Here is a 144,179-nt window from a genome sequence, read left to right on the forward strand (position 1 = left end):
GATCCCCAGTATATGAAATCACCCAAAAGAATAAATCTCCTAAATCACAGGCCCTAATATGAATTATTAAAATTATGAATCATTATGTTCAGTTCTGGTCACCTCATTAGAGGAAGGATGTGAAAGATTTAGAGAGGATGCAGCAGAGTTTTACTTGGATTAGAGAGCATGTCTTATAAGGATAGGGTTTTTCTCAAAGGAGGACGAGAGGTGATTTGATAGAGATATACAAGATGATAAGAGGCATGTATCGAGTGGACAGCCAGAGATTTTTCCCAAGATGGAAATGCCTAATATAAGGGGGAAGAATTTTAAGGTAATTGAGGGAAGTACAGGAGGATGTCAGAGGTAAATTTTTCACAAAGAGTGGTGGGTGTGTGGAACACACTGCCAGGAGTGATGGTAGAGGCAGATACATTAGGACCATAACACCATGAGACATAAGAGCAGAATTAGGCCATTAGAAATCATAGAAACCATAGAAACTACAGCACAGAAATAGGCCTTTTGGCCCTTCTTGGCTGTGCCGAACCATTTTCTGCCTAGTCCCACTGACCTGCACACAGACCATATCCCTCCATACTCCTCCCATCCATGTATCTGTCCAATTTATTCTTAAATGTTAAAAAAGAACCCGCATTTACCACCTCGTCTGGCAGCTCATTCCATACTCCCACCACTCTCTGTGTGAAGAAGCCCCCTCTAATGTTCCCTTTAAACTTTTCCCCCCTCACCCTTAACCCATGTCCTCTGGTTTTTTCTCCCCTTGCCTCAGTGGAAAAAGCCTGCTTGCATTGACTCTATCAATACCCATCATAATTTTATATACCTCTATCAAATCTCCCCTCATTCTTCTACGCTCCAGGGGATAAAATCCTAACCTATTCAACCTTTCTCTGTAACTGAGTTTCTCAAGTCCCGGCAACATCCTTGTAAACCTTCTCTGCTCTCTTTCAACCTTATTTATATCCTTCCTGTAATTTGGTGACCAAAACTGAACACAATACTCCAGAAACACACATAAAAGTTGCTGGTGAACGCAGCAGGCCAGGCAGCATCTCTAGGAAGAGGTGCAGTCGACGTTTCAGGCCGAGACCCTTTGTCAGGACTAACTGAAGGAAGAGTGAGTAAGGGATTTGAAAGTAGGAGGGGGAGGGGGAGATCCAAAATGATGGGAGAAGACAGGAGGGGGAGGGATGGAGCCAAGAGCTGGACAGGTGATAGGCAAAAGGGATACGAGAGGATCATGGGACAGGAGGTCTGGGAAGAAAGGCAAGGGAGGGGGGACCCAGAGGATGGGCAAGGGGTATATTCAGAGGGACAGAGGGAGAAAAACGAGAGTGAGAGAAAGAATGTGTGTATAAGAATAAGTAACAGATGGGGTACAAGGGGGAGGTCCAACCTGATGGCATGAACATCGACTTCGGTAACTTCCGCTAATGCCCCACCTCCCCCTCGTACCCCATCTGTTACTTATTTTTATACACACATTCTTTCTCTCACTCTCCTTTTTCTCCCTCTGTCCCTCTGAATATACCCCTTGCTCATCCTCTGGGTAACCCCCCACCCCCCCCCGTCTTTCTTCCCGGACCTCCTGTCCCATGATCCTCTCGTATCCCTTTTGCCTATCACCCGTCCAGCTCTTGGCTCCATCCCTCCCCCTCCTGTCTTCTCCTATCATTTTGGATCTCCCCCTCCCCCTCCTACTTTCAAATCCCTTACTCACTCTTCCTTCAGTTAGTCCTGACAAAGGATCTCGGCCTGAAACGTCGACTGCACCTCTTCCTAGAGATGCTGCCTGGCCTGCTGCGTTCACCAGCAACTTTTATGTGTGTTGCTTGAATTTCCAGCATCTGCAGAATTCCTGTTGTTGCGTTTAAAAACAATACTCCAGATTCGGCCTCACCAATGCCTTATACAACCTCATCATAACATTCCAGCTCTTATACTCAATACTTTGATTAATAAAGGCCAATGTACCAAAAGCTCTCTTTACGACCCTATCTACCTGTGACGACACTCTTAGGGAATTTTGTACCTGTATTCTCAGATCCCTCTGTTCCACTGCACTCCTCAGTGCCTTACCATTAACCCTGTATGTTCTACCTTGGTTTGTCCTTCCAACATGCAATACCTCACACTTGTCTGTATTAAACTCCATCTGCCATTTTTCAGCCCATTTTTCCAGCTGGTCCAAGTTCCTCTGCAGGCTCTGAAAAGCTTCCTCACTGTCTACTACACCTCCAATCTTTGTATCATCAGCAAATTTGCTGATCCAATTTACCACATTCAACCCATCGAGTCTGCTCTGCCATTCCGTCATGTCTGATCCTGGATCCCTCTCAACCTCATACACCTGCCTTCTCGCTATTTCCTTTGATGCCCTGTCCGATCAGGAAACGATCAACTTCCACTTTAAAAATACCCATGGACGTGGCCTCCACCGCAGTCTGTGGCAAAGCATTCCACAGATCCACATCTCTCCTTACCTCTGTTCTAAAAGGTTGCACCTCAATTTTGAGGCTGTGCCTCTAGTTCTGGATGCCCCCACCATAGGAAACATCCTCTCCACGTCCACCCTATATAGTCCTTTCAACATTCGGTAGGTTTCAATGAGATCCTCCCGCATTCTTCTTTCCAGGCCCAAAGCTGCCAAATGCTACTCGTATGTTAACCCCTTCATTCCTGGAATCATCTTTGTGAACCGCCTCAGGACTCTCTCCAATGACAACATATCCTCTCTAAGATATAGAACCCAAAACTGTTGGCAAAACTGTAAGTGCAGCCTGATTGGTGTCTTATAAAGCCTCAGCATTATCTCCTTGCTTTTATATTCTATTCCCCTTAAAATAAATGTCAACATTGCATTTGCCTTTTTTACCACTGACTCAACCTGTAAATTAACCCTCTGGTAGTTTTGCACAAGGACTCCCAAGTCCCTCTACACCTCTGATATTTGAATCTTCTCCCCTTTTTGATAATAGTCTGCACTATTGTTCCTTTTATCAAAATGCATCATTATACATTTCCCAAACACTGTATTCCATCTGACATTTTTTTGCCCATTCTTCCAACTTGCGTGATGTGTTGCCTGAGTCCACACAAACGTGATTTCTCAGTTTGGCAGAGCCAGAAGTTGTTTTCCCCTAGACGAACACGTGTTGGCCGAGCCTGAGGGTTACAAATATATAAATCATAAAGAGGAAGAAGTATTCTAAAGGAAAGGTGACACAACTGTGGCTATCAAGAGAAATCAAAGCCAACATAAAAGCCAAAGTGAGGTCATGTAATAGAGCAAAAATTAATGGGAAGTTAGAGGATTGGGAAGCCTTTAAATAGCAACAGAAGGCATCTAAAAAAGTCATTGAGAAGGTAAAGATGGAATATTAAAGAAAGCTAGCCAATAATATTAAAGAGGATACCAAAAGGTTCTTTAGATACATGAAGTGTAAACAAGAGGCAAGAGTGGATATCGGACCGCTGGAAAACAATGATGGAGAGGTAGTGGCGGACAAGCAAATGGCAGATTAACTGAATAAGTATTTCATAAGACCATAAAACCATAAGACATAGGAGCAAAATTAGGCTATTTGGCCCATCAAGTCTGCTCTGCCATTCAATCATGGCTGATCCTCCTCCTCAAGCCTTACACCCCCGGCCTTCTCGCCATGACCTTTGATGCAGTGGCCAATCAAGAACCTATCAACCTCTTCCTCAAATATACCCAACAACCTGACCTCCACAGCTACCTGTGGTAACAAATTCACCACCCTCTGGCTAAAGAAATTTCTCTGCTCTATGTTTTAAATGGATGCATCTCTATTCTGAGGCTGTGCACGCTTGCCTTAGAATCCTCCACCATAGGAGCCATCCTTTCTACATCTCGGCTGTCTAGAACTTCAAACATTCGAAAGGTTTCAATGAGATCCCCCCCCCCAACCCTTCTAAATTCCAGTGTGTACAGGCCAAGAGCCATCAAACGTTTCTCATATGATAATCCTTTCATTCCTGGAATCATCTTTGAGAACCTCCTCTGAATCCCCTCCAATGCCAGCACATCTTTTCTTAGATAAGAAGCCCAAAACTGTTCACAATACTCAATGTGAGGCCTCACCAGTGCCTTATAAAGCCTCAGCATCACATTCTTACTCTTGTATTCTAGACCTCTTGAAATGAATGCTAACATTGCATTTGCCTTCCTCACCACCAACTCAACCTGCAAGTTAACCTTTAGGGAAAGTATCCTGGCGGGAAAGTTTAATAGAGCTGTTAGGGAGGGTTTAAACTAATTTGGCAGGGGGATGGGAACCGGAATGATAGAGCGGAGGAAGGGGAAAACAGAAATAAATCTAAGATAGTGAGCAGTAAAGTTATCAGGAAAGACAGGCAGGTGATGGGGCAAATGTGTAGCCATTGGGATGAGTTGCAGTGCAATAGAGTTGCAGTGAAATCAAAGCAACAAGTATCAAATACTGGTCTTAAGGCATTGTACTTAAATGCACGCAGCATAAGGAATAAGGTGGATGATCTTGTTGTACAGCTACAGATTGGCAGGTATGATATTGCGGCCATCACTGAGACCTGGCTAAAGGATGCATGTCTCTGGGAGCTGAACGTCCAAGGATACACGGTGTATTGGAAGGATAGGAAGGTAGGCAGAGGGGGAGGCGTGGCTTTATTGGTAAGAAATGATATTAAATCACTAGAAAGAGGTGATATAGGATCGGAAGGTGCAGAATCTTTATGGGTTGAGCTAAGAAATCGCAGGGGTAAAAGGACCCTGATGGCAGTTATTTATAGGCCTCCAAACAGCTGCAGGGATGTGGACTACAAATTACAACTGGAAATAGAAAAGGCTTGTCAGAAGGGCAATGTTATGATAATTGTGGGGGATTTTAACATGCGAGTAGATTGGAAAAATCAGGTTGGCACTGGATCTCAAGAGAATGAAGAGTTTGTAGAATGTCTGCAAGATGGCTTTTTAGAACAGCTTGTTGTTGAGCCCACCAGGGGATCGGCTGTACTGGATTGGGTATTGTGTAATGAACCGGAGGTGATTAGAGAGATTGAGGTGAAGGAACCCTTATGAGGCAGTGATCATAACATGATTGAGTTAACTGTGAAATTAGAAAAAGAGAAGCCGAAATCTGATGTGTCGGTGTTTCAGTGGAGTAAAGGAAACTACAGTGGCATGAGAGAGGAACTGGCCAAAGTTGACTGGAAAGAGACACTGGCGGGAAAGACGGCAGAGCAGCAGTGGCTGGAGTTTATGCGAGAAATGAGGAATGTGCAAGACAGGTATATTCCAAAAAAGAAGAAATTTTCGAGTGGAAAAAGGATGCAACCGTGGTTGACAAGAGAAGTCAAAGCCAAAGTTAAAGCAAAGGAGAGGGCATACAAGGAAGCAAAAATTAGTGGGAAGACAGAGGATTGGGAAGTTTTTAAAACCTTAGAAAAGGAAACCAAAAAGGTCATTAAGAGAGAAAAGATTAACTATGAAAGGAAACTAGCAAATAATATCAGAGGATACTAAAAGCTTTTTCAAGTATATAAAGAGTAAAATACAGGTGAGAGTAGATATAGGACCAATAGAAAATGATACTGGAGAAATTGTAATGGGAGATGAGGAGATGGCAGAGGAACTGAACAAGTATTTTGCATCAGCCTTCACTGAGGAAGACAGCAGGATACCGGACACTCAAGGGTGGCAGGAAAGAGAAGTGTGCGCAGTCACAATTACGACAGAGAAAGTACTCAGGAAGCTGAATAGGCTAAAGGTCGATAAATCTCCTGGACCAGATGGAATGCACCCTCGTGTTCTGAAGGAAGTAGCTGTGGAGATTGCGGAGGCATTAGTGATGATCTTTCAAAAGTCGATAGATTCTGGCATGGTTTCGGAAGACTAGAAGATTGCAAATGTCACTCCGCTATTTAAGAAGGGGGCAAGGAAGCAAAAAGGAAATTATAGACCTGTTAGCTTGACGTCGGTGGTTGGGAAGTTGTTGGAGTCGATTGTCAAGGATGAGGTTACAGAGTACCTGGAGGCACATGACAAAATAGGCAGAACTCAGCATGGATTCCTTAAAGGAAAATCCTGCCTGACAAACCTATTACAATTTTTTGAGGAGATTACCAGTAGGCTAGACAAGGGAGATGCAGTGGATGTTGTATATTTGGATTTTCAGAAGGCCTTTGACAAGGTGCCACACATGAGGCTACTTAACAAGATAAGAGCCCATGGAATTACGGGAAAGTTACATACGTGGATAGAGCGTTGGCTGATTGGCAGGAAACAGAGAGTGGGAATAAAGGGATCCTATTCTGGTTGGCTGCCGGTTACCAGTGGTGTTCCACAGGGATCAGTGTTGGGGCCGCTTCTTTTTACATTGTACATCAACGATTTGGATTAGGGAATAGATGGCTTTGTGGCTAAGTTTGCTGACGATACGAAGATAGGTGGAGGGGCCGGTAGTGCTGAGGAAACGGAGAGTCTGCAGAGAGACTTGGATAGATTGGAAGAATGGGCAGAGAAGTGGCAAATGAAGTACAATGTTGGAAAGTGTATGGTTATGCACTTTGGCAGAAAAAATAAACGGGCAGACTATTATTTAAACGGGGAAAGAATTCAAAGTTCTGAGATGCAACGGGACTTGGGAGTCCTCGTACAGGATTCCCTTAAAGTTAACCTCCAGGTTGAGTCAGTAGTGAAGAAGGCGAATGCAACATTGGCATTCATTTCTAGAGGAATAGAGTATAGGAGCAGGGATGTGATGTTGAGGCTCTATAAGGCGCTGGTGAGATCTCACTTGGAGCACTGTGGGCAGTTTTGGTCTCCTTATTTAAGAAAGGACGTGCTGACGTTGGAGAGGGTACAGAGAACATTCACTAGAATGATTCCGGGAATGAGAGCGTTAACATATGAGGAACGTTTGTCCGCTCTTGGACTGTATTCCTTGGAGTTTAGAAGATGAGGGGAGACCTCACAGAAACATTTCGAATGTTAAAAGGCATGGACAGAGTGGATGTTGCAAAGTTGTTTCCCATGATGGGGGAGTCTAGTACGAGAGGGCATGACTTCAGGATTGAAGGGCGCCCTTTCAGAACAGAAATGCGAAGAAATTTTTTTAGTCAGAGGGTGGTGAATCTATGGAATTTGTTGCCACGGGCAGCAGTGGAGGCCAAGTCATTGGGTGTATTTAAGGCAGAGATTGATAGGTATCTGAGTAGCCAGGGCATCAAAGGTTATGGTGAGAAGGCGGGGCAGTGGGACTAAATAGGATAAAATGGATCAGCTCATGATAAAATGGCGGAGCAGACTCGATGGGCCGAATGGCCTACTTCTGCTCCTTTGTCTTATGGTCTTATGGTCTTATGGGTGTTCTGTACAAGGACTCCCAGTCCCTTTGCATCTCAGATTTTTGGATTTTCTCCCCATTTAGAAAATAGTCTGCACATTTATTTCTACTACCAAAGTGCATGATCATGCATTTTCCAACATCATATTTAATTTGCCACCATTCTCCTAATCTGTTTAAGTCCTGCTGCAGCATTCCTGTTTCCTCAACCCTACCTGCCCCTCCACCAGTCTTTGTATCATCTGAAAACTTGGCAACAAAGCCATCTAATCCATCATCTAAATCATTGATATGCAGCATGAAAAGATGCAGTCCTAACACCGACCCCTACAGAACACTATAATTCACTGGCAGCCAACCAGAAAAGGATCCTTTTATTCCCACTTGCTGCCTCCTACCAATCAGCCAATGCTCCAACCATTTGCTAACTTCCTGTAATACCATGGGTTCTTAACTTGGTAAGCAGCCTCATGTGTGGCCTTGTCAAAGGCCTCCTGAAAGTCCAAATATACAACATCCCCTTTGTCTATTCTACATGTAATTTCCTCAAAGAATTCCAACAGGTTCATCAGGCAGGGCTTTCCCTAAAGGAAACCATGCTGACTTTATCCTATCTTGTCCAGTGTCACCAAATACTCCATCACCTTATCCTTAACAATTGACTCCAATATCTTCCCAACCACTGAGGTCAGGCTAACTGGTCTATAATTTCCCTTCTGCTGCCTTCCTCCTTTCTTAAAGAATGGAGTGACATTTGCAATATTTCAGTCCTCTGGCACCATGCCAGAGTTCAATGATTTTTGAAAGATCATTACTAATGCCTCCACAATCTCTACTGCTATCTCTTTGAGAACCCTAGGGGGTGCAGTTCTTCTGGTTTGGGTGATGTATGTACCTTTAGGTCTTTCAGCTTTTTGAGCACCTTCTCTCTTGTAATAGTAACTGCACTCACTTATCTTCCTTCACATACTACAGCACCTGGCACACTGCTAGTGTCTTCCACAGTGAAGACTGATGCAAAATATTCATTTAGTTCATCTGCCATCATCTTGGCCCCTGTTATTTTTTCTCCAGTCTCATTTTATAGTGGTCCTATATCCACTTCATTTCTCCTTTATTTTTTATATACTTGATATAAAAGTATCAACAATATCCACCTTGGTAGTGTTTGCTAGCTTGCTTTCACATTTCATCTTTTCCCTCCTAATGATTCTTTAGTTGCTTTCAGTGAGTTTTTAAAAGCTTTTCAGTCCTCTGCCTTCTTGTTAATTTTTGCTTTGTGGTATGTCTTCTCTTTTGCTTTTACATTAGCTTTGACTTCCTTTGTCAGCCACGGTTGTACTATTTTGCCATTTGAATATTTCTTTGTTTTCGAAATACATCTCTCCTGCACCTTCCTCATTTTTCCCAGAAACTTTCTGCTCTGCTGTCATCCCTGCCAGCATCTCCTTCTAATTTACTTTGGCCAACTCCTCTCTCATACCACTGTAATTTCCTTTACTGCACTGAATTACTGCTATGTCAGTCTTCACTTTCTCCCTATGAAATTTCAATTGAACTCAATCATTTTGTGATCACTGCCTTCTAAGGGTTCCTTTACCATAAGCTCTCTAATTGCCTCCAGTTCATTACATAACATGCAATCCAGTATATCTGATATCCTAGTAGGCTCAATGACAAACTGCTGTAAAAAAAAATCTCATAGACATTCAACAAATTCACTCTCTTGGGATCCAACACTGACCTGATTTTCCCAATCCACCTGCATGCTAAAATCTCTCATGACTACCATAACATTGCCCGTTTGACACACCTTCTCTATTTCCCATTGTAATCTGCAGACCACATCCCAGCCACTGTTGGGAGGCCTGTAATATAACTGTCATCAGGGTCCTTTTACCCTTGCAGTTCCTTAACTCAACTCACAAGGATTCAACATCTTCCAGTCCTATGTCACATATTTCTACTGATTTGATGCCATTCTTTACCAGCAGAGCCACACCACCCCCTCTGCCTACCTTCCTACCCCTCCGATACAACTTGTAACCTTGGGCATTCAGCTCCCAACTACAACCATCCTTCAGCCACAATTCAGTGATGGCCACAACGTCATACCTGACAATCTGTAAAAGTGCAACAAGATCATCCAACTTATTTCTTATAGTCTATGCATTGAGATATAACACTTTGAGTATTGTATTTGCCATCATTTTTTGATTTTGCATCCCCAGTGCACTGATACTTATCCTGCTGGCTGCAATTGTGTCCTGCCTTCTGCCTGCCCTTCCTGATCGTCTGACTGCACACTACCTTTGCTTTTTCACCATCCGTCTTATCCTGAATCCCTTCAAACCAGTTCCCACCCCCTCGCCAAATTAGTTTAAACCCTCCCCAACAGCTCTAACAGACCTGCCCGTGAGAATATCCGTCCCCCTCGGGTTCAGGTGAGTCAGTCTTCACTGTGGAAGACATGGTAGAAGTTCCAGTTGTCAGGGAGCATGAGAGTGTGAAGTTACCATTACTAGGGAGAAGGTTTCTGGGAAACTGGAAGATCTGATGGTAGATAAGTCACCTGGACTAGGTGGTGTACACCCCAGGATTCTGAAAGGTGTGGCTGAATGTGGCTATGGGGAGAAGGCAGGAGATTGCGGCTGTGAGGGAAAATGAGTCAGCCATGATGAAATAGTGTAGCAAACTTGATGGGCCAAGTGGCCTGATTCTGCTCCTGTAGCTAATGATGTTATGGTCTAAAGGGATGACACAACATGATGGGCCAAAGGGCCTGTACTGTGCTGAAATGTTCTATGTTCCGTGATTTCATGGTATTGTCCTCAGTCATCAGCTAGAAATGAAAGTCAAGGTATTTGTGATATTTGGGAACAACCAATCCCGCTAATGCATCTTGGGACCATCTGTGTGATCTTACATTTCCCTCGTGCTCCCTGTAGTTCTCTGTTAGGCTGTTGGTAAAGTGTAAAATCTGTCAGCGAACCCTGTGAGGTAAATAAGAGGCAGCACCATAGTGCACTGGCCAGCCTGGACGTGGTGCGATCGTAGCTCGGGGCATTCCAGACTTCACAGCTCAATTCTGGCACCATTCTGTAACGAGTCTTGTACGTCCGCCCTGTGAAACGCATGGCTTTCTCTGAATGCTTCGGTTTCTGCCCACAGATGTAACGGATAGGATAACTGGTCCCGCGACTGCACTAGGGTTCAATGAGGGTTGTCTGGGGGCTCGGAGGGCCACAAGGACCTGAATTGCCAAATCAATGGCTGTAGCAAAGTACAATGGGGAAACGACTGATCGCTTCCCATACACAAACGACGTGCGAAAACAGAGTTCAGCAACGAAGAGGGTCAGGGAGAGACACACAATGGACAGTTCACCATCCTCGACAGGAGTTCAGTGAGGGAGAGGGAGAGGAAGAGGCACAGAGTGAACAGTTAACCACCCTCGACAGGAGTTCAGTGAGGGAGAGGGAGAGATACAGAGTGAACAGTTAACCATCCTCGACAGGAGTTCAGTGAGGGAGAGGGAGAGGCACAGAGTGAACAGTTAACCACCCTCGACAGGAGTTCAGTGAGAGAGAGGGAGAGGCACGGACACGGAATAAACTGTTCTTTGAGTTTTCTTCAGAACTGTACAGAACAAAGGAAAATAATAGATGCCAGGCCAACAGCGCCGATAACTAAACTCTAAAACTAACTAACCTGTCACTGCAGCTCAAAATCAATAACATAGAACTAAAATTTATCCTGATCTTTTAACAGCACCTAGCTAAATCACTAATCTTCCTTCCCAGAACATGGACTCAGGTGAGCAGGGAACGTTGTCATCACTGTGCTTTGATCAAGACCTGACAGGAAGGAAACGAAAGGAAGAAGTTTTAAATACAATGACAAAGAATCCCTAACTGGCTGGAATGTGTACATTCTCACGTGCGTGATTGCTGACTTCTTTCAGCTGCCCGCCAGCCAGAGCGCCCGGACTCTGCGGCAGTGTCCACGGTTGTGACAGTGCTATAATTGAGATTATTTACTTTCTACTGGTCAATGAAACACAGGGTACAGGAGATGAAGGCACACACAGTGAGACTTGCCAGCCTCTTATATTTCCTTCAAAATTTACACAGCATTCCATGCCAGGTCTCGGAGGGAAATGAATTCCAGTGAAGCAATTTCTCGAGATAAGGCAAGTAAACTTCAGTTTTATGTTACCACCTGTGGTTCTGTGCTAACACAAAGAAAAGCTATTGTGACAGCAGTGTGCTGGAAAGGAGCCCAGAACAGGCTATTCTGCACGTCACTGTCTTCATGAAGAAAACTAGTATCAGCAGACTCCCAACAGTGCAGTATAATAGAGTGATAATTTGCGGCAGCAAAGGCTGGGGGCAGGACACAACATAGTCATTGAAACAAAGATGTTACCATCTGATATCAAGGTTGTGACACTGCTGTCTGTTTTGTTGGTATGGAAGGGCCCCTACTCAGGATTGGAAAAAGCAAGTGGCAAATTCAGTCAGCTCCATCATGGGCACTAGCTTCCCCAACATCAAGCACATCTTTAAAAGGCAATGCCTCAAAAAGGCAGCATTAATCAATAAGGACTCCCATCAATCAGACATGTTCTCTTCTCATTGCTACCAACCTTAACAATCAACTTCAACATCTTCCCAACCACTGAGGCGGACTAACTGGACTATAATTTCCTTTCTTCTGCCTCCCTCCCTTCCTGAAGAGTGGAGTGACATTTACAACTTCCCAGTTTTCTGAAATTATTCCAGAATCTAGTGATTCATGAAAACCCATGCCTCCACGATCTCCTCAGCCACCTCTTTCAGAACCCTGGGGTGTACCTACTCTGGTCCAGGTGTCTTATCTACCTTCAGACATTTCAGGTTCCCAAGAACCTTCTCTCTAGTAATGGTAACTTCACACACTTCATGCCCCCTGACACTTGGAACTTCCACCGTACTGCTAGTGTCTTCCACAGTGAAGACTGATGCAAAATATTTATTCAGTTCATCCGCAATTTCACTGTCCCCCATACTACCTCTCTAGTATCGCTTTCCAGTAGTCTGATATCCACTCTCACCCCTTTTGTATACTTTGTTTCTGAAAAAACTTTTGGTATCCTCTTTAATAGTATTGGCAAGCTTACTTTCGCATTCCATCATTACCTTCTTAATGACTTTTTTAAGTTGGTTTTTAAAATCTTCCCAATCTTCTAACTTCCCACTAATTTTTGCTCTATTATACACCCTCTCTTTGGCTATTTTGTTGGCTTTGACTTCTCTTGTTAGCCATGGTTGTGTCATCTTGCCTTTAGAATACTTCTTGCTCTTTGGGATGTATATATCTTGTGCCTCCTGAATTTCTTGTGCATAATATTTACAACAAAAGAACATGAACAGAACCAAAAATAATTCAGTTTTGGTTTTGATCTTATATTAGTGTAAACTGATCAAAGTGGCTTCTGAAGGTTGCCATACCTGAGAGTGAGAGTGGTGAATCTGTGGAATTTGTTGCCACCGGCGGCTGTGGAGGCCAAGTCATTGTGTATATTTAAGGCAGAGATTGATAGATTCTCAATTGGTCAGATCATGAGGGGATACAGGGAGAAAGCAGAAGACTGGGACTGAGAGGGAAAATGGATCAGCCATGATGGACTGGTAGAGCAGACTTGTGACCTAATGACAAGTGACCTAATTTTGAACCTGGTGTTGTGAGACTTCAGCCTTCTGTACTTCCTGCCCAGTGGTAGCTTCAAGAAGGCAGCATGGCCCGGATGGTGGGGATCTCTGATGGTGAGGTGGGATGAGCCCATGATACACTGGGGAGCGATCACTACTCTCTCCAGTTTCTTAGGTTCCAGTCAAGTCAAATTGAATCAGAACCGGAATCAGGTTTAACACCACTGGCTTATGAAAAGGATCTGGTGCTTTCCCGGCACATATGATGGATAAACCCTTCCAGCTGGGGTCGGGTATCAATTTCAGCTGACATTTCAAAGACCAACTCTGCCAACTTCATCTTCTGTCACTGGCATATGTCATGAAATTTGTTGTTTTACGGCAGCAGTACATTGCAATACTAATAATAATAATAATAAATCTTATAAATTACAGTAAGAAGAAGATATTGAAAATTAAATTAATTAAGTAGTGCAAAAAGAAAGCAAAAAATAGTGAGGTAGTGTTCATGGGTTTATTGTCCATTCAGAAGTCAGATGGCAGAGGAGAAGAAGCTGTTCCTGAAACACTGAGTGTGTGCCTTCAGGCTTCTGTACCTCCTCATTGATGGTAGCAATGAGAAGAGGGTGGTGAGGGTCCTTAAAGATACATGGCACCTTTGTGAGGCATTGCCTTGACCAAACCAGACCATGATGCAACCAGCTAGGATCCCTGCAACATCTGGAGAAGTTTGTTAGAGTGTTGGTGACAAGCTGAGCCTCCTTACCCAACTACAAAATTAAAGATGCTGGTGGGCTTTATATCAGTGGTAGAGGTTTCTAGAGCCTCACATCCTTCTTATTTTCTCCTTGCCTTTGTCCAAAATGGATAATCTCTCACACTATGAGCCCTTGTTCATATCTTTTCAGCCAGGTGAACTGGCTTTTTAGCATCTAATCTGTCAAATCTTCTAAGAATGATATATGGTTTAATGAGATCACTTTTCACCCTTCTGAAGTCTCGAGAATGTAAGCCATTGTGCTCATGGAAAAGCCTCTAATCTGAGGATCAGTCCAGTTAATCTTTCAGGCACCCCTCTAAGGCAAGGAAATCAGTCCTGAAGTAAGAAGATTGGGCACAGTCCTCAGGGTATGGTTGTACTGAGCCCTGTTATCAATGCAACAAGAATTCCTTCACTATGTACAAAATTATGAGGGATAAGGAGGCCCTCCATTGGTTGTGGTCAACCATGGATATTGTGTCCTGGCTGTCCTCATGTACACAAGCCAGGGCCGTACGATATGGAGAGCAAGCTGTTGCCTGTGCAGTAGGACCCCCTCCCCACGCAGCAGGACCCCCTCCCCACGCAGCAGGAACCCCCTCCCTGTGCAGCAGGACCCCCCTCCCCACGCAGCAGGAACCCCCTCCCTGTGCAGCAGGAACCCCCTCCCCGTGCAGCAGGACACCCTCCCCACGCAGCAGGACCCCCTCCCCACGCAGCAGGACCCCTCCCCATGCAGCAGGACCCCCCTCCCCGTGCAGCAGGACCCCCCTCCCCACTCAGCAGGACCCCCCTCCTCGTGCAGCAGGACCCCCTCCCCACGCAGCAGGACCCCCTCCCCGTGCAGCAGGACCCCTCCCCACGCAGCAGGAACCCCCTCCCCACGCAGCAGGACCCCCTCCCCGTGCAGCAGGACCCCCTCCCCACGCAGCAGGACCCCCTCCCCGTGCAGCAGGATCCCCTCCCCACGCAGCAGAGACTGACACAGTTTGGCACCAGCTGTGTTGCGGGAGTTGCCGGTCAGCGTTGAACTCAACGTCGCACTGCCTTAGGGACCCCAGCTCAATTTTCCCCCCAGGGTTTGCTCCCGAACCCTCCTGCATGAGTGGGTATAGCCACTGAGCAGCGGAGGTTTGAGGTCAGAGTTTTCCTTCTCCCAGATGGTTCCTGAGGGTCCTGTACCTTCTTCCTGAACCCTATCAAAGAGAAAGCTCTCACTCACCCAAACTTTTGAAGTTTGGAAGGTCCACTGGAAGAACTTGGGAGCTATCGAGAGAAGCTTTGTTTAGGAAATCGACTATGGTATTATTAATGCAGGATTTCACAAAACCAAGAACAGCTTGAGCAAAATGAAAAGATCATACTACCAGTTCTGTCCTTGTGGTTCTCAAGCAGATATACAACCATAAGACCAAAAGACATAGGAGCAGAATTAGGTAATTGAGCGCAAACACGAGGAAATCTGCAGATGCTGGAAATTCAAGCAACACACATCAAAGTTGCTGGTGAACGCAGCAGGCCAGGCAGCATCTCAAGGAAGAGGTACAGTCAACGTTTTGGGCCGAGACCCTTCGTCAGGACTAACTGAAGGAAGAGTGAGTAAGGGATTTGAAAGTTGGAGGGGGAGGGGGAGATCCAAAGTGATAGGAGAAGACAGGAGGGGGAGGGATGGAGCCAAGAGCTGGACAGGTGATTGGCAAAAGGGATATGAGAGGATCATGGGACAGGAGGCCCAGGGAGAAGGAAAAGGGGGAGTGAGGGAAACCCAGAGGATGGGCAAGGGGTAAAGCCACACATTTTAATTCCACATCCCATTCCCATTCTGATATGTCTATCCACGGCCTCCTCTATTGTAAAGATGAAGCCACACTCAGGTTGGAGAAACAACACCTTATATTCCGTCTGGGTAGCCTCCAACCTGACGGCATGAACATTGACTTCTCTAACTTCCGCTAATGCCCCTCCTCCCCATCATGCCCCATCTGTTATTTATTTATATACACACATTCTTTCTCTCTCTCTCCTTTTTCTCCCTCTGTCCCTCTCACTATACCCCTTGCCCATCCTCCGGGTCTCCCCCCTACCCTTTTCTTTCTCCCTAGGCCTCCTGTCCCATGATCCTCTCATATCCCTTTTGCCAATCTCCTGTCCAGCTCTTGGCTCCATCCCTCCCCCTCCTGTCTTCTCCTATCATTTTGGATCTCCCCCTCCCCCTCCCACTTTCAAATCTCTTACTAACTCTTCCTTCAGTTAGTCCTGACGAAGGGTCTCGGCCTGAAACGTCGACTGTACCTCTTCCTAGAGATGCTGCCTGGCCTGCTGCGTTCGCTAGCAACTTTGATGTGTGTTGCTTAGATAATTGAGTCTGCCTTTGACGCTCATACTAATCAAGAAACTATTAACCACTTTAAATATACCAAACAACTTGGTTTCTACAACCAACTGATGATGAATTCCACAGATTCACTACCCTCTGGCTAAAGAAATCCCTCTTTGCTGTACTAAATGAACATCACTGTATTCTGAGGTTGTACCTTCTAGATCCTAGATTCCCCTACATCCTCTCCATATCCACTCTATCTAGGCCTTTCAATATTCAATAGGTTTCAGTGAGATCCCCCCTCAGTGTTCGAAACTCCAGCGAGTACAGGCCCAGAGCCATCAAATACTCCTCATGCATTCACACTTTTAGTCCCAAGGTCATCCTCGTGAACCTCCTCTGGATCCTCTCCAATGCTGGCACATCTTTTCTCAAATAAGAGGCTCAAAATTGCTCACAATACTCCAAGCAGAATGAAAATAAGTTGACATAACGGACCTGTTTGTTTAGCGGGAGAATTGTTGATTTTGAATGGTCAAAGTGTTAATGTAACCAATGTCAGAGGCATCTAGCATTAATATTATAAACGATAAGAGCATGTCCTATCAGAATTGTTTCTAAATGAACATGGTATGAAATGACAAGATTCAAATACTAGAGGTGGCATGGTAACGTTGAAGTTAGTGATTAAGATATAAACATAGCACAGTACAGGCCCTTCAGCCCATCATATTGTGCTAACTTTAACCTACACCAAGATCAATCTAACCCTTACAACCCTCCATTTTTCTATCATTCATGTGCCTGTCTAAGAGTCTCTTAAATCCCCTTAATTAAGGTTCAGTTCCACCACTGCCTGTAAGGAGATTGTACTTTCTTCCCTGTGACCACGTAGATTTCCTCCAGGTGCTCTGATTTCCTCCCACATTCCAAAGAAGTTCCAAAGAACATCAACAAGTTCAAAAGTTCAAAGTAAACTCTTTATTATCAAACTATATATATGTCACCATATAAAAACCTGAGGTTCATTCTCTTGCAGGCATACTCAATAATCCTATATAATAACAATCATAACAGAATCAACTAGAGATTTCAACCAGAGTGCAGAAGGCAACAAACTGAATAGAGACAATGACACTCTGACTGTCAGAGTGTCACAGAGGGTATAACAACAAAACCCATGTTACATTTAATTGTGCAATAAACTGATTAATATCTCTGTCATGGAAACAACTTGGCTCTCTGTCTTCAATTTATTGTCAGATTCGTTATTCAAAATTTTGACTATGGCCAAAAATAATAGAATCCAGAACAGATTTTGTGACTATGAGAAGGGAGGATTAAGTGAAAGGTAGATCATAAAGATCAAGTACAAGATAATAGGAATGTGGAGACTTGTTTACACAATACCAATGTGACGTAAAATCAATATGGGAAAGCAAGTTAATAGGAAGCTCATCACAAGATCTGAACAAGTTCAAGAACGGAGAAAGATGAAAAATGCTTTTTCTAGATTTTATCATCCTATTATTACTAGTTTGGAATTTTATTTTATATCCATGTTCTTACTGAAAAATGTCCCAAAGTGCTTTGCATTTTGGCAGATGGAATTTGATGCACACAAGTGCGAGGTGTTGCGCTATGGGAGGACAAACCAGGGTAGCCCTTACATAGCAGGGCACTAAGAAGTGCGGTAGAACAAAGGGATCTGGGAATACAGGTCCATAATTCCTTGAAAGTGGTGTCACAGGTAGATAGCGCCGTAAAGAAAGCTTCTCGCACATTGGTCATAAATCAATGCATTGAGTGCAGGAGATGGGATGTTATGTTGAGATTGTATTAGACATCGGTGAGGCCTAATTTGGAGTATTGTGTGCAGTTCTGGTCACCCACCTACAGGAAAGATACCAATAATATTGAAAGAGTGCAGAGAAAATTTACAAGAATGTTGCTGGGACTGGAGGACCTGAGTTATAAGGAAAGATTGAATAGTTTGGGACTTTACTCCCTGGAGAGTAGGAGATTGAGGAGAGATCTGATAGAGGCATGAAGGGTACAGATAGGATAAATGCAAGCAGGCTTTTTCCACTGAGGTTAGTTGGGACCACAACTAGAGATAATGGGTTGAGGGTGAAAGCTGAAAGGTTTACGGGGATCTTGAGGGGAATTTCTTCAGTCGGAGGGTGATGAAGTGTGGAATGATCTGCCAGTGGAAGTGGTGGATGTGGGTTCGATTTCAACATTTAAGAGGAGTTTGGATAGCTACATGGATGGGAGCTGTATGGAGAGCTATGGTCCAGTGTGGGTCAGTGAGACTTGGCAAATTAATAGTTGAGTGTGGACTAGATGGGGCGAAGGGCCCATTTCTGTGCCGGAGTGCTCTCTGACACTATGTTTGCTCATATATCTGAAAATTATTTTTAGAATGATTACGTTCTTGTAAACAACTCTTAGAAATATTAAAATGGCAGTGAGTCTGGTGCTGCAGCTCAGAAGAGAAGAGAGGTGATGAGGACTGCAGTGGTGACAGTCACCACTGGTTCCATAGTCAGGAACACAGGCGAGATTCTGTGAGCATGATAGGGGCACTCGGATGGGATCTTACCTCCCAGGTGCCAGGGTCAGGGCCGTCACGGATAGTGTCCATGGCATTCTAAAGGGTGGGTGAACAGCCAGAGGCCTTGGCACATATTGGCACCAAAGATATAGGTAGAAAAGGGAGAAGACCCTGAAGAGAGGATATAGAGAGTGAGGTGAGAAGCTGAAAAGGGTAGTAATCTCTGGATGGCTGCCTGTGCCACATGCCAGTGAGGGTAAGAATAGGATGATTTGGCAGGTGAATGACTGGCTGAGGAACCAGTGCAGGGGCAGGGCTTTAGATTTCTGGATCACTGGGATCTCTTATGGGGAAGGTCTGGCCTGTACAAAAGGGATGGGTTACACCTGAAACCTGAACCCCAGGGAACCTAATATGCCTGCAGACAGGTTTGCTAAAGCTGTTGGGGAGGGTTTAAACTAATTTGGCAAGAAGCTGGGAACTGCAGTGATGGGGCTGAGAATGGGGCAGTTGGTGTACAAGCAGAGGCAGTGTGCAATGAGAGAGTCAGGAAGGACAGGCAGATGACAGGGTAAAATTACAGTCAGTGGGATGAATTGTAGTGTAACAGAGGGACTAAATTGTAAAGGTAGAATACAGGGTTATAAATACAGGTGTTATAAAGAGGGGAATTTCATTGAAACCTATCAAATATTGAAAGGTCTAGATAGAGTAGATGTGGAGAGGATGCTTCCTCTAGTGGGGGTGTCTAGGAGCAGAGGGCACAGTCTCAGGATAGAGGGATGTTCATTTAGAATGAAGATGAGGGGGGATTGCTTTAGGCAGAGAATGGTGAATCTGTGGAATTACCACAGATAGTTGTAGAGGCCAAGTCAATGGACATAATTAATGTGGAGGCTGACAGTTGATTAGTCAGAGTGTCAAAGGCTATGGGGAGAAAGCAGGAGAATAGGATTTAAAAGGAAATTGGATTAGTCATAATGAAATGGCAGAGCAGACTCAAATGGCCTAATTCTGCTCTCATCTCTTTTGGTTTATGGTCTAATGAAAGAAGCAGAGAAATGGGCAAAATTCTGATTACTCTAAACATCTGAAATATGGTTCACACACTTGAAAGTAGATCTGGAACCAAAGCCATTGAGACCATAAGACATAGGAGAAAAATTAAGCTTTCAGCCCATTAAGTCTGCTCTGCAATTTCCCATTGGCAGATCCATTTCTCTCTCAACCTTACTCTCCGGCCTTCTTCCCACAACATTTGCCACCCTGATTAGCCAAGAACCCATCAATCGCCACTTTAAATATACCCAATGGCTTGGCCTCCACAGCCATCTAAAGTGATTTCCTTCTATTCTGAGGCTGTGCCCTCTGGTCCTAGACTCCCCTACTTCAGGAAACATCCTCTCCATGTCCACCCTCTCTAGACTTTCCAATATTCGATTGGTTTCAATGAGATCCACCGCACCCCCCACCATTCTTCTAAACTCTACTGAGTACAGATCCAAAACCATCAAATACTCCTCACATGTTAACCCTTTCATTCCCAGAATCATTCTCATAAGCCTCATCTGTATCCTCTCCAATGACAGCACATCTTTTCTTAGATAAGGTGTGGAACCTGCCAGAGAAAGTCTAAGAGCAGCCTATCGCTGGGTGGTTCCCCGTGGCAGGCAGGTAGGCCTCTGCCTTGTGCGGTGCCCCTCTCATTCGATAAATGTCAGTGATATCGGAGGATGATATTGTGGTTCTGCATTTATGGATTGGACTACTGTGTTTATGGACTGTGGACTTTTTCAGACTTATGGTTTTTATATTCTGTTTGTTATCGCCTGTTCCTTTTCCATTTTGTTGTGCAAGGGGAGGGTGTTTGGGGATTGAGGTTCTGTTGCATTCTGTTAGTTTTTGTGTGGGGGAGGGGTATTTTGGGATTGATGATCAGGATACCGTGCTTTTTTGTATGGGGGAGGGGTTGGTTTGATGTTCCTCCCTATACGACTTTCATGTACTTTGTTTTGTGGCTATCTGGAGAAGACAAAGTTGTATATGGATACAACTCTGAAATTTGAAAATTTTTATGAGAATGAAGAGTATACTGACCAATACTAAACTAGGCATGACAACCTGCCTCTGAGTACTGAAATGTTACATTTATCCAGTTATGTTATATGGCTCAGAATGTTGGACAATATCTAGTAACATGAGGAAACAAATTGAAGCAGCAGAGATGTGGTTTTTGAGGAGGATGCAAAGAATATCATGGATAAAATGAATTTCTAACGAGGATGTCATGAACAGAGCAAACACAAAAAGAGAAATAATGTATGAGATCATGAAAAGGCAATGTAACTTCATTGGACATGTGATTAGGAAAGAGGAGTTAGAATGCACGGTAATTATGGGAAAGATTGAAGGGAAGAAAGCAAGAGGAAGACAAAGACAAATGATGATGGAGACAGCAGCCAGAGAATTGGAAATGAATACCAATGAACTGATCCACTTGACCCGAAACAGGACTGTGTGGGCCATGGCAGTCAAAGCTCAAACTGGGCACGGCACCTGATGATGATGATGATATGGATACATGCTTTGATAATAAATGAACTTTTGAATGGTAGTGTAGTGGTTAGCACAAGGTTTTACAGTAGCAGAGACGCAGGTTCAATTCCTGCCACTGCCTGTAAGGAGTTTGTACGTTCTTCCTGTGACCACGCGGGTTTCCTCCGGGTGCTCCGGGTTCCTCCCGCAGACCAAAGACGTAATGGTTGGTCATTGTAAATGGTCCCGTGAATAGGCTGGGGTTAAATCAGGGATTGCTGGGTGGCATGGCTCGAAGGGCTGCAACAGCCTGTTCAGCACAATATCCCGATAGATAGGTAGATAGATTAATAACTTAAAATGCTTACAATACTCCAAGTGCAGTTTGTCCAATGTTTTATAAAGTCTCAGCGCTATAGTGGTAATTCTTTTCAATTCAATTACAGAAAAAATGGTTAGTATCAAATGAAATAAAAGATCACTGCTCCAAACAACATTTGGCCCTCATTAGTGTTTGTAAGGTAACCTCACTGTACACGGGGTGATTGTCTATAGATGGAAAAAGGCAGATGGAATAGACTATGGAGGCAGGAAAGAAGTGAGAAAAATAGGGGAAATTCTAGTTACTCTATACATCTTAAATGTGGTTCAACTTATCGCATACTTGAAAGGAGATCTGGAACCAAATCACAGATCAATTAGTTTAATATCAATAGCACACAAGGGGTATATTGAACTTTGGCCACATAATTAAGGACATAAACGTGGTATTAGAAATCTGAAGTGATATTGGAGACTAACTTGTAGGCATGTGGCATAGATTACCACTCACGTTATGGAAATAATGTGTACATTCTTTGGCGAAGGTACTGATGTGTTTCAGATTTTAAGGGAGCTTGAAGAAGTTGAGCAACAACTGTGGGTGATCAAACAATCTGTACAACGCAACATTTCTGGTTCTGTTATATCCATCTGTGGAAAACGTACAATAACAGTTGCATAATGTGTATTGTAATATTAAATTAAGGCTTGCAGTTCTTGCTTGACTTCTTTAGATGAAAAAGGAGTTTTACAGGGAGCATTTCTTCTTGTAGGCTTTGCATTTGACAACTGATATCCCCAAGGAAATTAAAGATTTGCAGATTTTTTGGCAGTGTAAGTTGTCCTGTCCAACTTCCTTTTACAGTTCAGTTTTAGTCCCGTAAGATATTTCTTGACAGAATGTCAATGTAATTTATCAGACTATTTATGATCAAAACATGCATAAGATTGAACTGTTGCGGGGTGATATCAGCAAACGTTGATGTGTCCACCTGGAGTTTACCTGCCCACATTTTCAGTCAGCTTTCAGGATCCAGCATCAACTTTATTCACAGAAAATTTTGCATGCATGAGGAATTTGCAGTAGAGTGTTGGTCAGGGAGAGACATGCAACAAAATACAACTTTCAACAATTATAAAGAATTATTTAAAAATAAATTTAGAGGTTAAAGTACGAATATGGAATAAAATGCGCAAAAATACATAAATACCAGCATGTATTTACAATGTAAACAGCTTTATAAAAAAGTGGTTTAAAGTGTTTACAGTGGACTGTAATGTGTCCATAATGTGCCAACTATGTAACCTACTCTAGAGACCGCCTAGAATTGCCCTAGCACACAGCCCTCTATTTTTTTCTAAGCTCCATGTACCTATCTAAGAGTCTCTTAAAAGACCCTATTGTATCCGTTTCCACCACTATCGTGGGCAGTGCATTCCACAGACCCACCACTCTGTGTGAAAAACTGACAGCCCCTCCATACCTACTTCCAATCCCCTTAAAACGTGCCCCCTCGTGTTAGCCATTTCAGCCCTGGGGAAAAGCCTCTAGCTATCCACATGATCAATGCCTCTCATCATCTTATACACCTAGCAATACAATTGCAGCAGGAATTTGACAAATTGGAAGAATGGGCAAAAAAGTGGCAAATGGAATACAGTGTTGGGAAATGTATGATAATGCATTTTGGTAAAAGGAACAATGGTACAGACTATTATCTAAATGGGGAGAAAATTCAAACATCAGAGGTGCAGAGGGACTTAGGAGTCCTCGTGCAAAACTCCCAGAAGGTTAATTTACAGGTTGAGCCTGTGGTAAAGAAAGCAAATACAATGTTGGCATTTATTTCAATGAGAATAGAATACAAAAACAAGGAGACAACGGTTAAGCTTTATAACACACTAGTCAGGCCACACTTGGAGAATTGTCAAAAGTTTTGGGCCCCTTATCTCACAAAGGATGTATTGTCATTGGAGAGAGCCCAGAGGAGGTTCATGAGGATGATTCCAGGAATGAAGTGGTTAACATATGAGGAGTAACACACATCAAAGTTGCTGGTGAATGCAGCAGGCCAGGCAGCATCTCTAGGAAGAGGTACAGTCGACGTTTCAGGCCAAGACCCTTCGTCAGATGCTGCCTGGCCTGCTGCGATCACCAGCAACTTTGATGTGTGTTGCTTGAATTTCCAGCATCTGCAGAATTCCTGTCATTAACATATGAGGAGTGTTTGGTAGCTTTGAGCCTGTACTCAGTGGAATTTAGAAGAATGCTTGGGGATCTCATTCAGACCTACTGAGTGTTGTAAAGACTAGATAGGGTGGATGTGGAGAGGATGTTTCCTCTGGTGGGGGTATCCACCACAAAATTGAGGGGCAATCCTTTGGAGGAAAAGTAAGGAGGAATTTTTTGTCAGAGAGTAGTAAATCTGTGGAATGCTCTGCCACAGACTGCAGCAGAGGCCAAGTCCATGGGTATATTTAAAGTGGAAGTTAATAGATTACTGATTGGTTGAAACATCAAGGGATATGGTGAGAGGGAAGGTGTATGGGGTTGAATGGGATCCAGGATCAGCTATAATGAAATGGTGGAGTGACTCGATGTGGTGAATGGCCTAATTATGTTGCTATGATTTATGGTCTTACATACAGGCTGCCGAACAGTAGCCAGGGTATGGGTTACAAATTACATTGAAAGATAGAAAACTCATGTCAAAAGGGAAAGGTTACAATAGTCATGGGAGATTTCAATACGTAAGCTGAGCCCTCTAGGGGAAAGGCTATTCTGGATTGGGTATTGTGCAGTGAACTGAATTTGATTAGGGTTCTAAAGGTAAAGGAACCCTTAGGAGGCAGTGATCATAATAGACTTCACCCTGCAATTTGAGAGGGAGTAGCTAACGTCAGATGTATCAGCAATACAAAGAAGGAAAGGGAATTACAGAGGCATGGAAGTTGATTGGAATGGGACACCAGCAGAGATGATGGCAGAACAGCAACGGCTGGGGTTTCTGGGAGAAATTCGGAAGGTGCAGGATAGATACATCCCAAAGAAGTATTCTAAAGGCAGGATGATGCAATCGTGGCTGACAAATCAAAAAGAACATAAAAACAAAAGAGGGGGCATATAATAGACCAAAAATTAGTGGAAGCTTTTAAAAACCAACAGAAGGCAACTAAAAGTCCATAAGGAGGGAAAAGATGACATATGAAGGAAAGATAGCCGATAATATCAAAGAGGATTCCAAGTTTTTTCAAATATATGAAGAGTAAAAGAGAGGTGATAGTAGATATTGGACCATTAGAAAATTATGCTGGATAGGTATTAATGGGGGACAAAGAAAGAAAGGTGAACAAATTGAATAAGTATTTTGCATCCAACTTCACTGTGAGACTATCAGAATGCCAGAAATTTGAAAGTATCAGGGGGCAGAAGTGAGTGCAATGTCTATTACTGGGGAGATGGTGCTTGGGAAGCTGAAAGGTCTGAAGGTAGATCAGTCATCTAGACCATATGGACTACACCAAAGTATTCTGAAAGAGGTGGCTGAAGAGATTGTGGAGGCATTAGTAATGATCTTTCAAGAATCACTAGATCACTGAGGACTGGAAATTGCAAATGTCACACCACTCTTCAAGAAGGGAGGTAGGGAGAAGAAAGGAAATGATAGACCAGTTAGTCTGACCTCAGTGGATGGGAAGATGTTGGATTTGATTGTTAAGGATGAGATTTCAGGGTACTTGGAGGCACATGATAAAATAGACCAAAGTTAATATGGTTTCCTAAGGGAAAATCTTGCTGACAAATCTGTTGGAATTCTTCAAAGAACTAACAATCAGGATAGACAAAGGAGAATCAGTGAATATTGTGCCCTTCGATTTCCAGGAGGTCTTTGACAAGGTGCCACACATGAGGATGCTTAACAAGTTAAGAACCCATGGTATTATAGGAAAGATCCTAGCATGGCTAATGCAGTGGCTGATTGGCAGGAGGCAAAGAGTGGGAATAAAGGCTATCTTTTCTGGATAGCTACCGGTAACTTGTGGTGTTCTACAGGGGTTCTTTTTACGTTATATGTCAATAATTTGGATAATGGAATTGATGGCTTTGTTGCAAAGTTTGCAGACGATATGAAGATTGGTGGAGGGGCAGCTAGTTTTGAGGAAGTACAGAAGGAGTTAGACAGATTAGGAGAATGGGAGGATCATTGGGCTCTCTTCCAGGGAAGGCGGGCCCTGTACGGAAGAGACGGTTTGCACCTGAACTGAAGGGGGACTAATATCTTCGCAGGAATGTTTGCTGGAGCTACATGGGGTGGAGGGGAAGGGTTAAAACTGGAGTTGCAGGGGATGGGAACCAGAGTGCTAGAACAGTTAGTGGAGACAGATGTTGGTAAGACCTCTGACAAAGTCAGGAATCAAAAGGTTGTGACTAGTGTCCTGAGCTGCCTGTATTTCAATGCAAGAACTATCGTAGGAAAGGTAAATGAGTTCAGGGCATGGATAAATACCTGGAATTATGATATTGCAGCCATTAGCAAGAGTTGGTTGCAGGAGGGGCAGGATTGGCAGCTCAATATGCTAGGGTTCCGTTGTATCAGATGCGACAGAGCGGGAGGGGGTTAGAGGAGGTGGCATTACTAGTCAAAGAAAATGTCACAACAGTGCTCCGTCAGGAATGACTGGAGAACTCACCTAATGAGACATTATGAGTGGAACTGAGAAATAAGAAAGGTATCATCATGTTAATGGGTGATACCACAAACCACCCAGAAGTCTGAGGGACTTAGAAGAACAAATTTGCAGAGAGATTGCAAGAAATATAAGGTTGATATAGTAGATGGTTGCAAAAGGACTAGATTGGATGAAGTTTTTCAAATGTACTCAGAAAAGTTTCCTTCATCAGTACGGAGAAGTCCCAATGAGAGAGTGTGTGATACTGGATCTGTTGTTAGGGAATGAGAAGTTTGTGTAGGGAAACAATTTGCAAGTAGTGCTGGTGTAGCCCATCCACTTAAAGGGTTTACATGTTGTATGTTCGGAGATACTCTTCTGAACTCCACTGTTGTAACGCGTGGTTATTTGAGTTACTGTTGCCTTCCTGTCAGCTTCAACCAGTCTGGCCATTCTCCTCTGACCTCTCTCATTAACATGGCATTTTCACCCACAGAATTACTGCTCACTGGGTGTTTTTTTAATTTTTGCACCATTCTCTGTAAAACTCTAGAGACTGTTGTGTGTGAATATCCCAGGAGATCAGCAGTTTCTGAGATACTCAAACCACCCATCTGACACCAATAACCATTCCATGGTCAAAGTCACTTTGATCACATTTCCCCATTCTGATGTTTGGGCTGAACAACAACTCAACCTCGTGACCATGTCAGCATGCTTTTATGCATTGAGTTGCTACCACTGCATGAACACAGCTCTTCTTTCACCATCGCTGGTCACAATCTCAGAACTCTTTCCCTAACACCATTCAGATTCAGATTAATTTGTTTATCACATGTACATACAATGAACTCTGTTAGCTGCATCAACAACTAACATAACCTAAGGATATGCTAGAGGCAGCCTGCACTATGAATAGCTTTAAGCCCCAAGGCTCAGCTGAACTGTTCCACGGTTCGATAGCTTTGTGTGAAATTGGCAGCTATGATACTTGTCAATCACACAACCATCAGCACTCGCCTCAGTGTCAAACTGTCTCCGTGGCTGTGGCCTGCAATCATTGGGTTCCTGGGCCGGCTGCAACACTGAACTATCTCCGTGACTGTGGCCTGCAGTCATCAGGCTCCTGGACCACCTACAGAACAAAACTGTCTCCGTGGCTGCGGCCTGCAGTCACTGGGCTCCTGGGCCGGCTACAGGACAAAACTGTCTCTGTTGCTGTGGACTCACTTTCAGGGACTCTACAGTTCATGTTCTGTGTGGTATTTGTTCACATTTTATCGTTTACATGATTTGTTCTTTCTTTTTGCACATTGCACTTCTTTGATTTGTGGCTGCCTACAACAAGATGGATCTCAAGATTTTGTAAATGGAATACATACTTTGATAATAAATTTACTTTGAACTTTGAGATTTTGTTGCACCGTTTTGTGACAGTGATCTGGACACACGTTGCAGCCGACTTCAGTTAGTCATTCTCTCTGGGAGAGACAAGAGACAGTGGATGCTGGTGGAACTTGGCGGTTCAGACAGCATCTGTGCAGGGAAAGGAAATATCTGTGTTTCACGTTGAAACCCTGCAATCCTGCACCAGGAGTAACAAATATCAACAGGCTCTCCTCAGTTCGCTGAAGCCCCCAGACTGGCCTTGTCATTACTTACTGACAGTGTACAATGATACCTTTAGGTTCTTTAAGGTTCTCATAGTCAGGGGAGGGGGTTAGCTCCCACTACTTATTAGATGCTCTCAAAGGCATGCACCTCATGGGTTAAGAGTGGAAGGTGAGGGGAAAATTCTTCACACAGGTGGCTGTGAGAGTGTGGAATGAACTGTCAGTACAAGTGGTAAATGCAAGCTCAATTCCGACATTTAAAAGAGGTTTGGATAGGTACATGGATGGTAGGGAAATTGAAGACTGTGGTCCTGGTGCAGGTCGATGGGAGCAGGCAGTTTTAATAGTTTGGCATTGTCTAGATGGGCTGAAGGGCCTGTTTCTATGCTGTACTTTTCCATGACTCTATAACCAAGTCCAGCTCCTGGCCTTCATGTGTGGTTTAGTTATTCAGCCCAGTGGAACCATTTCCACTGACAAGAGAAGGGCAAAGGCAAGTTACTGGCACCCTAAAACCAGTTGCTTTGGGCAGATGAGGCTCATCAGTCGTGGTTGGCAGTTCGTCTAGGAGAATGAAAACTCTGATCTCAAACCTCCGCTGCCTTGTGGCTACACCCACTCATGGGGAAGGCTTTGAGAGTAAACTCCGAGGGAAAAATCCAGGGCTAGCCCCATGTCCAGCCCTCCTCCTCTCACAGCTTGGCTTGGGACCGTGCATGGCAGAGTTAGCCATTCTTCTAGTTTAAAGTAAATGTCCCATCAAGACAAAGACAAAACCTAGAAACTGAAAAGTATGTTTCATATTTCTATCTCAATTGGTGTAGATATGTATTTTTGAAAGATATGAACCAATTGGGACCATTAGTCGTTTTTTAAAAGTTCATTAATACAGAGTCAGACAGCATCTATGGAGGGAATAAACAGTTGACATTTCATTCTGAGACCCTTTGACAGGATGCTGATAAGTGAAACCCCTTTTTACCGGGCTCCTCTGGTTAGCCCCTCACTAACAAGGCAATAGACTCAGTGATGAGAAATCACCTTCCTCGAACTCCGTACATCTAGAGTTGATATGACTTGGGTCCCATGAGGCCGGGAAAGTTAGGATGTTTTGACACCCGCATTGATGCTGCCTGACCTGCTGAGTTCCTCCAGCATCTTGTGTGTATTGCTCTGGATTTCCAGCATCTGCAGGATCTCTTGTCTTTAAAGCATAGAGAATTATTTTGCAAAAAAATACATTCCAATATATTGCCTAACTTAAACATTTCCCATTTTAAACTGTCCTTCACTGTAATTTCTCCACTTGCTCAAGTTTCCAAACAATGCTTTTAAATGTATGGTTGCTCTTTACAGAAAATTCAAAATAACAACAATAGCAATATCTCTAAGCTGATTATTGTAAATGACATACCCGAGGAGAATCTGAATCAGTTTAATAATTATTAAATATAGTATTTAATAATACCATATGTCATGAAATTAAAGTTGCTGGTGAACGCAGAAGGCTAGGTAGCATCTCTAGGAAGAGGTACAGTTGACGTTTCAGACGAAGGGTCTCGGCTTGAAACGTCCTGACGAAGGGTCTCGGCTTGAAACATCGACTGCACCTCTTCCTAGAGATGCTGCCTGGCCTGCTGCGTTCACCAGCAACTTTTATGTGTGTTGCTTGAATTTCCAGCATCTGCAGAATTCCTGTTGTTTGTCATGAAATTAGTTGTTTTGTGGCATCTGTACTTTGCAATACATAATAATAAAAATTATAAATTACAACAAGAAGCATTGGATATATAAAAATTAAATTAAATAAGACGTGCAAAAAGAGGGGAAAGAAGTGAAGTAGTGTTCATTGTCCATTCAGAAATCTGATGGTGGAGAGGAAGAAGCTATTCCTAAAACATTGAGTGTGTATCTTCAGGCTCCTGTACCTCCTCCCTGATGGTAGCAATGAGAAGAGGGCACGTCCTGGGTGATGGGGTCCTTAATGACAGATGCTGCCTTTTTGAGTCATCGCCTGTTGAAGATGTTCTCAATGCTGGGGAGGCTGGTGCCCATGATGGAGCTGGTTGAGTTTGCCACTTCCTGGAGCTTTTTCCAATCCTCAGCGGTGTCCCCTCCATTCCAGACAGTGATACAGCCAGTTAGAATGCTCGTCACTGTACATCCGTAGAAATTTGTGAGTGTCTTTGGTGACATATCAAGTCTCTTCAATATCATCTAAAGGAAACCTCTAAAGATGGTGCTTTGTAGCATGTTCTCATCAAAACCCTGCGATCCTCATAATTATTACTGCACGATTCCAATCTATCCGAGTTACTAAATAATCTGCTGCAGTAGGCTGACTGGTTCAGAACATGACTATATTTCACAACCATAATGCAGTCACCACCAACCCCCATTATCTTCCATCTAACTTCAAAGGAATAAAGCCTTTCCACAGTATTGGTGAGGAAAATAAATCTATTTGCTTTTATTACCTTAAAGATTTTAGAGGTTCAAAAACATCTTAACCTTTTAATTGCCATACCTTTTCATTATTTCCAAAAAAGTAATGACAAATTATTATTTAATGGTGGTCTTGATTGCTATTACTTGTTATTTTTATGTATACATTTTTAAAAAGTTGCTTATTATTTTATCTGTATCATCAATGAATACTTTATAAAATGGACATGCTGACAAGTTGGGCCGTGGTCTCCTCTAGTGCTACGATGAGGTTGGAGGAGACACAATCAGGTTACCTCATATTCCATCCGGATAACTTCATAAACATTGATTTCTTTAACTTCCAGCAATTACTTCCCCCTTTCCCCTTATCTCCTTTCTCATTCCCCATTCTGGTTCTCCTCTCACCCCGTCTCTGCTCCTCAGATCTCCATCACCTCCCCTGGTGCCCCTCCTCTTTCGCTTTCTCCCATGGTTCACTCTCCTCTTCTCTCCGATTCCTTCTTCCTCAGCCCTTTACCTTTCCCACCTATCACCTCCCAGTTGCTTACTTCATCCACTCTCTTCCACCCTCATTCCTTCCCCCTCACCTGATCTCACCTATTACCTGCCAGCTGGTTCTCCTCCTCCTCCTCCTCCTCCTCCTCCTATCCTCCTATTCTGGCCCCTGCCCCCTTGCTTTCCAGTCATGATGAAGAGTCTCTACCTGAAATATCAACTTTTTATTCTTTTCCATAAATGCTGCCTGACCTGTTGAGTTCCTCCAGCATTTTGTGTATGCTACTAACTGCTGAGTCTCTTGTCATTTCAGATTTTATTCTAGCTCCTCTTCATTAAGCAAAAATATCCAAAATTAAAACACTATGGACCTTAGGTCCAAAACCACCAGGTTCAGGAACAGTTATTACCCCTCAACCATCAGGCTCCTGAAACAGTGTGGATAACCTCACTCGCCTCAACTCTGACCTGATTCCACAACCCACAGACTCACTTTCACAGAGTCTGCAACCCATGTTCTCAGTATTATTTATTTATTTGCTCAATTTGTCTTCTTTTGCACATTGGCTGTTTGTCTTTGTTTGTATGTAGTTTTTCATTGATTCTGTTGTATTTCTCTGTTCTACTGTGAATGCCTGCAAGAAAATGAATCTCAGGGCTGTATATGGTGACGTGTACGTATACTGATAATAAATTTACTTTGACTCTGACTTTGAAAATACTCAGCTTGTCAGCCAGCCTCTATGGAAATGGAAAAAGACAACATTTCAGATTAGTAGCCTTCCAGACTGAGATGTTTCTACATCTGCCTGTAATCCTCAATCCACGTTGCTAATCTCTGGGAATCAAGGAATATGTTTATTCCGTATTAGCCTTCTCCCCTGTTCTTATCTAAATTCATGCTTAACCTAGAGCACCACTCTGTTCAACATCTGCAGCTCCTTGCTGGATGCTATTATGGACCGTAAGACCATAAGACATAGGAGCAGGGTTTTTGCTCCGCCATTCCATCGTGGCTGATTTATTTTCCCTCTCCACCGCATTCTCCTGCCTTCCCCCGATAATCTTTGACATGCTGACTATCCAAGAACCTATCAACGTCCACTTTAAATATACTCAATGGCCTTCACAACTGCCTGTGACAATTAGTTCAACAGATTCACCACCCAGAGGCTAAAGAAATTCCTCCTCATCTCTAATCTAAATGGACATCCCTCTATTCTAAGGCTGGCCTCTCTGGTTGTAGACTCCTCACAATCAGAAACATCCTCTCCACATCCACTATATTTAGGCCTTTCTATGTTTGATAGGTTTCAATGAGATCCCCCCCCCCCCCCCACCTCATTCTTCTAAATTCCAGTGATGGCCCAAAGCCATCAACCGCTCCTCAGACGATAAGCCTTTCATTCCCATCAACCTCCTTTTGGACCATTTCCAAAGTCAGCACATCTTCTCTTAGATAAGGGGCCCAAAAGTGCTTACAGTTCCCCAAATGTGGTCATACTAATTCTTTATAAGTTCAAATTTCAAAGTACACTTATTATCAAAGTACAGTAAGTATACATTATACAACCCTGAGATTCATCGCCAGGGAGCAACAATACAAGGAAACCCAAAAAAAACACATATAAAGAAAACCGTCAGACACCCAGTGTGTAGAGAGAGAAAAAAAAACAAATCATGCAAACAATAAAAGTAAACAAATACCATTTAGAACAAAAGTGAATCCTCAGACGCAAAGCCTAGAGCAGCCCAGAGTAGGCCACATGCTCAGACACGAAGCCTGAAGCAGCCCAGAGCAGGCCACATGCTCAGACACGAAGCCTGAAGCAGCCCAGAGTAGGCCACATACTCAGACACGAAGCCTGGAGCAGCCCGGAGTAGGCCACATGCTCAGACACGAAGCCTGAAGCAGCCCAGAGCAGGCCACATGCTCAGACACGAAGCCTGAAGCAGCCCAGAGCAGGCCACGTGCTCAGACACGAAGCCTGGAGCAGCCCGGAGTAGGCCACATGCTCAGACACAAAGCCTGGAGCAGCCCGGAGTAGGCCACAGATCAGCCACAGTGCAACACACAGCAAATGTCATGGAGCCTGCAGACACAAAGCCCAGAGCAGGCCACAGCCTTAGCTTCAGTTCAGTGCAGAGCGGAGTAAACGTTGCAGAGCAGCGAACAGATCTGTCCCGACACCCTGTCTTTTCAATCCATCCGGCCCGGTGTTTAAATCATCCGAACATCGTACAACTCCTCACATGATGACCAGACCTTTGTTACATCGATATACTCTGGACCAGGACCCTGCTGCCATGTTCAAGCCTGTACTCGACTTTTCCAAATCGGCCCAGCATTTAGATCAATCAAACCTTGCTCTCGGTTTTGGTGGACAGGGCCAGAATCTGTGTCTCCTCCACTCCGACTTTGCTCTGCTCGCCCCAAACTTGCCTCGACCTTGTTCTGACCTCATCACCTCAACCCTAGCAATTTTAATCCTCAACTCACTCTCATCTTTGCTTGCCTCTTTATTGTTTGCAATGGTCGTTTACTACAATTCTTCACTGTGAAGGTGTTATTAATAAAGTATTTAGCTGTATTTCTTGTTTGGCTAACCACCAGTGAGGTGTCACTCACCTTCAGCAGCACCATCTTCAACCAGAGCTCATTGCAAATGAACTCAAGCTGTACTTTGGGCTCAGCATCACATCCTTGCATTCGTATTGCAATGCATTCTTATATTCTTGCATTATCGAAGACTTCGTAGGAATTACTGCAAGGGATCTATATCCTAATTCTGCAATTACCACTTAAGTTAAAGTGTATTTGCACAATTGTAACTAGAGTCCTTCTGCTTTTCCACTTCAACTCAATGACAAAATTCCCCAATTTGTGGATAGTGTAGAAGGCTGTCACATTGTCAATAAAACCATAAGACATAGGAGCAGAATTAGGCCATTTAGCAAATCAATTCTGCTCCGCCATTTCATCATGGCTGATCAAATTTCCCTCTCAGCCACAATCTCCTGCCTTCTCCCCGTATCCCTTCATGCCCTGAACACTCAAGAATCTATCAACCTCTTCCTTAAATATACATGAAGACTTGGCCTCCACAGCTGCCTGTGGCAAAGAATTCCTCAGATTCACCATTCTCTGGCTAAAGAAATTCATAGAAACATAGAAACATAGAAAACGGACAGCACAATACAGGCCTTTCGGCCCACAAAGCTGTGCCTAACATGTCCCTGTCTTAGAACTACCTAGGCTTTACCTGTAGCCCTCTCTTTTTCTAAGCTCCATGCAGCCATCTAGGAGTTTCTTAAAAGACCCTATCGTTTCCGCCTCCACCAATGCCATGGGCAGCCCATTCCACGCACTCACCACTCTCTGCGTAAAAAACTTACCCCTGACATCTCCTCTGTACCTACTTCCAAGCACCTTAAAACTATGCCCTCTCGTGCTAGCCATTTCAGCCCTTGCGAAAAGCCTCTGACTATCCACACGATCAATGCCTCTCATTAACACAAAATAATCTGCAGATGCTGGGGTCAACGCAACACTCACAACACCCTGGAGGAAGTCAGCAGGTCGGGCAGCATCTGTGGAAACGAATCAACGTTTTGGGTCGGAACCCTTTGTCAGGACTGTAGAGGGAAGGGGCAGAGGCCCTATAAAGAAGGTGAGGGGAGGGTGGGAAGGAGAAGGCTGGTAGGTTCCAGGGGTACCTTATCAAATGCCTTGCTAAAATCCATATGCACTACATCTACAGCTCTACCTTCATCAACATGTTTAGTCACATCCTCAAAAAATTTGATCAGGCTCGTAAGGCACGATCTGCCTTTTACAAAGCCATGCTGACTATCCCTAATCATATTATGCCTCTCCAAATGTTCATAAATCCTGCCTCTCAGGATCTTCTCCATCAACTTACCAACCACTGAAGTAAGACTCACTGGTCTATAATTTCCTGGGCTATCTCTACCCCCTTTCTTGAATAAGGGAACAACATCCGCAACCCTCCAATCCTCTGGAACCTCTCCCATCCCCTTTGATGATGCAGAGATCATCACCAGAGGCTCAGCAATCTCCTCCCTCTCTTCCCACAGTAGCCTGAGGTACATCTCATCCAGTCCTGGTGATTTATCCAACTTGATGCTTTCCAAAAGCTCCTGCACATCTTCTTTCTTAATATCTACATGCTCAAGCTTTTCAGTTCACTGTAAGTCATCTCTACAATCGCCAAGATCCTTTTCCATAGTGAATACTGAAGCAAAGTACTCATTAAGTACCTCTGCTATTTCCTCCGGTTCCATACACACTTTTCCCCTGTCACACTTGATTGGTCCTATTCTCTCATGTCTTATCCTCTTGCTCTTCACATATTTGTAGAATGACTTGGGGTTTTCCTTAATCCTGTCCGCCAATTCCTTCTCATGGCCCCTTTTGGCTCTCCTAATTTCATTATTAAGATCTTTCCTGCTCGCCTTATAATCTTCTAGATTCCTATTATCACCTGGTTTTTTGAACCTTTTGTAAGCTCTTCTTTTCTTCTTGACTAGATTTACAACAGCCTTTGTACACCACGGATCTTGTACCCTACCATCCTTTCCATGTCTTCTTGGAACATACCTACTCAGAACCAAAGGAGATAGAATTGTGATCACTGTCTCCAAAATGCTTTCTCACTAAGAGACATGACACCTGACCAGGTTCATTTCCCAATGTCAGATCAAGTACAGACTCTCCTCTTGCAGGCTTATCTACATATTGTGTCAAGAAACCTTCCTGAACACACCTAACAAACTCTACCCCATCTAAACCTCTCACTCTAGGGAGATGCTAATCAATGTTTGGAAAATTAAAATTTCCCACCACAAAAACCTTGTTATGATTACACCTTTCCAGGATCTGTTTCCTTGTCGACTCCTCGATGTCCTTGTTACTATTGGGTGGTCTATAAAAAACACCCAGTCAAGTTATTGACCCTTCCTATTCCTAACCTCCACCCACAGAGATTCCGTAGACAACCCCTCCACGACTTCCTCCTTTTCTGCAGCCGTGACACTATCTCTGATCAACAGTGCCACACCACCACCTCTTTTGCCTCCCTCCCTATCCTTTCTGAAACATTTAAAACCCAGCACTTGAAGTAACCATTCAAGTCCCTGAGCCATCCAAGTCTCTGTAATGGCCACAATATCATAGCTCCAAGTACTGATCCACGCTCTGAGCTCATCTGCTTTAATCATGATACTCCTCGCATTAAAATAGACACATCTCAAACCATTGGACTGAGCGCATCTCTTCTCTATCACCTGCCTATCCTCCCTCTCACACTGTCTCCAAACCTTCTCTATTTGTGAGCCAACCTCCCTTTCCTCTGTCACTTCAGTTCAGTTCCCACCCCCCCAGCAATTCTAGTTTAAACTCTCCCCAATAGCCTTAACAAACCTCCCCGCCAGGATATTGGTCCCCCTGGGATTCAAGTGCAACCCATCCTTTTTGTACAGGTCACACCTGCCCCAGAAAAGGTCCCAATGATCCAGAAATCTGAATCCTTGCCCCTTGCTCCAATCCCTCAGCCACGCATTTATCCTCCACCTCATTCTATTCCTATACTCACTGTAACATGGCATTGGCAGTAATCCTGAGATTACTACCTTTGAGGTTCTGCTTTTCAACTTCCTTCCTAACTCCCTGTAGTCTGTTTTCAGGACCTCCTCCCTTTTCCTACCTATGTCATTGGTACCAATATGTACCACGACCTCTGCCTGTTCTCCTTCCCACTTCAAGATATCGTGGACGCATCCGAAACATCCCAGACCCTGGCACCTGGGAGACAAACTACCATCCGTGTTTCTTCCCTGCATCTACAGAATCGCCTGTCTGACCCCCTAACTATAGAGTCCCCTATCACTGCTGCCATCCTCTTCCTTTCCTTACCCTTCTGAGCCACAGGGCCAGACTCTGTGCCAGAGGCGCAGCGACTGTTACTTCACCCAAGCATACCGTCCCTCCCAATAGTACTCAAGCAGGAGTACTTATTGTCAATGGGGACAGCCACTGGGGTACTCTCTAGTACCTGCTTCTTGCTCTTTCATAGAAACATAGAAAATAGGTGCAGGAGTAGGCCATTCGGCCCTTCGAGCCTGCACCGCCATTTATTATGATCATGGCTGATCATCCAACTCAGAACACCGCCCCAGCCTTCCCTCCATACCCCCTGACCCCCGTAGCCACAAGGGCCATATCTAACTCCCTCTTAAATATAGCCAATGAACTGGCCTCAACTGTTTCCTGTGGCAGAGAATTCCACAGATTCACCACTCTCTGTGTGAAGAAGTTTTTCCTAATCTCGGTCCTAAAAGGCTTCCCCTCTATCCTCAAACTGTGGCCCCTCGTTCTGGACTTCCCCAACATTGGGAACAATCTTCCTGCATCTAGCCTGTCCAATCCCTTTAGGATCTTATACGTTTCAATCAGATCCCCCCTCAATCTTCTAAATTCCAACCAGTACAAGCCCAGTTCATCCAATCTTTCTTCATATGAAAGTCCTGCCATCCCAGGAATCAATCTGGTGAACCTTCTTTGTACTCCCTCTATGGCAAGGATGTCTTTCCTCAGATTAGGGGACCAAAACTGCACACAATACTCCAGGTGTGGTCTCACCAAGGCCTTGTACAACTGCAGTAGTACCTCCCTGCTCCTGTACTCGAATCCTCTCGCTATAAATGCCAGCATACCATTCGCCTTTTTCACCGCCTGCTGTACCTGCATGCCCACTTTCAATGACTGGTGTATAATGACACCCAGGTCTCGTTGCACCTCCCCTTTTCCTAATCGGCCACCATTCAGATAATAACCTGTTTTCCTATTTTTGCCACCAAAGTGGATAACTTCACATTTATCCACATTAAATTGCATCTGCCATGAATTTGCCCACTCACCTAACCTATTCAAGTCACCCTGCATCCTCTTAGCATCCTCCTCACAGCTAACACTGCCACCCAGCTTCATGTCATCCGCAAACTTGGAGATGCTGCATTTAATTCCCTCATCTAAGTCATTAATATATATTGTAAACAACTGGGTTCCCAGCACTGAGCCTTGCAGTACCCCACTAGTCACCTCCTAACTTTCATCTCCTAACTGTTACCCACTTCTCTGTCTCCTGTGGTCCCAGGGTAACTACCTGCCTATAGCTCCTCTCTATCACCTCCTCACTCTCCCTGACCAGACGAAGGTCATCGAGCTGCAGCTCCAGTTCCCTAACGCAGTCTCTAAGGAGCTGCAGCTCGACGCACTTGGTGCAGATGTGACTGTTTGGGAGGCTGGGAGTCTCCAGGACCTCCCACATCTGACACCGAGCATAGAAAACCGGCCTCACACACATACTTTCTGTCTTTATTTTAAACAGATAACCTACCTGGCCTCGACACTTTATTGCCGAAGCCCCGTTGAGCCAAAGCCTTCCTACTCTGTCTCCCACTATTCCGTGGCCCGCTCCTCCGACGCCCGCTCTGTAAATCTGTTTTCCTTTTAAACTCTTCCTGCTGTTCTCACTGGCCGACTTCCACACGCTTGCGCAGTTGTGCCCCGTTCAAACTACTAAAAAATAACTGTCACCTTTTCAACTCTTCTCACTTTTAAACTCTTCCCGCTGTTCTCACTGGCTGACTTCTACGTGCTAGCGCAGTCGTGCCCCGTTCAAACCACTGAAGAAACCTCCTCATCACCGCTCTAAAAGTACTCCCCTCTATTCTGAAGCTGTGTCCTCTAGTCTAAGACTCTCCCACCATAGGGAACATTCTCTCCACATTCACTCTATCAAGGACTTTTTCTTTCTTTCTTTTCCAATCTTTTTATTGATACCAAAATGTTCAACATAACATAATATTAATACAAAGCTATTGGGATTACATTATTAATAATTAGCATGTAAAAATATAAACTCAGTTAACACACGGATATTAAACCTCCCAAAGACCTGCAAAATACAAATACAAGTATAAGTAAAACAATGTAAAAGTAGCATAGAAAAAGAAAAGAAAAAAAAAACAAAATGCCCCCCCCAAAAAAATAAATTAAACAATACTAAACAACTAAACTAATAAAAGAAAAAGACAAGGGGTGTTATGTTACGTCAAATAGGGCCATTAGTGTCATTAACTCCGCTCCTCTCTCCATATATTTGAAATTAATAGAGTAGGTTTGGAAAAGGTCAAGTTACATCATATGGAAGTGTTGAATAAATAGCCTCCAAGTCTCTTGGAATTTAATAGATGGATCATAAATGACACTTCTAATTTTCTCTAAATTTAAACACAACATAGTTTGAGAGAACTAGTGAAATATAATGGGAGGATTAATCTCTTTCCAATTCAGCAAAATGGATCTTCTAGCCATTAATGTAACAAATGCAATCAGCCGACAAGCTGAAGAGGTTAGATGAATTGGTTCTATCATTGGTAAACCAAAAATTGCCTTAATAGGGTAAGGTTGTAAATCAATACTCAAAACAGTTGAAATAATATCAAACAACACACATCAAAGTTGCTGGTGAACGCAGCAGGCCAAGCAGTATCTCTAGGAAGACGTGCAGTCGACGTTTCAGGCCGAGACCCTTCGTCAGGACTAACTGAAGGAAGAGTGAGTAAGAGATTTGAAAGTGGGAGGGGGAGGGGGAGATCCAAAATGATAGGAGAAGACAGGAGGGGGAGGGATGGAGCCAAGAGCTGGACAGGTGATTGGCAAAAGGGGATACGAGAGGATCATGGGACAGGAGGTCCAGGAAGAAAGATGGGGGGGGGGGGGACCCAGAGGATGGGCAAGAGGTATATTCAGAGGGACAGAGGGAGAAAAAGGAGAGTGAGAGAAAGAATGTGTGCATAAAAATAAGTAACAGATGGGGTACGAGGGGGAGGTGGGGCCTAGCAAAAGTTAGAGAAGTCGATGTTCATGCCATTAGGTTGGAGGCTACCCAGACGGAATATAAGGTGTTGTTCCTCCAACCTGAGTGTGGCTTCATCTTTACAGTAGAGGAGGCCGTGGATAGACATGTCAGAATGGGAATGGGATGTGGAATTAAAATGTGTGGCCACTGGGAGATCCTGCTTTCTCTGGCGGACAGAGCGTAGATGTTCAGCAAAGCGGCCTCCCAGTCTGCGTCGGGTCTCGCCAATATATAAAATGCCACATCGGGAGCACCGGACACAGTATATCACCCCAGTCGACTCACAGGTGAAGTGTTGCCTCACCTGGAAGGACTGTTTGGGGCCCTGAATGGTGGTAAGGGAGGAAGTGTAAGGGCATGTGTAGCACTTGTTCTGCTTACACGGATAAGTGCCAGAAGGGAGATCAGTGGGGAGGGATGGGGGGGGACGAATGGATAAGGGAGTTTTGTAGGGAGCGATCCCTGCGGAATGCAGAGAGAGGCGGGGAGGGAAAGATGTGCTTAGTGGTGGGATCCCGTTGCAGGTGGCAGAAGTTACAGAGAATAATATGTTGGACCCGGAGGCTGGTGGGGTGGTAGGTGAGGACCAGGGGAACCCTATTCCTAGTGGGGTGGCGGGAGGATGGAGTGAGAGCAGATGTACGTGAGGGAGATGCGTTTAAGAGCAGAGTTGATAGTGGAGGAAGGGAAGCCCCTTTCTTTAAAAAATGAAGACATCTCCCTCGTCCTAGAATGAAAAGCCTCATCCTGAGAGCAGATGTGGCGGAGACGGAGGAATTGCGAGAAGGGGATGGCGCTTTTGCAAGAGACAGGGTGAGAAGATGAATAGTCCAGATAGCTGTGAGAGTCAGTAGGCTTATAGTAGACATCGGTGGATAAGCTGTCTCCAGCGACAGAGACAGAAAGATCTAGAAAGGGGAGGGAGGTGTCGGAAATGGACCAGGTAAACTTGAGGGCAGGGTGAAAGTTGGAGGCAAAGTTAATAAAGTCAACGAGTTCTGCATGCGTGCAGGAAGCAGCGCCAATGCAGTCATCGATGTAGCGAAGGAAAAGTGGGGGACAGATACCAGAATAGGCACGGAACATAGATTGGTCCACAAACCCAACAAAAAGGCAGGCATAGCTAGGACCCATATGGGTGCCCATAGCTACACCTTTAGTTTGGAGGAAGTGGGAGGAGCCAAAGGAGAAATTATTAAGAGTAAGGACTAATTCCGCTAGACGGAGCAGAGTGGTGGTAGAGGGGAACTGATTAGGTCTGGAATCCAAAAAGAAGCGTAGAGCTTTGAGACCTTCCTGATGGGGGATGGAAGTATATAAGGACTGGACATCCATGGTGAAAATAAAGCATTGGGGGCCAGGGAACTTAAAATCATCGAAAAGTTTAAGAGCGTGAGAAGTGTCACGAACATAGGTCGGAAGGGATTGAACAAGGGGTAATAATATCAAAGATATCTTTCCAAAATTTTTCAAAACAGGACATGACCAAAACATATGAGTTAAAGAAGCTATGTCAGAGTGACATCTATCACATACAGGATTTATATGAGAGTAATAATGAGCTCATTTATCCTTAGACATATGGGCCCTATGTACTACTTTAAACTATATCAGCGCATGTTTAGCACATATAGAGGATGAATTAACTAATTGAAAAATTTGGTCCCATTGTTCAATAGGTAAAGTAAGCTTAAGTTCCCTTTCCCAATCATTCTTAATTTTATCAGACGAGTCTGGACATATTTTCATAATTATATTATAAATGGTTGCTATTGCACCTTTCTGAAAAGGATTCAAGGCCTTTAACCATTCGATAGGTTTAACCATATAAACCATATAAAAGGAAGAGAGATTTACAGAGTGGGCGTCAGAGGAGCGGGTGACAGAGTATATGGTTTCAAAGAGGCCAACCCTCATTCTTCTGAATTCCAGCAAATACAGGCCCAGAGCCATCAAACGATCTTCATATACAAGCAATTCAATCCTGTAATCATTTTATGAATCTTCTCCAGTTTCAGCACGTCCTTTAGAAGATAAAGGGGCTCAAAATTGTTCAGAATACTCCAAGTAAGGCCTCACCAGTGCTTTATAAGGTCTCAACATTACATTTTTGCTTTTATATTCTCATCCTCTGGAAATGAATGCTAACATTGTATTTGCCTTCTTCACCACAACCTGCAAATTAACCTTTAGGGACTCCTGCACAAGGACTCACAAGCTATGTGTGCGCACACACACGTTTTTCAACCAGCGCACAAAGGAAATTAATGTGTGCACAAAAGGTTAGTTACCTAAAATAACGTAGTAATTAATAATTATACTTATTGAAAATAATCTTTCAGCTAAATGTTTCTGTTAACTAGTTAGTCGGTTTTTCAAATACCACAATGCACGTCACCGATTGATTCACTTTATTTTGCGCGAGTCAAAATTAACAAGATAAGAAAGCAGTATCTGGGAGACAATGTTTCGTGGAGTGACAAAGTTAAAGTTTTGCTAAGCCAACAACGTGAAGAAAACGTCACAATAGATACAAGTTTGCTGTTGACTTCTATAAATGGACTTTGTGTTCATTTAGAAGAAAGGTTTCCTGAAGATGAGGTACAAGAATGGTCAGCTTTTGATTTCTTCGCAATTGCAGATAGTGACTTCACATTTGGCGATGAACAAGTTAATGCTTTATGTCTGAACTATCATGATTTTCTAGCTGAAAATACTGTAATAGTTAGACAGATTAATGATCTCAAATTTTCCGTGCAAGAAAAAATTAAATCCAAACCGATTTCAAACTTTGCTCAAATGGTGGCATTTGTACTTCAAAATGAACAGTTTTGCGATCTTGCACAGTTGATGGACATTGGGGGAACCTTTCTTGCGTCTAGTGCGGACTGTGAGCGAGGCTTTATCCTAATGAATCAACTCAAAAACAAGCTGAGAAACCGTTTAGGTGAATGTCATTTGGATATGTTAATGAGAATCAAAAGCTATCAATTGGATGAAAGTTCTATTAGTCGAAATAGAGTTTACAAAGAATGGGTAAATGCCAAAGACAGGAGAGAGAAAAAATAACTGAGTGACTTAAATATGTGTGTTATTTTGCTGTTATTTTGTGCAGTTTTATGTCAAATATTTTGTATACCTACATAAACTGTGCCATGTGTGCATTCAGTGCGCACATACTTTTGTCACAGGAAAAACATTTGTACAACATAAGATTTTTGCGCACACTGACTACTAAAAGTTAGAGAGAACATTGCTCACAAGTCTGTGCACCTAAGTTTTTATATTTTCTCTCTGTTTCAAAAACAGTCTACCCTTTCATTTCTTCTGCCAAGGTGCATGACCATACACTTCCCCACACTGTATTCCATCTGCCATTTCTTTGCCCATTCTCCTAATCTGTCTCAGTCCTTCTGTAGCTTCTCTACTTCCTCAGAACTACCTGCCCCTCCACTGATCTTCATATCATCTGCAAACTTTCCAATAAAGCCATCAATTCCATCATGCAAGATCATCCACTTTAGAAGGAATAATAGAAGAGCAGATTATTATTTAAATGGTGCACAAAGATTGCAGCATGCTGTTGTGCAGAGGGACTTGGGAGTGCTTGTTCATGAATTGCAAAAAGTTGGCTTGCAGGTACAACAGGTTGTTAAGAAGGCAAACGGAATGTTGGCCTTCATTGCTAGAGGGATTGAATTCAAGAGCAGGGAGGTCATGCTGCAACTATACAGGGTACTGGTGAGGATGCACCTGGAGTACTGTGTGCAGTTCTCGTCTCCTTACTTGAGGAAGGAAGGATATACTGGCTTTGGAGGCGGTGCAGAGGAGGTTCACCAAGTTGATTCCAGGGATGAAGGGGTTAACCTATGAGGACAGATTGAGTTGCCTGGGACTATACTCTCCGGAGTTCAGAAGAATGAGAGGCGATCTTATAGAAACATACAAAATTTTGAAAGGGATAGATAAGATAGAAGTAGGAAAGGTGTTTTCATTGGTAGGTGAGACTAGAACTAGGGGACATTGCCTCAAGATTCAGGGGAGAAGATTTAGGACGGAGATGAGGAGAAACTGTTTTTCCCAGAGAGTGGTGAATCTGTGGAATTCTCTGCCCAGGGAAGCAGTTGAGGCTTCCTCAGTAAATATATTTAAGATAAAGTTTAGATAGATTTTTACATTGTAGGGGAATTAAGGGTTATGGGGAAAAGGCAGGTAGATGGAGCTGAGTTTATCTTATTGAATGGCAGGGCAGGCTCGATAGGCCAGATGGCCTACTCCTGCTCCTATTTCTTATGTTCTTATCATCCAAATCATTGACAGATAATATAAAAAGAATCGGTCCAAACACAGATCCCTGTGGTACACCACTAGGCAACTAGCACCCAGCCAGGACAGGCTCCATTTATTCCCACACTTTGTCTCCTGCCAATCAACCAATCTTTTATCCATGCTAGAATCTTTCCTGTAATACCATGGGCTTGTAGCTTGTTAAACAGCCTCATGTGTGGCACCTTGTCAAAGGCTTTCTGAAAATCCAAGTATATAATATCAACCAATTCTTGTTTGTGCATCCTGCTTGTTATTTCTTCAAAGAATGCCAGCAGATTTGTCAGGCAAGATTTTCCCCTGAGGAAACCACGCTGACCATGGCCTATTTTATCATGTGCTTCCAAGTACCCTGAGACCTCATCCTTAATAATCGACTTCAACATCTTTCCAACCTCTGAGGTCAGACTAACTGGCCAATAGTTTCCTTTCTTCTGCGTCTCTCTCTTTTTGAACAGTGAAGTGACATTTGCAATTTTCCAATCTTCCAGAACCATTCCAGAATCTAGTGATTCTTAAAAAATCATTACTAATACCTCCACAATCTCTTCAGCCACCTCGTTCAGAACCCTGGGGTGTACACCATCTGGTCCAGGTGACTTGCCTACCTTCAGACCTTTCAGTTTCCCAAGAAGCTTCTCTCTGGTTATGGTAACTTCACACACTTCATGACCCCTGACACCTGGAACATCCCCCATACAGCTAGTGTCTTCCACAGTGAAGGCTGATAAGATCATAAGACCATAAGACATAGGAGCAGAATTAGGCCTTTTGGGCCATCGAGTCTGCTCCACACCTCTGCCCCACTCTCAGGCCTTCTCCCCGTAACCTTTGATGCCAGGTCTAATCAAGAACTTATCAAGCTCTGCCTTAAATATTCCCTGTGACCTGGCCTCCACAGCTGCCTGTGGTAATAAATTCCACAAATTCACCACCGGCTAGTTTTGGATACCCCCAGCAGAGGAAACATCGTCTCCACATCCACCCAATCTAGTCCTTCCAATATTCGGTAGGCTTCAATGAGATCCCCTGAATTCTTCGAAATTCCAGTGAGTACAGGCCCAAACCTGCCAAACACGCCTCATATGTTAACCCCTTCATTCCCAGAATCATCCTTGTGAACCTCCTCTGGACTCTCTCCAATAACAACACACCCTTTCTGAGATACGGGGCACAAAACTGTTGACAATAGTCCAAGTGTGGCCTAACTAGTGTCTTATAAAGTCTCAGCATTATCTCCTTGCTTTTATATTCTATTCCCCTTGAAATAAACGCCAACATTGCATTTGCCTTCTCTACAACAGACTCAACCTGTAAATTAACCTTCTGGGAGTCTTGAACGAGGACTCCTAATTCCCTCTGCACCTCTACTGTTTGAATTTTCTCCCCATTTAGACATTGGTCTACACTATTGTTCCTTTTACCAAAATGCTTTATCATACATTTCCCAAAGCATTATTCCATCTGCCACTTTTTTGCCCAACAATGCACTCAGCCTGATAGTTTGAGATGTGTCTATTTTAATGCAAAGAGTATGATAAACAAGGCGGATGAACTTAGAGCCTGGATTAATATGTGGAACTGTGACATTGTGGCCATGACAGAGACTTGCATGGCTCAGAGGCAGGAATGGCTGCTGAGTGTGCCGGGCTTTAGATGTTTCAAAAAGGGCAGGGAGGGAGGTAAAAGAGGTGGGGACATAGCACTGCTAATCAGGGATGGTGTCACAGCTGCAGAAAAGGAGGAAGCCATGGAGGGATTGTCTATTGAGTCAGTGTGGGTGGAAGTCAGAAACAGGAAAGGTGCAATAACCCTACTGGGTGTTTTTAACGACTCCCCCCAATAGTCACTGAGATGTTAAGGACCAGAAAGGGAGGCAGATTCCGGAACGGTGCAAAATAATAGGGTTGTTGTGATGGGAGAGTTTAACTTTCTTAATATTGATTGGCATCTCCTTAGAGAAAGGGGTTTGGATTGGGTGGAGTTTGTTAGGTGTGTTCAGGAAGGTTTCCTGACACAATCTTGCAGATAAACCAACAAGAGGAGAGGCTATACTTGAGCTGGGATTGGGAAATGAACCCGGTCAGGTGTCAGATCTCTAGGTGGGAGAGCATTTTGGAGGTAGTGATCACAACTCTATCTCCTTCACCATAGCACTGGAGAGGGATAGGAGCAGACAATTTTGGAAAACATTTAATTGGGGTGGGGAAAATATGATGCTATTAGGCAGGAGCTTGGGAACATAAATTGGGAGCAGATGTTCTCAGGGAAATGCACAGCAGAAATATGTATGGCAAATGTTCAGGGAACATTTTCATGGCATTCTGCATAGGTATGTTCCATTGAGGCAGGGAAAGGATGGTAGGGTAAAAGAACCATGGTGTACAAAGGATGTAGAAAACTCAGTTAAGAAGATCTAGCTTACAAAAGGTTCAAGAAACCAGGTACTGTTACAGTTCTAGAAAATTATAAGGTTGCCAGGAAGGGGCTTAAAAATGAAATTAGGAAAGTTAGAAGGGGCCATGAGAGGGCTTTGGCAAGCAGGATGAAGGAAAACCCCAAGGCATTCGGAGAAGAAAGTTTGAGAATTGGAGCAGGAGTGCAGTGGGAGCCATTTTGATTTTTTTCTTCTTATCATCGGAGTTAAGAGAGGCGGAACTGTGCAGGCGTGTGACGTCAGGCAGTAAAGCGTGGAAGATTTAAAAGGAACACAGCCTTATAGAGCGGGCAGTGTGGTTTTGCGGGCAGCGGAGTGAGCCAGGAGCAGAGTGAAGGCTTAAAAGGGCTTTGGCTCAATGGGCTTAGGAAGCTTAATGGTTTGAGGGTGGATAAATCTCCTGGACCTGATGGAATCCACCCTTGGGTTCTGAAGGAAGTAGCTGGAGAGATTGTGGAGGCATTAACAATGACCTTTCAAGAATTGATAGATTCTGGCTTTGTACCGGATGACTGGAAACTCAAAAATGTTACTCTGCTATTTAGGAAGGGTGGTAGGCAGCAGAAAGGAAACTGTAGACCTGGTAGCCTGACATCAGTGGTTGGAAAGTTGTTGTAATTGATTGTTAGGGATAAGATTACGAAGTACCTGGAGGCACATGACAAGATAGGCCAAAGCCAGTATGGTTTCCTGAAAGGAAAATCCTGCCTGACTAATGTACTGGAATTTTATGAGGAAATTACAAGCAGGGTAGACAAAGGAGATGCAGTAGACGTGGTGTACTTGGATTTTCAGAAGGCCTTTGACAAGATGCCGCACATGAGGCTGCTTAGCAAGATAAGAGCCCATGGAATTACAGGGGAGTTACTAGTATGGGTGGAGCATTGGTTGATCGGCAGAAAACAGTAGGAATAAAGGGATCTCATTCTGGCTGGCTGCATTACCAGTGGAGTTTCATAGAGGTCGGTGTTGGAACCACTGCTTTTTATGATGTATATCAATGATTTGGACTAAGGGATTAATGGATTTGTGGCTAAATTTGTAGTGTATATTTCAGTAAGGCATTTGATAAAGTTCCCCATGCCAGGCTCATTCAGAAAGTAAGGAGGCATGGATCCAGGACTGGCTTGCCTATGGAAGGCAAAGGGTGGCTGTAGATGTTCGTATCCTGCATGAGGGATGGTGACCAGTGGTGTTCCGCAGGGATCTGTACTGGGACCCCTCCTCTTTGTGATTTTTATAAAAGACCTGGATGATGAAGTAGAAGGGTGGGTTAGTAAATTTGATGATGATACAAAAGTCGGGGCTGTTATGGATAATCTAGAGTGTTGTCAGAGGTTACAGCATGACATCAATAGGATGCAGAACTGGACTGAGAAGTGGCAGATGGAGTTCAACCCAGATAAGTGTGAAGTGGTTCATTTTGGAAGGTCAAATTTGAAGAGCGGTGACCTGATAGAGGTGAGACATTGATCATGTGGATAGCCAGAGGCTTTTTCCCAGGGATGACATGAGGAGGCATAGTTTTAAGGTGCTTGGAAGCAGGTACAGAGGGGATGTCAGAGGTAAGTTTTTCACACAGAGAGTAGTGGGTGTGTGGAATGCACTGCCAGTGATGGTGGTAGAGGTGGATACAATAGAGTCTTATAAAAGACTCTTAGATAGGTACATGGAGCTTATAAGATCCTAGGATTTTATCTTGTTAAGCAGCCTCATGTGTGGCACCTGATCAAATGCCTTCTGAAAATCCAGGTAAATGACATCCACTGCCTCTCCTTTGTCCACCCTGCTTGTCATTTATGCTTCTCCCTCTCAAATTGCAGTATGAATTCAATCATATTACGATCACTGCCTTCAACATGGATCCTGGCACCTGGGAGGCAAACTACCATCCGTGTTTCTTTCCTGCATCCACAGAATCGCCTGTCTGACCCCCCTAACTAGAGTCCCCTATCACTGCTGACATCCTCTCCCTTTCCCTACCCTTCTGAGCCACAGGGCCAGATTCTGTGCCAGAGGCGCAGCCACTGTTGCTTCCCCCAGGTAGGCTGTCCCCCCCCCCCAACAGTACTCAAACAAAGTACTTATTGTCGAGGGGTACAGCCCCAGGGGTGCTCTCCACTAACTGACGTTCTCCCTTCCCTCTCCTGACAGTCACCCATTTATCTGTCTCCTGTAGCTCCTGTCTATCACTGCCTAACAAGCCGAAGGTCATTGAGCTGCAGCTTCAATTCCCTCATACGGTCTCTAAGGAGCTGCATTTCAATGCACCTGGTGCAGATGTGGCCATCGGTGAAGCTGGGAGTCTCCTGGATATCACACATCTGACACCCAACAGAACACTGGCTCTGTAACCATATAACCGTATAACAATTACAGCACGGAAACAGGCCATCTCATCCCACGTCCCATATTCCATGCCCCACGTCCCATGTCCCATGTCCCGTGTCCCGTGTCCCATGTCCCATTTCCCGTGTCCCATGTTCTGTGTCCCATGTACTATTTCCCATGTCCCATGTTCTATGTCCCATGTCCCATGTTCTATGTCCCATGTCCCATTTCCTCTGTCCCATGTTCTATGTCCCATGTCCCATGTCCCATGTTCTATGTCCCATGTCCCATGTTCTAAAGCAGATGAATTGGTGACAGCCATCCAGTCAGGACTGAACAGGTTACCATGAAAGTACCAGGAGGTGAAGCAGAACAGGCAGATGTTATATTTCAGGCTTTGTACAGATGATTTAACTTATTCTGATTAATTCCACAAGCTGAAAGTGAACCTTTCTACATTACTTCACTGGCAATGGCTGAGAATTTAATAATTGAAAGTAACTCAGCTTTCCAGAATGGGAAATGCACAATCTGAAATACAGGAATACTAAAGGGTGACATGTTATAAGGCACATTTTCGCTCTCACCCACCCACCATGACCTTCATAAAAGCAATTTCTGTGACTGATTATTTCTGTAAATCCCTGAAACTCTGTCGTTAGTGACTGCTGCCACACTACTCGGAGATGTGCTTACAGATTTCCAGGTGTCATAAAAAAATCACAAACAGAAAATATCCTTAGTAGATACTCAGATGTGTTTAAGTGAGCTTTAAAAATACATTTATGTGTGATATAAATACAAGATTATTGATCATTTTCAAATGTATTGAGAAACTCATCTCTTCCCACTAACACAAGCATTAATAAATTAGCTACCGCTTTGGTGAGCTCCGCCCACCACAAAAGACGGGATTTTCCGGTGGCCACGCATTTAAATTCCAATCCCATTCCCATCCCAACATGGCCTCCTCTACTGCCATGATGAGGCCACTCTCGGGGTGAGGAGAAGAGAAGGTGTAAGAGGGTAGCCAGAGTGGGGATTGGAAAAAGAGGGAAAGGGGAAGGGAAAGAAATTACTGAAAGTTAGAGAAGTTGATGTTCATGCCATCAGGTTGGAGGAGAACATCTCATATAGTTCCTCCTTCTCACTCTCCCATGGTCCAGTCTCCTCTCCTATCAGTTTCATTCATCTTCAGCCCTTTACCTCTTCCACCTATCACCTCCCAGCTTTTTACTTCATCCACTCTCCCCCACCCACCTACCTTCCCCCTCACCTATCACCTGACAGCTTGCCTTCCTCTCTCTTACCCCCACCTTATTATTCTGGCATCTTCCCCCTTCCTTCCCAGTCCTGATGAAAGCTCTTGGCCTGAAATGTCAACTGGTTATTCATTTCCATAGATGCTGCCTGACCTGCTGCGTTCCTCCAGCATTTTGTGTTTATATATTACATCAGATTGCATTTTTAATCAGTAAATAATTTTTATTCGTGTGACTTGGAGGAAACTATGCTTTCTGTACAGAGGATTGTGCTGCTCCAAATGGCAGCTTCAAGAGTAACAATTGGCTTTATTTGCCACAAGTGCATCAAAACCTCGAAACATACAGTGAAACACATTGTCTGTGTCAAATCAAATCAGCGGGGATTGTGCTGGGCAGACCACAAGTGTTGCAATGCTTCCTGCAGCACATAGCATGCCCACAACTCACTGACTCTAACTGGTACGTCTTTGGACTGTGGGAGGAAACCCGAGCATCTGGAGGAAACTACGTGATCAAAGGGAGAATGTACAAATCCATACAGACAGCGGCGAGAATTGAACCCCAACCTTACAGCTGGCACATTGTAAAGCAATGCGTTAAGCACTATGCTACCATGCTGGCCTGTATGTTCTCTGGAGGGGTGGATGTATTTGCCCACAGGTTGGAATGGGGTGAGTGTCCACACAGTCACCCAGTGACACAGTTTGCGTTTATGGACCTCGCCCCCTCACTATATGCCTCCATGGACTAGTAATCGTTGGCAGTATTCATCTAATATTCTTTTCTCTTTTGAGGGTAAGTTGAGTGAGTGAGCTAGGGCTTTTCTCTTTGGAGTGAAGGGGAGTGAGAGGTGACTTGATCGAGGTGTACAAGATGATGAGGCACAGATTGAGTGGACAGCCAGGGACTTTTCCCCAGGGAGGAGATGGCTAACACCAGGAAACATAATTTTAAGGTGATTGGAGGAAAATAGAGAGGGGATATTAGGGGTAGGTGTTTATACACAGAGAATGACAGGTGTGTGAAATATTCTGCCAGAGGTGGTGGTTGAGGTAAGTACATTAGAGACATTTAAGAAACTCTTATATAGGCACATGGATGATAGACAAATGGAGGGCTATAAGACCATAAGATATAGGAGCAGAATTGGGCCATTTGGCCCATCGAGTCTGCTCCGTTATTTCATCATGGCTGATCCATTTTTCCTCTTAGCCCCAATCTCCTGCCTTCTCCCCGTACCAATGACCTGACCAATCAAGAAACAACTATCAACCTCTGCCTTAAATAAACATAAAGACTTGACCTCCACAGCTAACTGTGGCAAAGAATTCCATGGATTCACCACTCTCTGGCGAAATAAATTCCCTCTCATCTTTGTTTTTATATCCTAGTCCTCTCAAAATGAATGCTAAGATTGCATTTGTCTTCCTCACCACAGACTCAACCGGCAAATTAACCTTTAGGGAATCCTGCACAAGGACTTCCAAGTCCATTTGAGTCTCAGCCTTTCTCTCCATTTTGAAAACAGTCTTCTACCAAAGTGTATGATCATACACTTCCCAAAAATGTATTCCATTTGCCACTTCTTTGTCTATTCTCCTAACTTCCCAGCTATAACCTTTCAGCCATGATTCAGTGAGGCCTACAACATCTATTACCTACCAATCTGTAACTGCTACAAGTTCACCACTTTATTCTGTGTACTGCACACATTCAAATATAACACCGTCAGTCCTGTATTCATCACCTTTTTTGATCTTGTCTCCTTTTTACATTGCAGCTCATCCTGTTGAATGCAATTTCATCATCCTCTTTTTGTACGCAGTCTCACCTACACACTGCCTCGGTTTGTAAACCAACAACTCCATCCCCAACTCTAGCAAACCCGTCCACAAAGATATTGGTCCCTCTCGGGTTCGAGTGTAACCCATCCCTCTGCACTCCAATGGGAAGTTAAGGAGGAAGGTTGATCAATTTTAAATTGTCACTAACTAAATAAGGAGAATGGTTATCAGGTATCATGGCAGCATAGTGGTTACCACGACGCTATTACAGCTCAGGGCATCAAAGTTCAGAGTTCAATTCCAGTGACCTCTGACCTCTGCAAAAAGCTTGTACATCTTGTCCATGACATGCCAGCAGACATAATGGACTGAATGGCCTAATTCTGTTCCTATGTCTTATGGTCTTAGGGTGTTCCCTCAGACTCCATTGGAGGCAAGTGTAGAAATTGCTGGGGCCCTAGCAGAGATATCTTAAACATCCTTAGCAACAGGAGAGGTACCAAAGGATAGGAGGATAGTCAATGTTATTCCGATGTTTAAAAAAGGCTTTAAACAGAAACCAGGAAATTATAGACCAGTGAGTCTGGCATCTGTTGTGGAAAAGTTATTGGAAGGTGTTCTAAGGGAGCAGATATTTGGACAGTATTTGGATAAATATGGACTGATTAAGGATAGTCAGCATGGCTTCATGCGTGGTAGGTCATGTTCAACCAATCTTATAGAGCTGTTCAAGGAATGTACCAGGAAAGTGGATGAAAACAATGCAGTGGATGCTGTCTACATGGACTTTAGCAAGGCACTTGACAAGGCCCTGCATGGGAGGCTGGTCAAGAAGGTTCAGTTACTTGGCATTCAGGACGAGGTAGTAAATTAGATCAGACATTGGCTTTGTGGAAGAAGCCAGAGAGTGGTAGTAGATGGTTGCTTCTCTGACTGAAGGCCTGTGACTAGTGATGTGCCACGGGGATCCCTGCTGGGTCCTTTGTTGTTTGTAATCTGTATCAATGATCTGGATGATAATGTGGTTAACTAGATAGTCTATTGCCTCCCTGGTGCCAGGGTCCGCGATATCTCAGATCGAGTTCTCAGTATTCTCAGGAGGAAGGGTGAGCAGCCGGATGTTGTGGTCCATGTAGGGACCAGTGACGTGGATAGGAAGGAGGAGGAAGTCTTGCAAAGAGAGCTTAGGGATCTAGGTGCAAAGCTGAAGGACAGGACCTCCAGGGTTGCAATCTCAGGATTGCTACCCGTGCCACATGCTAGTGAGGCTAGAAATAGGAAGGTAATTCAGCTAAATATGTGGCTAAGGAGTTGGTGCAGGAGGGAGGGCTTCATGTGTCTGGACAATTGGGCCTTGTTCCAGGGAAGGTGGGATCTGTTCCGACGGGACAGGTTGCACCTGAACTGGAGGGGGACTAACATCCTTGAGGGTGGGTTTGCTAGTGCTGCTCCGGGGGGGTTAAACTAGATTTGCGGGGGGGGGGGGACCACAGTGTTAGAGCAGATAGTGAGGTGGAGGACGATAAAGGTCATGTGAGAACTGCAAGTATAGTGCATGGAGTAAAGCCAGATCTAACATATAAAGAGGCTTTGAGGAAAGAGAAGCAGAATAAAGGGTGTAAAGACAGTAAGGTAGAAGGGCTAAAGTGTGTGTACCTCAATGCAAGAAGCATCAGGAACAAAGGTGATGAACTGAGAGCTTGGATACATACATGGAATTATGATGTAGTGGCCATTACAGAGACTTGGCTGGAACTAGGGCAGGAATGGATTCTCAATATTCCTGGATTTCAGTGTTTTAAAAGGGATAGAGAGTGGGGGAAGGGGAGGAGGGGTGGCATTACTGGTCAGGGATACTATTACAGCTACAGAAAGGGTGGGTAATGTAGCAGGATCCTCTTTTGAGTCAGTATGGGTGGAAGTCATGAACAGGAAGAGAGCAGTAACTCTATTGGGAGTATTCTATAGGCCCCCTGGTAGCAGCAGAGATACTGAAGAGCAGATTGGGAGGCCGATTTTGGAAAGGTGCGAAAATAACAGGGTCGTTATCATGGGTGACGTTAACTTCCCTAGTAGTGCTTGGCACCGGATTAGTTCCAAGGGTTTAGATGGGGCAGAGTTTGTTAAGTGTGTCCAGGACAGATTCCTGTCACAGTATGTTGACAGGCTGACTACGGGGAATGCCCTACTAGATCTAGTACTAGGTAACGAACCAGATCAGGTCACAGATCTCTCAGCGGGTGAGCATCTGGGGGACAGCGACCACTGCTCCCCGGCTTTTAGCGTTATCATGGAAAAGGATAGAATCAGAGAGGACAGGAAAATTTTTAACTGGGGAAGGGCAAATTATGAGGCTCTAAGGCTAGAACTTACGGGTGTGAATTGGGATGATGTTTTTGCAGGGAAATGTACTATGGACATGTGGTCGATGTTTAGAGATCTCTTGCACAATGTTAGGGACAAATTTGTCCCATTGAGGAAGATAAAGAATGGTAGGGTGAAGGTACCATGGGTGACAAGTGAGGTGGAGAATCTAGTCAGGTAGAAGAAGGCAGCATATGTAAGGTTTGGGAAGCAAGGATCAGATGGGTCTATTGAGGGATATAGGGTAGCAAGAAAGGAGCTTAAGAAGGGATGAAGAGAGCAAGAAGGGGGCATGAGAAGGCCTTGGCGAGTAGGATAAAGGAAAATCCCAAGGCATTCTTCAATTATGTGAAGAACAAAAGGATAACAGGAGTGAAGGTAGGACCGATTAGAGATAAAGGTGGGAAGATGTGCCTGGAGGCTGTGGAAGTGAGTGAGGACCTCAATGAATACTTCTCTTTGGTATTCACCAATGAGAGGGAACTTGATGATGGTGAGGACAATATAAGTGAGGTTGATGTTCTGGAGCATGTTGATATTAAGGGAGAGGAGGTGCTGGAGTTGCTAAAATACATTAGGACTGTTAAGTCCCCGGGGCCTGATGGAATATTCCCCAGGCTGCTCCACAAGGTGAGGGAAGAGATTGCTAAGCCTCTGGCTAGGATCTTTATGTCCTCGTTGTCCATGGGAATGGTACCGGAGGATTGGAGGGAGGTGAATGTTGTCCCCTTGTTCAAAAAAGGTAGTAGGGATAGCCCAGGTAATTATAGACCAGTGAGCCTTACATCTGTGGTGGGAAAGCTGTTGGAAAGGATCCTTAGAGATAGGATCTATGGGCATTTAGAGAATCATGGTCTGATCAGGGACAGTCAGCATGGCTTTGTGAAGGGCAGATCGTGTCTAACAAGCCTGATAGAGTTCTTTGAGGAGGTGACCAGGCATATAGATGAGGGTAGTGCAGTGGATGTGATCTATGTGGATTTTAGTAAGGCATTTGACAAGGTTCCACACGGTAGGCTTATTCAGAAAGTCAGAAGGCGTGGGATCCAGGGAAGTTTGGCCAGGTGGATTCAGAATTGGCTTGCCTGCAGAAGACAGAGGGTGGTGGTGGAGGGAGTACATTCAGACTGGAGGATTGTGACTAGTGGTGTCCCACAAGGATCTGTTCTGGGACCTCGACTTTTTGTGATTTTTATTAACGACCTGGATGTGGGGGTAGAAGGGTAGGTTGGCAAGTTCGCAGATGACACAAAGATTGGCGGTGTTGTCTATAGTGTAGAGGATTGCCGAAGATTGCAGAGAGACATTGATAGGATGCAGAAGTGGGCTGAGAAGTGGCAGATGGAGTTCAACCCGGAGAAGTGTGAGGTGGTACACTTTGGAAGGACAAACTCCAAGGCAGAGGACAAAGTAAATGGCAGGATACTTGGTAGTGTGGAGGAGCAGAGGGATCTGAGGGTACATGTCCACAGATCCCTGAAAGTTGCCTCACAGGTAGATAGGGTAGTTAAGAAAGCTTATGGGGTGTTAGCTTTCCTAAGTCGGAGAATAGAGTTTAAGAGTCGCGAGGTAATGATGCAGCTCTATAAAACTCTGGTTAGGTCACACTTGGAGTACTGTGTCCATTTCTGGTCGCCTCACTATAGGAAGGATGTGGAAGCATTGGAAACGGTACAGAGGAGATTTACCAGGATGCTGCCTGGTTTAGAGAGTATGCATTATGATCAGAGATTAAGGGAGCTAGGGTTTTACTCTTTGGAGAGAAGGAGGATGAGAGGAGACATAATAGTAGTATACAAGATATTAAGGGGAATAGATAGAGTGGACAGCCAGCGCCTCTTCCCCAGGGCACCACTGCTCAATACAGAGGACATGGCTTTAAGGTAAGGGGTGGGAAGTTCAAGGGGGATATTAGAGGAAGGTTTTTTACTCAGAGAGTGGTTGGTGCATGGAATGAACTGCCTGAGTCAGTGGCGGAGGCAAATACACTAGTGAAATTTAAGAGACTACTAGACAGGTATATGGAAGAACTTATGGTGGGCGTGTTATATGGGAGGCACGGTTTAAGGGTCGGCACAACATTGTGGGCCAAAGGGCCTGTTCTGTACTGTACTATTCTATGTTCTATGTTAGATCTACAGATTTGCAGATAGCATCAAGACTGGTGTTGTACTGGACAGTGAGGAAGGCTATCATGGCTTGCAGGGAGATCTGCATCAGCTGGAAAAATGGGCTGAAAAATGGCAGATGGAATTTAATGCAGACAAGTGAGACTTTTTGCCCTTCACTAGACCCAACCTGGGCAGGTCTTACTCAGTGAACGGTAGGGCACTGAGGAGTGCGGTAGAACAAAGGGATCTGGGAATACAAGTACATAATTCATTGGAAGTGGCATCACAGGTAGGTAGGTTTATTAAGAAAGCTTTTGGCACATTGGCCTTCATAAATCAATGTATTGAGTACAGCAGATGGGATGTTATGTTGGAGTTGTATAAGACATTGGTGAGGCCTAATTTGGAGTATTGTGTGCAGGGTTGGTCACCTACCTACAGGAAAGATGTAAACAAGGTTGAAAGAGGACAGAAAATTTACAAGAATGATGTTGGGTCTGAAGGACCTGAGTTCTAAATATAACCCTCTCACCGGGCTCGCATGCAAACTTGGCTCAATGACTAACTCTGCTAGCAGCTACGTGACTCAGCAATGAGAAGGCCTTTTTATAACAATTTACAGCGCCTATAAAAACTATTCACCCCACTTTGAAGTTTTCATGCTTTATTGTTTCATGCAACATTGAATCACAGTGGATTTAATTTGACTTTCTTTGACACTGATCAACAGAAAAAGACCCTTTCGTGCCAAAGTGAAAACAGGCCTCTGCAAAGTGATCTAAGTTACTTACAAATATTAAACACAAAATAATTGATTGCATAAGTATTCGCCCCCTTCAAGTCAGTATTTACCAGATGCACCTTTAGCAGCAATTACAGCCTTGAGTCTGTGTGGATAGGTCTCTATCAGCTTTCACATCTGGACACTGCAATTTTTCCACATTCTTCTTTATAAAACTGCTCAAGTTCTGTTATATTGCATGTGGATCGTGAGTGAACATTTCTTTTCAAGTCCAACCACAATTCTCAATTAGATTGAGGTCTGGACTCTGACTCGGCCACTCTGGGACATTAACTTTGTTGTTTTTAAGCCATTCCTTTTGGCTTTGGCTTTATATTTGGGATCATTGTCTTGCTGGAAAACAAATCTTCTCTCATGTCACAGTTCTCTTGCATACTATGTCAGGTTCTCCTCCAGGATTTCCCTGTATTTTGCGGCATTCATTTTACCCTCTACCTTCACAAGCCTTCCAGGGCCTGCTACAGTGAAGCATCCCCACAGCATGATGCAGCCACCACCATGTTTCACGGTAGGGATGGTGTGTTTTTGATGATGTGTGGTGTTTAGCTTATGCCAAACACAGCATTTAATCTACTGGCCAAAAATCTCAATTCTGGTTTTATCAAACCATATAACATTCTTCCAGCAGACTTCAGAGTCCCCCATATGTCTTCTGGCAAATTCTAGCCGAGACTTCATGTGAGGTTTTTTCAAACCGGCTTTCTCTTTGCCACTCTCCCATAAAACAGCAACTAGTGAAGCACCCGGGCAACATTTGTTGTACGTGCAGCTTCTCCCATCTCAGCCACTGAAGCTTGTAGCTCCTCCAGAGTTGTCATAGGTCTTTTGGAGGCCTCCCTCACTAATCCCTTTCTTGTATAGTCACTCAGTTTTTGAGGACGGTCTGCTCTAGGCAGATTTACAGCTGTGCCATATTCTTTCCATTTCTTGATGGTTGACTTAACTGAACTCCAAAGGATATTCTGTGACTTAGAAATTTCCTTGTATGTTTCTCCTGTCTTGTGCTTTTCAATAGCATTTTCACAGAGTTGCTCAGAGTGTTCTTTTGTCTTCATAGTGTAGTTTTTGCCAGGATACTGACTCACCAGCAGTTGGACCTTCCAGATACAGATGTATTTTTATTACAATCAATTGAAACACCTTGACTGTATACAGATTTATATATAGCTAGGACAATTTGACTAATTATGTGACTTCTAAAACCAATTGGCTGCACCAGTGATGATTTGGTGTGTCATATTAAAAGGGGGTGAATACTTATCAGGAAAATGGGGATGTTCCCATCAATGGAATCTCAATTTGAGCAAATGCTGTATAAATACTGCCCATACAGTATTACCAGTCGCCAAGAAAGTAAAACTCATACACCTACATTAAATGAATAATGAAGTATTTTTTACCAGTTTCAGCTTTATCAAACAGTTATTGAGAGAAAGATAAAAATAAATACAAGTGCCCATTACAGTTAGACCAATGTAAATGTGCACTTGACCATTGGAGCTCATTGCTTCCAAAAGCTGGGTAAAACTGTTACTCACGGCACTGAACTCTCATCACCAATCAGCAGTAGAGCTTCCATCTTGGACTCTTCGTCTCACGAAGCACTCCTTGCAATTGCATCTTCCCGTCGGATCAAATCCTACGGGCGTCTTCCCGATTTTCTCTTCTCCATATCTCTAACCAAAAGACCACAAACCCTATCACAGTCTATCACAATTTTCTCCCTGCCCAATTCTCTCCAGAACTTTTTCCCGATCCCACCATCCTGATTAGCTGACACAACATTCCTAAGTTGAACATCATGGCTCCTTATCTTTACCCAAAACCAAAACATTGCAGAATTCACTGCTTTTACAAAAACTACTAATATGAATAACATAGTATAGAAATGTTAACCTGGCATTACCTAAGGAAAAATTGAATAGGTTAGGACTGTATTCTTTAGATTGTAGAAGATTGAGCGGAGATTTGATAGAGTTACGGAAGATTATGAGGGACATAGATAGGGTAAATGCAAGCAAGCTTTTTTCACTGAGGCTGGGTGGGAGCAGAGGTCATGGGTTATGGGTGAAAGGTGAGAAATTTAAGGGGAACATTAGGGGAAACTTCTTCATTCAGAAGGTCATGAGAGTGTGGAATGAGCTACCAGCACAAGTAGTGCATGCAAGCTCAATTTCAACATTTAAGAGAAGTTTGAATAGGTACATGGACTGCAGGAGTATGGAGGGCTATGGTCCCAGTGCAGATCGTTGGGAGTGGGCAGTTGAAATGGTTTACGACATGTATAAAATGGGCTGAAGTGCCTATTTCTGTGCTGTACTTCTCTATGATTCTGTGATACAGCTATATCAGGCGGTGGAAGAGGCAACTACAGTCATGAAGAACAGAGGGTTGCCCATCAGCGTGGTCAGACTGAGGGAAAGCCTGGCTGAGCAGTTATCCCGATCTGCTTGGGAAATAGTAAGAGAACCGAGATAGCAGGGGACGGGAGGAGGACGAGAGAAAGATATTAGGAAGAGACTGTGAGTTCTCCGAAGACAGCCCTTCCCTCCTCCAGAAGGGCCATAAGGTTTGGCTAACTTTAAAAGTGCTGATAAAGTAAACGGAAGCAAAAGTAGATGGGATATACCTATGTCGAGAAATACGTATTATAATGTGGATTTTATATTACTCAGTTTTTTTAATTCATTCATTCACTCCTTTTTCCCCACCTAAATGAGAATATATACAAGGAAGGAATACACAGGGAAATCGTTTCTGTGCAATGGACATAGATTTTTTTACTTACTTTTATAGGTACTGCAGCGGGGGCCCTCAACCCACAGGTAGGAGGGGCCATCCCCCACGGCTAGACTTTCCTTCTAGCTCAACCCAGGGTCATCTAGAGACCCCAGCCTTGGAATCACACCTTCGTTACCTTTTTTTATTATTCGTGTTTCTTGGCTCTTATTTGTTCAGGGAGTAGATCGATTAAGTTATATTCTGCAAATTTCAATGATCTACTAACAGATAAATACACACGGCTAAGGACAAAGTAAAATTCATTTCTTTTAATGTCAATGGGCTGTTGAATCCAATCAAACACAGTAAAATTCTATCAAAAATGAAAAAAGAACAAGCCCATGTAGTATATTTACAGGAAACTCACGTAAGTGATAATGAGCATGGAAAATTAAAGAGAATGGGCTTCACTAATTTGTTCTTCTCCTCATATAAATCAGGACATAGAACAGGAGTTGCTATTCTCATCTCAAGCAAGCTAAATTTTGAAAAAGTATTCAAAATGGGAGATAAGGAGGGCAGATATATTCTCATAAGGGGGAATATAGACAGAAATCCAGTTACTTTATTGAATATATACGTACCCCCAGGAAGTGATATTAGTTTCTTCCAGAAAATTACTAATATTATGGTAACAGAAACAGAAGGTCTTTTGATATGTGGGGGAGACTTAAATTTACAATTACAACCAAAATTAGACTCTTCCAATAGAAAAACTTATGAAACAAAGTCCTTACATAAGAAAGTTAACACTCTTTTTGAGGATGTTGGTCTAATTGATATATGGAGGGACTTTTTCCCCGACAGAAGGGATTACCCTCATTATTCTGCCCCCCAATTCCGTATATACAAGAATAGACTTTTTCATAACATTTGGAAAAGATAAAGTCAAAATAATCACCTGTGGAATTGCAAGTGACCATGCACCTATATATTTATCTGTTGATTTTGACCTACAAGCAAAGAATATTATTTGGAAACTGAATTCAAGTCTACTCAATGATCCCTATTTTAAGGAACAAATTAAAAAAGAAATTGGTCTTTACTTAGAATTCAATGATAATGGAAAGGTTTCGCCTCCCATTCTATGGGAAAATCTGAAGGCTGTCTTAAGAGGGAAAATTATAGTGATATCTTCATATATTAAAAAATAAGGAAGAAAACATTAGAGGAATTACAAAATAAGCTGAAGGAACTAGGAAAAAAACACAAATTGAGTTTGGCACAGGATACACTAGAGGAAATTTTAAAAATTAGGAATGAAATTAATACTTTGGTTACACAAGAAATTAGAAAAAAGTTAATGTTTCTGAAACAGAGACACTATGAAGGTGGATCTAAGTCAATGAAAATACTGGCATGGAAAGTGAAAAAAGAGATAGTAGAAAATACAATTCATAGAATTAGGGATCCGAGAACAAAAGTGATAAAAAAAATAAGCCAAGTGAAATTCAAGAAGCTTTTGAAATGTTTTACAAAACTCTATATTCCAAAGTTCCAGCGGGAAGCATAACCCAGACTGATACCTTCCTGAATTCTTTAGAGTTACCCACTTTAAGCGAAGAACAAAATAGAACGATGACTGCTGACATAACTGAAGCTGAACTAAAAACTACAATTAGTAGGCTTAAATTAAGCAAGTCACCAGGATCAGATGGATGTACGGCAGAGTGGTATAAAGAATTTAGAAGTGAGTTAATTCCTGTTTTACTCCCCACACTGAACTGGGCTCTAAGAAAAGCGCAAATGCCACCCAGCTGGAAGGAGGCGATAATCTCAGCTATACTGAAAGAAGGCAAGGATAAAATGGAATGTGGGTCATTTAGACCAATATCTGTTCTTAATGTGGATTATAGAATATTTACCTCCATCGTGGCCAAATAATTACAATAGACAATAGGTGCAGGAGTAGGCCATTCGGCCCTTCGAGCCAGCACCGCCATTCACTGTGATCATGGCTGATCATCCACAATCAGTGTCCAGTTCCTGCCTTATCCCCATAACTTTTGATTCCGCTATCTTTAAGAGCTCTATCCATCTCTTTCTTGAAAGCATCCAGAGAATTGGCCTCCACAGCCTTCTGGGGCAGAGCATTCCATATATCCACCACTCTCTGGGTGAAAAAGTTTTTCCTCAACCCCGTTCTAGATGGCCTACCCCTTATTCTTAAACTGTGGCCTCTGGTTCTGGACTCACCCATCAGCAGGAACATGCTTCCTGCCTCCAGCGTGTCCAATCCCTTAATAATCTTATACGTTTCAATAAGATCCTCTCTCAGCCTTCTAAATTCCAGAGTATACAAGCCCAGTCGCTCCAATCTTTTGACATATGACAGTCCCGCCATCCCAGGAATTAACTTTGTGAACCTCCACTGCACTCGCTCAATAGCAAGAATGTCCTTCCTCAAATTTGGAGACCAAAACTGCATACAGTACTCCAGGTGTGGTCTCACCAGGGCCCTGTACAACCGCAGAAGGACCTCTTTGTTCTTATACTCAATTCCCCTTGTTATGAAGGCCAGCATGCCATTAACTTTCTTCACTGCCTGCTGTACCTGCATGCTTGCTTTCAGTGACTGATGTACAAGAACACCTAGATCTCGTTATACTTCCCCTTTTCCTAACTTGACTCCATTTAGATAATAATCTGCCCTCCTGTTCTTACCCTAGGTCCTTTGGCCACTATTATATCTGGGAGATTGTTCGTGTCTTCCCTAGAAGAGTTTCTACCCACACTGATACATAATGATCAGACAGGTTTTATACAGCAATGCCAAACACAAGACAATATATGAAGGACACTTCACATATTGGATCAAATAAAAAAAATGAAATTGAAGCAATAGTGATAAGCGTCTACGCTGAAAAAGCATTTGATTCGGTTAAATGGAATTTTTTTACAGAGTTTTACATAGATTTGGTCTACATGACACAGTTATTAAAACTATACAGGTACTATACAACAATCCAACTGCTAGGATTAAAATCATTTGCTATTTATCTCACACAACACACATCAAAGTTGCTGGTGAACGCAGCAGGCCAGGCAGCATCTCTAGGAAGAGGTACAGTTGACGTTTTGGGCCGAGTCCCTTCCTCAGGACTAACTGAAAGAAGAGCTAGTGAGAGATTTGAGAGTGGGAGGGGGAGGGGAAGATCCAAAATGAATCGTCGCAATGTGAATTTAAAAGTCTAATGGCTTGTAGGAAGAAGCTATTCTGTAGTCTGTTGGTCCTGACTTTAATGCTGCGATACCGTTTACCAGACGGAAGCAGCTGAAACAGTTTATGGTTGGGGTGACTGGGGTCCCTGATGATCTTCCAGGCCTTCTTTCTGTACCTGCTGCTATAAATGTCCTCAGTGGAAGGAAGTTCACATCCACAGATGCTCTGGGCTGTCTGTACCACTCTCAGCAGTGCCCAGCGATCAAGGTTGGTTCAGTTCCCGTACCAGGTGGTGATACAACCAGTCAGGATGCTCTCAGTGGTTCCCCGGTAGAAGGTCTTGAGGTTTTGGGGTTCATGCTGAACTTCTTCAGTTGCCTGAGGTGGGAGAGACACTGTTGTGCTTTTTTTGCCACAAAGCCAGTGTTTACCGTCTAGGTAAGATCATCGGTGATGTGCATTCTGAGGAACTTGAAACTATTCACCCTCTTAACTGCAGACCCATTGATGTTGATCAGGCCGAGCCTGTCTCCAGTCCTCCTGTAGTCCACGATCAGCCCTTTTTTTTGGACATTGAGGGAGAGATTGTTATCCTGGCACCACTGTGTCAGGGTGTCAACCTCTCCTCTGTAGGCTGTCTCATTACCACTAGAAATAAGGCTGATCAAAGTCGTGTCATCTGCGAATTTGATCAGCAGATTGGAGCTGTGTGTGGGGGTACAGTCGTGAGAAGGGGACTCAGGACACAACCCTGGGGGGCACTTGGGTTGAGGGTCAGGGGGCAAAGGTGAGGGAGCCCATCCTTACCAGCTGCACAAGGTGGGGTGCAGGTCAAGGTCTCTGTGCTACCTGTCAAGTCTGGAGGGAATTATGATGTTGAATTTCTTTATTTTTTATTGATTCATTTACAGGATGTGGGCATCGCCAGCTAAGCCAGCATTTATTGCCCATCCCTAGTTGCCCTTGAGAAGGTGGTGATGAGCTGCCTTCTTGAACTGCTGCAGTCCCTGAGATGTAGGTACACCCACAGTGCTGTTAGGGAGGGAATTCCATGATTTTGACCCAGCGACAATGAAGGAACGGCAAAATGTTTCCAAGGCAGGATGGTAAGTGACTTGGAGGGGGATTTCCAAGTGGTGGTGTTCCCGGGTATCTGTTGTCCTTGTCCTTCTAGATGGTAGTGGTCGTGGTTCTGGAAGATGCTGCCTTAGGAACTTTGGTGTGTTGTTGCAGTGCATCTTGTAGATAGTACACACACTGTTGCAGCTGTTTGTTGAGGGTGGGGGGATTGGATGCTTGTGGAAGGGGTACCAATCAAGTGGGCTGCCTGGTACTGGATGGTGCCGCAGGACTCCTAGCCTTTGACCTGTTCTGGTAGCCACAGTGTTTCGGTGTTTATCTGGCTAGACTAGTTCAGTTTTCTGTCAATGGTAACCTCCAGGATGTTGGTAGTAGGTGATGCAGTGATGTTGATGCCACTGAATGTCAAGGGGATGATGGTTAGAGCCTCTCTTGTTGGAGATGGTCATTGCCTGGCACTTGTGCGGCCTTGAATGTTACTTGCCACTTGTCAGCCCAAGCCTGGATATTGTTCAGGTCCTGCTGCATTTGGATATGAACTGCTCCACTATCTGAGGAGTCACGAAAGGTGCAGAACATAGTGCACTCATCTGCAAACATCCCCACTTCTGACCATATGACAGAAGGAAAGTCATTGATGAAGCAGCTGAAGATGGTTGGTCCTAGGACACTTCCCTGAGGAACTCCTGCAGTGATGTCCTGAGGATGTGATAATTGACCTCCAACCACCACAACCATCTTCTTTTGTGTCAGGTATGATTCCAACCAGTGGAGGCTTTTCCCCCTAGTTCCCATTGACTCTATTTTAGCTAGGGCACCTTGATGCCATACTCGGTCAAACGGTGTCTTGATGTCGAGAACTATCACCCTCACCTCACCTCTGGTATTTAGCTCTTTGGTCCATGCTTGGAGCAAGGAGGTGATGAAGTCAGGAGCTGAGTGGCTTTTAGGAACCCAAACTGGGCATCTGTAAGCAAGTTAATGCCAAGTAGGTGCTGCATGATAGCATTGCTAATGATTGAGAGCAGGCTGATAGGGTGGTAATTGGCTGGGTTGGACTTGTCCTGTTTCTTGTGTACAGGACATAGCTGAGCAATTTTCCACATTGCCGGGTAGATGCCGGTGTTGTAGCTGTACTGGGACACCTTGGCTACTGGTGGGGAAAGTTCTGGAGCACAAGTCTTCAGGACTATTGCCAGGATTTTGTCTGAGCCCATAGACTTCGCAGTGTCCGGTGCTTTCAGTCATTTCTCTTTTTTTTTGTAATTTATTTTTTATTGAAGTTCATCATTAAACAAACATTTCCATAAGGTGTATTTCAGATACTGTACATATATATCATATAATCCTATTTGTCATAAATCTCCACATAATATTTATCTGAGGTATACACTTGTAGAAAGGAGAGGAAAGAAAGAACAATCGAAAGAAGAAATCTATGTATAAAGTAGGGAGTGATCTTCCTTTTACACCATATTCATTGACTTGTGAGAGTAAAATCAGGCCTATGAGGTGTTATGTAGTTAAACTATTTTTCCCAGTATGAATCAAATTGTTCCAACTTATGATTAACAGATGCTGTTATCTTCTCCATTTTGTAAATGTCCATTGTAATTTCCATCCATGTGTTTAAAGTTGGGCTCTCCTGTGATAACCATTTCCCGGTAAGGGTCTTTTTACCAGCCACCAGCAGTATATTCATTAAATATTTATCTCTTTTCAACCATTCTTGAGGTATATACCCAAAATATGTGGTCTTACTCTCTAACAGTATTTAACATTTAAAGATGTCTTGTAGGACATTATGTATCCCACTCCAATAGTCTTTGATAATGGGGCATACCCAGAAAATATGATAATGGTTTGCATTTTGATTTCCACAATTTCTCCAGCAAACAGGGAGGTTACTAATGGGATTTCTGAGAGGGTGTAATAAAATACAGCATCTTATCAAGTTTTTCCACCCGAACTCCCTCCATTTCTGTGAACTGGTACACTTCCATTGATACCTCCATATTATTGTCCAGTCTTCCTCAGATATTATTATCCCTCCTTCCTTCTCCCATTTTGTTTTAATGTATGAAGTCGAATGTGTTTTAAGACTTGACAAGCCCTTATACACACTTGAAATGATTCTACTACTGTTGTCTGAATTATATGCTGTTCTAAATAGCTCTATCAAACATGTACTTGCCTTGGTTACATTTTTAACCATCCTATTAGCATACTGTCGCATCTGTAAATACCGGTAAAACTCCTGTTTTTCTAATAAGTGTTTCTCTTTGAGCATTTCAAAACTGAACAGTGTTCCTTCTTTCATTATATTGCAAATAACTGTTATTCCTTTAGCTGTCCAGTCCTTAAATCTAGCATCCAGTTTATTTGGCGTAAAATCCGAGACATATGCACACCACTTAAGAATTACATTGTCTCTCTCTAGTTTATATTCTTTTATAATAGTTTTCCATATTTTAAGAGTCCATTTCACCCATGGGTTATCAATAGTGTTTATGTAACTTTGTAGGTTGGTATCAGCCAAAATTGCCTGTATGGGGATGGAAAGTATCCTCTCCTCAATGTTTTTCCATTGAGCGTCATATGGTGGGTTGCACCAGCATATCACAGCTCTCAACTGTGCTGCAAAATAATCTCTAAGAGGCGGTAGGCCCCATCCCCCCCTTTTCCTTGGCTAATTGCAAAGTTTTGAGATGAACCCTGGTCTTTTACCTTGCCATATATATCATTGAAAATTCCACCATCCTGCTAGTGTCTTCCACAGTGAAGACTAATGCAAAATACTCATTTAGTTCAGCCGCCATTCCTTTGACTCCCATTACTACCTCTCCGGCATCGTTTTCCAGTGGTCCGATATCCATTCTCACCTCTCTTTTACACCATGTATCTGAAGAAACTTTTGGTATACTCTTTAATATACTGGCTAGCTTACTTTTGCATTCCATCTTTACCTTCTTCATGACTTTTTAATTGTTAGCTTCCCAGTCCCCTAAATTACAACTAATTTTTCCTCTATTATATGCCATCTCTTTGACTTTTATTTTGGCATTGACTTCTCATGGTGGTGTCAATCTTTCCTTTAGAACACTTCTTTCTCTCTGGGATGTATATATCCTGTGCCTTCCGAACTGCTTCCAGAAACTCCAGCCATTGTTGTTCTGCCGTCATCCCTGCCAGTGTTCTTTTCCAATCAATTCTGGCCACCGCCTCTCTCTCACACTTCTGTAATTGCTTTTACTCCACTGTAATACTGATACATCTGACTTTAGCTTGTCCTTCTGAAATTTCAGCGTGAATTCAAAAATATTATGATTACTTACCCCTAAGGGTTCTTTTACCTTAAGCTCTCTAATCAATTCTGGTTCATTACACATCACCCAATCCAGAACAGCTGATCTCCTAGTGGGCTCAGAATGAGCAGCTCTAAAAAGCCATCACCTAGGCATTCTAGAAACTCCCCTTCCTGGAATCCAGCACCAACCTGATCTTCCAAATCTGTCTTCATACTGAAGTCCCCCGTGACTATTGTAACATTGCCCTTTTGCCATGCATTTTCTATCTCCTACTGTAACTTGCAGACCACGTCCTTACTATTGTTTGGTGGTCTGTATAAAACCCCATCAGGGTCTTTTTATCCTTGCAGTTCCTTAGCTCTATCCACAACAGCATCAACAGAATCTTTCATCTTTTATTGCACAGTATTGCACATTGGTAAATTATTTTTGTATATATTATTATTGTGTACTTTATTATTAGTTATGGCTGCACACTTTTTAAATGGTGTTTTTAAAGTGTGTTTTTAAATGTTGCCGTTGTAATAAAAGAATGTCCAACTCAGAATCAATAAAATATTTATTATTATTATTATTATTATTAGGTCTTTCATTGATTGTTTTGTTTTTCCTGTAATGACTACAAGAAATTCCCCATGGATTGTCACCTTGTCGTGGTGGAGAAGCTTGTGTGGTCCTGAGATCCCCAGAGCGATGCCGTCTGGAGCTATGCTCCTGGTAGGGTCACTCATGGCGGTAAGGTCGAGGGTGAGGTACCTGACAAAGAACAATCCAACCAAGACCTCAATGGTGGAACAGGCAGACAAAGTTACTTCAAACTCAACGGCTGTGAAGACGGATGAAGGCTGCAACAAATCCATCAGCTCCAATCGTCGTGGTTTCCATGCCATTGGAATCAGTTGGTTGATTTGTGAAGTATCGTGTGCTTCTTGGAGTGCAACATCAAGTACACGTTAAACAAATACACCCACAGGCGTCTTCACTCTGTGGGCCACTTGATCAACAGAACGAAGACCATCATCCTCGACCTCGAGGGACAGCCACAACGACGACAACAAGAAATGAATCTCAGGGTTATATCTGGTGATTTATATGTACCAAGGTTTAAGTCTCACATGAATTACTGCATCTTTGTAAGTTTGCAAGTACTCTTAATTCTCAGTCTAAATCAATTTTATTTCTGAAGTGGGACTCCATAGCCCTTTGACTCAGTGACAAGAGTTTCGACCACTGACACTTACCCAGTGGTCCAACTTCATTGCAGGATTATTGCGCCCTACCTCCTCAAATATTCATAACAGTCAGATTTTCTGACAAATCCTGATTATGCCCATTAAGCACCAGAGTTCACTTGGTTAACTTTAAATCCCTTGTAGTAATTTTGAGCGTTCAGCTGACAGGAAGCATACACAATGTTAGTAATTGTACCAGTAAGAATTTCCAAACAATAAAGCTGAGTATCTGATCCTTTGTAGATATTTAAATATGGCCAATGTTGGCAAACATGCAAAATATAATCAGTATGTGGAACACCAATAAAAAGGAATTGATCCTATTTGAAAAAGCATTGTTTTTGATTACTTTCATTCAGCAATTTTTCAAACTGAAAGGATAACTTTGATCTATCAACTGAGAGAAGTAAACTGAGACTGACCTTCTGTCTTCACTTAATCATCTCAGATCGTGACAGCTGCTCACTCTGACCATCATTTTCTTTGTACTGTCAAACTGCTCCAACCAACCTCTCGTTATTTCACTTTACGTCTGTGGATATGATGGGAGTGAGCTGAAAACCAAGTTTATCTTTTGAGAAATATTATATTACTCTGTTGTTACCGGCTGGACCTTTGGGGAAATCTTTCTCTTGAGTACAGGGCTAGTGTGTTGGGCAGTTTTAATATTTCAGGAAGTTCGGAAAATAAAAGAAATCTGAAGTGTAAGTACTTATTGTACTGTTTAGTTTTAAATACTCGGACAGTCTCAGAAACAACCCAATTGTGCTGCATTAAGTATGGGTCCAAAGTTCAACAAGGCTGCAAGTGGCCTTGCCTGAACAGCTAATAGGAGGAATCAGGCTGAGGGGCCAGAAATTAATAGCCCTGGTTTTTATATGAGGTTTCAAGTTTTGAATAGAGCAATATTAGGATTGTGATGTAAAGTGGATTGAGCTGCATTTTAGCAAAATAAGGGTAAATAAAAATAAATTTTTCAGAAGTGCATACAATACTCCAAGTGTGGGCTAACCAAGCTTTTACAGATCTGCAAAATTACCTTGTGTTTTTTGAACTCAATCCCCCAACTACTGAAGGCTGACACACCAAATGCCTTCCTAACCACCCTATCAATTTGCACAGCAATTTGAGGGATCTCTGGACATGGACCACAAGATCCCTCTGTTCCTCCACCTTGCTAAGAATCCTGCCATTAACCCTACATTCTGCCTTCAAATTCGACTTTCCAAAGTGAATCACTTTACACTTTTTCAGGTTGAGCTCCATCTGCCGCTTCTCAGCCCAGCTCTGCATCGTACCAATGTCACATTGTAAACCTCTGCACTATCCACAACTCCACCATCGCAAGCCTACTAACTCACCCTTCCATTGAACCTCTCGACCATGTCTGCATGCTTTTCTGCATTGAGTTGCTGCCATGTGATTGGCTGATTAAGCGAGGAGGTGTACAGGCATACCTAATAAAGTGGCCACTGAGACTAGGCTGCGCTGATGGAATTACACCCACGCACAACAAATGGGAAAGGAGAAGCATTAAGTCTGAGTAGCGATAATTAAAGAGTTAGTGAAATGTGATTGGGTCAAGTGCTACTGGGTTGGAAAAGAAGGGAATCCTGTTTGCAGAAAGCCATTGTGTTTTGAGCATGGATAAGCAATCTGGAGTTTAGGCTGATTAAGGAGAATTGATACAATTAGTGAGGAGTGGAACAGCTGGCGAAAAGCCCACAATGGGATGCATTGTACAGCTGAGTCAAATGCCATTTCTTACTCTTTCTGTTCCTACTTTGCAAAATAATAAACTCTTGGGGTAAAAGTAAGGCATAGTGGCTAGTGCAACGCTATTACAGCTTGGGGCATCGGAGTTTGGAGTTCAATTCCAGTAAGTAAGTTTGTACACTTACTTAGGGGATCTGAATGTGTGGCTGAGGAGCTGGTGCAGGGAGCAGGGATTTAGATTCTTAGATCACTGGAATCTGTTTTGGGGTAAGGATGAATTGTACAGAAGGGACGGGTTGCACCTTAACAGGCGGGGGACCAGTATTCTGGCAGGCAGGTTTGCCACTGCTAGATGGGTGTGTTTTAAACTAAGCAGTGGGGGGGAGGAGACGAACTGGAAATATAAGGATGGAGATAAATGGAAAGAGAGAGTAAGAAAAGTTAAGAAAGACAACAGAATTAACGGGGCAGAAAGCTCAGGAAGGGATCAGAGAGCATGGCTACGTGCAATAGGAATCGATGTGAAAGGTGAGGGGAGTAATGGATTAGAAGTATTATATATGAATGCATAAAGTATAAGAAATAAAGTGGATGAGCTTGAGGCTCAGTTGGAAATCGGCAAGTAGGAATAACAGAGACATGGCTGCAAGAGGACCAGGGCTGGAAAATGAATATTCAAGAGTATACGTCCTATTGATAAGACAGACAGGCGGGCAGAAGGGGTGCAGTGCCTCTGTTGGTGAGGAATGAAATTCAGTCCCTTGCGATGGGTGACATAGAATCAGGAGATGTAGCGTCAGTATGGATACAACTGAGAAATTACAAGGGTAGAAAGACCCTAATGGGAGTTATCTACAGGCCCCCAAACATTAGCCTGGATATAGCATAAAAAGCATAAAGGCATCCATTAGTCTCGCGAGACCATGGATCTGCGCCTGGAAAGTCTTCACTCTCCAGGGCGCAGGCCTGGGCAAGGTTGTATGGAAGACCAGCAGTTGCCAATGCTGCAAGTCTCCCCTCTCCACGACACCAATGTTGTCCAAGGGAAGGGCAAGGGCCGATACAGCTTGGCACCAGTGTCGTCGCAGAGCACTGTGTGGTTAAGTGCCTTGCTCAAGGACACAACACGCGGCCTCAGCTGGGGCTTGAACTCATGACCTTCAGATCGCTAGTCCAATGCCGTAACCCACTTGGACCTGCATATAGGGTGCAAGTTGAATCAAGAGTTAAAATTGGCATGTCACAGAGGTAATGCTACAGTTGTTATGGGGGATTTCAACATGCAGGTAGACTGGGAAAATCAGGTTGGTACTGGACCCCAAGAAAGGGAGTTTGTAGAGTCCCTCTGAGATGGATTCTTAGAGCAGCCTGTACTGGAACCTACCAGGGAGAAGGCAGTTCTGGATTTAGTGGTGTGTAATGAACCGGATTTGATAAGGGAACTAGAGGTAAAGGAGCCATTAGGAGGTAGTGACCATAATATGATAAGTTTTAATCTACAATTTGAGACGGAGAAGGAAAAATTGGAAGTGTCAGTATTACAGTTGAACAAAGGGGACTATGGAGCCATGAGGGAGGAGCTGGCCAAAGTTGACTGGAAAGATACCCTAGCAGGGATGACAGCGGAACAACAAAGGCAGGTGTTTCTGGGAATATTACAGAAGGTGCAGGATCTGTTCATTCCAAAGAGGAAGAAAGATTCTAAGGGGAGTAAGGGAGCAACTGTGGCTGACAAGGGAAGTCAAGGGCTGTGTAAAAATAAAGAAAAGAAGAATAACATAGCAAAGATGAGTGGGAAGCCAGAGGATTGGGAAGCTTTTAAAGAGCAACAGAAGGTAACTAAAAAGGCAATACGGGGAGAAAAAATGAGGTACGAAGGTAAGCTAGCCAAGAATATAAAGGAGGACAGTAAAAGCTTCTTTAGCTATGTGAAGAGGAAAAAATTAGTTAAGACCAAAGTTGGGCCCTTGAAGACAGAAACAGGTGAATTTATTACGGGGAACAAGGAAATGGCAGACAAGTTGAACAGGTACTTCACTAGGGAAGATACAAACAATCTTCCAGATGTAATAGTGGCCAGTGGACCTTGGGTAACGGAGGAACTGAAGGAATTTCACATTAGGCAGAAAATGGTGTTGGGTAGACTGATGAGACTGAAGGCTGATAAATCCCCAGGCCCTGATGGTCTGCATCCCGGGGTACTTAAGGACGTGGCTCTAGAAATCATGGACACATTGGTAATCGTTTTCCAATGTTCTATAAATTCAGGATCAGTTTCTGTGGATTGGAGGGTAGCTAACGTTATCACACTTTTTAAGAAAAGAGGGAGAGAGAAAACAGGGAATTATAGACCGGCTAGCCTGACGTAAGTGGTGGGGAAGATGCTGGAGTCAATTATAAAAGATGAAATAGCAGCATATTTGGATAGCAGTAACAGGATCTGTCTGAGTCAGCATGGATTTATGAAGGGGAAATCATGCTTGACTAATCTTCTGGAATTTTTTGAGGATGTAACTATGAAAATGGACAAGGGAGAGCCAGTGGAGGTACTGCACCTGGACTTTCAAAAAGCCTTTGATAAAGTCCCACATAGGAGATTAGTGGGCAAAATTGGAGCACATGGTATTGGGGGTAGGGTACTGATATGAATAGAAAATTGGTTGGCAGACAGGAAACAAAGTGTAGTGATTAACGGGTCCCTTTCAGAATGGCAGGCAGTGACTAGTGGGGTACCGCAAGGCTCGGTGCTGGGACCACAGCTATTTACAATATACATTAATGATTTAGATGAAGGGATTAAAAGTAACATTAGCAAATTTGCAGGTGACACAAAGCTGGGTGGCAGTGTGAAATGTGAGGAGGATGTTACGAGAATACAGGGTGACTCGGATAGGTTGGGTGAGTGGGCAGATGCATGGCAGATGCAGTTTAATGTGGATAAATGTGAGGTTATCCACTTTGGTGGCAAGAACAGGAGGGCAGATTACTATCTGAATGGTGTCAAGTTAGGAAAAGGGGAAGTACAATGAGATCTTGGTGTCCTTGCTCATCAGTCACTGAAAGTAAGCATGCAGGTACAGCAGGCAGTGAAGAAGGCTAATGGCATGTTGGCCTTCATAACAAGGGGAGTTGAGTATAGGAGCAAAGAGGTCCTTCTGCAGTTGTATAGGGCCCTGGTGAGACCACACCTGGAATATTGTGTACAGTTTCGGTCTCCAAATTTGAGGAAGGACATTCTTGCTATTGAGGGAGTGCAGCGGAGGTTCACAAGGTTAATTCCCGGGATGGCGGGACTGTCATATGTTGAAAGATTGGAGCGACTTGGCTTGTATACACTGAAACTTAGAAGGATGAGAGGGGATCTGATTGAAACATATAAGATTATTAAGGGATTGGACACGCTAGAGGCAGGAAACATGTTCCTGCTGATGGGTAAGTCCCGAACCAGAGGCTACAGTTTGAGGATAAGGAGTAGGTTATTTAGAACGGAGTTGAGGAAAAATTTTTTCACCCAGAGAGTTGTGGATCTGTGGAATGCTCTGCCTCAGAAGTCAGTGGAGGCCAACTCTCTGGATGCTTTCAAGAAAACGTTCTTAAAGATAGCGGACTCAAAGGTTATGGGGATAAGGCAGGAACTGGATACTGATTGTGGATGATCAGCCATGATCACAGTGAATGGCGGTGCTGGCTCGAAGGGCCGAATGGCCTACTCCTGAACCTATTGTCTACTGTCTACTGTCTATTCCCATGAACACATGGGCTTTCTCCAGGTGCTTCAATTTCCTCCCACAGTCCAAAGATGTACCATTAGCAGATTAATTGGTCATTATAAATTGTCCCATGATTAGGCTAGGGTTAAATCGGCGGGTTGCTAGGCAGCCCAGAAGGGCCTGTTCTGTGCTTAATCTGCAAATAAATTAAAAACGCTTTTAATGAATATATTTTTAAGTTTATATATTAATAATATCTAAGGCCTCTGTCGGTCATTGTGTCCTAACTGTCTAGATACACAAGCCTGGGCAGTACGATATGGAGGGAAGCTGTTACCCATGCAGCAAGCTCCCCCTCTCCACGCATCTGATGAACCCAAAGGACCGGCAGGGACCGATACAGTTTGGCACCAGCAGTGTCGTGGGAGTTACCAGTCAGCATTGAACTCCATGCAATCGCCTTAAGTACTGCAGCTCCAGATTTTCCCCTCGAGGTTTACTCCCAAAGCCTTCCCCATGTGTGGTCATTACCATCCCCAGCTATAACACCCTTACGGAACCATTGTTAATATTATAAACAAATTACTCAATTCTTTATTTGTCAACATGGTGAGGTGAATGAGTTTGTAAATCTGGCAGATCAAAGAATGTTGGGAATGGTGAGGGTGGAGTGCTGCAGGAGGGGTGGAGAAGGTGTGTCTGGGACCATGGTGTATGTGCAGACACACGCAGCCCTGAGACCCCAGGCAAGGTCATTTGATTCCAAACAATTGGTTTATTGATCATTACAGAATATCTCTCTGCTGCTTCCCGCTCCCACCCCTCTCCCTTCCCCCTTCCCACTCGCAGTCCACGATAGAGACCCATATCAGATCGGGTTTATCTTCACTTACATATATCATGAAATTTGTTGTTTTGTTGTGGCAGCAGTACAGTGTAATACATAAAATTACTACAGTACTGTGCAAAAATCATAGGCACCCTAGCTAAATATATATGCCTAAGGCTTATTATATAAATATATTCTATTTACGTAAGTGTTAAATATATAACCATATGCAAAGTCCATTAGCTATTTTAGGGAGGAGCCCAAAAAACCTAGAGCACTATTGTGTACAATTTGTAATTTGATTTATTCCTGGAATTATTGACAACAAATGCATGTTCTCTATGTTTTTATATATTACCTCCCTCTGGTTCACCTCCTCCTTCCCTTTCTCCCTTGGTTCACTCTCCTCTCCTATCAGATTCCTTCTTCTTCATCCCTTTACCTTTTCCACCTATCACCTCCCAGCTTCTCACTTCATCCCTCTTCCTCACCCATCTTCCCCCTCACCTGATCTCACCTATCACCTGCCAGCTTGTACTCTTTCCCCTATCCTACTTCACATCCTAGCAACTTTCCTCTTCCTTTCCAGACCTGGTGAAGGGTCTCAGCCTGAAACATCAACTGTTTATTCATTTCCATAGATGCTGCCTGACCTGCTGAGTTCCTCCAGCATTTGGTATGTGGTGCTAAGTGAACTCACATTCCAGACACATACTGGGCGTTCAGGCCTGGAAGAGAGTAAATCTCACACGCACCACTGAACTGCAAAGCAACAGGAATAAAAAAAATCACAAAAGCTACTCTCTAAGATTCATGGAATAACTCAGGCACAGAGATAATCTGCTTTGGGAGCAGAGTAAGAGGATAGCTAGCTGGTAATAATGTAGTATTGGACTTTACGCAGGAGAGTTGTCTGAATGTGTCAGTAAGTTCTGAATCAAGATCGAGATTTACCACTGACATATGTCGTGAAATCTGTGGTTTTGCTGCAGCAGTACATAAAATATATTATAATTGTAATATATGCAGATATAGATATCGAGCTCTCAGGGTTTCTTCCACCAGTCTCTTAAATTTAAACAATCTCCCTCAAAAGATAATTGGCAGGTCGGTTTTTGGGAACTATGCTCCTAAACCTTGGAATTTAATACCTAAAGCTAGAAGGGATGCAGACTCAGTGGACACTTTTAAACACCAGCTTGACACCTATTTATTTAACCTTGCTTTTAACAAACATCATTTTGTCTTGTATTTTTATGTTTGCACTTTATCCCATTGTATAGCACATTGAACTGCATCATTCATATAAAAAGTGCTCTGGAAATAAGCTATTATAGGGTCTTACAGTCACAGAGAAGTAGGGCACAGAAACAGGCCATTTGGCCCATCTAGTCTGTGCCGAGCCATTTAAACTGCCTACTCCCATTGACCTGCACCCAGACCATGGTCCTCCATGCCCCCTACCATCCATGTATCTATCCAAACTTCTCTTGAAAGTTGGAACTGAGCTTCTGATTTGATATGATGCAAACAACGCATTTCACTGTATTTTTCAATGTACATGCGATCAATTACTCTGCTAGATCTGACAGTTCCCAACAGTTGTTTGCCTGGTCTCCCTTTTCCTTCTGTCTGTTAACTTGAAGTCACTCAAAATTCTGTAGCCTGTATACAAGCATGTATCATCCCATTTCCCCAGTGCTCGCTAACCCATCTCAATTATTTAATGTTCAGAGATATTTGTGATGGGAGATTTTAACTTCCCTAATATTGACTGGCATCTCCTTAGAACAAGGGGTTAGATGGGGTGAAGTTTGTTAGGTGTGTTCAGGAAGGTTTCCTGACACAATATGTAGATAAACCAACTAGAGGAGAGGTTGTACTTGATCTGGTACTGTATTAGGAAATGAACCTGGTCAGGTGTCAGATCTCTTGGTGGGAGAGCGTTTTGGAGGAAGTGACCAGAATTCTATTTCCTTTATCATAGCGCTGGAAAGGGGTAGGAACAGACAATTTGGGAAATCATTTAATTGGGGTAGGGGGAAATATGATGCTGCTAGTTGGGAAATAGGGAGCATAAATTGGGAGCAGATGTTCTCAGGGAAATGCATAGGTATGTTCCATTGAGGCAGGGAAATGATGGTTGGGTAAAAGAACCATGGTGTACAAAATGGATTTAGAAAATCTAGTTAAGAAGAAAAGAAAAGCTTACGAAAGGTTCAAGAAACTAGGTACCGTTAGAGCTTTAGAAAATTACAAGGATGCCAGGAAGGAGCTCAATAATGAAATTAGGAGAGATAGAAAGGCTCATGAGAAGGCCTTTGTGAGCAGGATTAAGGAAAACCACAAGGCATTCTATAAGTATGTGAAGAGCAAGAGGATCAGCTGTGTGAGAATAGGACCAATCAGTTGCAATACTGAGAATTTGTGCATGGAGTTGGAGAAGGTAACAGAGGTACTTAATGAATACTTTGCTTCAGTATTCACCAGGGAAAAGGGCTGTGGCAATTGTGGGGATGACTTACAGCGGACTGAAATGCTTGAGCATATAGACATTAAGAAAGAGTATGTGCTGGAGCTTTTGAAAAGCATTAAGTTAGATAAGTCACAGGAACCAGACGAGATGTACCCCAGGCTACTGTGGGAAGCAAGGGAGGAGATTGCTGAGCCTCTGGCGATGATCTTTGCATCATCAATAGGGATGAGAGTAGTACCGGAGGATTGGAAGGTAGAAAATGTTGTTCCCTTGTTCAAGAAAGGGAGTAGAGATAACCCAGGAAATTATAGACCAGTGAGTCTTACTTCAGTTGGAGAAGATTGTGAGAGACAGGATTTGTGAGTGTTTGGAGAGACATAATCTGATTAGGGATAGTCAGCATGGCTTTGTGAAGGGCAGGTTATGGCTTACAAGCATGATTGAATTATCTGAGGATGTAACAAAACACATTGATGAAGGTAGCGCAGTGGATGTAGTGTATATGGATTTCAGTAAGGCATCTGATCAGGATCCCCATGCAAGGCTTATTCAGAAAGTAAGGAAGCATGGGATCCAAGGAGGCCTTGCTTTGTGGACCCAGAATTGGCTTGCCAACAGAAGGCAAAGGGTGGTTGTAGATGGTTCGTATTCTGCATGGAGGGCGGTAACCAGTGGTGTGCCCCAGGGATCTGTTCTGGGACCCCTCCTTTTTGTGATTTTTATAAATGACCTGGATGAAGAAGTCGAAGGGTGGGTTAGTAAGTTTGCTAATGACTCAAAGGTTGGGGGTGTTGTGGATAGTCTGGAGGGTTGTCAGAGGTTACAGTGGGTCATTGACAGGATGTAGTACTGGGCTGAGAAGTGACAGATGGATTTCAACCCAGATAAGAGCGAAGTGGTAGAATAGAATATTAATGGTAAAACTCTTGGCAGTGTGGAGGATCAGAGAGTTCTTGAAGTCCCTGTCCAGAGGACACTCAAAGCTGCTGCACAGGTTGACAGTGTTGCTAAGAAGGCGTATGGTGTGTTGGCCTTCATTGTGGAATTGAGTTCAAGAGCTGTGAGGTAATGTTACAGCTATATAAGACCTTGGTTAGAACCCTCTTGGAATACTGTGTTCAGATCTGATCACCTCACTACAGGAAGGATGTGGATACTATAGAGAGGGTGCAGAGGAGATTTACAAGGATGTTGCCTGGATTGAGGAGCATGCCTTATGAGAATAGGTTGAGTGAACTCAGCCTTTTCTCCTTGGAGTGGTGGAGAATGAGAGGTGATCTGATAGAGGTGTATAAATGATGAGAAGCATTGATCGTGTGGATAGTCAGAGGCTTTTTCCCAGGGCTGAAATGGCTCAGTTGAGAGGGCACAGTTTTAAGGTGCTGGGAAGTAGATACAGAGGGGATGTCAGGGTGCATTTTTCACACAGAGAGTGGTGGGTGCATGGAATGCACTGACAGCAATGGTGGTGGAGGTGGATACAATAGAGCAGGATGGCCAACCTATGGTGCATGCGCCAAAAGTGGCGCATTGCACCCCAGCGATAATAATAAAAAAGTAAGCCTACTCATGCAAAAAGTATTAGCCAAAAACTGATCTGTAGAAAAAAAATCTAACAGGAATTCAAGTAGCTTAGAGCTACAAATGAGTTTCACTGAGAACAAATCTAAAACTTAGCAATTATTTTTAGCGATTTTATTGTTTCGTGCACATCTTTTGGCGAATGTTATTTTCTTTCACATTAATCTGTTTTCAATTTTTTAAAAAAATGCTCAATGAGTCAAACTAGGAAAGAAGGACTTTTGTTCTGCAGTCGTTCCATAACTGTTCAATACACGTCTGATACTTGTTTGATCCTGAGGCGCCAGCCGTCTGCACCAGCGGTGCGTCGCAGGTTTTTGCCAGACAGTTTACAATTGACACTCGTGCGCTATGGAGTTGTGCTTTGTTCGTCCTTTGTGAACATCTGCAGTTTTGTACATTTTCGAAAATTAAGCCTTGTTTTTACATTCAGTTACCCATCACAGTGCAAAAGAAAATGAGCAAAAGAAAAGCAGAAAGTGATAGTAAGCGTGAATTCAATGAACAGTGGGAAAATGAGTTCTTATTTATAGCGCATCCGTCAGGAAAACCATTGTGCATTGTTTGTGAAAACACTTTCTCACATAATAGAAGACATGATCTTAACAGACACTATAAAACACAACATCAGACTGAAATAGGAGGAAAACTGAAGCTAGTGCCTGGGTCTGAGTTACGGAAAGAATATGTGATTAAGAAAAAGGAAGAAATCAAAAGAAGATAAAATATATTTGTTAAAAGAGGTCTCATTAAGGTAAGTAATGTTTATCTTGTTTTTATATTAAATCAATATATCATGTAAAAATACTAAATGTGTCTGTATTAACATATTTTTACAAGAATTGAATGGGGGTATAAGAGTTGTATGGTGCATCTGAACTCGTGCGTGAAAAAATTGATGCATGGAATGTAAAAGGTTGGGCACCCCTGCAATAGAGTCTTTAAGAGACTCTTAGATAGGTACATGGAGCTTAAAAAAATAGAGGGCTATGCGGTAGGGAAATTCTAGGCAGTCTCTGGAGTAGATTTCATGGTCGGCACAACATTCTGGGCCGAAGGGCCTGTAATGTGCTGTAGATTTCTATGTTCTATACCCTATGTTCCTTTGAACCCTTCTCTGAAGCCAACGCATCTTTTCTTGGATGAGAAGCCCAAAATTGTTCACAATACTCAAGGTGAGGCCTCACCAGTGCCTTATAAGAGCTCAACATCACATCCCTGCTCTTGTATTCTAGACCTCTTGAAATGAATGTGAACATTGCATTTGCCTTCCTCACCACTGACTCAATCTGCAAGTGAACTTTCAGGGTGTTCTGCACAAGGACTCCCAAGTCCCTTTCCATTTGAGATTTTTGGATTTTCTCCCCAGTTAGAAAATAGTCTGGACATTTATTTCTTTTACCAAAGTGCATGACCATGTATTTTCCAACATTGTATTTCATTTGCCACTTCCTTAGCCACTCTCCTAATCTGTTTAAGTCCTTCTGCATCCTACCCATTTCCTCAACACTACCTGCCCAATACCAATCTTCACATCATCTGCAAACCTGGCAACAAAGCCATCTATTCCATCATATAAATCATTTATATACAGCATAAAAAGAAATGGTCCCAACATCGACCCCTGTGGAACACCACTAGTCACTGGCAGCCAACCAGAAAAGGATCCTTTTATTTCCACATGCTGCTTCCTACCAATCAGCCAATGCTCTAAACATGTCAGTAACTTTCCTGTAATACCATGGGCTCTTAACTTGGTAAGCAGCCTTATGTGTGGCATCTTGTCAAAGGCCTTCTGAAAGTTCAAATATACAACATCCACTGTATCCTCTTTATCCATCCTTCTTGTAATCTCCTCAAAGAATTCCAACAGGTTTATCTGGCAAGATTTTCCCTTCAGAAAACCATGCTGACTTTGTCCTGTCCTGTCCTGTGCCACCAAGGACTCCATAACCTCATCCTTAACAACTGACTCCAACATCTTGGAGGTCGGGCTAACTGGTCTATAATTTCCTTTCTGCTGACTTCCTTCTTTCTTAAAGAGCGGAGTGACATTTGCAATTTTCCAGTCCTCTGGCACCATGCCAGAGTCCAATGATTTTTGAAAGGTCATTACTGATGTCTCATACTTCACAAATGTTCCTATCCATAATATTCTGGAAACTCACACTCTGAATCTTCATTATTACTTGTTTATCTTTCCTCAGGACCCTTTTGTAACATGACTTGTTTTTAAATAACAGCCTCCAGTTCCACGTTCGCCACTGATTGTGTCAGTATTTCAATAACCACTTCCCCTGTTAACAGGTTTCAATGTTGTTCCATTCCTTCACAACCCCTTAACATTTTTTGCCTTTACCTTTGAGTGGCCCCTATAGTGAGATCTTATGTTTTAGAAGTCTCTAATACATGTTTTAAAATATTGTGGTAGTAAGGCAGAATTATTTAGCAGAATGGTAATCACTTCAGCATGTGACATGGGGAAACCAGCTGGATAAAGGAACCCCTATGGTTCCACGTTTGGCTTTCAACCAAATCTTCCTCAGACGGAGTCCTACCATAAGAACATAAGACATAGGAACAGAATTAGGCCATTTGGCCCTTCGAGTCTGCTCTGCCATTTCATCATGGCTGATCCATTTCGTTCTCAACCCCCCCTCCTGCCTTCTCCCATTATCTCTTCATGCCCTGACCAATCAAGAATGTATCAACCTCCGCCTTAAATATACCCAGTGACATGCCCTTCACAGCTGCCTGTGGTAACAAGTTCCACAGATTCACCACTCTGTGGCTGAAGAAATTCCTTCTCATGTCCATTCTAAATGGACGTTCCTATATTCTGAGTCTGCGCCCTCTGGACCAAGACACCCCAACCATGAGAAACATACTCTCCATATCCACTCTACCGAGGTCTTTCAACATTCAATAGGACTGAATGAGATCTCCCCCCCATTCGTCTAAAATCCAGTGAATAGAGGCCCAAAGCCATCAATCGGTCCTCATTTAGTAACCCTTTCATTCCTGGAATCATTATTGTGAACCCGCCTCCGAACCCTCAAAACTACTCAGTAGGAAGAGGGAGGAGAAGATGGCGGCGCAATGTATTGCACATGGCCATTCTGAATGATATCGATATGTGATAACTAGGGGGCCGTGCACAATCCTGATTTGATGGAGACAGCCGTGAGGAGCACGGAGGAACATCTGGAGAAACTTCTGAAATGCCCGCTTCGCTGCCGCTGCTACTGTGTGATTGAGAATCTCCGGAGGGAAAGGCCCCAAATCCTCGGTTTTGCCTATTGCCTGTTGCCTGTTGCCGGGGCCAAAGCGCTCGGCAGAGATGGTGCACGGTGCTCAGTGTCGGAGAGCTGGTCGGAGGCTCGGAGTCGGATTGCGGTCGGATGCTTCCAGGATGCTGCATCGGCAAGTTTGCGGCGCTGGAGGTTCACCGTCTGCATGAGATGATGGGACTTTTGAGAGACTTTGAGACTTTTACCGTGCCCATGGTCTGTTCTTTATCAAAGTACGGTATTGCTTTGCACTGTTGTAACTATATGTTATAATTATGTGGTTTTTGTCGGTTTTTAAGTGGGTTTGTCATGTGTTTCTGTGATATCATTCTGGAAGAACATTGTATCATTTCTTAATGCATGCATTACTAAATGACAATAAAAGAGGACTGCCTGTCCTCATAATCTAAAACTACTCATAATACTCCAACAGGGGACTTACAAGTGCCTTATAAAACCTCAACATTACATCCTTGCTTTTACTTGTAATAGAGAAGTACAGCACAAAAACAGGCCCTTCAGCATTTTAGTCCATGCCAAAAACATTTCAACTGCTTACTCCCATCAACCTGCACCAGACCATAGCCCTCCATAACCCTACTAACCATGTACCTATCTAAAGTTCTCTTAAACATTGAAATCGAGCTTGCATGCAGCACTTGTACTGGCAGCTCGTTCCACACTCTCACTACCCTCTGAATGAAGAAGTTTTCCCTCATGTTCCCCTTAAACTTCACAACTTACAACCTCACCCTATGACCACTGGTTGTAGTCCCACCTAACCTCAGCGGAAAAAGCCTGCTATACCTGTCATAATTTTCTATACCTCTATCAAATCTCCTCTCAGTCTTCTACGTTCCAAGTGATACAGTCCTAACCTATTCAATCTTTCCTTATACCTCAGGTTCTCCAGACCCAGCAACATCCTTGTAAATTTCTCTGCACTCTTTCAACCTTGTTTACATCTCCCCTGCAAGTAGGTGACCAAAACTGCGCACAATACTCCAAATTAGGCCTCACCAACGTCTTATACAACTCCAACATAACATTCCATCTCCTGTACTCAGTACATTGATTTATAAAGGCCAATGTGCCAAAAGCTTTCTTTATGATCCCATCTAACTGTGACCACTTTCAATGAATTATGTACCTGTATTCCCGGATCACTTTGTTCTACCACACTCGTCAGTGCCCTACCGTTCATTGTGTAAGACCTGCCTGGGTTGGTCTGACCAAAATGCAAAACCTTGCACTTGTCTGCATTAAATTCCATCTGCCATTTTTCATCCCATTTTTCCAGCTGATGCAGATCCCTCTGTAAGCCATGATAGCCTTCCTCACTGTCCAGTACAACACCAGACTTGGTGTCATCCACAAATTTGCTGATCCAGTTAACCATAAAGTCATCCAGATCATTGATATAGATGACAAACAACAAAGGCTCCAGCACCGATCCCCGTGGCACACCACTGGTCACAGGCCTCCAGTCAGAGAGACAGCCCTCTATGCCCACTCTCTGGATTGAATAATTACTTTGGTTCTGTCTTCACTAAGGAGGACATGAATAATCTTCCAGAAATAGTAGGGGACAGAGGGTCCAGTGAGATGGAGGAACTGAGCGAAATACATGTTAGTAGGGAAGTGGTGTTAGGTAAATTGAAGGGATTGAAGGCAGATAAATCCCCAGGGCCAGATGGTCTGCATCCCCGAGTGCTTAAGGAAGTAGCCCAAGAAATAGTGGATGCATTAGTGATAATTTTTCAAAACTCGTTAGATTCTGGACTAGTTCCTGAGGATTGGAGGGTGGCTAATGTAACTCCACTTTTTAAAAAAGGAGGGAGAGAGAAACCGGGGAATTATAGACCGGTTAGCCTAACGTCGGTGGTGGGGAAACTGCTGGAGTCAGTTATCAAGGATGTGATAACAGCACATTTGGAAAGCGGTGAAATGATCGGACAAAGTCAGCATGGATTTGTGAAAGGAAAATCATGTCTGACGAATCTCAGAATTTTTTGAGGATGTAACTAGTAGAGTGGATAGGGGAGAACCTGTGGATGTGGTATATTTGGATTTTCAGAAGGCTTTTGACAAGGTCCCACACAGGAGATTAGTGTGCAAACTTAAAGCACACGGTATTGGGGGTAAGGTATTGGTGTGGGTGGAGAGTTGGTTAGCAGACAGGAAGCAAAGAGTGGGAATAAACGGGACCTTTTCAGAATGGCAGGCGGTGACTAGTGGGGTACCGCAAGGCTCAGTGCTGGGACCCCAGTTGTTTACAATATATATTAATGACTTGGATGAGGGAATTAAATGCAGCATCTCCAAGTTTGCAGATGACACGAAGCTGGGGGGCAGTGTTAGCTGTGAGGAGGATGCTAAGAGGATGCAGGATGACTTGGATAGGTTGGGTGAGTGGGCAAATTCATGGCAGATGCAATTTAATGTGGATAAATGTGAAGTTATCCACTTTGGTGGCAAAAATAGGAAAACAGATTATTATCTGAATGGTGGCCGATTAGGAAAAGGGGAGGTGCAACGAGACCTGGGTGTCATTATACACCAGTCATTGAAAGTGGGCATGCAGGTACAGCAGGCGGTGAAAAAGGCCAATGGTATGCTGGCATTTATAGCGAGAGGATTCGAGTACAGGAGCAGGGAGGCACTACTGCAGTTGTACAAGGCCTTGGTGAGACCACACCTGGAGTATTGTGTGCAGTTTTGGTCCCCTAATCTGAGGAAAGACATCCTTGCCATAGAGGGAGTACAAAGAAGGTTCACCAGATTGATTCCTGGGATGGCAGGACTTTCATATGAAGAAAGACTGGATGAACTGGGCTTGTACTGGTTGGAATTTAGAAGATTGAGGGGGGATCTGATTGAAACGTATAAGATCCTAAAGGGATTGGACAGGCTAGATGCAGGAAGATTGTTCCCGATGTTGGGGAAGTCCAGAACGAGGGGCCACAGTTTGAGGATAGAGGGGAAGCCTTTTAGGACCGAGATTAGGAAAAACTGCTTCACACAGAGAGTGGTGAATCTGTGGAATTCTCTGCCACAGGAAGCAGTTGAGGCCAGTTCATTGGCTATATTTAAGAGGGAGTTAGATATGGCCCTTGTGGCTACGGGGGTCAGGGGGTATGGAGGGAAGGCTGGGGCGGTGTTCTGAGTTGGATGATCAGCCATGATCATAATAAATGGCGGTGCAGGCTCTAAGGGCCGAATGGCCTACTCCTGCACCTATTTTCTATGTTTCTATGTTTCTATGGATTCTTCCACAAAGCCAATGTCTAATCCAAATTACCTCCTCATACTGAATGCCGCGACTGAGCCCTCTTGACTAGCCTCTCCCGCAGAAACTTGTCAAATGCCCTACAGTCACTCAGGGCTCCCTATATCATGCAGCCAACACCCAATGCCTTGCCTTCATCCACTTTCCTGGTAACTTCCTCAAAAAACTATAAGATTGATTGGACATGACCTCCCATGAACGAAGACATGTCTATCCAAATACTTATATATCTGGTTCCTTAGAACACCTTCCAATAACTTTCCCACAACTGATGTCAGACTCACTGGCCCATAATTTCCTGGTTTCTGCTCCGAGCCTTTTTAAAACAATGGAACAACATTAGCTACCCTCCAATCCTCCGGTCGCTAAAGATGTTCTAAATATCTGCCTGGGCCCCAGCAATTTCTGCACTTGCATCCCGTGGGGTCCAAAGGAACACCTTGTCAGGCCCTGGGGATTTATCCCACCCTGATCTGCCTCAGGGTAGCAAACACCTTCACTTCTGTACTCTGTACAGGGTCTGTGAAGTTGATGTCGCTTTGCCTCACTTCTATAGACTCTGTGGCCATCTCCCAAGCAAATACAAATGCAAAGATCTCCCCCATCTGTTTTGGCTCCACACATGGATTACCACTATGATCATGCAGAAAACTAATTTTGTCCCTTGCAATCCTTTTGCTCTTAACATTATCTGTAGACTGCTACAGCAACTTCATGGCTTCTTTTAGCCTTCCTGATTTCTTCGTTAAGTGTTCACTTATATTTCTTGCACTCCATAAGCACCTCATTTGTTCCTACTTGCCCAGACTGCTATGTGCCTCCTCTTTTCTCTTAACCAGGGCCTCCATATCTATTGAAAACCAAGGTTCCCTACACTTGTTATCTTTACCTTTTATTCTGACAGACACAGACAAGCTTTGTTCTCTCAAAATTCCGTTTTTGAAGGTCTCCCACTTTCCAAGTTCACCTTAGTCAGAAAACGGCCTGTCCCAATCTACACTTGCCAGATCATTTCTGATACCATCAAAATTGACTTTTCTCCAGTTTAGAATCTCAACCAGCAGACGAGATCTAGCTTTTTGCATATTTACTTTGAAACTAATGGCATTGTGGTCACTGGATGCAAAGTGTTCCCCTACACAAACTTCTGTCACCTGCCCTGTGTCTTTCCCTAATGGCAGATCCAGTATCACATGCTCTCTTGTTGGGACATCTGTCTATTCATCACAGAAAATTTACTGTGCTCAGTTCTGGTTGTCTCACTATAGGAAAGATGTGGAAATCATAGAAAGGGTGCAGAGGAAATTTACAAGGATGTTGCCTGGATTGGGGAGCATGTCTTAGGAGAATAGGTTGAGTGAACTCGGCCTTTAATCCTTGGAGCGACGGAAGATGAGAGATGACTTGATAGAGGTGTACAAGATAACGAGAGGCATTGATCGTGTGGATAGTCAGAGGCTTTTCCCCAGGGTGAATTGGCTAGCACGAGAGGGATAGTTTTAGGGTGCTTGGAAGTAGGTACAGAGATGTCAGGGGTAAGTTTTTTACACAGAGAGTGGTGAGTGCGTGGAATGGGCTGCCAGCGGCAGTGGTGGAGGCAGAAATGATAGGGTCTTTTAAGAGACTCCTGGATAGCTACATGGAGCTTAGAAAAATAGAGGCCTATGGGTAAAGCCTAGGTAGTTCTAAGGTAGGGACTTGTTTGGCACGGCTTTGTGGGCTGAAGGGCCTGTATTGTGCTGTAGGTTTTCTATGTTTCTATGTTTCTATAATACATCTGACACACTCTATCCCATCTAGTCCTTTTACAGTATGGGACTCCCAGTCAATGTGTGGAAAGTTAAAATCACCTACTATAACAACCTAATGTTGCTTGCAACAGTCTGCGATCTCTACAAATCTGTTCCTCTAAATCCTCAGCATTATTGGGTGGTCTGTAATGTAGCCCCATCAATATGGTCATACCTTTCTTATTTCTTAGTTCCACCTATAACTCCTCACTATTTGAGTTCTCCAGTCTGTCCTGATGGAGCACTGCCATGACATTTTCCATGACTAGTATTACCACCCCTCCTCCTCCGTCACGTCTAAAACAATGAAACCTCGGAATACTGAGCTGCCAGTTCTGCCCCTCCTGCAACCAAGTCTCACTAATGGCTACAACGTCATATTTCCAAATGTTGATCCATGTTCTGAGCTCATCAGCCTTTCCTACGATATTTCTTGCATTGAAATATACACAGCTCAGGACACTAGTCACGCCATGCTCAGACTTTTGATTTCTGACTTTGTCTGAGGTCTTACCAACATCTGCCTCCACAACCTCTCCACTAACTGTTCATGCACTCTGGTTCCCATCCCCCTGCAACTCGAGTTTAAACTTGACCGTGCAGCATTTACAAACTTTCCCACTAGAATATTAGTCCCCTTCCAATTCAGGTGCAAACCATCCCTTCTGTACAGGTCCCACCTTCTCTAGAAGAGAGCCCAATGATCCAAAAACCTTATGGCCTCCCTTCTATGCCAACTCATTAGCCACGTGTTAAACTCTATAATCTTCCTGGTTCTGGCCTCGCTAGAACATGGCATGGGTAGCAGACCTGAGATCACAACCTTGGAGGTCCTGCCTCTTAACTTAGCACCGAACACCCTGAACTCCCCTTGCAGAACCTCGTCACTCGTCCTGCTCATGTCATTGGTACCCACGTGGACCACGAACTCTGGCTGTTCACGCTCCCACTTAATGCTGAGGACTCCATCCAAGATCTCCTGGACCCTGGCAGCTCGGAGGTAACATACCATCCAATTTATATTCTAGTTCTCTCAGAATGAATGTTAACATTGCATTTGCCTTCTTCACCACTGACTCAATCTGCAAATCCTGCATGAGAACTCCCAAGTCTCTTTGTACTTCAGATTTTTGAATTTTCTCTCCATTTAGAAAATAGCCAATGCTTTTATTTCTTCTGCATCAGCTCATCACTTAAGCCTGGTTATTTGACTGGGGAAGAGCCATAGAGCCATACACTGTTGGAATCGGCCCTTCAGCTCACCAAACCTCTTTTGAACATGAGGCACTTTTCATGTTCAAGTTCAAGTGTTTTGTCATTCAACCACACGCGTGTACTCAGCTAAATGAAGACTGACAGGTTGTCATAAATAGAGCCACAGAGTCATAGAGAAGTACAACACAGAAACAGGGATTTTGGCACATCTGGTTCATGCCAAACCATTTAAACTGCCTACTCCCATCGGCCTGCACCAGGACTATAGCCTACTATCCACAAAGTGCAAGGTGCGTGTTTACATATGGTAGCAGTGCGATCACTCGAGTTGAGTATGATGTTCTCTTGAGGGGTTGTCTATTGGTGGACCCTCAGGTGTCCGTTGAGGCCGATCCAGGATCCACATATACTGTTGCAGTGTGGGCAGGAGTAAATGGTGTCTGTGGTTAGTGATTGGGTCTGTTGGTTGTTCAGTCTCTCCTTTCACAGCTGTCACTTGTCCTCTGCAGCACGGGGGAGGTTGATCTCCTGTAGCAGCTCTCTCTTGAACGGATTTCCTCCAGTGTATCTATTAGGTGCAATGACTTCCCAGTTTTTCGATGTCTTGTTGAATTTCTTCAAGCTAATTTTGATGTTATCTATGAGGCGTGTCCTTTGCACTGGAACTATTGAATTAAAACCAGCAGTAATGTAAATCTGTGAAGCAGCAGCAAGAAAAGAGTCGATCAGTGACCAATCAGTCAGTGACCTGGGCATTCAGACAGGGAGTACGTGCGCCTTCTGCACCAATCATGGAGAAAGCATACCACTGGTTCTACTTCGTTGGGAACTTGGAGATTTGGTACATCATCAAAGTCTTGTACCATAAAAAGCATTCTGACTGGCTGCATTACAGCTTGGCGCGGGTGTGCCAATGCACAGGATTGCAAGAGGATTAAGAAAGTCATCGAACCAGACAGTTCCATGATGGGAACCAGCCTCCCCACGATCGAGGACATCTTCCAGAGGTGGTGCCCAAAGAGGGCCCCACCTGGGGTGTCAATTGCAAGAGGGCGATTTTCTAGGGTGCCAATGAGAAGGGTTTTTAGAGCAGCTTGTAGTTGAGCCCACTGGGGATCAGCTATTCTGAATTAGGTGTTGTGTAATGAACCAGAATCGATTACAGAGCTTAAGGTAAAAGAATCCTCGTGACAAGTGATCATAATAACCATATAACAATTACAGCACGGAAACAGGCCATCTCGGCCCTTCTAGTCCGTGCCGAACTCTTGCCCTATCCTATTCCCACCGACCTGCACTCAGCCCATAACCCTCCTTTCCTTTCTTGTCTATATATCTATCCAATTTAACTTTAAACGACAACATAGAACCTGACTCAACCACTTCTGCTGGAAGCTCGTTCCACACAGCTACCACTCTCTGAGTAAAGAAGTTCCCCCTCATGTTACCCCTAAACTTTTGTCCTCTAATTCTCAACCCATGCCCTCTTGTTTGAATCTTCCCCACTCTCAATGGAAAAAATCTAACCATGTCAACTCTATCAATCCCCCTCATAATCTTAAATACCTCTATTAAGTCTCCCCTCAACCTTCTACGCTCCAAAGAATAAAGACCTAACTTGTTCAACCTTTCTCTGTAACTTAGGAGATGAAACCCAGGCAACATTTTAGTAAACCTCCTCTATACTCTCTCAATTTTATTGACATCCTTCCTATAATTCAGTGACCAGAACTGTACACAATACTCCAAATTTGGCCTCACCAATGCCTTATACAAATTCAACATTACATCCCAACTCCTATACTCAATGCTCTGATTAATAAAGGCCAGCAAACGAAAAGCTCTCTTCACCACCCTATCCACAGGAGATTCCATCTTCAGGGAACTATGCACCATTATTCCTAGATCCCTCTGTTCTAAAGCATTCTTTAATGCCCTACCTTTTACCATGTATGTCCTATTTTGATTAGTTCTACCAAAATGTAGCACCTCACATTTTTCAGCATTAAACTGCATCTGCCAACTTTCAGCCCACTCTTCTAACTGTCCTAAATCTCTCTGCAAGTTTTGAAAACCTACCTCATCATCCACAACACCATGATATGATCAATTCACCCTGAATTTTGAGAAGGAGAAGCTAAAGTCAGATGTATCAGTATTACAATGGAGTAAAGGGAATTACAAAGGCATGAGAAAGGAGTTGACCAGAATTGATTGGAAAATAACACTGGCAGAGATGACAGCAGAGCAGCAATGTCTGGAATTTCTGGAAGCAATCTGGAAGGCACAGGATATATACATCCCAAAGAGGAAGAAGTATTCTAAAGGCAACCATGCCTAACAAGAGAAGTCAAAGCCAACATAAAAGCCAAAGTGAGGGCAAATAATAGAGCAAAAATTTGTATGAAGTTAGAGGATTGGGAAGTTTTTAAAAACCATCAGAAACTAATGAAAAAAGTCATTATGAAGGTAAAGATGGAAAATGAACCTAAGCTAGCCAATAATATCAAAGTGGATACCAGAAGTTTCTTCAGATACATAAAGTATAAACGAGAGATGAGAGTGGATATTGGACCACTGGAAAATTATGCTGGAGTAGTAGTAATGGGGACAAGGAAATGTCAGATGAATTGAATAAGTATTTTGCACCAGTGTGGAAGACACTAGCAATATTGTGGAAGTTCCAGGTGTCAGGGGTCATGAAGTGTGTGAAGTTGCCATTACTAGAGAGAAGGTTCTTGGAAAATTGTAAAGTCTGAAGGTAGATAAGTCACCTGGACCAGATGGTGTACACCCCAGGGTTCTGAAAGAGGTGGCTGAAGAGATTATGGAGGCATTGGTAATGACCTTTTAAGAATCACTAGATTCTGAAATGTTTCTGGAAGACTGGAAAATTGCAAATGTCACTCCACTCTTCAAGAAGGGAAAGAGTCAGAAGAAAAGAAATTATAGGCCAGTTAGTCTGACCTCAGTGGCTGGGAAGATGTTGCAGTTGATTATCAAGGATGTAATCTCAGGATACTTGGAGGCACATGATAAAATAGGTTTCCTCAAGGGTAAAATCTTGCCTAACAAATCTGCTGGAATTCCTTGAAGAACTAGCAAGCAGGATAGACAAAGGAGAATTGGTGGATGTTAAGGGGCCACATATGATGCTGTGAATAAGCTATAACCCCATGGTATTACACGAAAGATTCTAGCATGGATAAAGCAGTGGCTGATTGGAAGGAGGCAAAGAGTGAGAATAAAGGGAGCCTTTTCTGATTAGCTGCTGGTGACTAGTGGTGTTCCACAGGGGTCTGTGTTGGGACAGATTCCTTTTACATTATATGATGGAATTGATGGCTTTGTTGCAAAGTTTGCAGATGATATGAAGATCGCTGGATGAGTGGATAGTTTTGAGGAAGTAGAGTTACTTAGTCAGATTAGAAGAATCAGCAAAGAAATGATGGATGGAATACAGTGTTGGGAAGCATATGGTCAAGCACCTTGGTAGAAGAAATGAAAGAATTGACTATTTTCTAAATGGAGAGAAAATACAAAAAACTGAGGGGCAAAGGGACTTGGGAGTCATTGTGCAGGATTCCCTAAAGGTTAATTTGCAGGTTACATCTGTAGCGAGGAAGGCAAATGCAATGTTAGCATTAATTTCAAGAGGACTAGAAAATAAAAGTAAGGATGTAATGTTGAGACTTTATAAAGCACTGGTGAGACCTCACTTGGAGTATTGTGAGCAGGTTTGGACCCCTTATCTTAGAAGGGATGTGCTGAAATTGGAGAGGGTTCAAAGGAGGTTCATGAAAAAGATTCCAGGATTGAACGGCTTGCCATATGAAGATAAAACTCAAAGCTTTAAGTTCCTCGGGGTCAATATCACAAATGACCTGACTTGGTCCAACCAAGCAGAGTTCACTGCCAAGAGGGCCCACCAGCACCTTTACTTCCTGAGAAAACTAAAGAAATTTGGCCTGTCCCCTAAAACCCTCACTAATTTTTATAGACGCACCGTAGAAACCATTCTTCTAGGGTGCATCACAACCTGGTATGGAAGTTGTCCTGTCCAAGACCGAAAGAAGCTGCAGAAGATCGTGAACACGGTGCAGCACATCACACAAACCAATCTTCCGTCCTTGGACTCACTTTACACCACACGCTGTTGGAGCAGTGCTGCCAGGATAATCAAGGACACGACCCACCCAGCCAACACACTTTTCGTCCCTCTTCCCTCCGGGAGAAGGTTCAGGAGCTTGAAGATTTGTACGGCCAGATTTGGGAACAGCTTCTTTCCAACTGTGATAAGACTGCTGAACGGATCCTGACCCGGATCTGGGCTGTACCCTCCAAATATCCGGACCTGCCTCTCGGATTTTTTTGCACTTACCTTACTTTCCATTTTTCTATTTTCTATTTATGATTTATAATTTAAAATTTTAATATTTACTCATTTTTACTATTTTTAATATTTAGTATTTGTACTCCAGGGAGCGGGAAGCGCAGAATCAAATATCGCTGTGATGATTGTACGTTCTAGTACCAATTGTTTGGCGACAATAAAGTATGAAGAGCGTTTGATGCCTCTGTGTTTGTACTCATGAGAATTCTGAAGAATGAGGGGTGACCTCATTGAAACGTATTAAATGGTGAAAGGTCTTGATAGAATGGATGTGGAGAGGAAGTTTCCTATGGTGGGAGAGTCTAAGACCAGAGGACGCAGTCCAGAATAGAACAAAGGTAAGGAGGAATTTCTTTAGCCAGAGCGTGGTGAATATGTGGAACTCTTTGCCACAGGCAGCTATGGAGGCCAAGTCCTTATGGCAGAGGTTGATAGATTGTTGATTGGTCAGGGCATGAAGGGATACAGGGAGAAGCCAGGAGATTCTGCTCCTATATGGTCTTGAAATTTAAAGAGTTGTGGTCACTGTTCCCCAAGATTGGTCACTTGGTCAGGCTCATTACCCAGTACAGCTCCTTCTCTTGTTGGACTATCTACATACCAATTTGAGAAACCCTCCTGGATGCACCTAATAAATCCTGCCCCATCTAAACCCCTTGCACTCAGAAGGTCCCAATTTATATTAGGGAAGTTGCCCCCCATGACAAAAACCCCATTATTACTACAACTTTTCCTAATCTCCCTGCATATCAGTTGCCCTAATAGCTACTGGGATGTCTGTAGTAGAATCCCATCAGAGTGATCGCACCCTTCCTATTTTTGTGTTCTACCCACATAGCCTCTGGGACGAGCCCTCCATTATGTGCATTCTGAGCGCAGCTGTGATATTGGCCCTGATTCGTAGAGCAACTCTCCCCTTCCACTACTTTTACCTCACTCTCTATCTTTGACAATTAGTGGTCATTATGTATTTAACATTATCCACATTTTAGCAGCCCAAAGAGCAATTTGAAAGAAAACAGTGTTCACTATTATTTGCCAAAAAGAAATTTCCATTTGATTTGATTCCATATTCTGGTTGGAATACAATCAAAAATGTACTGTGATCAAGGGCAGGTAACTGTGCTTTTTGCTTGCCAATACATTCATACTTCCATTATTTCAGAAAATCACATAGAACATAGAACATTACAACACAGGACAGGCTCTTTCACTCTCAATGTTGTGCCAGCCATTTAATCTCACAAGACATTCTGCAGATGGTGGAAATCCAGAGTAACCCACAAAAATGAAGGGTCTCAGCCCAAAAAGTCGACTGTCTCTTCTTCTCCATAGATGCTGCCTGACCTGCTGAGTTCCTCCAGCATTTTGTGGGTGTTACTGGGCACAGAATAGGCTGCATTTATGGTGTTCAATGGCTCAAAAATGATTTTTCAGTACTTTGATGAATATTTGCATTACTTTTATTTATATTTATTGAGGTACAGCACAAAACAGGCCATTCCGGCACTTCGAGCCACATCACCCTGGCCTGACCACGGGACAATTTACAATGACCAATTAACCTCCCAACCAGTATGTCCTTTGGACTGTGGGTGGAAAGCAGAGAACCAGGAGGAAACCACCGCAGTAACAGTGAAAACGTACAAATTCCTTACAAACAGCAATGGGAATTGAACCCAAATTGCTGGCCCTATTGTAATCCTGGGACAATTTACAATGACAATGAGCCTCCTGTGCTAACCACTACTCTACCTTGCTCCCCCAAAGTTATTCAAAGTTTCTGAACTGAAATCTTGACCAGAGGAGATAACTTCACTCACCTCAACACTGAACTGTTCCCATAACCTAAGGACTCTCTTTCAAGGACTCTTCATCTCATGTTCCTGATACTTACTGCTTATTCATTATTAATATTTCTCCTTCTTTTTGTATTCACTGTGAATGCCCACAAGGAAATGAATCTCAGCGTTATATATGGTGAAATATATGTAATACCTTTGATAATAAATTTACTTTGGACTTTGAAATGACACACTAATATGGAATGTGCACATCAAGGACAATGTTGTGAAGTGCAGTAATTGTAACTTAAACACATCATGTAAGTGAGAGGTCTCTCCAGAAGCGAAACCACGAAGAAGGAATGTGGAGATTACACAGTTCCTTGGCAGAGCCCAGATCCCGGGATATTGAACTGGTCATGCACCACTTATACATGGAAACTTAACACTGTCTGAGACCCAGCCAAGTACTGAAGCCAAAACATGAAAACCTGACAGTTAGAGAGAAGTTCAACATTAAATTTAATAAGAAGAAATTTTATGTGAATAATCAAGTGATAACATATGTTGAGTTGCATTGAATTTCAGCCATGCATTTATAAATTAAGATGTAAAGACACTGTAAACAAATTGCTCCAAATATTGTAATTTGTGTTCTCTATAGACCATAAGACCACAAGACAGAATTAGGACTATTGAGTCTACTCCGCCATTCCATCATGGCTGATTTATTATCCCTCCGAACCTAATTCTCCTGCCTTTCCCCGTAGCCTTTGACACTTTGACTTATCACAGTCAACCTCTGCTTTAAATATACCCAATGACTTGGCCTCCACGGCCTCCAGGTCAATGAATTCCACAGATTTAGCACCCTCTGGCTAAATAAATTCCTTCTCATCTCTCTCCTAAATAGATGTCCTTCTACTCTGAGTTTGTGCCCTCCAGTCTTATAGGAAACATTCTCTCCACATCCACTCTATCTAGGCCTTTCAATATTTGATAGGTTTCAATGAGATCCCCCCTCATTCTTCTAAACATCAGCACGTACAGGCCCAGGGCATCAAACCCTCCTCATGCATTAACTGAATATGTTTCTCTTCCTCATCTTTAGCTGAGTAGGCTTCATCAATTCCTGAAGCAGTGTGGATAACTTCACTCACAAGTCCGAGTGATCTGCTGTATCAGAGGCAGATGAAGCAGATCGCAGTTGTTTGTTACACTGAGACTTGGTGCACAGTGAACACGCCGGACACAGCTATCTAACCAGAAGGTTTTACAATTTTCAGAAAGGATCAAGTCTCGAATTCTGGTGAGGAAAGAGGTGGCGGCGTGTCCTTTTTAGTCAATTCTTGTTGGTGCAGGGACATTGGAGTTATGTCAACTTCTTGTCCCCCGACTTAGAACAACCAACAATTAAATGTAAGCCATTCTATTTGCCTTGGGAGTCTCATCCGTAACCCTAACCGCAGCTTGCATTGCACCAGCAACCGATTGTAAGCAAGTGCTCGCAAAACTGCACAATGCTATCTGTAAACAAGAAACAGCCCACACCAACACATTTCAAATTAAGGTTGGTGACTTTAACCAGCAACACACATCAAAATTGCTGGTGAACGCAGCAGGCCAGGCAGCATCTCTAGGAAGAAGTACAGTCAACGTTTCAGGCCGAGACCCTTCATCAGGACTACGAAACAATAAAGAGATCCAGAGCAGGCAGAAGACCAGAGCGGGGTGTCCATGAAGAAGAGGAGGGTTGAAGTTGGGAGAAGGGGTCATCGGTGGGGGTGGAAGAGTCCTTGCCGAAGAAGTAGGCTCGGAGACAAAGACGGCGGAAGAACAGTTCTGCGTCATGGCGAACACGGAATTTGCTGAGGTGTGGGCGAAGGGGGACAAAGGTGAAGCCCTTACTGAGGACAGAGCGTTCTGCCTCCGACAGTTGAAGGTCGGAGGGGATGGTAAAGACCCAGCACGGATGAGAGCTGGGATCAGAGGGGGGAGAGGGGAGGCTGGGGGTGTCAGTGGAGAGGGAAGGGTTGGGGTGAGAGGAAGATGGAGCCTCTGAGGGCCCAGGAGCTGACGGGGGGATCTGAGGGAGACGGGGTTGCAGAGTATTGGTGGGGGAAGGGGAGACGGGAGTCACAATAGCAGCACATAAAGACCCAGCCTGCAGTTCAAGGCTGGAGTCCTGACGAAGGGTCTCGGCCGGAAACGTCGACTGTACCTCTTCCTAGAGATGCTGCCTGGCCTGCCGCATTCACCAGCAACTTTGATGTGTGTTGCTTGAATTTCCAGCATCTGCAGAATTCCTCTTGTTTGACTTTAACCAGGCCAGTTTGAAGAAAACCCTGCCCAATTATTAGCAGCTCATAAGCTGTTGCACCAGTGGTCCCAACACACTGGATCACCGCTACACCACGAAAAGGAATGTCTATTGTTTCTTCCCAAGACCATGTTCTGACAAGTGGGATCACTTGTCTGTACTCCTGCTACCTGCATTCAGACAGAACTTAAAGAGCAAGGCTCCAGAGATCAAGACAACCAAGAGGTGGATGAGGGAGGCTGAAGAACGGTGACAGGATTGCCTTGACTCAGTGGACTGGGCCAAGTTCAAGGATTCATCTGAGGACCTGAGTGACTACACCAGGGTCATTACAGACTTTATTAAAACAGCTGTGGAGGAGTGTGTCCCCAGAAAATCGTTGAGGGTTTACCCCAATCAGAAGCCCTGGATGAACAATAAATCCAGATCCTGCTGACAGCCCTATCAGAGGCATTCAAGTCTGGAGATCAAGAATGCTACAAGAGGTGCAGGTATGATCTCCGGAAAGCCATCTCTGGGGCAAAGTGGAGATCCTGTACTGCACTGGAATCAACGAGGGATGCTCAACGGCTGCAGCAGGGTTTGAATGCCATAAGCTCCTAAGAATCTTAATCTTGCAACATAGGGGACAGCAGAGCTTTGTTTCCAAATGAGCTCAATGCCTCCTATGTTGGCTTTGACCAGAACAGAGAGGAACCATCGCACACCCCCATATCTCCCGATGATCCTTTGGTCTCAGTATCTGAAGATGACGTGTGGGTTGCCTTCAAGAGAGTGAGTCCAAGGAAAGCATCAGATCCAGCCGGAGTACCTGGCCAAGTACTGAAGACCAACTGGCTCACGTATTCATGGATATCTTCAGCCTCTCACTTGGGCAGTGTGTGGTGCCACTCCAGTTTGCCTACCGAAGCAACAGGTCTGCAGCAGATACCGTCTCATTGGCTCTTCACACAACCCTGGAACATCTGGACGGCAAAGATACATACATCAGGATGCTCTTTATCAATTACAGTTCTGCATTTAACACCATCATCCCCTCAAAACTAATCAGTAAACTCCAAGACCTGGGCCTCAATACCCCCTTGTGGAATTGGATCCTGGATTTCCTCACTTGTAGACCACAGTCTGTTCGGATTGGCAAAACTTCTCCTCTCACCATTTCCATCAGCAAAGGAGCACCGCAGGGATGTGTACTGAGCTCCCTGCTCTACTCGCTTTACACCTGTGACTGTGTGCATAAGTACAGCTCCAACATCGTATACAGTACAAGTTTGCCGATGTCAGCACTGTTGTAAGCCGTATCAAAGGTGATGATGAATCAGCAGACAGGGAGGAGGCTGAAAACTTGGCTGAGTGGTGTAATAACAACAACCTCTCATTCAATAAGACTAAGGAACTGATTGTAGACTTCAGGAGACGTAAACTAGAAGTCCATGAGCCAGTAATCATCAGAGGATGAGAGGTGGAGAGGGTCAGAAACTTTAAATTCCTGTGTGTAACTATCTCAGAAGACCTGTCATGGACCCATCATATGAGCATTATTATGAAGAAAGCACAACAACACCTCTACTTCCTCAGGAGTCTGTGGAGGTGCAGCATGTCATCGAAAACCTCGGCAAACTTCTACAGATGTGAAGTGGAAAGCGTGCCGACTGGCTGCATCACAGCCTAGTACAGGAACACCAATACCTTTGAGTGAAAAATCCTACAAAAGGTAGTGGATTCAGCCCAGAACATCACGGGTAAAGCCCTCCCAACCATTGAGCACATCTACATGAAATGTTGCTGTCGAAAAGCAGCATCCATCACCACCCAGGCCATGCTGCCTTTTTGCTGCTGTCATCAGGTAGAAGGTACAGGTGTCTCACACCACCAGGTTCAAAAACAGTTACTACCCCTCAACCATCAGGCTCTTGAACAAAAAGGAATAGCTGTACTCATTTAAGGACTGATTTAAGGATATTGTGATTTCATGTTTGTTATTTAGCACTATTTATTTACATCTGCACTTGCAGAATTGGTTTACAGTTACCGTTCTATAGATTTGCTGAGTATGCCTGCAGAAAGAGAGTCTCAGGGTTGTATGTGGTGACATGTGTACTCTGATAATAAATTTTACTTCGAACTTTGAACTTTAATAAATCAGGCATGATGGAATGACAAGCAACACACATCAAAGTTGCTGGTGAATGCAGCAGGCCAGGCAGCATCTCTAGGAAGAGGTACAGTCGGGGTTTCAGGCCGAGACCCTTCGTCAGGACTAACTGAAAGAAGAGTGAGTAAGAGATCTGAAAGTGGGAGGGGGAGGGGGAGATCCGAAATGATAGGAGACAGGAGGGGGAGGGATGGAGCCAAGAGCTGGACAGGTGATTGGCAAAGGGGATATGAGAGGATCATGGGACAGGAGGTCCGGGGAGAAAGACGGGGGGGGGGAACCCGGAGGATGGGCAAGGGGTATAGTCAGAGAGACAGAGGGAGAAAAAGGAGAGAGACAGAAAGAATGTGTGTATAAAAATAAATAACAGATGGGGTACGAGGGGGAGGTGGGGCATTAGCAGAAGTTAGAGAAGTCGATGTTCATGCCATCAGGTTGGAGGCTACCCAGACAGAATATAAGGTGTTGTTCCTCCAACCTGAGTGTGGCTTCATCTTAACAGTAGAGGAGGCCGTGGATAGACATGTCAGAATGGGAATGTGATGTGGAATTAAAATGTGATGGAATGGCAAAGTGTTTCATCCTAAGAAGTATTATTTCTTCAGTGGTTTGATCGCGACTGCGCAATTGTGTGGACGTCAGCCAGTGAGAACAGCAAGAAGAGTTTAAAAGGAGACGGTTATTTCTGCAGCGGTTTGATCGGGGCACGACTGCGCAAGCGCATGGACGTCAGCCAGTGAGAACAGCGAGAAGAGTTTAAAAGAAGACACCTTATAGAGCGGGCACCGGAGCAGAGGGAGACAGAGTAGGAAGGCTTTGACTAAATGGGACTTCAATGATAACGGGTCAAGGCCAGGTAGATTGCCTGTGTAGAATACAGACAGGAAGAATGTCTGTGAGGCTGGTGTTCTGTTCTCGGTGTCAGATGTGGGAAGTCCCAGAGACTCCCAGCCCCCTGGACGGCCACATCTGTGCCAAGTGCATCGAGCTGCAGCTCCTTAGGGACCATGTTAGGGAACTGGAGCTGCAGTTCGATGACCTTTGTCTGGTCAGGGAAAGTGAGGAGGTGATAGAGAGGAGCTATAGGCAGGTAGTCACACCGGGGCCTGGGGAGACAGGTAAGTGGGTAACAGTCAGGAGAGGGAAGGGCAGGAGTCAGAGGCTAGAGAGCACCCCCGTGGTTCTACCCCTTGACAATAAGTACTCCTGCTTGAGTATTGTTGGCGGACGATGACCTACCTGGGGGAAGCAACAGTGGCCGTGCCTCTGGCACAGAGTCTGGCCCTGTTGCTCAGAAGGGTAGAGAAAGGAAGAGGATGGCAGCAGTGATAGGGGACTCTATAATTAGGGGGTCAGACAGGCGATTCTGTGGATGCAGGAAAGAAACACAGATGGTAGTTTGCCTCCCAGGTGCCAGGGACAGGATATTTCAGATCGCGTCCTGTTACCAACGATATAGGCAGAAAAAGGGAGGAGGTCCTGAAAGCAGTCTACAGGGAGTTAGGAAGGAAGTTGAGAAGGTAGCAATCTTGGGATTACTGCCTGTGCCACGCGACAGTGAGTATAGGAATAGAGTGAGGTGGAGGATAAATGCGTGGCTGAGGGATTGGAGCAGGGGCAGGGATTCAGATTTCTGGATCATTGGGACCTCTTTTGGGGCAGGAGTGACCTGTTCAAGAAGGACGGGTTGCACTTGAATCCGAAGGGGACCAATATCCTGGTGGGGAGGTTGCTAAGGATATCGGGGTGGATTTAAACTGGAATTGCTGGAGGGTGAGAACCGAACTGAAGAGACGGAGGAAGAGGCGGTTGGCTCACAAATAGAGAACGCTTGGAGAAAGTGCGAGAGGGAGGATAGGCAGGTGATAAAGAAGGGACGCGCTCAGACCGATGGTTTGAGATCTGTCTGTTTTAATACAAGGAGTATTATGAACAAAGCAGATGAGAGAGCATGGATCAGCACTTGTGGCTATTACAGAGACTTGGAAGGCTCAGGGGCAGGAATGGTTACTTCGAGTCCCGGGTTTTAGATGTTTCAGAAAGGACAGGGAGGGAGGCAAAAGAGGTGGGATGTGGCACTGTTGATCAGAGATAGTATTACGGCTTCAGAAAAGGAGGAAGTCATGCAGGGATTGTCTATGGAGTCTCTGTGGGTGGAAGTTAGGAACAGGAAGGGGTCAATAACTCTACTGGGTGTTTTTTATAGATCACCCAATAGTAACAAGGACATCGAGGAGCAGGTAGGGAGACAGATTCTAGAAAGGTGTAATAATAACAGGGTCGTTGTGGTGGGAGATTTAAATTTCCCAAATATCGATAGGCATGTCCCTAGAGCGAGATGTTTAGATGGGGTGGAGTTTGTTAGGTGTGTTCAAGAAGGTTTCTTGACACAATATGTAAATAAGCCTACAAGAGGAGAGGCTGTACTTGATCTAGTATTGGGAAATGAACCTAGTCAGGTGTCCAATCTCTCAGTGGGAGAGCATTTTGGAGATAGTGATCACAATTCTATCTCCTTTACCATAGCATTGGAGAGGGATTGGAACAGACAAATCAGGGAAGTGTTTAATTGGAGTAAGGGGAAATATGAGGCTATCAGGCAGGAACTTGGAAGCATAAATTGGGAAAAGATGTTCTCAGGGAAATGTATGGAAGAAATGTGGCAAATGTTCAGGGGATATTTGCGTGGAGTTCTGCATAGGTATGTTCCAGTGAGACAGGGAAAAGATGGTAGGGTACAGGAACTGTGGTGTACAAAGGCTGTTGTAAATCTAGTCAAGAAGCAAAGAACAGTTTATGAAAGGTTAAATAAACTTTAGAGATAGAGATCTAGAAGATCATACGGCTAGCAGGAAGGAGCTTAAGAATGAAATTAAGAGAGCCAAAAGGGGCCATGAGAAGGCCTTGGCAGACAGGATTAAGGAAAACCCCAAGGCATTCTACAAGTATGTAAAGAGAAAGAGGATAAGATGTGAGGGAATAGGACCAATCAAGTGTGACAGTGGAAAAGTGAGTATGGAACCGGAGGAGATAGCAGAGGTATTTAATGAGTACTTTGTTTCAGTATTCACTACGGAAAAGGATCTTGGCTATTGTAGGGATGACTTGCAGTGGACTGAAAAGCTTGAGCATGTAGATATTAAGAAAGAGGATGTGCTGGAGCATCAAGTTGGATAAGTCACAAGGACCGGACGAGATGTACCCGAGTCTACTGTGGGAAGAGAGGGAGGAGATTGCTGAGCCTCTGGCAATGATCTTTGCAACATCAATGGGGATGGGAGAGGTTCCAGAGGATTGGAGGGTCGCAGATGTTGTTCCCTTATTCAAGAAAGGGAGTAGAGATAGCCCAGGAAATTATAGACCAGTCAGTCATACTTCGGTGGTTGGTAAGTTGATGGAGAAGATCCTGAGAGGCAGGAATTATGAACATTTGGAGAGGTATGATATGATTAGGAATAGTCAACATGGCTTTGTCAAAGGCAGGTCATGCCTTACGAGCCTGATTGAATTTTTTGAGGATGTAACTAAACACATTGACGAAGGAAGAGCAATAGATGTAGTGTATATGGATTTTAGCAAGGCATTTGATAAGGTACCCCATGCAAGGCTTACTGAGAAAGTAATGAGGCATGGGATCCAAGGGGACATTGCTTTGTGGATCCAGAACTAGCTTGCCCACAGAAGGCAAAGAGTGGTTGTAGATGGCTCATATTCTGCATGGAGGTCAGTGACCGGTGGTGTGCCTCAGGGATCTGTTCTGGGACCCCCACTCTTCATGATTTTTATAAATGACCTGGATGAAGAAGTGGTTGGATGGGTTAGTAAATTTGCTGATGACACAAAGGTCGGGGGTGTTGTAGATAGTGTGGGAGGGCTGTCAGAGCAACACTCACAACATGCTGGAGGAACTCAGCAGGTTGGGCAGCATCCGTGGAAAAGATCAGTTGACGTTTCGGGCCGGAACCCTTTGTCAGGACTGTAGGGGGAAGGGGCAGATAGGACAGTAGGTAAAGAGGAGATGTCAGGGGTAAGTTTTTTACACAGAGAGTGGTGAGTGCATGGAATGGGCTGCCAGCGACGGTGGTGGAGGAGAATATGATAGGATCTTTTCAGAGATTCCTGGACAGGTACATGGAGCTCAGAAAAAAAGAGGGCTCTGGGTAACCCTGGGAAATTTCTAAGGTAAGGGCATGTTCAGCACAGCATTGTGGGCTGAAGGTCCTGTCTTGTGCTGTAGGTCCTCTATGTTTCTAAGTTTCTGGACTCGATAGGCCATGTCTATGTCTGCCATGTCTATGGTCTTATGGCCTTCAGTACACAAGTCTAGAGGAGAACAAAATTATTTTTACTCTGGGTCCGATACACCATAATAAACACAATGAGCATAAAGATATGATACTGGGCTGTAAACACAGGGAATGAATGTACACCGTCTTTACTAAAATGCACATATTTTAATGATTCTCTACATTAAGGGCTAGAGTCACAACTACTCCTGGAGAACAGATATTTGATACCAGAGACACAGAAGACCGCGACTACAGGAATCGAGTAAAAAATAATCTGCTGGAGGAACCCAGCGAGTAGAACAGTACTTGTGAGTTGTATGTGCAGCCAGAACATTGTCCAGTCCCAGAGTGTTTACAGTTCCTTGATACCGTATCATGTGAACCAAATTGTCTGCGAGAGTAGGGGCTTGGGAAGGAGGCCAAGACAGATCATGCGCCCAACACTTCTGGGTGTCAACATCTCTGAAGATCTGGGCCCAACATATTGATGCAATTACAATGAGGGCATGCCGGTGGCGATGTTTCATTAAAAAGTTTGAGGAGGTTTGGTCTGTAGATGTACCCTGGAGAGCATTCTAACTGGCTGCATCACCGTCTGGTTTGAGGGGGCCAGTGCACAGGATCAGAAAAAGCTGCATAAGACTGTAGACTCAGCTGCCTGCATCACAGGCACACGTCTCCCCACCACTGAGGACAACTCCAAAAGGAGGTGCTTCAGGGAGGCAGCATCTGTCATTGGGGACCCTCACTATTCAGGACAAGCCCTCTTCTTGTTACTGCCATCAGGGAGGAGGTACAGGAGCCTGAAGAGACACACTCAGCATTTTAGGAACAGCTTCTTCCCCTCCACCATCAGATTTCAGAACAGACAATAAACTGATGACACTGCCTCATTATTTTGCTCTTTTTTGCACTACTTATTTCATTTCTAATACACCTTTCTGGTAATCTTGTGGGCACGTGGCCAAGTGGTTAAGGCATTGGACTAGCGACCTGAAGGTCATGAGTTCGAGCCCCAGCCGAGGCAACGTGTTGTGTCCTTGAGCAAGGCACTTAACCACACATTGCTCTGCGACGACACTAGTGCCAAGCTGTATGGGTCCTAATGCCCTTCCCTTGGACAACATCGGTGTCGTGGAGAGGGGAGACTTGCAGCATGGGCAACTGCTGGTCTTCCATACAACCTTGCCCAGGCCTGCGCCCTGGAGAGTGAAGACTTTCCAGGCACAGATCCATGGTCTCGCAAGATTAACAGATGCCTTTACTTCTTGTAATTTTATAGTATATTCAATGTATTGCACTGTACTGCTGCCACAAAATAACACATTTCCCAACATATTGTCTGTCAATGATACTAAACGTGATTCTGATTCTGGTGAAGATAGATGCAGAGAATTATGCTATACATTCAGTGGGCTCTGCTACCACTGGAAACAGGGATCAAAATTCCCACTCCGACATGTTGGTCTATGGCCTCCTCTACTGATGTGACCAGGCCCCTCTCAGGGTGGAGGAGCAACACCTCTTATTCTGTCTAGGCAGCCTCCTCGATATGCAAGAGCTCCAGCAATGTGACTCCTTAACCAAATGGTTCCTGCTGACAGACCAGATGCTCTCACAAACAGTTGCAAAACCAGAGAGCAGTTAACAGTCCTTGTTTGGAGTCAACACCCCTCTCTAAATGGATCTTTAACTTCGAGATGGAAAGATCTCAGTCAGTCCGAGTTGGCAGCTCCATCACGCTGAGCTTTGCTGCCCCTCAGGGCCGTGACTCAGTCTAAGCTCCATCACACTGAGATCTGCTGCCTCTCAGGGCCGTGTGTTCAGTCCGCTGCTGGTCGCTCTGCTGACTCACTACCAGATCCAGCTTAAACCACATCATCCAGTTCACTGATGGTACTACAGTGGTTGGTCTCATCAGCAACAATGATGAGTCAGCACACAGACGGGAGGGAGAGAGGCTTCTCAAATGGTGTGAGAATAACAACCCGAGTTTCAATGTGGACAAGACAAAAGAGATGGCTGTGGACCTCATGAAGGCACAGGTCAACCACTCTCCATTGCACATCAGCGGCTCTGGTGTGGAGAGAATGAAGAGCACAAAGTTCCTTGGTGTGCACATAGTGGACGATCAAACCCAGACCCACAACACCTCCTCACTAGTCAAAAAGGCACAGTAGTGTCAACACTTTCTGAGGAGACTGAGGCGAGTAAGGCTCCCCGCCCTCGTTCTAACGACTTTCTACGGGAACATCATCAAGAGTGTTCTGTCTGGCTACATCATTGTGCAGTACGGAAGCTGTAAGGCTTTGGACCACCGAAAGGATCACCAGGGTCTCCCTCCACACTGTGTGACATTTACCAGGAGCGTTGCAGACAAGGGACCCGAAGCATTGTTGAGGATCCCTACCGCCCGTCCCACAGTCTCTCTGACCCACGACCATCAGGAACGAGGTGCAGAAGCATCAGGACTAGGACTGTCAGACTGGGCAAGAGCTTCTTGCCTCAGGATGTGAGACTAATGAATGCCCTGTCACCACCAAGATCTTGACACTAGGACAGCAAGCTGTTTACTGTTTACCTGTGCTGTGCTTTACTGCGTGATTTTTGAATTGGTTTATGTGCTGTGTATGATACTATATATGTTTTGTGGGTGCATCGTGATCTGGAGAAATGTTGTTTCATTTAGTTGTACATATGTATAGTCAGATGACAACAAACTTGAACTTGACATTCTTACAGAGACTGCCACCTGAACGGACATGGATATCTTCACTCTGAACTGATCTACAACCTACAGACTCCCTATGCTTATATTTATTGTGTTTTTCATTCATGATGTTCTCTATGCTAATTGTGTTTTTTACACTGCATTGCATCCTGATTAATAATCATTCTGTTCTCCTTTATACCCGTATACTAATAAAATGACATTAAGTCTACAACAGTTACTTGTATATTGTATTTTATAGTATTGCTGTAATATTTATTAATTGTGCCCTTTATACTTATTGTGTTTTTATGCTGCGTCAGATCTGGAGTAACAATATTTTGTTCTTTACATTTGTGTACTGAAGAATAACAACAATCTTGAATCTTCAAGAATTCCAAACACATGGTCTCAGAATATTTTATATTTGCACAATCTGTCTTCTTTTGCACACTGGTTATTTCACAGTCTTTCTTTATGTTATTTTTAGTAAATTATGTTCTGTTTCTTTATTTTCCAGCAAATGCCGGCAAGAAAACGGATCTCAAGGTAGTACATGGTGAGATATACCTACTTTGTTTCTGGTTGTTATAGGCAATGGAGGGAGGGGATAAGCTCCCACTAACTATTAAATGCTTCCAATGGCATGCGTCTCAAATAGCCTCTGACAAGCTCCCGGCCTTCACATGTGGCTTAGCTACTAATCCCAGTGGAACCATTTCTGCTGAGAGGAGAAGGGACAAAGATACCGTAAACCCAGTTTCTTCAGGCAAATGGGACTCGTCAACCGAGATCAGTAGCTCATCTCGGAGAAGGAAGGCTCTGATCTCAAACCTCCGCTGTCTTGCAGCTATACCCACTCAGGGGAAGGCTTTGGGAGTGAACCCTGAGGGAAAAACCCGGAGTTGGAGTCCCTAAGGCAGCCCTACATTGAGTTCAGCACTGGCTGGCAACTCCTGCGATACTGCCGGTGCCATCTCTGTGGATTCATCAGCTTCATGGAGACGGGCAGCCTGCTGCACGGGCAACAGCCTGCTCTCCACATCGTACTGCCCTGGCTTGTGTATCACGTAGGCAGCTAGGACTCAGCATCCATGGTCAACACCAATGGAGACCCTCAACAATGATACCTTTACCTTATCCAATTTATTCCCTTGATGCACAGAATGCATCTCCTGCAAGGCCACTAATGCCAATTTGTATCGGTCAGCCATACCCCCACAACCTTAAGAGACGCTGACCACTGAATCAAGTGGGCTCTTCCGCACCTGATAAAGAAAAGCCTGGGGTACACACGCAACCAGAGACTTCTATCAGACAGGCCCCAATTTGTTTCCGATGAAGGAAAATTGGACAGATATCATCAGGTGTCTGCTTTGTTAAATAAGACTTTTTTTCAGCTCGACCTACGGATATTTCCGGCTGCTCAAAGCACTTTGAAACTAGCAGGAATGAATCTATCAAAAGAGATGTTTAAAAGGGAACACAAAAATAAATAAATCTTTATTTTATTGCACACATAAACAGGAGGATAACATTGTCTCTATCTTTTGGCTATCGGAACAAACTGTCCCGAGGAGAATCATCCTCCCTGAAGATCATAAACAATTTACAATTTGAAGGTGTACCGACTTTCATACAGTTTATCTTATCCTATCAAAGTCTTTCCTGTCTAGTGATTCATGCTGTCCAGTTGGACCTCTATTAAAACACCATGCTTCAATAAACCACATGAAAATGTCCAATAAAGACTTGAATCCTTGTTTTTGAAAGCAAGAATCTCAACAAGTTAATTTATGCACTTTTTAGTTTTGCAACCTATATACTCAGTGGCCGTTTTATTAGGTACAGGATGCATCTAATAAACTAACCACTGAGTGTAGTCGTGGTCTGCTCCTACGTAGCCCATCGACATGTTCAGCATGCCACTGTTGTAATGTGCAGTTATTTGAGTTACTGTTGCCTTCCTGTAAGTTTGAACCAGTCTGGCTATTCTCCTCTGACCTCTCTCATTAACAAGTCATTTTCAATCACAGAACCGGCCCTCACTGGATTTTTTTTTTGTTTTCCACATCATTCTCTGTAAACTCTAGAAACTGCTGTCCGTGAAATCCCAGTAGATCAGCACTCAAACCACCCTGTCTGGCACCAACAATCATTTCATGGTCAAAGTCAGTTAATTCACATTTCTTCCCCATTCTCATGTTTGGTTTGAATAACCAATTTAGATTAATGAACAACTATAATTGACTAAACTGGCAGGTGTTCTACTGTTCTGAAGTGATAGCTTACTACCTGTGGATTAGGTCTCAGAATTGTTATTTTTCTTGTGGGTTAACATTCCTATGCTTGCTTGTATTTTTGTATAATCACAGAATCAGAATCACAATCCGGTTTAATGTCACTGGCATATACCCTAAGACCATGAGATAGAGGAGCAAAAATAGGCCATTTGGCCCATCGAGTCTGCTCCGCCATTTAATCATGGCTGATCTAATTCCTCCAGTCATCCCAATTCCCCTGCCTTCTCCCCTTTGATGCCCTGGCATCAAGAACCTATCTATCTCTGCCTTAAATGCACCCGATATAGCACACCATGAAGTTTGTAGTTTTGTGGCAGCAATACATTCCAATATATAGTAATGAAAACTATCAATTACAATAAGAAATATATAAAAAATTAAATTAAATGACAAATAAAAAAGAGAGAAAAATAATAGTAGTGTCCATAGGTTCAATATCCATTCAGAAATCTGATGGCGGTGGGGAAAAAGCTGTTCCTGAAACATTGAGTGTTTGTCTTCAGGCTCCTGTACCTCCTGCTTGATGGACGCATAGAGAAGAGGGCATCTTGTGTGATGGGTATCTTTAATTATGGATGATGCCTTTTTGAGGCATCACCTTTTGAAGATTCCTTGATATGATGGGGAGGCTAGAGCCCATGATGGAGCTGGCTGAGTTTACAACATTCTGCAGCTTTTTCCGATCCTGTGCATTGGCCTCTCCATACCAGACAGTGATGCAACCAATCAGAATGTTCTCCAAAGTACATCTGTAGAAATTTGTGTCTTTACAAACGTCCCAACTCCCCTATATAAATCACTTACATAAATGTAATTGTTCAGCGAATTTTCCAGCACTTCTGATACAGTTCCATCTGTATTTTGCTACAAACTTCTTAGTTGACTGTAGTAGGTATCACAATATTTTATAGATTAATTGTTATCACTGGAAATTTTTTCACCTCTCGTCTGACCACTACAATTGCTCTTTCCTTTCTGTTTTCTTTCTTCTCTTGTTCACTTTTCATTCTTCTAACATTTAATAAAATGGCCGTAAGAAACAAACATTCTTGACTTTCAAAGGACTTTTGCATTGCAAGAACGTCACCATCTGACTGACGGAAGATCTTGATGGACCAAGTGCAGAGGGATAAACAGAGACACAGAATTATATCTTTAATCTCTCATTTCGGCAGTGTGTAGTACCCAAATGCTTCAAGCAGGCTTCAATTATACCGTAAAATCATATGATATAGGAGCAGAATTAGGCCATTTGGTCCATCGAGTCTGGTTCACCTTTTTCATCATGCCTGTTCCATTATTCCTCTCAGCCCCAATCTCCTGCCTTCTTCTCGTATTCCTTCATGCCTTGACCAATCCATAAGATCATGAGACCATAAGACATAGGAGCAGAATTAGGCCATCTGGCCCAGTGAGTCTGCTCTGCCATTCAATCATGGCTGATCCTTTTTTCTATTTCCTCCTCAACCCCAGTTCCCGCCCTTCTCCCCACAGGCTTTGATGCCATGTCCAATCAAGAACCTACCCATCTCTGCCTTAAATACACCCAACGACCTGGCCTCCACAGCTGCATGTGGCAACAAATTCCACAAATTCAACACCCTTTGGCTAAAGAAATTTCTCTGCATCTCTGTTTTGAAAGGGCGCCCCTCTATCCTGAGGCTGTGCCTTCTAGTCCTAGACTCTCCCACCATGGGAAACATCCTTTCCACATCCACTCTGTCTAGGCCTTTCAACATTTGAAAGGTTTCATTGAGATGCCCCCCTCACCCTTCTGAATTCCAGCGAATACAGACCCAGAGCCATCAAACGTTCCTCGCATGATAACCCTTTCATTCCTGGAATCATCCTTGTGAACCTCCTCTGGACCCTCTCCAATGCCAGCACATCTTTTCTAAGATGAGGGGCCCAAAACTGTTCACAATACTCAAGATGAGGCCTCACCAGTGCTTTATAGAGCTTCAACATCACATCATTGTTGTTGTATTCTAGACCCCTTGAAATGAATGCTAACATAGCATTTGCCTTCCTCACCACCAACTCAACCTGTAAGTTAACCTTCAGGGTGTTCTGCACAAGGAATCCCAAGTCCCTCTGCATCTCAGATTCCTGGATTTTCTCCCCGCTAGAAAATAGTCCACACATTTATTTTTACTACCAAATTGCATGAACATGCATTTCCAATATTATATTTCATTTGCCACTTTCTTGCCCATTCTCCTAATCTGTCAAAGTCCTTCTGCAACCTACCTGTTTCCTCAACACTACCTGCCCTTCCACCAATCTTCGTATCATCTGCAAACTTGGCAACAAAGCCACCTATTCCACCACCTAAATCATTGGTATACAGCATAAAAAGAAGTGGTCCCAACACCAACCCCTGCGGATCACCACTAGTCACTGGCAGCCAACCGGAAAATGATCCTTTTATTCCCATGTGCTGCCTCCTACCAATCAGCCAATGCTCTAATCATGTTAGTAACTTTCCTGTATACCATGGGTTCTTAACTTGGTAAGCAGCTTCATGTGTGGCACCTTGTCAAAGGCCTTCTGAAAGTCCAAATAGACAACATTCACTGAATCCCCTTTATCTATCCTACTTGTAATCTCCTCAAATAATTCCAACAGGTTCGTCAGGCACGATTTTCCCTGAAAGAGGCTATGCAGACTTTGTCCTATCTTGTCCTGCATCACCAAATACTCCGTCCCCTCATACTTAAAAATTGACTCCAACATCTTCAAAACCACTGAGATCAGGCTAACTGGTCTATAGTTTCCTTTCTGCTGCCTTCCTCCTTTCTTAAAGAGTGGAGCAACAATTACAATTTTCCAGTCCTCTGGCACCATGCCAGAGTCCAACGATTTTTGAAAGATCATTTCTAATTCCACCACAATCTCTAATGCTACCTCTTTCAGAATCCTAGGGTGCAGTTTCTCTGGTCCGGGTGACTTATGTACCTTTAGGTCTTTCAGCTTTTTGAGCACCTTCTCTCTTGTAACAGTAACTGCACCAACTTCTCTTCCTTCACACACTACAACATCAGGCATACTGCTAGTGTCTTCCACAGTGAAGGCTGACTCAGAATACTCATTTAGTTCATCAGCCATCTCTTTGTCCCCTGTTATCATTTCTCCAGCTTCATTTTCTAGCGGTCCTATATCCACTCTCATTTTTCTTTTATTTTTAACATACTTGAACAAACTTTTACTATTCACTTTGATATTATTTGCTAGCTTGCTTTCATATTTCTTCTTTGCCCTTCTAATGATTTTTTTAGTTGCTCTCTGTAGGTTTTTGAAAATTTCCCAATCCTCTATCTTCGCACTATCTTTTATTTTGTTATATGCCCTTTCTTTTGCTTTTACAATATCTTTGTCTTCCCTTGTCAGCCATGGTTGTACTATTTTACCATTTGAGTATTTCTTCATTTTTGGAATACACATGTCCTGCACCTTCCTCATTTTTCCCAGAAACGCACGCCATTGCTGCTCTGCTGACATCCCTGCCAGCAGCTCCTTCCCATTTACTTTGACCAACTCCTCTTTCATACCACTGTAATTTCCCTTACTCCACTGAAATATTGTTACATCAGACTTTACTTTCTCCCTATCAAATTTCAGGTTGAACACAATCATATTCTGATCATTGATTCCTAAGGGTTCTTTTACCTTAAGCTCCCTAATCAACTCTGGTTCATTACATAACACCCAATCCAGTATAGCTGATCCCCTCGTAGGCTCAACGATAAACTGCTCTAAAAAGCTATGTCTTAGTCATTCAACAAACTTGCACTCTTGAGATCCAATACCAACCTGCTTCCCAATCGACCTGTCTGTTAAAATCTCCCATGACTACCATAACATTGCACTTTTGACTCACTTTTTCCATTTCCTGTGGTCCACCTCCCAGCCACTGTTCGGAGGCCGGTATATAACTACCATCAATGTCCTTTTACCCTTGCAGTTTCTTAACTCTACCCACAAGGATTCAACATCTTCTGATCCTCTGTCACATCTTTCTACTGATTTGATGCCATTCTTTACCAGTAGAGCCACACCACCCCCTCTGCCTACCCTCCTATCCCTCCGATACCACATGTAATCTTGGACATTCAGCTCCCAGCTGCAACCATCCTTTAGCCATGATTCAGTGATGGCCACAACATAGAAACATAGAAAACCTACAGCGCAATACATGGCCTTCAGCCCACAAAGCTGTGCCAAACATGTCCTTACCTTAGAAATTACCTAGGGTTACCCATAGTCCTCTATTTTTCTAAGCTCCATGTATCTGTCCAGGAGTCTCTTAAAAGACCCTATTGTATCTGCCTCCACCACCGTCGCCAGCAGCCCATTACACACACTCACCACTCTCTGTGTAAAAAACTTACACCTGACATCTCCTTTGTACCTACTTCCAAACACCTTAAAATTGTGCCTTCTTGTGTTAGCCATTTCAGCCCTGGGAAAAAGCCTCAGATTTTCTGACTACCACACAATTAATGCCTCTCATCATCTTATTCACCTCTATCAGGTCACGTCTCATCCCCCGTTGCTCCAAGGAGAAAAGGCCAAATTCACTCAACTTATCCTCATAAGGCATGCTCCCCAATCCAGGCAACATCCTTGTAAATCTTCTCTGCACCCTTTCTATGGTTTCCACATCCTTGCTCTAGTGAGGCGACCAGAACTGAGCACAGTACTCCAAGTGGGGCCAGACCAGGGTCCTATATAGAACATTGAATAGTACAGCACAGTATAGGCCCTTCGGCCCACGATGTTGTGCCGACCCTCAAACCCTGCCTCCCATATAAGCCCCCACCATAAATTCCTCCATATACCTGTCTAGTAGTCTCTTAAACTTCACAAGTGTATCTGCATCCACCATTGACTCAGGCAGTGCATTCCACACACCAACCACTCGCTGAGTAAAAAACCTTCCTCTAATATCCCCCTTGAACTTCCCACCCCTTACCTTAAAGCCATGTCCTCTTGTATTGAGCAGTGGTGCACTGGGGAAGAGGCGCTGGCTATCCACTCTACATATTCCTCTTATTATCTTGTACACCTCTATCATGTCTCCTCTCATCCTCCTTCTCTCCAAAGAGTAAAGCTCTAGCTCCCTTAATCTCTGATCATAATGCATACTCTCTAAACCAGGCAGCATCCTGGTAAATCTCCTCTGTACCCTTTCCAATGCTTCCACATCCTTCCTATAGTGAGGCGACCAGAACTGGACACAGTACTTCAAGTATGGCCTAACCAGAGTTTTATAGAGCTGCAACACACATCAAAGTTGCTGGTGAACGCAGCAGGCCAGGCAGCATCTCTAGGAAGAGGTACAGTTGACGTTTCGGGCCGAGACCCTTGCCAACCCACCCTTTTACCCCCAAATCCAGGTCGTTAATATAGCTGCAGCATTACCTCTCAGCTCCTAAACTCAATCCAATGATTGATGAAGGCCAATGCACTGTATGCCTTCTTAACCACAGAGTCAACCTGCACACCAGCTTTGAATGTCCTATAGATTCAGACCCCATTATCCCTCTGATCCTCCACACTGTCAAGAGTCTTACCATTAATGCTATATTCTACCATCATATTTGACCTACCAAAATGAACCACCTCACACTTTTCTGGGTTGAACTCCATCTGCCACTTCTCAGCCCAGTTTTGCATCCTATCAATGTCCTGCTGTAACCTCTGACAGCCCTCAACACTATCCACAACACACCCAACCTTTGAGTCAACAGCAAATTTACTAACCCATCCCTCCACTTCCTCATCCAGGTCATTTATAAAAATCATGAAGAGTAGGAGTCCCAGAACAGATCCCTGAGGCACATCACTGGTCACTGACCTCCATGCAGAATATGACCTGGTCAGAATTCTAGTCAGAATTCAGAAGAATGAGGAGTGACCTATCAAAAATTATCAAATGGTGAAAGGTCTTGACAGAGTGGATGTGCACAGGATGATTTCTATGGTGGGTGAGTCTCGGACCAGAGGACACAGCCTCAGAATAGAGGGGCATCGTTTTAGAATCGAGATGAGGAGGAATTTCTTTAGCCAGAGAGTGGTGAATCTGTGGAATTCATTGCCTCAGGCAGCTGCGGAGGCAAGTCTTTACAAATAGTTATGGAAGAGGTTGATGGATTCATAATTGTGTGATGTTGAAAAGATCCTGAGAGGCAGGATTTATGAACATTTGGAGAGGCATAATATCATTAGGAATAGTCAGGATGGCTTTGTCAAAGGCAGGTCATGCCTTACGAGCCTGATTGAATGCTTTGAGGATGTGACTAAACACATTGATGAAGGTAGAGCCGTAGATGTAGTGTATATGAATTTCAGCAAGGCAGTTGATAAGGTACCCCATGCAAGGCTTATTGGGAAATTAAGGAGGCATGGGATCCAAGGGGACATTGCTTTGTGAATCCAGAACTGGCTTGCCCACAGAAGGCAAAAAGTCACTCACCCACCTGGCAAAACAGGCCTAGAGCCATCAAATGCTCTTCATATGACAAGCGTTCAATCATTTTCATAACCGATACTCAAGAAGGATGTGGTGTCCTGCCTCAATGACTTTTGCCCAGTTACACTAACATCCACAATGATGAAGTGTTTTGAGAGAATGGTGATGAAACTTCCGCTGTTTAAGAAAGGAGGGAGGCAGCAAAAAGAAAATTACAGACCTATTAGTCTGACATCAGTAGTTGGAAAGATATTGGAGTCGATCCTCAAGGACGAGGCTATGAAATACCTTGAGGTGTATGACAAGATAGGCCCAAGCCAGCATGGTTTCATGAAGGGAAGATCCTGCCTACTGGAATTTTTTGAGGTAATCTCAAATAAGATTGACAAGGGAGAGGCTGTGGATGTTGTGTATTTGGATTTTCAAAAGGTCTTCGATAAAGTGCCGCATTAAGAGGCTGCTTAATAAAATGAGAGCCCATGGAATTACAGGAAAGATATTGGAATGGGTGGAGCATTGGCTGATAGGCAGAAAGCAAAGGGTGGGAATAAAGGGATCCTATTCTGATTGGTTGCTGGTTACTAGTGGTGTTCCGCAGGGGTCGGTGTTGGGGCCGCTTCTTTTTACAATGTATATCGATGATTTAGATTATGGATTAAATGGTTTTGTGGCCAAGTTTGTGGATGACACCAAGATAGGTGGAGGAGCAGGAAGTGTTGAAGAAACAGAAAGATTGCAGAGAGACTTGGTCAGTTTAGGAGAGTGGGCAAAGAAATGGCAGATGAGATACAATGTTGAGAAATGTACAGTTGTAAATTTTGGAAGAAGAAATAATAGGACAGATTATTATTTGGATGGGGAGAAAATTCAAAAATCGGAAGTTCAAGGGACTTCGGGGTCCTCATGCAGGATACCCTAAAGGTTAACCACCAGGTTGGATCGTCAGTAAGGAAAGCGAATGCTATGTTGGCGTTCATTTCAAGAGGAATAGTGTATAAGGGTAAGGAGGTGTTGATGAGGCTCTATGGGGCATTAGTGAGACCTCATTTGGAATACTGTGTGCAGTTTTGGGTCCCCTATCTCAGAAGGGATGTACTGATGTTGGGGAGAGTTCAGAGAAAATTTACGAGGATGATTCCTGGAATGCAGGGGCTAACACATGAGGAGCGTTTGTTGGCTCTTGGACTGTATTCATTAGAGTATAGAAGAATGAGAGGGGATCTCATTAAAACATTTTGAATGTTGAAAGGGTTGGACAGAGTAGGTGTGGAAAAGCTGTTTCCCTTGGCGGGTGAGTCCAGGACAAGAGGCCACAGTCTTAGAATTAGAGGGTACTCATTTAAAACAGAGATGAGGAGAATTTTTTTTAGCCAGAGGGTCATGGATTTATGGAATTTGTTGCCACATACAGCTGTGGAGGCCCGATCATTGAGGGTGTTTAAGGAGATATCAAGGGATATGGGGAAAAAGCCGGAAATTGGAACTAGATGGGAGAATAGTTTAGCTCATGGTGGAGTGGCGGAACAGACTCGATGGGCCGAATGGCCCACCTCTGCTCCTTTGTCTTGTGATCTTGTGATCAGCTCCTACTTGAGAGGTGATTTGGATATGCTCCAATTTGCCAACTGAAGTAACAGAATCCCAGCAGATGCCCTCTCATTGATTCTTCACACAACCCTGGAACATCTGGACAGCAAAGATACATACATCTGGATGCAGTTTATCAATTACAGCTCAGCATTTAATACCATTATCCCCTAAAAACTAATCAATAAGCTCTGAGACCTTGGCCTTAACACCTCCTTGTGCAATTGGATTCTGGATTTCCTCACTTGTAGACCCTGGTCAGTTTAGATTGGCAATACGTCTCCTCCACGATCTCCCTCAGCACAGGCGCACCACAAGACTGTGTGTTTAGCCCTCTGCTCTATTCACTTTACACCCATGACAGTGTGGATAAGCACATCTCCAACACCGTATTCAAGTTTAATGAATGAGAGAGATTGAAAATATGGCTGAGTGGTGGCATAACAACAACCTCTCACAAAATGTCAGCAAGGCCAAGGAACTTCAGGGGAGGGAAACCATAGGCCCATGAGCCAGTCCTCATCAGAGGATCGGGAGAAAAGCAGATTAGCAACTTTAAATTCCTGGATGTTACTATTACAGAGGTGCTGTCCTGATTCCTGCATATAAATGCAATTAGAACATAGAACATAGATACCTACAGCACATTGCAGGCCCTTCGGCCCACAATGTTTTGCCAACTGTGTACAGCGAGTACAGACCCAGAGCTATCAAATGCTCATCATTTGATAACCCTTTCATTCCCAGAGTCATCCTTGTGAACCTCCTCTGAATCCTCTCCAATGCCAGCACATGACAGGAATGAAACAAAAAGAAGGGAGTTAAATACAATTACAAAGAAACACTTTATGGTTGGAACATGCATATCCTCACGTGCGTGATTGCTGACTTCTTTCAGCTGCCCTCCAGCGAGAGTGGCCAGACTCCATGGCACTGTCCACGGTTGTGACACCAACACCACCTTGTTGTCAAATTGTAATAATCATTTAGCTATTGAATTCCTTATATAACCTGATTCAAGTAACCTTGTTTGCTGATCTTTTAAAGAGAAGTTCAAAGTTCAAAGTAAATTCATTGTCACAGTGCATAGTACAATCACCTTCCTGATTGGTCAGGCCATTTCTTGATTGGTCAGGGCATGACGGGATACAGGGAGAAGGGAGAAGATTGGGGTTGAGAGGGAAAATTGGATCAGCCATAGCCAGCAGGCTCAATGGGCCAAATGGCCTAATTATGCTCTTAGAGAGATAGATACTTTATTGATCCCAAAGGAAATTACAGTGTCACAGTAGCATTACAAGTACACAGATATACAAATATTAGAAGAGAAGTAAGAAAAAATAAAAAGTAAGTTACCTCAAACAATCTAACAGGAGGCGGTCATCACTTCCACAACTACAGGTTGACTTATTCTCGAGCCTAATGGCTGAGGGTAAGAATATAGCACTCTTTGCAGTTGTCTTAGTCTACTACTAAAAATGCTCCCCTGTTCAGCCAAGGTGGCATGCAGAGCATGAGAAACATTGTCTGAAGTTTCCAGAACTTTTTTTAGGGTCCTTCGTGTTACCACAGCCTCCAGTGTGTCCAGTTTGACTCCTATAACAGAGCCAGCCTTTCTAATCGGTTTATTGAGCCTGTTGGCATCACCCGTGTTGATACCATTGCCCCAGCACTCCACTGCACAAAGTAGAGGCAACTCTGGCCCTTCTTGTTGGTGCTCCATCAAGTCTGTTGTTCAGATGCACCCTCAGGTACTTGTAGGTCCTCGCCATCAATAATAACAGGGAGTAGTGCAGGCTTAGTCTTCCTGAAGTCCATCGCCATCCAGTGGCGTATCTAAGGTATGGCAGGTATGGCACGTGCCTTGGGTGCCACTTGATGGGGGGGCGCCACTGAGCAGTTTCTATTCAAGTCAGACAAGCTATTCTCAGACAGTGAAAAAGAATTTTCTTCAGATGTATGATCTGTCTTTGATTATCATTGGTGAGAAGCACTAGGATGGCCTTATTTCAGAGCATTGTGTAAGAAGACCATGAAACATTTCTTCACGAAGAAGAAGGAAAATGGAGCTGAAGGACGAAAGAGACGAAAGTTGGAGGCGGAGGAAGCCAAGAAGTTGAGCAAGTTCTTCATGCCCCTCTTTGAAAAGCCCAGAACAAGTAGTCCCACACATTCCATGGAGTCGCCTGCACCTGCTACAAGTTTGTTAGAATCCGAAGATGGGTCAAGTACAAATGCGTCACAAGCCGAGGAGGAAGTCAAGTCAGATAAATCCGTGTATGACGAGATTAGGAGTGAGGCTGCCACAGAGAACGTGGTCATGACAGGAGGGGAAGATGATGGTGGTGGTGGTGATGTTGAGTTTATTGATGAGATTTTACCTGACGACACTGAACCTGGTGAACTGGATTGTGTCAAAGAGCCTCAAACTGTCATACCAGAGGTGATTGAACAGCATGACATTGGACTTCTGAGGTTCAACAAGGATACTGGAAAAGCAATTCTGCCTGACGTGTTGAGAACAGAAATAATAAAGTGGGGTTCAAAGTATTTCCAGAATAGTGAGGGGCCTTTCCTACCAACAAATAACTACTCAATGAACAAAACTTGGGGAAATTGGGAAATGGTCATGGTGAGGAAGTGACTCGCTCATGGCTGGTCTATTCCCCTTCTAAAAAGTCTGCATTTTGTATCTGTTGTCTTCTCTATTCCCAGTCAGACCATCAATCCTCACTGGAGCAGGAAAGTGGATTCAACCAGTGGAAAGCACCTGAAAGGATTAGTGTTCATGAAAATGCCAAGAATCATGATCTGTGTGATCCAGAATCTCTGGAGGGGAAGGCCCCGAGTCCCCAGCTTTGCTCGTTGCTCGGCGGTGAAGAGCTCGGCAGAGGATGGTGCTCGGTGCTTGGTGTCGGAGGCTCGAAGTTTTCCGACGGACTCAGAGTCCGCTGCCATCGGGTGCTTCCAATGGTGCTGCATCGGCAAGTTCATGGCAGGAAGAGTTTCTCCCTTCTACCATCTGCGTGAGATGATGAGGTTATCGGGACTTTGAAACTTTTTTTACCATGCCCATGGTCTGCTCTTTATCAAATTACGCTATTGCTTTGCACTGTTGTAACTATATGTTATAATTATGTGGTTTTGTCAGTTTTAGTCTTGGTTTGTCCTGTGTTTCTTGTGATATCATTCTGGAGAAACATTGCATCATTTTTAATGCATGCATTTCTAAATGACAATAAACGAGGACTGAGTGTCCTCATAATCTAATCTAATCTAATCATCAGGAATGCTTCACACAGTGGAAAGAAATGGAAAGAAATTTAGCTGGAAACAGAGGAGTTATTGACACAGTATTTCAGTCACAGATTGAGAAGGAAAAGCAGAAGTGGCTTGATATCTTGACGAGAATCCTTCACCGCATAAAATTCCTTGCGACTCAGAACCTGGCTTTGCGAGGACACAGGGAGTCACTCCAGCTAGACAATAACTCCAATGTGGGAAATTTCCTTGGCTTACTGAAACTACTGGCCATCTTTGACCCTGTCATAAAAGAACACCTCACTCATTTGGAAAGTCATCCTGGATCCATGTCTTATCTTTCACCGGGTGTCCAGAATGAACTTATCCACATGATGGCATCCACTGTTCACCAGAGTTTACTGAGAAGCATTTGTAAAGCCAAGTGCTATGGCCTTATGTTCAACTCAATTCCTGATCAGGTACACTGTGAGCCAATGTCAGAAGTAGTGAGGTATGTGGAAGTTGATCTTGAGAGGAAAACAGTCTGTGTTAGAGAGTCCTTCCTTGGTTTTATCCAGATTAAGCCAGAAGGATGCTGAGAGCTTGGTTGAAGGCATCTTGAAACAGCTAGAGAAGGACGAAGTGGATCTACAAGATTGTCGGTCACAGTGCTACGACAACGCTGCTGTGATGGCTGGACACAGAAGTGGTGTTCATCAAAGAATAAGTGAGAAAAACAACCTGGCAGTGTTTGTGAATTGCGACAATCACTCACTCAACTTGGTGGGTGTACATGCAGCCAAGCAGGATACAATGATGGTCATGTTTTTTGGAACCATCGAAGCTCTCTACGTGTTTTTCTCTCGTTCAACACAGCGCTGGGAAAAACTCAAAAGTGCCGTGCCTGTGGTTGTTAAGTCAGAGTCCGAAACCAGGTGGAGTGCAAGGACAGAAGCAGTGAAGCCTGTCAACAAGTACCTTGAGGAGATACTTCAAGTTCTCCAGGACAAGATAGACAATGAAAATGAGACCAGTAAAACAAGAAGTGACACAAGGCAGCTGTACAACCGCATGTTGAGTTACGATTTTCTGATTTTGCTAGGATTTTGGAACAAAGTACTCATTCACATTGACCGTATTCAAAAGAGGCTGCAGGATCCTAGCATGAGCTTCCACGATGCTGCCCTGGATTTGAAAGCCCTCTGAGATCGTTTTCATGATGAAAGAGAAGTGTTGCTCAGTGAGTCACTCGAAGAAGGAGTCGGTCTCTGTCAAGCATGGAATACTGAAGTTGAAAGATGTCAGAGACGAAAGAAACAAATGGCTGATGAGAATTCACGAGACGCTGGGTTAACAGCTAAGGAGGAAATGGAAAGAGTCACGAAGGGAACACTCGATCGTCTTCACAGAGAAATCGACGAAAGGTTCGCTCATTTGCACGATACTGACCCCAAGTTTGGGTTCCTTCTCGATGTCGAGGGACTGTTTACGGCACCGACAGTAACGACCTAAAGAAGAAGTGTGAAAATTTGGGCAAGTTGTACAGCTCTGATGTTGATGGACAGCAGCTATATGAAGAAATTTTTGGATTGCAGAATGTTGCTGTCAAGGCAGGTCAACATGAAAATATCAAGACCTGAAGAGCTTCTTGAATTTATTGTTCAGTATGGAGATGACAGCGTCTTCCCCAATCTTCGCGTTGCTATTCAGATAATGCTAACCTTCGCAGTTTCCATCACCAGCTGTGAGAGATCATTCAGCAAGTTAAAACTAATACTTTTGCATTTGAGAGCCTCCATGGGTCAAGGCAGACTCTGTGATCTTGCTCTGCTGAGTGTAGAAAGAAAAGAAACTGAAAAAACTGACTTTGATCACATCATAGACCAATTTGCATCAGTGACAGCAAGGAAGGTGCAGTTATAATTTTCATGTCGTGCCATAATTTGTTAATTAAAAGATTAACGAGCTTGACTTGTATTTTTGAGCTGATGTTATGGTAAAGTTATCTAAAAGATGGGTGTCAGATGTTTGGACAGGGGCGCAATTTCAATGCTTGCCACAGGCGCTATTTTCCGTAGATACACCCCTGTCACCATCTCCTTTGTCTTATTGATGTTGAGCTGAACATTACAGAACACAGAACATCGAAATCCTCAGCACATTACAGGCCCTTCGGCCCACAATGTTGTGCCAACCATGTAACCTGCTCAGCACACTCATTCAGCACCTTGGGGTTCACACCATCCAGTCCCAATGCTTTGCCGTGTCTGAGTTATATCTTATAGTCAACATATACAATCCTGATATTCAGGATTCCTGCAGGAATACTCAGTAAATCAAAGAAACAAACCAGAATCAGTGAAAAACCACAATATGCAAAATACAACAAAACACTACAATAATAATAAATAGATAATCAATAAATATCAAGAACATGAGACAGAGAGTCCTTGAAAGTTAGTCCATAGGTTGTGGGAACAGGTCAGTGAAGTTGGGTAAAGGTATCTCTTCTGGTTCAAGAGCCAACGGTTGAGGGGTAATAACTGTTCCTGACCCTGGTGGTGCGAGTCCTGAGGCTCCTGTACCTCCTTCCTGATGGCAGCAGCGAGAAGAGAGCATGACCTGGATGGTGGGGGTCCTTGATGATGGATGCTGCTTTGCTGCAACAGTGCTCCATGAAGATATACTCAATGGTTCGGAGGGCTTTACTCGCGATATATTGAGCCATACCCAATATATTTTGTAAGATTTTCCATGCAAGAGCATTGGTTCTTCAATACCAGGCTGTGATGCAACCACTCAATATACTCTGCATCACACATCCATAAAAGTTAGTCAAAAGAAGGAATGGGGAGTGAAGAATTGAAGTATTTAAGCCATTTGAAAAATTCTGAGCAACACACGCAAAATGCCAGAATCCTGCTGAATAGTCTTAGCCCGAAACATCAACTATTCTCTTCTCCATAGACCTGCCCAGTTCCTCCAGCACCTTGTGTCTTACTTGGATTTCCAGCACCTGCAGTATTTTAGAAACATAGAAAACATAGAAACATATAGAAACATAGAAACATAGAAAATAGGTGCAGGAGTAGGCCATTCAGCCCTTCGAGCCTGCACCGCCATTTATTATGATCATGGCTGATCATCCAACTCAGAACACCGCCCCAGCCTTCCCTCCATACCCCCTGACCCCCGTAGCCACAAGGGCCATATCTAACTCCCTCTTAAATATAGCCAATGAACTGGCCTCAACTGTTTCCTGTGGCAGAGAATTCCACAGATTCACCACTCTCTGTGTGAAGAAGTTTTTCCTAATCTCGGTCCTAAAAGGCTTCCCCTCTATCCTCAAACTGTGACCCCTCGTTCTGGACTTCCCCAACATCGGGAACAATCTTCCTGCATCTAGCCTGTCCAATCCCTTTAGGATCTTATACGTTTCAATCAGATCCCCCCTCAATCTTCTAAATTCCAACGAGTGCAAGCCCAGTTCATCCAGTCTTTCTTCATATGAAAGTCCTGCCATCCCCGGAATCAATCTGGTGAACCTTCTCTGTACTCCCTCTATGGCAAGGATGTCTTTCCTCAGATTAGGGGACCAAAACTGCACACAATACTCCAGGTGTGGTCTCACCAAGGCCTTGTACAACTGCAGTAGTACCTCCCTGCTCCTGTACTCGAATCCTCTCGCTATAAATGCCAGCATACCATTCGCCTTTTTCACCGCCTGCTGTACCTGCATGCCCACTTTCAATGACTGGTGTATAATGACGCCCAGGTCTCGTTGCACCTCCCCTTTTCCTAATCGGCCACCATTCAGATAATAATCTGTTTTCCTATTTTTGCCACCAAAGTGGATAACTTCACATTTATCCACATTAAATTGCATCTGCCATGAATTTGCCCACTCACCCAACCTATCCAAGTTACCCTGCATCCTCTTAGCATTCTCCTCACAGCTAACACTGCCCCCCAGCTTCGTGTCATCCGCAAACTTGGAGATGCTGCATTTAATTCCCTCATCCAAGTCATTAATATATATTGTAAACAACTGGGTTCCCAGCACTGAGCCTTGCGGTACCCCACTAGTCACCGCCTGCCATTCTGAAAAGGTCCCGTTTATTCCCACTCTTTGCTTCCTGTCTGCTAACCAACTCTCCACCCACACCAATACCTTACCCCCAATACCGTGTGCTTTAAGTTTGCACACTAACCTCCTGTGTGGGACCTTGTCAAAAGCCTTCTGAAAATCCAAATATACCACATCCACTGGTTCTCCCCTATCCACTCTACTAGTTACATCCTCAAAAAATTCTATGAGATTCGATGATTTTCCTTTCACAAATCCATGCTGACTTTGTCCGATCATTTCACCGCTTTCCAAATGTGCTGTTATCACATCCTTGATAACTGACTCCAGCAGTTTCCCCACCACCGACGTTAGGCTAACCGGTCTATAATTCCCCGGTTTCTCTCTCCCTCCTTTTTTAAAAAGTGGAGTTACATTAGCCACCCTCCAATCCTCAGGAACTAGTCCAGAATCTAACGAGTTTTGAAAAATTATCACTAATGCATCCACTATTTCTTGGGCTACTTCCTTAAGCACCCTGGGATGCAGACCATCTGGCCCTGGGGATTTATCTGCCTTCAATCCCTTCAATTTACCTAACACCACTTCCCTACTAACATGTATTTCGCTCAGTTCCTCCATCTCACTGGACCCTCTGTCCCCTACTATATGAAATCTACAGCACAATACAGGTCCTTTGGCTGCGCTGAACATGTCCTTACCTTAGAAATTACCTAGGGTTACCCATAACCCTCTATTTTTCTGAGCTCCATGTACCTGTCCAGGAGTCTCTTAAAAGACCCTATCGTATCCACCTCCACCACTGTCGCTGGCAGCCCATTCCACGCAATCACCTCTCTCTGCATAAAAAACTTACCCCTGACATCTCCTCTGTACCTTCTTCCAAGCACCTTCAAACTGTGCCCTCTCATGCTAGCCATTTCAGCCCTGGGAGAAAGCCTCTGACTATCCACATGATCAATGCCTCTCATCATCTTATACACCTCTATCAGGTCACCTCTCATCCTCCGTCATTCCAAGGAGAAAAGGCCAAGTTCACTCAACCTATTCTCATAAGGCATGCTCCCCAATCCAGGCAACATCCTTGTAAACTTCCTCTGCACCCTTTCTATGGCTTCCACATCCCTCCTGTAGTGAGGTGACCAGAACTGAGCACAGTACTCCAAGTGGGGTCTGACCAGGGTCCTATAGAGCTGCAACACTACCTCTCGGCTCTTAAACTCAATCCCATGATTGGTGAAGGCCAATGCATTGTATGCCTTCTTAACCACAGAGTCAACCTGCGTAGCAGCCTTGAGTGTCCTATGGACTTGGATCCCAAGATCCCTCTGATCCTCCACATTGCCTAAGAGTCTTACCATTAATACTATATTCTGTCATCATATTTGACCTACCAAATTGAACCATTTTCTCTTGTTTTTGATTGGAAGAGCTCTAAACTCATTTTAACATATATGGTAGCACAGTGTTTAAGTTGCTGGAAATAGACAAGGCCTAAGGATTAAGAATCAAGGATCAACTTTACTTGTCATATGCATGTATCAGGAATTTGCTGTGGTGTTTTGCTCAGGGCATGACTTGCAGCAAAGAACAACATTCAACAATTATACAGAATAAAGAATTCTATAAACATAAAGAATTAGATATAAATTTGAAAAAGTGAATAAAGGTAGAGGTTAAAAGACAGATATGGAATAAAACATGCATAGTAATAATAATAGCAGCATTTATTATAAAAAATATGCTGGTAGTTATTGATACATATGTACGTATGCATGTATTAATGACCCAGAGACAAGATATCAAATCCCAAAATGACGAAGCATTGGTATTTCAATTCCATTCATAAACAAAGTATGAATTAAAACTAATCTTTATTTTTTGCACAGCATTTATTTCTAAAGAACAAAGATATTCTCAGCAGGCTGTATGTACAATGGAATTATAAACGCATATTCACAAATTTTTGTTCTTGTACCCCACCAGCACTGTCTGCTGTTCATGACACATTACAGTACTGTATTCAATATTAAAGGCACTGTATTCTCTGACCACAAGACCAGAAGACATAGCAGCAGAATTAGGCCATTCCACCCCCTTTGTCTGCTCCACCATTCCACCATGGTCAAACTATTACCCATATTTTATTAGGCACACTTCATTTTGACACACTGCCTAAACAAGAACCTACCAACCTCTGCTTTAAATATACCCAATGACTTGGCCTTCACAGCTGTTGGTGGCAAAGAATTCCAGGTTCATCATCCTCTGGCAAAAGAAGGCCCAGTACAGGCGACCCAGGCTCAGTTCCCGCCACTGCCTGTAAGGAGTTTGCAAGCTCTTCCCATGACCGTGTGGGTTTCCTCCGGGCACTTCAGTTCCCTCCCACAATCCAAAGGCATACCGGTTGGTGGTTTAATTGGTCATTATACATTAGGCTAGGATTAATTCAGCGGATTGATGGGTGGCATGGCTCAAAGGGCCAGAAGGGCCTTATCCACACTGTGTCCCAATGAAATAATAAAAATAAAATAAATAAGAAATTCCTCCTCATCTCTGTTCTATTCTGAGGCTGTTCCCTCCAGTGCTCGACTCCCCCACTATAGGAAACATCCTCTCCACATTCACTCTATCTAGGCCTTTCATTTTTGATAGGTTTCAATGAGATGCCCCCTCATTCTTCTAAATTCCGGCACAAAGACATCAAATGCTCCCCATATGTTAACCCTTTCATTCCCTGGAATCATTCTTGTGAACCTCCTCTAGGCCCTCTCCAGTGGCAGCAAACACATCCATTCTTAGATAAGATTCTAATGGTACATAACAGGTGGGCACAGAAACATAACAGTTACCCTAGCACTTTGCGGAGGCAGTGACATGGGTTCATTTCCTGCTGCTGTCTGTAAGGAGCTTGTACGTTTTCCCCACAACCCCGTGGGTTTCCTCCGGGTGCACCAGTTTCCATGAGACCATAAGATATTGGTGCAGGATTAGGCCATTAAGCCTAACTTGCCTCCTCCGCCATTTGGCTGATTTATTATTCTTCTCAACCCCATTCTCCTGCCTTCTCCCCACAACCTTTGATTAGACCATGAGACAAATTTCAAAGACGTACAAGTTAGTTTGTTAACTGGGTGTAATTGTGCAGCACAGTTGAGACCAGCCGGTATGGCCTGTTACCATGCCACATCTCCAAATATAAAACTAACAGTGGATTGCTGATTATATAAGACTGTGTCTGTCAGGTAAGTAAAGTTCAAAGATCAAAGCAAATTTATTATCAAAGTACTTACAGTGCCTATAAAAAGTATTCACACCACCCCGCCCCCAGAAGTTTTCATGTTTTATTGTTTTATAACATTGAATCATAGTGGATTTAAATTGGGTTTTTTTGACACCGGTCAACAAAAAAAGACTCCTTCATGTCAAAGTGAAAACAAATTTCTACAAATCTCTAAATTAATTACAAATATAAAACAAAGTAATCAATTGCCTAAGTATTCACCAGGCTGTAAAAATAGGGGACAAGCTCTCCTCTACAATCACTCTGAGCCCCACTCTTTGCCCCACAAAGCTGTGTACTCAGCCCCCTGCTGTACTCACTGTACACCCATGATTGTGTAGCCAAGTTTCCATCAAACTCAATATATAAGTTTGCTGATGACACCACAATTGTAGACCGTATCTCGGGTAATGAAGAGTTTGAGTACAGAGAGGAAATTAAGAACCTGGTGGCATGGTGCGAAGACAATAACCTATCCCTCAACGTCAGCAAGATGAAGGAATTGGTTGTTGACTTCAGAAGGAGTAGCGGACCGCAGGACCCCATTTACATCGGTGGTGCGCAAGTGGAACAGGTCAAAAGCTTTAAGTTCCTCGGGGTCAATATCACAAATGACCTGACTTGGTCCAACCAAGCAGAGTCCACTGCCAAGAAGGCCCACCAGCGCCTTTACTTCCTGAAGAAGCTGAAGAAATTTGGCCTGTCCCCTAAAACCCTCACTAATTTTTATATATGCACCATAGAAAGCATTCTTCTAGGGTGCATTACAACCTGGTATAGAAGTTGTCCTGTCCAAGACTGGAAGAAGCTGCAGAAGGTCGTGAACACAGCCCAGCACATCACATAGTCATAGTCATACTTTATTGATCCTGGGGGAAATTGGTTTTTGTTACAGTTGCACCATAAATAAATACATAGAAACATACATAGAAAATAGGTGCAGGAGTAGGCCATTCGGCCCTTCGAGCCTGCACCGCCATTTATTATGATCATGGCTGATCATCCAACTCAGAACACTGCCCCAGCCTTCCCTCCATACCCCCTGACCCCCGTAGCCACAAGGGCCATATCTAACTCTCTCTTAAATATAGCCAATGAACTGGCCTCAACTGCTTCCTGTGGCAGAGAATTCCACAGATTCACCACTCTCTGTGTGAAGAAGTTTTTCCTAATCTCGGTCCTAAAAGGCTTCCCCTCTATCCTCAAACTGTGGCCCCTCGTTCTGGACTTCCCCAACATCGGGAACAATCTTCCTGCATCTAGCCTGTCCAATCCCTTTAGGATCTTATACGTTTCAATCAGATCCCCCCTCAATCTTCTAAATTCCAACCAGTACAAGCCCAGTTCATCCAGTCTTTCTTCATATGAAAGTCCTGCCATCCCAGGAATCAATCTGGTGAACCTTCTTTGTACTCCCTCTATGGCAAGGATGTCTTTCCTCAGATTAGGGGACCAAAACTGCACACAATACTCCAGGTGTGGTCTCACCAAGGCCTTGTACAACTGCAGTAGTACCTCCCAGCTCCTGTACTCGAATCCTCTCGCTATAAATGCCAGCATACCATTCGCCTTTTTCACCGCCTGCTGTACCTGCATGCCCACTTTCAATGACTGGTGTATAATGACACCCAGGTCTCGTTGCACCTCCCCTTTTCCTAATCGGCCACCATTCAGATAATAATCTGTTTTCCTATTTTTGCCACCAAAGTGGATAACTTCACATTTATCCACATTAAATTGCATCTGCCATGAATTTGCCCACTCACCCAACCTATCCAAGTCACCCTGCATCCTCTTAGCATCCTCCTCACAGCTAACACTGCCACCCAGCTTCGTGTCATCTGCAAACTTGGAGATGCTGCATTTAATTCCCTCATCCAAGTCATTAATATATATTGTAAACAACTGAGGTCCCAGCACTGAGCCTTGCGGTACCCCACTAGTCACCGCCTGCCATTCTGAAAAGGTCCCGTTTATTCCCACTCTTTGCTTCCTGTCTGCTAACCAACTCTCCACCCACACCAATACCTTACCCCCAATACCGTGTGCTTTAAGTTTGCACACTAATCTCCTGTGTGGGACCTTGTCAAAAGCCTTTTGAAAATCCAAATATACCACATCCACTGGTTCTCCCCTATCCACTCTACTAGTTACATCCTCAAAAAATTCTATGAGATTCGTCAGACATGATTTTCCTTTCACAAATCCATGCTGACTTTGTCCGATCATTTCACCGCTTTCCAAATGTGCTGTTATCACATCCTTGATAACTGACTCCAGCAGTTTCCCCACCACCGACGTTAGGCTAACCGGTCTATAATTCCCCGGTTTCTCTCTCCCTCCTTTTTTAAAAAGTGGAGTTACATTAGCCACCCTCCAATCCTCAGGAACTAGTCCAGAATCTAACGAGTTTTGAAAAATTATCACTAATGCATCCACTATTTCTTGGGCTACTTCCTTAAGCACCCTGGGATGCAGACCATCTGGCCCTGGGGATTTATCTGCCTTCAATCCCTTCAATTTACCTAACACCACTTCCCTACTAACATGTATTTCGCTCAGTTCCTCCATCTCACTGGACCCTCTGTCCCCTACTATTTCTGGAAGATTATTTATGTCCTCCTTAGTGAAGACAGAACCAAAGTAATTATTCAAATTGGTCTGCCATGTCCTTGCTCCCCATAATCAATTCACCATAATCAATAGTAATAGAAGCATAAATAGTTAAATAGTAATATGTAAATTATGCCAGTAAATTATGAAATAAGCCCAGGACCAGCCTATTGGCTCCGGGTGTCTGACCCTCCAAGGGAGGAGTTGTAAAGTTTGATGGCCACAGGCAGGAATGACTTCCTATGACGCTCTGTGTTGCATCTCGGTGGAATGAGTCTCTGGCTGAATGTACTCCTGTGCCCACCCAGTACATTATGTAGTGGATGGGAGACATTGACCAAGATGGCATGCAACTTAGACAGCATCCTCTTTTCAGACACCACCGTGTCACACAAACCAATCTTTCATCCTTGGACTCACTTTACACTGCACGCTGTTGGAGCAGTGCTGCCGGGATAATCAAGGACATGACCCACCCAGCCAACACACTTTTCGTCCCTCTTCCCTCCGGGAGAAGGCTCAGGAGCTTGAAGACTCGTATGGCCAGATTTGGGAACAGCTTCTTTCCAACTGTGATAAGATTACTGAACGGATCCTGACCCAGATCTGGGCCATACCCTCCAAATACCCAGACCTGCCTCTCGGTTTTTTTGCACTACCTTACTTTCCCTTTACTATTTTCTATTTATGATTTATAATTTAAATTTTTAATATTTACTATCATTTTGTACTCAGGGAGCGCGAAGCACAGAATCAAATATCGCTGTGATGATTGTACGCTCTAGTATCAATTGTTTGGTGACAATAAAGTATAAAGTATAATATCACACACCAAATCAGCACTGGTGCAACCAGTAGGTTTAGAAGTCACATAATTGGTTAAATGGAGATCACCCTGTTCAGTCAAGGTGTTTCAATAGCCATAAGACATAGGAGCAGAATTAGGCCATTTGGCCCATCGAGTCTGCCCACTATTTAATCAAGGCTGATCCTTTTTCTCGCTCCTCAGCCCCACTCCTTTGTCTTCTCCCTGTAACCTTCGATGCCATGTCCAATCAAGAACCTATCAAGCTCTGCCTTAAATACACCCAATGACCTGGCCTCCACAGCTGCCTGTGGTAATCAGTTCCACAAATTCACCACCCTCTGGCTAAAGAAATTTCTCCACATCTCTGTTTTAAATGGACGCTCCTCGATCCTGAGGCTGTGCCCCAGAGATAGGAGAGACGCCGCATACAACAACTGTTGCCCCCATGCTTCACCAGTCACAGCTTTATGGAAGATTCATGAACAGAAAGCCACTGTTGAGAGTTTACATGAAATCCGGGCTAGAGTTTGCCAGAAGGCATGTGGGGGACTCTGAAGTCAGACTCCAAAACGGTAATAAGGATGTTGTCTATAAATTACAATGGCTGATAGAAAGTGCATGTCAAAAGGGTAATCTTACAATAGTCACGGGGGACTTCGATATGCAGGAGGATTGTGAAAATCAGATTGATGCTGGATTACAGGAGGGGTCTTTCTGGAGTGTCTACGAGATGGCTTTTTAGAGCAGTTTGTGGTTGAGCCTATTAGAGGATCAGCTATTCTGGATTGGGTGTTGTGCAAAGAACTGGAATTGATTAGAGAGTTTAAGGTAAAAGAACCCTTAGGGGAAAGTGATCATATTATGACCAAATTCACCCTGAAATTTGAGATGGAGAAAGTAAAGTCAGATGTATCAGTATTACAGTGGTAATTTCTGTTGATCAGTGTAAAAAAAAAACAAATTAAATCCACTGTGATTCAATGTTGTAAAACAATAAAGCATAAAAACTTCCAAGGAATGGAATAAAAGAGAAGCTTTTGTTGCCCTACAGTTCCCTAGCCAATCATGCAGTTATAAAGCTCTTTACTACAAATGATCAGTCCTCACCACTGCAAGTTTTTGTAGATTAACACTGTGCTGTCATCTTCAATTTAAAGTAGCACCTAGTCTTAAGGTAATACCTGTTCATTAAGAATATATTCCTATGAATATTTTGGAAAAATTTTATTAAAAATAAAGAAAATAACCAGGCCATGCTCTCTTCTCACTGCTGAATTAGGCAGGAGCTACAGAAGCCTCAGGTCCAACACCACCAGGTTCAGGAACAGCTATTACCCTATGACCATCAGGCTCCTGAACCAGCGTGGATAACTTCACTCACCACAATGAGCCTTAGGTCCAACACCACCAGGTTCAGGAACAGTTATTACTCTACAACCATCAGGCTCCTGAACCAGTGTGGATAACTTCACTCACCACAATGAGCCTTAGGTCCAACACCACCAGGTTCAGGAACAGTTATTACTCTACAACCATCAGGCTCCTGAACCAGCATGGATAACTTCACTCACTTCAACACTGAACTGATTCCACAACCTACAGACTCACTGTCAAGGACCCTACAACTCATAAGATCATAAGATAAATGAGCAGAATTAGGCCACTCAGCCCATCGAGTCTGCTCCGCCATTCCATCATGGCTGATTTATTATCCTTCTCAAAACCACTCTCCTGCCTTCACGTTCTCAGTAATATGTACTTGTTTTATTTGCACAGTTTGTCTGCTTTTGCACATTGGTTATATGTCAATGTGTGGGCACGTGGCCAAGTGGTTAAGGCATTGGACTAGCGACCTGAAGATCGTGAGTTCAAGCCCCAGCCGAGGGAACGTGTTGTGTCCCTGAGCAAGGTACTTAATCACACTTTGCTCTGCGACGACACCGGTGCCAAGCTGTATGGGTCCTAATGCCTTTCCCTTGGACAACATTGGTGTCGTAGAGAGGGGAGACTTGCAGCATGGGCAACTGCTGGTCTTCCATACAACCTTGCACAGGCCTGCGCCCTGGAGAGTGAAGACTTTCCAGGCGCAGATCCATGGTCTCGCAAGACTAACGGATGCCTTTATATGTCAATCTTTGTAATGTATAGCTTTACATAAATTAGACTCATAGAGTCATAGAACACTACAGCACAGAAACTGGCCCATCTAGTCCATGCCAAACTATTAATCTGCCTACCCCCATCAACCTGCACCCAGACTATAGTCCTTCATACCGCAACCCCCCCCCCGCCCATCCATGTACCTATCCAAATTTATCTTAACTGTCGAAATCAAACCCAGATGCACCACTTCCACTGGCAGCTTGTTCCACCCTCCACCACCCTCTGAGTGAAGAAGTTCCCCCTGATGTTCCCCTTAAACATTTCAACTTTCACTCTTAACCCATGGCCTCAGGTTCTAGGTTCACCCAACCTCAGTGGGAAAAGCCTGTTTGCATTTACCCTATCTACACCCCTCATAATTTTGTATACCTCTATCAAACCTCCCTCCATTCTTCTACGTTCCTGGTAATACAGTCCTAACCTAATGAAACTTTCCCTACAACTCAGGTCCTCAAGACCTGACAACATCCTTGAAAATTTTCTCTGCACAGAATTCTATTGTACTTTATTTTCCTATAACTGCCCACAAGAAAATGAATCTCAAGGTAGTATATGGTGACATATATGTACCTTGATAATACATTACTTCGACTTCAAATTAGTCGGTAAAAAAAGAACTCATTCATCTATGTCAAGTATGCAAAATTGGTAAATAACTTTCTAATATGTTTTCATCCATTTCCCAACTTCCAAAATGCCCTTTGGAAATAAATGGCAGGATGAGGACCGAAATTAAAAGTGACAGAACAGAACCTAATAGCTGTCAAGATACACGAGACAGGGTAAAGGCTGTGAATATGAAGTTACGACTTTGAAAACAGACACCCGCGTCCTAATTCAAGATTTTTAAACACTACTCTGGTTTATGGAACAGAAGTGTGGAATTTCTGAGCTATCGTCAGGGTAGTTCATGAAGGTAAGATAGAAAACATCTGTTACAAATCTTTGTGTGAACATGGCTGAGGCTTAACTTCAGCAATGAAGATATTGGATGCCACAGTAGCGTAGCGGTTGGCGCAGCACTGTTATAGCTATTACAGTGCGAGTTCAGAGCTCAATTTTGCCATTCTCTGTAAGAAGTTTATACATCCTTCCCATGAGTGTGTGGGTTTTCTCCAGGTGCTTGGGTTTCCTCCCACTGTTCAAAGCCATACCAGTTAGTAAGTTATCTCATAATTAGGCTAGGGTTAAATTGGTGAGTTGCTGGTGGCATGGTGCAAAGGGCAGGAAGCACCTGTTCCATGCTGTATCTCTAAATAAAAAATAAAATTGATAAATAAAAATAAAACACAAAAGGAATAGGAAATGTAAAGCAATGATAATCTTAGCATAAAATGTGCCTGACAAATTATTAAAAGCTTGTAGTTTTTGTCCTCATAGTTCCCTTACCCCTGCACTTCCCATTTTTACTTCCTTCCCAAGATCCAAAAACCTCCTGTCCAGACAGACCCATTGTTTCTAATAATTCCTGCCCCACTGAACGTATATCTGCCTACCTTGACTCTGTTTTATCTCCCTGGTTCAGTCCCTTCCTACCTACATCCATGACACTTCACAGGCTCTTAATCTTTTCAATCACTTTAAGCTCTCTAGCCATGAATATCTCAATTTCACTATGAATGTCGAGTCCCTACACACCTCTATCCCCACCAGGAAGGCCCCCAAAACTCTTCTTTTCTTTCTGGACACCAGACCCAACCAGTTCCCCTCCACCACCACTCTCCTCTGTCGGGCAGAATTGGTCCTCACTCTCAATAGTTTTTCCTTTGACTCCTCCCATTCTTTCAAGCAAAAGGTGTAGCCATGGGCACTCACATGGGGCCCAGCTATGCCTGCCTTCTTCATGGCTAGGTGGGACAGTCCATGTTCCAAGCCTACACCAGTATCACTCCCCAACTTCTCCTACACTATATCAAAAACTGCATTAGTGCTGCTTCCTGCATCTATGCTGAGCTCGTCAATTTCATCAACTTTGCCTCCAACTTCCACCCTGCTTTCAAGTTTACCCGGTCCATTTCTGACACCTCCCTCCCCTTTCTCGATCTCTGGAGAGAGTTTATCCACTGTTATCTTTTTACAAACCCACTGATTATCACAGATAGCTGGAATATACCTCTTCCCACCCTGTCACTTGTAAAAATGCTAACCCTTTCTCTCAATTCCTCCATCACCATCACATCTGCTCTCAGGATGAGGCTTTTTATTCTAGAATTAATGAGATGTCCTCCTTCTTCAAAGAAAGGGGCTTCCCTTCTTCCACCATCAACACTGCCCTCACCCACATTTCTTCCATTTCACTTACATCTGCCCTCACCCCATCCACCCGCCAACCCACCAGAGATAGGTTCCTCTTGTCCTCACCTACCATCCCACCAGCCTCTGCATCCAGCACATAATTCTCTGTAATTTCCACCACCAAGCATATCTTTCCCTTCCCTCCATTTTCTGCTTTCTGCAGGGATCATTCCCTACGTGACTCCCTTGTCCATTTGTTTCTCCCCACTGATCTCCCTCCTGGCACTTACCTTTGCAAACAGAAGAAGTGCCACACCTTCACCTACACCTCCTCCCTCACGACCATTCAGGGCCGCAAACAGTCCTTCAGGTGAGGCAATACTTCACTTGTGAGTCTGTTGGGATCATCTACTGTATCCATTGCACCCAGTGTGGCCTCCTGTTTATTGGTGAGACTAGATGTAGATTGGGAGACCACCTCGTCGAGCACCTATGCTTCATCTGCCAGGCGAGTAGGATCTCCCAGTGGCCACCCATTTCAATTCTACTTCCCATTCCCATTCCGACATGTCGGCCATGGCCTCCTCTATTGCTGCGATGAGGCCACACTCAGGTTGGAGAAGCAACACCTTATATTCTGTCTTGGTAGCCTCCAACCTGATGGCATGGACATGAGGAAATCTGCAAATGCTGGAATTTCAAGCAACACACATAAAGGTTGCTGATGAACACAGCAGACCAGGCAGCATCTCTAGGAAAAGGTACAGTCGGCGTTTTGAGCCAAGACCCTTAGTCAGGACTGATGGCATGAACATTGGTTTCAAGAACTTCCGGTAATGCCCTCCCCCTTCATCATTCCCCATTCCCTTTCCCACTCTTCCTCTCTTCTCTCACCTTCTTAATTCACTACAACAATTGTTCATCCCAGTTTGGCAAAAGAATAAATCAAGTAAGGTAGTGCACCCGTGGCTGACAAGAGAAATTAGGGATAGTATCAATTCCAAAGAAGAAGCATACAAATTAGCCAGAAAAAGTGGCTCACCTGAGGACTGGGAGAAATTCAGAGTTCAGCAGAGGAGGACAAAGGGCTTAATTAGGAAGGGGAAAAAAGATTATGAGAGAAAACTGGCAGGGAACATAAAAACTGACTGTAAAGGCTTTTATAGATAGGTAAAAAGGAAAAGACTGGTAAAGACAAATGTAGGTCCCCTACAGACAGAAACAGGTGAATTGATTATGGGGAGCAAGAACATGGCAGACCAATTGAATAATTACTTTGGTTCTGTCTTCACTAAGGAGGACATAAATAATCTTCCAGAAATAGTAGGGGACAGAGGGTCCAGTGAGATGGAGGAACTGAGCGAAATACATGTTAGTAGGGAAGTGGTGTTAGGTAAATTGAAGGGATTGAAGGCAGATAAATCCCCAGGGCCAGATGGTCTGCATCCTAGAGTGCTTAAGGAAGTAGCCCAAGAAATAGTGAATGCATTAGTGATAATTTTTCAAAACTCGTTAGATTCTGGACTAGTTCCTGAGGATTGGAGGGTGGCTAATGTAACCCCACTTTTTAAAAAAGGAGGGAGAGAGAAACCGGGGAATTATAGACCGGTTAGCCTAACGTCGGTGGTGGGGAAACTGCTGGAGTCAGTTATCAAAGATGTGATAACAGCACATTTGGAAAGCGGTGAAATGATCGGACAAAGTCAGCATGGATTTGTGAAAGGAAAATCATGTCTGACGAATCTCATAGAATTTTTTGAGGATGTAACTAGTAGAGTGGATAGGGGAGAACCAGTGGATGTGGTATATTTGGATTTTCAAAAGGCTTTTGACAAGGTCCCACACAGGAGATTAGTGTGCAAACTTAAAGCACATGGTATTGGGGGTAAGGTACTGATGTGGATGGAGAATTGGTTAGCAGACAGGAAGCAAGGAGTGGGAATAAACGGGACCTTTTCAGAATGGCAGGCGGTGACTAGTGGGGTACCGCAAGGCTCAGTGCTGGGACCCCAGTTGTTTACAATATATATTAATGACTTGGATGAGGGAATTAAATGCAGCATCTCCAAGTTTGCGGATGACACGAAGCTGGGTGGCAGTGTTAGCTCTGAGGAGGATGCTAAGAGGATGCAGAGTGACTTGGATAGGTTGGGTGAGTGGGCAAATTCATGGCAGATGCAATTTAATGTGGATAAATGTGAAGTTATCCACTTTGGTGGCAAAAATAGGAAAACAGATTATTATCTGAATGGTGGCCAATTAGGAAAAGGGGAGGTGCAACGAGACCTGGGAGTCATTATACATCAGTCATTGAAAGTGGGCATGCAGGTACAGCAGGCGGTGAAAAAGGCAAATGGTATGCTGGCATTTATAGCGAGAAGATTCGAGTACAGGAGCAGGGAGGTACTACTGCAGTTGTACAAGGCCTTGGTGAGACCACACCTGGAGTATTGTGTGCAGTTTTGGTCCCCTGATCTGAGGAAAGACATCCTTGCCATAGAGGGAGTACAAAGAAGGTTCACCAGATTGATTCCTGGGATGGCAGGACTTTCATATGAAGAAAGACTGGATGAACTGAGCTTGTACTCGTTGGAATTTAGAAGATTGAGGGGGGATCTGATTGAAACGTATAAGATCCTAAAGGGATTGGACAGGCTAGATGCAGGAAGATTGTTCCCGATGTTGGGGAAGTCCAGAACGAGGGGCCACAGTTTGAGGGTAAAGGGGAAGCCTTTTAGGACTGAGATTAGGAAAAACTTCTTCACACAGAGAGTGGTGAATCTGTGGAATTCTCTGTCACAGGAAACAGTTGAGGCCAGTTCATTGGCTATATTTAAGAGGGAGTTAGATATGGCCCTTGTGGCTACGGGGATCAGGGGGTATGGAGGGAAGGCTGGGGCGGGGTTCTAAGTTGGATGATCAGCCATGATCATAATAAATGGCGGTGCAGGCTCAAAGGGCCGAATGGCCTACTCCTGCACCTATTTTCTATGTTTCTATGTTTCTAATCTGACTTTTCATCTCTTTTTGGCCAAGATGTCGACTGTTTACTCTTTTCCATAGATGCTGCCTGGCCTGCTGAGTTCCTCCATCAATTTGTGTGTATTTCTTTGATTACCACATCTGCAGATTTTTTCGTTTGTTTTTCTCTAAGTTTTGTCCTGAGGAAGCTCGGGTTTTGTTGCAGTGTCTCGGCCCAAAACATTAACTGTCTCCATAGATAGTGCGTGACCTGCTGAGTTCCTCCAGCATCTTGTGCATGTTGCTTGCAGTTATGTTATAGTTTTTTACACAGTTCTACTGAGAGAAATATTGAAAACAAGTTTCCAGTGAAATATTTTTATGGATTTATCTTTATTTAGATATACAGCACAGAAACAGGCCCTTCTGGCCCAGCGAGCCCACACCAACAAATTACACCCATGTGACTAAAGACTGGAATGCCTTTGGAATATAAGAGGAAACCAGAGCATCTGGAGGAAACCCACACAGTCATGGGGAAAACATACAAATTCATTACAGACAGCAGCAAGAATTAAACCTGGATCATTGGTACTGCAATAGCGATATGCTGACAGTTATGCTACCGTGCTGTCCCGGAGGTGTTTCATCTCTGTTTGAATTACCGAGTGTAAATAGTTTTCCCATTAAATATTCACATTCGGACTTTGCCATTTAAATCTGAGCTTAATTTTGACCTTTTGGCTTTAGTTTTGGTTTTATGGAATCAGGAAGCAAGTTTCTGTTTCCAAATCTCTAACTTCATATTCACAGCCCTGCAGACCAAAATGATAATTAAATACAGAACATAGAACAGTACAGGCCCTTTAGCCCACAATGTTGTGCCAACCTCTTAACCTGCTCTACCAATCTAACTTTTCCCTCCTAATAACCCTCCACATTTCTATCATCCTTATGCCTATCCAAGAGTCTCTTAAATGTCCCCTAATGTATCTGTCTCTACTACCACCCCTAGTAATCCCCTTAGATCAAGCCTCAAGAGGAATTTCTTTAGTGCGGTGAATCTGTGGAATTCATTGGCACAGACGGCTGTGGAGGTCAAGTCATTGAGTATATCTAATGTAATCATTGATTATTCAGGTTGTCCAAGGTTACGGGAAGAAGGCAGGAGTATAGGGTTGAGCGGGATGATCAGCCACGATGGAGTGGCCTTGGTAGGCTGAATAGCCTAATTCTGCTCCCAGGTGTTATGGTGATAGAGTCATAGAACACTACAGCAGAGAAACAGACCCTTCGGCCCATCTAGTATGTGCTGAACTGTTAATCTGCCTAGACCCATCAACCTGCAACCGGACCCTAGCCCTTCATACCCCTCCCATCCATGTACCTATCCAAATTTCCCTTAACTGTTGAAATCAAACCCACACCCACCACTTCCTCCAGCAGCTCATACCAGACTCTCACCACGCTCTGAGTGAAGAAGTCCACCTCATGTTCTCCTTAAACATTTCACCTTTCACCCTTAACCCATGATCTCTAGTTGTAGTCTCACCCAACTTCAGGGGAAAATTCCAGCTTCCACTTAACTTATCTAGACCTGTCATAATTTTGTACAACTCTATTAAATCTCCCCTAATTCTTGTACCTTCTGGGAAATAAAGACCTAACCTATTCAAGTTTTCTCTTTAACTCAGTCCTCAAGTCCTGGCAACATCCTTGTAATTTTTTTCAAAACTCTTTCAACCTTATGAAGATCTTTCCTGTAGGTAGATGACCAAAACTGCACACAATACTCCAACAGGGTCTCACCATTCCACCCGTTACATACTAACAGGGTCTCAACGTTCAACCCATTACACACCAATATGGTCTTACTATCCCACCCATTACATACCAATAGGGTCCCACCGTGCCACCCGTTACACACCAATATGGTCTTACCACCCCACCCGTTACATACCAATATGTTCTCACCGTGCCCCCTGTTACATACCAATAGGGCCTCACCTTGCCACCCATTACATAGCAATAGGGTCTTACCGTGCCACCCATTACATAGCAATAGGGTCTCACCGTGCCACCCATTACATAACTATAGGGTTTCACCATGCCACCCATTACACACCAATATGTTCTCACCGTGCCTCCTGTTACATACCAATAGGGTCTCACCGTGCCTCCTGTTACATACCAATAGGGTCTCACCGTGCCACCCGTTGGGGGATCTGATTGAAACGTATAAGATCCTAAAGGGATTGGACAGGCTAGATGCAGGAAGATTGTTCCCGATGTTGGGGAAGTCCAGAACGAGGGGCCACAGTTTGAGGATAGAGGGGAAGCCTTTTAGGACTGAGATTAGGAAAAACTTCTTCACACAGAGAGTGGTGAATCTATGGAATTCTCTGCCACAGGAAACAGTTGAGGCCAGTTCATTGGCTATATTTAAGAGGGAGTTAGATATGGCCCTTGTGGCTACGGGGGTCAGGGGGTATGGAGGGAAGGCTGGGGCGGGGTTCTGAGTTGGATGATCAGCCATGATCATAATAAATGGCGGTGCAGGCTCGAAGGGCCGAATGGCCTACTCCTGCACCTATTTTCTATGTTTCTATGTTTCTATGTTACATAGCAATATGGTCTCACCGTGCCACCCATTACATACCTATAGGGTTTCACTGTGCCGTTACATACCAATATGGTCTCACCGTGCCACCCGTTACATAGCAATAGAGTCTTACCGTGCCACCGTTACATACCTATAGGGTCTTACCGTGCCACTCATTGCAAACTAGTAGCGTCTCACCGTGCCACCCGTTACATACCAATGGGGTCTCACCCTGCCACCCGTTACATACCAATATGGTCCCACCGTGCCACCCGTTACATACCAGTAGAGTCTCACCGTGCCTCCCGTTACACACCAATATGGTCTTACCTTCCCACCTGTTACATACCAATATGGTCTTACCATACCACCCATTACATACCAATATGGTCTCATTGTGCCACCCGTTACATAGCAATAGGGTCTTACCGTGCCACCGTTACATACCTATAGGGTCTCACTGTGCCACCCATTACATAGCAATAGGGTCTCACCGTGCCACCCATTACATACCTATAGGGTTTCACCGTGCCACCCGTTACATACCAATAGGGTCTCACAGTGCCACCCGTTACATACCAATATGGTCTCACCGTGCCACCCATTACATACCTATAGGGTTTCACCGTGCCGTTACATACCAATATGGTCTCACCGTGCCACCCGTTACATAGCAATAGGGTCTTACCGTGCCACCGTTACATACCTATAGGGTCTCACCGTGCCACCCATTACATAGCAATAGGGTTTCACCGTGCCACCCGTTACATACCAATATGGTCTCACCGTGCCACCCGTTACATAGCAATATGGTCTCACCGTGCTACCCATTACATACCTATAGGGTTTCACCATGCCGTTACATACCAATATGGTCTCACCGTGCCACCCGTTACATAGCAATAGGGTCTTACCGTGCCACCATTACATACCTATAGGGTCTCACCGTGCCACCCATTACATAGCAATAGGGTCTCACCGTGCCACCCATTACATACCTATAGGGTTTCACCGTGCCACCCGTTACATACCAATAGGGTCTCACCGTGCCACCCGTTACATACCAATAAGGTCTCACCATGCCACCCGATACATACCAATATGGTCTCACCGTGCCACCCATTACATAGCAATATGGTCTCACCGTGCCACCCATTACATACCTAAAGGTTCTCACCATGCTATCCTTTACATACCAGTAGGGTCTCACCGTGCCACCCATTACATACCAACAGGGTCTGTATGTTGCAGTTACAGTTTGCATCTCCCCAAATGATTAATGCAGTGCCCGATGGAAGTGCTACACCTCGCAGAAATGTGATCAGTTGGTGCAGGTTCAGCCAACATGAGCTAACATGGGATAATGACCATTCACACTCCATGAAATTTTATACACTTCGGCTGTTCATTACTGAAGATTGTGTTATATTGTCTTTGGCAGGCCTTACCTTAGCTCCCAAATTAAAAGAGATGATGTATTTCCTGTAGTTTATTATTTGCAATAGACTACTGAAGAAAAAAATGGAGACCACTAAGAGATATTTGCCTAGAAGTCAAAATTGTGCTTGCCAGAAATAACAGCACTGAGCTTATATTGGTGCCTCATTAACTCATGGGAAAGAGTTCCAAGGGTGCAAATAAATTCAAACCATTTCAAATTTGACAGCTTAACTGAGCCAAATTTGTAAAACAGTAGGGGTTCAATAACACTGTTGAGGGATCCATAAATTTGTCCACAAATATCTTTACAAAACACAGGGGGTTCCGGTTAATTGGGACACATCGGGACCAGTACATTTTTGCCCAATTAAGCGGCTGCTCCAGTTAGCTTAAATTCCATAGAAATTGTTAAAAAGATTTAGAAAAAGACAAACTATCATTTAAGTGAGGAACAAAATATGTACAGGACAAATTAGAACACTACCAATATTTCTACAGTACTATAAAACTGTATATTAGTTCCAAATAGTTGTCGACAGAGGAATTCATCCAGTGTAGCTGCTGTGTTCTTTTGACTGACTGTAAATAAATAAAATCAGCACAGACACCTAGTGAAGATAATGGGCTGCTTTCATGTAATTGCATCCTCCAGATCTTTATTTTCATTGTAACATTCAAGATTATTGCTGATACCTTCAAATTATTCACAGTTTCATTGTTCCTAACTTATTGAAGTAGTTCTTATTTCTCACCAACTATCAGTGATAAAAATCACTAGTTTTTGAACACAAACACATGTACCTAATGTTATTTAAAAACTGTTTGCTCTAAGCACGGTGTAGAGTCTAACAGCCACACAAGTGCATGCGACTGATACTAGTTAAACTGTTTGGCAACAGTCTCCTGTAGCAATTAAGTGGCATAGTATCCCAAAAAGGAATCCAGGCTATTTTCTTGACTAGTTTTTGTTCTTTAAGAGTTGTCCCAAATAAACAGCTGCCCCAATTAACTAATGGCTCAATTAACTGGAATCCACTGAGCTTACCTAGATAAGGGCAGGCTCCTTTCACCACAGCACACCTCCCCACTCTGCCCGATCCGCGGCTCTTCTGTGATTAAGACCACCAGTGAGGTCCTGGGAAACTTCGCCTGAGCTCCAACTGCATTATTGGAATACCCACTCCACCACTAGAATGTTACAGTGTGGATAAATTCATTAGCACCAGTCCAAATCACCAAACCAATAACCACCACTCTTCATGAGACCAGCCCCTGCATTCACATGACTTTCATGTTCTTACGGTCCTATTGTATTCTCACAGTCACCATTGAGGCTTACTCCGGCTTATGTGTAAGGGGTTTCTTCTTTTATGTTACTGCGAAGGCTCATAAAATAGCTTCTTTGTTATGTTATAATAAACATGGCTTTTCTGTAATAATAACTGCGATGTAAGGAGTTCGCTCTCTCTCTGCTCGTTTGGGTTATATTATTGATAAGAGATGGAACGAACCAACGAGTGTCCATGTTATTCTTTTTGTGGGTGATATTCTGTCTCATATGGGTGAGAACCGTGTGGTTTGGGGGCTTTCAGGAGGAGACCCGAAGAGGAAGGACGTGCTGGACGTGCTCTGGTTGACCACCATGGTTCGTCCCCAGCGGCGAGTTGAGGGGGTCGGAGGGGATCTCATGGTGGAAAGAGGACACCGTTAACTGAGCTCCAACAGTAGTGCACGAAGTGGTTGAACTCTGATAAGTCTGGCGCCTTTTACTTTCTCTTTTATATTGTATCTCTATTAATTACATAGTTCCAGTGAGATTTATAAAGTGTAATCTGTAAATCATACATTGTGTGCTGTCTGATATTTGATGTGTGAGTTTGTACCAGGGCGCATTACACAGCAACAACGCAACCGTGAGACACGGTTTGGCGGGCAGACGGGGTTTCCCCTAGATAAACACGAGCCGATAGACCCGAGCGGTACATTTGTTTCATGAGGTTCATTTCATTTGAGGAGACTTGGTACATCATCACCAGCCCCTGTGGAACACTATTAGTTACCAGCAGCCAACCAAAATAGGCTCCCTTTATTCCCACTCTTTACCACCTGCCAGTCAACTAATTTTCTATCCTTGC

Source organism: Mobula birostris, chromosome 1 (assembly GCF_030028105.1).
Source record: "Mobula birostris isolate sMobBir1 chromosome 1, sMobBir1.hap1, whole genome shotgun sequence".
NCBI classification, from domain to species: Eukaryota; Metazoa; Chordata; class Chondrichthyes; order Myliobatiformes; family Myliobatidae; genus Mobula; species Mobula birostris.